Genomic DNA, 121,896 nt, shown 5'->3' with positions numbered 1-121,896 from the left:
TATTTGTGCCTCCGACTTTGACCTGCAAGATCTCAAAATTTATTTTGAATTTTTAAAATTTGTAAAAAGCATCTCGTAGCTTAGTTAAAACTTTATAAAACAAGAACATTTAGTGAAAAAAGTGATTATAGCAGGATGCAGGTTGCATCATGTGAGTTTGATCTTTCTCATTCAAATTTAAAATGCTGATGAGGCAGCTGAAAACAAATAGTCTGAAAATCTCTATTGATTATTAGAAGGTCAACCAGTCTGTTGTTTCATACAAAGAATAAAACTCAGTTGCTGACATAGATAATAACATTGCATCTGATTGCCTCATTCTTTCGAGATGTTCCACTAAAAGTAGCTTTGAAAGCTCTTATAATGTTTATTACAGTTTTATAGCAGCATGAATCATGATTGATACAGGAAGTAATTCATTCTTACCAAAACCAGCATCTTGAAAGTCTTTCCATCCCCAAAGATTTGACTGTGCACCATTATCAGCTAATGCTCTTACCACAATAAACATATTTGTGCTGTATTTAGTAATTTTAGTTGATGTAAGTGTATGGTCTATAGATTTGGCTTAGCGCAATATTTTTCTTTCAAATTTAGTTTTATTCAACATAATCCACTTATTTGCTTGTAATGACATTATCTGGGTATCTTGTTGCTTGAAACAGGAATTAAAATCTTGCTGTTGAACAGCATCTTTCTTTAAACGTTTGCACCAACAAGACAAACTGTATTGGAAAGGTATTAATTTCTCAGTTTCTTTTTATTTGAATGGATAGAATTACTAAGACTTATCTTCCACATTGAGACATTGCTTATTCAGACATTCTTTTTATTTGAATGGATAGAATTACTAAGACTTATCTTCCACATTGAGACATTGCTTATTCAGACATTGAAAGGAAGATACTGCTTATACAGTACATGAGTTCTCCGTTGCCTGCCTACCTATTTCCTTGCTTTAATTAAAAGAAGTTATATCAAATGATGACCTAGATAAGATATCTTCAATGCTAAGAACTTTTCTTATAGTATCATAGTCACCTTGCATCATGTCTTTTATTGCTTCTTCTGTATAACTTGTCATACTTTTTTACCACATTTAAACTCACTGACTTTTATAAATTACAAATTTCTGCTTTGCAGCAAACACAGGTTGCAAATGTTCTAAATGATTTATTGTGCTCTTGATGCAAGCTCATAAGTTCTGCCCTTTGACCCAATTGCAACTTTTTTGACCCTACTGACTCCATCAGTTTAGCCACATGTTCTTCTGACTTCGCCATCAGCCTAGGATCATTTACTAACATACGATCGCTAAGTTTGTCATTAGCGCATCAAAAAAACTGTATGCTTACTTTTTGGCTGCTTATGTTTGACCCAGTTTTGAATACCTCCCACATGCAAATGAAAGCAAGCCATGTTTCATAGCTGATCCCCTATTCTTGGCCTAGTCACTTGAGGTGCATTTGGCCTTATAACATCTTTTGACAACCCAGAATTATCTCATATTCTACTTTGTGCAATGCAAGAATTTTGCAGTTGCTATCTTAACTATTTTTACTCATTTTGTAGTTTGCTTTATGAAAATATTATAGCTAAATTAATGCTTACATGTCACAATTTTCTATAAAATAATTTTCTATAATCTTTCAAGCAATAAAAGAGTATTAATACCTTATTATAGAAATAAATAACTAAAATGAATTTTAATCCATTTGGTGACAATGATGATGAATTTGATGCATTACAGGAACTAGAAGGTTTTAAACTTATTGTTTGTTCTTACTGTTAAAACTTTTTTTTTTGTTAGATATTACTTAATTCTTTTATTTACTGTATATTAATATTGTTTATAAGGTTACTTGGGAATTTAAAATCTGATGATTCAAGTTTGACAATTCAAGTTCTTAAAAAAATGTTTAAGGGGGGCCACATCTTATAAATGAAAAAATTTATTTTTGAAAAAAAAAAAGCTCTTGTAGATCTGGATAATAAGATTATGATGGTACAAATAATCTGTAAAAAAGTAATAATAAAAACAGAAAACAAACTATAACTAATTTTAAGTTTTTAAACTTATTTTCAGAACATCTCAAAAAATTATTAAAATTTTTATCATAATATAAAAAATACTCAACTTGGTCTAATTACAGTCATCTCTTGCAAATCTGTGCATATTATGTCCACAGCAAAAGTGCGTAATTAAACAAGATAATGTAGCTAATAAACCAACTATATTGTCTGTTTTCTTATAATGCATCTAATTAAATTTAGGGACCTTACTTTTTTTTGTTTACTTAAATAGTTTTATTTGAAATTGTACATATATGTAAAAAAAAACTTAACAAAAATTGTTTATATGCATATATACATTTTTTCTACTTTGTTTCTTGACTACCTAAGATTAAACTTTTCTAGCATGGTATTAGAAAAATATATTTCTTATATAGAGTTAAAATGAAACTTAATGTCATATATTTATATATTGTGAGAAACTGAACATTGTATCTTGTTTGATTTAAAGGTATAAAAGGGGGTTAAGACACCTAAAATAGAAAAAGCTCAATATTGTTGAGTTCAATAAAAAAATTCAATAGGCTCCTTATCAAAGGCACAAACTAGAAATATATAAATATTTATTTTAGTAAAAATATTCTCTTTCTCTATTTTCAAAAATATTTACTTTAAAAGTTTTGGAAATATATATAAAAATAAATATATTGTTAACTAAATGCATACAATGAATTTACAATATTAAAGAATTTTCTTTTATTTTGTATTTTTCAGAATTTAAAATGCTTAACTTAAATGAGAGCGCATACTCAAACAAATGCCCAGATTTGCAAGAAGTGACTTAATAAAATTGTGTTGGTAAAATGTTTTTGTTTTTTAACATTAATTAAAAGAGATATAAACAATATGTAAGAGTTATGTTAGTTGTGCATCTAGTTTATAACTAATTTTAAACGGTTAAAATATCTTAAATGTAAATGTAAAAAAAAATTATTATTTAAAGATTCAAAAAATACTTGAATAAAAGCAATAAAATTGCAAAAATTGAATGATAGTTTTTAAAATTATAATGTCTTTTAAAAACATATCAAATTAAATGAACATTGGATTAAAAAAAAAATCATGCATGAATTATAATTTGAAAAAAATCTAACCAAAAAAGTGTTTTTTACAAAATAAAACTTTAAACTTAGCAATACTACTTCTTAGTGTGACTTATTGTTATCTGTATTGTTTAAAGTACTTGTTTTCTACAAGTAAATTAAAAAAAAATATCTAAATTAATCTACAACTTTAAGTTGTTAAGTATTACAACAAACTTTAAAAAAATACATTTTCCAAAGTAAACTGTTATCCTGATAATAACATAATTAATAGTAAAATTGCTCAAAATAAGTTTGTTTGTATTAAAAGTTACTTTATCTTTCAATAAAGACTTAAATGTTGTATGTTCTGAATTTTATTTAAAAACAAACTACAGTTATGAACATATAAAACTAACATGTTTTCTTAAATTAAAAAAATCAAAGTTCTATCAGATGAACAAAGCTAGTTTAAAACTCTGGTAAAATAATATAGCTGAACTAGGCTGGTCAAAATTTGTAGCTTTTCAAAATTCATCTAATTAGAATTTTCTTTGAAACTTAAGTTACTTACTGTTGTAACTATAACGAGATTAAGTCAAATACTTTGAAAATTTATATTGAGAATTTTGGTTGTTATAAAATACAACAATTAGTTTTAATTTTTTTTAAAAGTTCAAGATTTGGGATCATTTTTCTAAACTCTATAAAGTGAATTTAAGGATTATCTCAAAAAAAAAGATTTTTGTTAGTTCCAGCCAGTAATCCTAAGATCAATTTTTAAATCTAGTAAAAAAAAGTTTTAATACATTATTTACCACATTTCTTAAATGGTTGAGCTCTTATACAAAGTTGACAAACAATTTATTTATTAAAGTACCAAACCTTTCATATATAGTTCTCTAAATATTTATAATATAAAAAAACAACTAGTTTTCAAATCGTTTACTTAGTTTTGATGCTTTATGCATCTCCTCAGAACGATAATAAAGAATAAAGTAAGATTTTTAAAGAATAAAACAAAAAAACACATTAGTTCTCTAAATAAATATTTTAAAATATGTTTTTAAACTAGAAATTTAAAAAAGAATAAGTTTTTAGTCAGTTTGAAATTGTAGTTGCATGCTTCAGTCTTGCACTAAAAGTAATTTGTACTTTATAAAAAAATAAGATTTAAAGTTATATTTGCTTCAATTTTTTTATGGGCTGTGTGTACCAACTGAAGATTTAAAATCCCTAAGCGATATACTATTAATATAATTTTTTATATTTTTTGTTAAACTTAGAACTTAATAGTATATTGCAGTGTTTTAATCTGAAACGAAATCGATTAAAAAGAATATCAAAAAAAAATCATAGACTATTAAAAATTGGTAAGTATGGTTAATTTTATCACTAATATGTTATTTTTAATATTAACCTTAAATATTTTTTTGTTAGTTAGCAAATTTAGTTATGTATAAATTCAAATATCCTTTTAAAACTAATGCATTAATTTACAGAAAGCATTCAAAATGAAAATAAGATGCAAAACGAGTTGGAGATGGAAGATGAATTGTTGGCTGAACTTCAGTCTGAAAGCCAGTCTTCTGTTAAGAGAAACTTGTTTCCTCCACATCCAGATCATAGTGAATTTCAGGAAGAATTAAATGATTTAATTATGGATATTGATGAAAATGAAGATTTGATGGGTACAGTAGTTTTTAAAAAAGAATTACGACTAATAATTAGTTATACAGCTAAGAGTTTTGTTAGGAAGTTTTCTAAACTTTAAAACATACTCATCCTCACTTTTTTACTTAAAGGATTAGCTAAGTATTAACTAGTTAGTCAAAGCAAATAGACTATGCATACTAAAAAAATAGAATATATGTTTAGTTTTTAAAGCTTGATCACCTACTTTACATCTTTTAAAGGTATGCAGTACTTTTAATTTTATACATTATTATATTTTACTTAACTTTTATACAAAAGTTAAAGTTAAACTCATATATCAGGATTTTTATAAACTCTTTCTAAACTTTTGAGGATTTTTGAAAAGTGCTTTTTTGTTAAGATATTCAGGCTAGTTTATATAGTTTTAAAAAAATCTCAGGCTAGTTTTTTGTTAGAATAAAAAATAAATTTCAGTTGATTTAGTTATCACTGTTAATTTATAATGCAAGAAATTTGCTAGTTTAAAGTGTTTGTTTCAAATTTATATTAAACTTTCCACCTTGTGGTTAGCTCTACTAAAATGAGCATTTTTAAGTTTTATTTAGGTGCTTAATTTGATATTTAATATGTTAAGATTTAAAAATATTTTAGTTTTGTAAAGTTATTGTAGTTCTTTATATACTACTTTGAAAAATAATTTTTGAACTAAATACTGCTATGAAAAGAAAAGGAGTAAACATACTTTTGACACTGCTTGCACTTTCTTTATTATCTTAAATGTTTTTAGTTATCCAGGTTTTTAAGCTTTCATAAGTGTATATTAAAAAGTATTTGGTAAATAAAAGCATTCTGTAAATAAGTGTGTGCTGCTAAAGCACTTTTTTTTCAAAAATATGCTCTAAGTGGTTTTTAATGAAGCATATACAAGCTGAAGGTAAAGCTGTTTTTGTTTTATGTTTAATTATTTAAAAACAAGTCTCATACCTGATTTGAGCTGATAGCGGGCTTTTTAGTTTTAATATTTTCAAAATAATTATAACTTATTGCTATTGAATGCTAAATGTAATTTATAAAATATGCAAATATTTTGAAGTTGTACTAGCTAGTATACTTATATTAGTTAAAGTAAAAAGCATCATATTAACGTTTATAGAACCAAAAGCTAAAAGATCAAAACTGGAAAATGAAATGTCTGAGATTTACAAAATTGCTGAAAAATATGGCATGAATTTTAATTCAAATGAGGATTCTTTACCTACTATTGGGGACTGTCAGTTAGATATTGCTCACAGAAAGTAAGCTACAACAGTTTTCAATAAACTTTAATTTAAAAATAGTATATGTTTTATATTCTTACAATTTACACTTTTAATTTTTTATTAAAATCACCTTTAGAAACTTGAATGGTTTTTGACTAAAAACTTTATTTTCTTATTAGATCTTGTGTAAAAACTCTTTATCTACTACAATGTATTTCAACTTTGCACAAAATTGCTTTAACTTTTAACAATATTTACATTTAAAAGTTATAACCTCGAAAAGTCGATGGTTTTAAATTTCTTAGTTTTTTTTTGAAATAACCTAAGTTTAACAAACCTGAAAGTTATTAGTTTACAAAATAACCTAAGTTTATGAAGTATAATTTATTTATTATACTACATACTTTCACAAAAAAATTCAATGAACGCGTATTTTACTGCATTTAAATTCAATTAGATTAAAAGATGTTAACAATATTTAGAAAGCTTGTATCTGATATGTTTAAAAAATGAAAACAACATACATAAAAAAGTTAATATAGTACGAAATAAATTATTTACAAACATTTAAATTAGCTTATTTTTGTTTTACAAAATATAGAAAATGTAATATGTTAAACTTCTACTTATAAAAAAAAAACACACTTAAAACATCTGTTTTATATATCATGTGACCCTTTATTATTTGATCTTGTTATAACTTGATGAAGCATATTAGTTTATATTTAAATTTATTTTTGTTTTAAACTAATGTTACCAAAATTTTCTTTACTTACAATACAATACAGTTATTTCACAGTCCTAAAGAACTTAAATAAAACAAACCAGAAAATATTTTATGTATATTATAATTAGAAAAGATGTATTGTGATCATTTTCATTTGTATTTTCTAAATATATGTAAACTATATATAATTAACGTTTTATATACTTTTTATTTAAAAACTTTTTGATTTTATGATAAAATTGGTTATACTTTTGTTCTTTAAAAAAGTATATAAAAAAACATCACTATTTAGAATTTTAAGCTGTTTTTTGTTTTCAAACACCTGTTTTTACTTTTGAAAACAATTTGTTAGTACTCAGTTTAGTGTTGCCATAAAACCTGGAGTCCTGGAAAAACTTGAAATTTTGACAATCTTGGCAAAAAAAAGAAGGTATTTTAGCAATAAAAAATAATAAAATAAATTAGATTAGTATATATCATGTACAATATTTTTTTGTATCATTTAGAATTTTATTTATTGTAAATCACATTCAAAGTAGCATTAAAGTGCTTTTTTAATATTTATACACTACTTGACACAGTTTTTTACCTAAAGTATAATTTTATACTAAAAATGGAAAAAAAAACTTGTACTATCAAAAACCTGAGAAATATTCAAAAACTCAAAGTAATCCTGTTAATTGAAAACCTATTTTTTAAATACAGTAACCTCTCGGATCTTTACGCACTCGTGACGTTACGCACTCTCGTTTAGTTACGCATTTCAGAGTTCTATAAAATTCAGAAAATATAAATATAAATTTTTTTTATATTGCACAAATTAGGTTTAATGTATATTTCTAAATTACAATATGTTTTTGAATGCTAACACACTTCTCTTTATTTTTAGACTTTGTAAATTTATGTATCTTGACTAACTGATAAACATTTAGTTATACCTCAGTATATCAGAAATTTTGTTAACAATAAGAGATTAAATCAAAATTCTGAAATAAACATGACTGTGTTTAATAATGAAAGTATAATGAAATAATGAGAGTTTAAAACACAAAGAAATAATATAGCAGTCTTGCCCTATATATTAATAAACACCATTTTATAAGTGTAAAGAAATGCTTAATTATAAATTGAATTTGCTAAGTAGAATAGAATATAAATGACACTTATAAATAAAGATAAAAATAATTTCTACTTATTATTAAAATAGTAAAATTATTTCTACTCGTATTATTATTATTTTATAAACATTCCAATCCTTTTTTTTTTTAATATATGTATAGTTTTATCTGTTGTTTTCATATTTATAAATGAAGTAAACAAATAGTTTAAAGTGGGAAAGTGCCCAGTCTGCTTTTAACTAGAAGCAATATTAAAAAAACCTTATAGTGAGTATATTTGGTACCTCTCGTTTCTTTACGATCTCTCATATCTTTACGCACTTTTTCTGTGGACACAATGTGCGTTAATAAGCGAGAGGTTACTGTAAGTTACTTTTCAAATTGTTACTGTTATAGTACAACGAACATGTTTCTTTCAGATTTTTACAAGAAAAAGCTATTAACAACCAATATTTTTTAGCATTTAAAGTAGTTTAATAAAAATTTATAGTTAACAATGTATTAAAGACCAATAATTTTAGAAAAGTGGAGAAGCAGAAAACAAATATTAAAACAAATGAAGAATTGATTAAAAAAATTTTAGATATGCGTTCAGAAAAATATGAAAGTAAAACAAGTAAGTACAACAATTTTTGTGTTTGATAAAAACTAAACAAAAAGTATCTTTAACATAAACCAAAATAAGGCTTTAATTAATTTTTTTATTATTGTATTATTGTTAATTCAATTTAACTTGATATAAACATGTTAAAATTTAGAATAATTCTTCTCTTTGTTCATGTATTTAATTATCGATTTTGTTCATACAATATAAATTTTAAAAAGTTTATAACAAAATAAAGAAAAAGATACTGTTTTATCAAAAAATGGAGATAGAAATAAAATTAAGTTAACTCAAGTACTTAATCATCCCCCGAAACATTCAAATTACATCAGCTGTACTTCGTCTGATTGCAAAAGAGTTTACTTGAGGATGAAAAACAAAACAAACAGTGAGGTTTTTAACTTGTGTTTTAGTTCTAAATTAACAGTAATGTTCAAAGTTTTTGAAGTATAAAGTACTTATTATTTATAAAAAGTAAGAATAATAAAATTAGGTCATTAACTTACTGTTAGTGGTTTAGACCAGTAGTCTTCATAATGTTTAAGAAAATTTTAGGGTTTACCAAACTCCCCTAGGGATGTACAAAATTCATTTTGAAACTTACACTTGATATTCTGCTGTTTGAGCTTTGGGGTGCACATATCTTATTTTTGAGTTTAGTGTTCCCAGGTTTCAGTTGCCGTGTTGAACACCTTGTCCAATTTAAATGCAATTTAAAAGCTAATTGATAAAATTTTGTTATATGTTTTATATTTAGATTTAAATTAAACGTTTTAAACCGAAATGTAATAATAAATTCATTAAATCTTCATTTTAATTATTACAAAGTCATTGAGAAGTTACTATTTTTACACATTATCAACACCTTGTATTTCATTAAAAAAAAATTCTAAATGAAAAAAGATGAATAAAACTTAAAGCTATAATAGTTTTTTTTTTTTTTTGTAATTTTTAAAAAGACTCTTTTTACGTACTATATATATTGATATGCAGAAAGACATCCATATACCCCTGATAACATATTAGTTTGAACGTATTAAATTAAAAATATTAGAAGCTTTTGCAGTTTCTAAGATAGATTTTCTGTTGAAAGTAATGTTATAACTTAAGTTATACTCATATAGAATATATAAATTTCCAACAACTGTAAGCTTTTATTAATTTCCTAGTGTCAGTATTTTTATACAAGGTGTAAATAGTCATAAAAAGCTTAAATAGTTTTTACGTAGATTTATGATTAGACTAGGAAAAATTATTGCAACATGTTTTTCTGGTTAAAACTTGGTTGGTTATAAAAACTAAAGTCAATATATTGCTATTAATACATTAATTATTTTTTTGCGCTTTATTTTGAGTAGTTGTCCTAAATGAATATAAAAAACGAAGTTGATTTAAAATTGTATATAAAAGTTATATTTTTTAATGGTATTTTATAAAACCTCTAACAACCAACTTATGTAACACAAGTTTAGTTTTGACACTTTTTAATAAAATTGTATTTTTTGGATTAATCTGAAATCTAAATTTAAATATCGAGAGATACTCGCTTTGAAGGGATAAATTATATATTAAAAAGCTATTTATGCTTAAAATTTAGCTGTTTTTATTTTTTTTTTGTTCCAACAGATTAAAAGTATAAGCAATGGAATTGTTACTACTGGATTTCTGTCCCATTCAATGGAGGAAATGCGTCAAATTGTTTATGATAAAGTGAGTTGTTTACTAAGCTCCATCTTAATTGGCTTATCTGTATAAATTTAATTATAAATGCATAAACTTAAACTCATGTAAATAATTAGAAAAACAACGTTCGAATGAACTTTGATTGTACAAGAAGTCCAGTAACTCCAATACCAAAAACGCCTGATAGTAGTTTTGTAAAGAAGATTTTGACTCCAAGTTTCATGGAAAATACTCCAAACAAGTCTCCTAAAAACAAACTTTCAAAAAATCCTGCATATAGCCAGTTATGGGTGTCAAAGTTTTCTCCTAGTCACTACGGTCATTTGCTTAGTGATACTGTAAGTCATTATAACAAATAGAAACTTAAAACTGTTTAATATTTTTTAAATGATTAAAAAATAAGTACTTTTCACCTCGCTTATGAAGTATAAATAGGTATATAAAAGGTTTGTTAATTATTTATCCAGGGTCTCAACAGATCATTACTTCAATGGATTAAACTTTGGGACACATGTGTTTACAAAAAAGAAATAAAAAAGACTAAAAAAAAAGAACCAAAAATACAAGATAATAACAAGTACAAAAAATACTACAACTCAAACGAACTAGATGAGGTTTTATTGACCACAATTTAATATTTTTTTGTTTCTTTTGATAGATATGTATGTTTTACTTGTACAAGTACAACACAGTTTTATTTCTTTTTTTTTTGTGTTTTTAATAATGTACATAGTTTTTGATGCGACCTTTTTTAATTTTAACTTTTAAATTAACAATTGAAATTTTTATATAATGCTAGCGAAATACTATACTTTTAATTATTATTTTTTAAATTTAAATACTTTAATTTTAAGCTTATTTATAGTATGTCTTTAAATAATAGATCTTAGTACTTTTATAATATTTTTTAATAATTTTTTTTTTAACTAGCTTATAATTCTTCTGAATAATATTACTTTATAAAACTAAATATGAATAATTTGTGAATGCTTGATGTAATATTTTTTAAAGTCTACAAAATAGTTTGAACGTTTTTTCATAATCTGGTGTTTTTAAGAAATAATTAAAAACTAAGAATTTTAAAGATACAATTTTTACCGAAAAACTTCTTTATTACCTTGTATCTATGTGCTAGGTGTACTTAGATTTGTTTTTCAGAGGTCAACTGTGCTTGTTTTATAAAATTAAAAAATTGAATTATGTATAGGAATTAGATGAAACAAATCGACCCAAATTAAAGAGTGCATTACTGTGTGGTGCACCAGGTTTAGGAAAGACAACACTTGCACATATTATCGCTAAAAGTGCGGGCTACCATGTTGTTGAGATGAACGCTAGGTAAGAAAAATATTGTTTTTCATATCTTTATGAATACTGTTCGCTTATCGAAAATTTTACATGAACTTGAAAAACTTTTTAATAAAAACTGTTTAGTTTTTTAACTAGTTGTGTTTAATATTTGATGACATATAACAAATTTAAGTGCGACAGTTAAAATTAGTTTCAAATTTAAAAGACTTGATTTAAACTTCCCTTTTAATTTGCGTATATTCAATTTATTTGTGTAATGTATTGTTTGTTCAACGACAAAAAATACGCTCAAAAAGTTTGGTCCAAGGACCTGGTGTACGATAAAACCTTTCGGTTATCGAGTCGTACACCAGAACAGTTGAATGTCATATCCAGGACATATTTAATTTGCTTATAACAAAGCTGGTGCAAATTATAGATTTCAAGTTTGTTTAAGTAAACCTAAAATACATGTAGTTTCTCCCTTAGATAGGTGCAACTAGAAATTTTATTAATGTTTACTTTATTATATTTTACTGTAGGTATAAGTTACAACCAGGGCTAAATTGTTTTATTAAAGTGTTACTATAGTAAAATGTTAACAAGTATTTTATACAACTCACGTTTCAAACATTATTTATTCCAGCGATGACCGTTCTGTAGATGCATTTCGTCGTAAGTTAGATGAAACAACACAGATGACTTCCGTTTTGTTGAAAGACAAACGTCCAAATTGTCTTATCATCGATGAAATTGACGGAGCTCCTGTTGTTAGTTGAGAGCTGTTAGATTATTGGATTTTTCAGTCCTTTTTTGGTACTTTAGTGTATACATAGTTTTTTAAATTACATCGTGTTGTAGTTTTAGTACTTTTTTAGCAAATACTGTAAAATAAGTAGATATAGAGTTTTATAATTTTTGTAGGCATCTATAAACTTTTTGATTAACTATATGAATCGTGCAAGAAAAAGTAAAAAAGATGGAAACAAAATCAACTTGAGTATGAAGAACAAAAATAATCAAGAGATTTTAAAAAGACCAATAATTTGTATCTGCAATGACTTGTTAGTATTGGGTTTCATAATATTTTTTTTTTTGCAGTTCGGTGCATGTGTGATGATAAATGTTAAAAAATTAACAGTTACGTTTTAATGATAATGCCATTTGTACAAACAACATATTTTTAAAACCCAGTTTTAAAAAATTCATTAAATTAAGTTTAATGAATAAAAGCTTTTCAACTGATAAAATGAGTTTCAGACCAAATATTTAATTTTGAAAGGCAAAAATTTGCCGATCCCTATATTAAAACATGTTTAAAGGTTAAACTTAGAAATGAGTTAATCAAGTTTATATACTAAGTGTCTTTAACCTTTATGAAGTTTTTTTTTCAATATACTGTCTTGAAAAAAGTTGTACATTTAGGAACTACATACACAACAACGATTTTTTATAGTTTATGTTGTATGGATGAGTTGAATATTAAATAAAACTTATAACTTAATAACAGGTATGTACCAGCTTTAAGAAGTTTGCGTCAACAGAGTTTTGTAGTTCATTTTCCACCATTAGCAAAAAACAAGCTTGCACTTAGACTTGCTCAAGTTTGTTATATATTTTGCGTTAATTTTAGAGTGTTTTGTATACCTACAAACAACAATAGTATAAAAATATTATTTTAGATAAAATATCTAAAAGTTGATAATAAGTTTAATTAGTATGCATGATTTTTCGTTTGAGTATTAAATAGTAAAATGAATAGGACGCTAAGTAGATATTAATTAAATACAACAGAGTTTGTTTCAATTATCAAGTGCATAAACTACTACTAAATATTGAAAATATAGTTAAGACGTGCACTTCTGCATTTAGACAATGTTTTGTCATTAAGCATTCCTAAATTAAACGTGGATTTAATGAATAGTTATAATAAGGTTTTATATAAAAAAAAAGCGTGTAAAAAACGTTTTAAAATTAATATACTTTTTTCATATTCTTGATAAGTTGAATTTGAATTAAATTTTACTTGAATGTTGTTCCATATTATTTTTAATTTTAAAATGTATCAGAAATTTGATAACGTATATGTTTTTTACATTTGAACTTATAAAGCAGTTGTAAAATAAGACTTAACATATTTTCAGTCTAAGTTTAGAGATGTAAAACTAGTCACTTTAACTAAATTACTAATAGATATTTTTATATCCTAGTATTTAAATCCTGAAGCACTTAAATATGTTTTACTAGCTTTAAAAGTTTAGGTAAAAGCAGTATGTTTTTTATTAAAGGGCACAATATCTAAGAAAATAAAATAGTAATAACCAAAGTATTATGGTACTACATATAATTTATATATTTAAAAAAGGTAAATTTTATTTTTAGTTATTAAGTTTAAACTTTAAGCTAAACTAAAAATTTGTTAGTTAGTTTTTGTGTCGATAAAATTAGTTTTGTTATCGATTAAGTATTAGTAGTTAATGCTTATGAAATGTAAAGGTGTGCAAAATACAAGGTCTACAAAGTGACATGTCAAGTCTACTGCAGCTGTGCGAAAAATCAGGTAATGATGTGAGAACTTGCATCAATACGCTCCAATTCGTCAGTAATAATTGTAACAGGTTAGTTTTTAAATTTGTTTTGTATGTGATGTTATAAAGGTTAAATAGATAAAAACCTCGGACTTTTACGAGCAACTTACTTTATTGCATTAGATCTAGAATAGAGTTTTGTTTAAAAAATAGTTTTGTTACGAGTAGTTTATTGTAGATTAAAGTTATTATATTATTTTATGTATGGCTAGTTAGAATAATAACATTGAAAACTGTTAAAGACTGTCAATGAGCATGATTAATAATCTTGAAATTGGACAAAAAGACTTGAATACTTCCTTATTTACTGTTTGGACTGAAATATTTCAACTTCCAAAAAACCAAAAGTTAGTTTTTATCTTTTGTAGCTTTTACTTTTTTATAACAAAGTTTAAATTTATCCTTATAAATTTAAATTAGGTATATAAAAAGTAGTTAAAGGTCTAAAGTAAGAGACAGAAAAATTATTCATTAACTTCATTTTATCAGAAAAATAGAACGAGATTCAATTAGAGTACAACACAGCAGAAATAACATTAAAATGAGCAAACTTTCAAGAAGAAGTTATCAAGTAATGGATGTTGTCGCAACACATGGTGATTACAGCAAAATTCTTGATGTACGAACTTCTATATATAATTTTCATCAATACCAATTTCTTCTACATGTTTCAAAATAGTTTAAGTTTTAATAAAACCATGAAAGTTGTTTAAACATGACTTTACCTTTTTTAAAGTTATTTTTGTAATATTTTCAAACACATATTTACCTTCAAGCTTTAATCAATTACCAGTTTCTTTTTAACTTTCGACATTTGATATTGTTTTGTAACTATTTTGCACTAATAGAAGAAGCGATATGAAAACAGTGTGTCACATTGTTGTTAAACATCCTTAAACATCAGATTTAATAGTATAATCTTTGAATGTTTTTGAACATATCCTTAAGTTTTGACTTCTGTAAAATCTTTAATGTTTTATTTGACAACTTAAATTTAATCATCGAAAGTCTCTTATTAACTTTTAAAACTATTTTTTTAAATGTTTAGTATAACTATAGATAACTATTATCTTTATATTTTTTTGTTTAGTGTATAATTTATGAAATTAATAAAAAAAGTTTTTCTTATTAACCTGTAAGCTGATGTGGTGTATATCCATTAGCGATGCATACAAAAATCTAAGTGAATATATGATATTTCAGTTTTTTGTTTTAGCTTTTTTTTGTATTCAGACGTAATAAAATGCTATTTGTATTTTTAGTGAGCCAGATAAGAAATGAGGAACTCTTTTGTTTTGTACATTTTTTAATGAATGAAATTAAAATTATTGAACAAACTGTAAAAACTTATGGCCATTATGTATTATAGTATAATACATATACTCTATCGTACAAAGTTACTTTTTAGTTAATTAAAAAAATTATATTTCAGGCTAATAAAATGTAATACTTTATTTTTAGTTTAAACATATCACTTAATTAAATTAAATTTATTCATAAGACAATGTTTAAATAAATGGTTTTATGCGTGTTCTTATTTCCACATAGTTTATTTTTTTTAATAAATTTATTTCGTTGAATGCTTATTGATTAAAAGTTTCCAAAATAAATTTTGAAATATTTTTTAGGTAATTAAAACTTTTGAGTTGAATATGTTTTATTACGTTGTATTTTACTTTTTGAACTTGTTATTATTCCTTAACAGGGAGTTTATGAAAACTTTTTACTTATGAAGTACAAAAGAAATGGTATGAAATATTGTTCAGAAATACTAGATTGGATTGTAAACTATGATGCTCTTAACACAGAGATAAAAGTCAAACAAGATTATATTCTTTCTAGATATATTCCATACTTGTTTGTTTTTATTCATCATATTAGTGCTTGTGTTAATCCGGGTAAAGTTAAATTTCCCACATTGAAAAACGAGGTATGTTTAAATAGTAAATTAACTTTTAATATGTTTTCCACTCAATTAATATACTGAAAATAAAAAGTGTCAAGTTTAATAAACAATCTGTTATTTATTTATATAACTATTTTACCACAGATGTTCTTGTGCTAAAACTTTATTTCAACTAACGGCGTTTCACTGCTCTCAAATAAATTTAAGAACAGATCTACGGAGTCTCAAAAAGCTCTAAGAATATTATTCTTAGAGCTTTTTGAGACTCCGTAGATCTGTTCTTAAATTTATTTGAGAGCAGTGAAACGCCGTTAGTTGAAATAAAGTTTTAGCACAAGAACATCTGTGGTATACATTCCGATAAGCTTAGCTTATCAGGATCTCCAGGATTTAACGCCTTATAACGTTACATCTTATAACTATTTTATTAATCTTTTACTTAGTTTAATGCAAATGATCAGTTATGACTTTCATAAGCAAGTTGAAAACATTTTTTTGGTTGACTGCTTATAGCCGCTGTAGTAAAAACAAATTTCGATTATGCATTTGTTTCTAAATGATTTAGTCAGATTCAACAACTAAAGTTTTTTTATTGTTAAACTGATAAAAAGTTAAGCTTAAAATTTTTCTTCAGCGTTTCCACAAAATTTCCTGAAATTCTAAAAAAAACCTGGATTTTGACAATTTAGGCTAGAAAAACCTGGAATTTTATACAATTTATAGATGTTAAGTAGTAAAATTTAGATTTGAAAAGAAAAATATGTTATACAGATAAAAAAATTTGGTCTTCATCAATTTTTTTAAATTATTAAAAAACACATTTAAAGTAGCTTTACAGTATCTTTTCAATGTTTTTATACTACCTAACACAGTTTTTTACCTTAAATTTAACTTTAAACTAGAAATAGACCAAAAAACATGTACTTTTAAATACCTGTAATAAATTTCTTAAAAGCCAGTGGCAACCCTGTCTATCTAAAATTAGTAGTGACATGGACCTATTATTTTAACGTTTTTAAAACTTATTATCATTATATGTTTCCGTTCTAAATTTTTTCTCAATAAAAAGTTTAACTATTTTATTTAAAGATTTGTATACCACAAATTTTTTTTAAACATTTTTAGTTAAATAAAAAAAAAGAAGTCATTTATACTTAAAAAATTCGACAAGTTTTAATTTCTACCTTTAACTAACTTGGAGTTAATAACTTTTGCATAGATGACAGCTGAATTTTTGATAAAGCTTTTAAAATAAACTGTTTATATAACTTAACGTTGGTTAAGGCGAGCTATTAAACTTTGAATTTTGAACACAATACTTATTTATTAACTTTGTGCGTATATATTTTTTTACTTTACCCAACAATATTAAAACTATTGAAGTTTATCCTTACAATTAAAATATTCAAGACTAGTTTTCAAAATAATTTTTCTTTTTAATTAGTAGCCAATTTTATTTGTTTTTTCTTTAAAGATGTTTTTGCTGGAACAAAAGACAAAAAATCTCATGAAGTCATTGTATTCAGATATGGAACCGTTGACTAAGAGTTTCAATTCTCCTCAAGTTCTTTATTGTGATGTTCTATCTCATCTTTATAAAATTACAGCTCAAAACTTCAGACCTGTTAGCAACATACATTTACTTAAATATAAAAGTGTTTTTTTAGTGCACATTAGTTGGACTACAGTTTTTTATTAATTTAGAAAGTTTAGATAATCCATTAGTACTAGCCTATTATCACTATTTAAAAGTTAATCAATTTAATTGAGTTGGTTTTATTATTCCCTAACAAAAACGAATACGGTTTAGGTTTTTTTTACTAGTTTTATCTTTTAATTTTTAAGTGATGAAGTTAAAACGTTCAATCTAGAAAACTCAATGAGTCTTCGTAATTCACAAATACTAAATTTCAAAAACTATGTAAACACTTCTAATTTTAATTATGGTTTGTATTCTATAGTTTTAACGACGAAGACATAGTTTCTAGTTTAAAAATTTGACTTAAATAAAAATTAAACTTGATCAGGATTCTTTTATAAAAACTTACAGCAGTTTTAATACAACTGGATGTTCTACTTTTAGAGTCTGTAATCTGTTAAACAGCATATTCTTTTTAACTCTTAACTTTTTCTTCTTTGTGTTTGTAATAAACTAGGAATGTACTTACACTTGAATCATTATGAATTTATTTACCAAAATACTAGTAGGAAAGGTTTTAAATAAATGAAAGTTATATAGGTAAACAAGCAACTGTATACTCAAATGGAACGCAAGCAGTTAAACGATTTAGTAAACACAATGATTTCATACAATTTAACGTATCGTCAAGAAAAGAATGAGGATGGAAATTATGTTTATGTTCTAGAACCGTTAGTTGTTTCTATTTATTGTTTAGGTTATTTGCTTTCGTAATAGTCATTTTATTTATTTTGTTATTTTTAGAATTATATATAGCAAAAAATTAAAGTGTTTTAGTAGTTTTATAATGGATCAACAACAAATTGTACAAAATTTCGGAGTTCATATATAAAAAGAATTAGTAAAAATTAGTTTTAATTTATTAAAAAAGTTTTATTTTTATTCCTACTCTTGACAGCCAGGTATTTTGCATTTTCGTAACACAAAAAACCATGTAACTGAATTTATTAATTTATAAACTTAAATATTGTTTACTGCAGTGTTCAAAAAAATGTGCATACTAATTAAAAGTTACCAAACATCTAGCAAAGTTAAGTCATCTGATTTTCATCACAATTTCGATCTTAAAAGATTAATGTATTTGTGTGTTGTAAGTAAAATTAATATATATTCATATTCTAAAGTTTAAAACAATATAAGAAAACATTTCGTAAAGTGAATATTCTATATCGTTTCTATTGCTTTTGACCATATTATCTATCAAAACTTTTATTTAAAGTGATAAAAAAAAAATGATTTTCAAACAATAAGATAACTTATTGTTTAAGGGCATATAGGGGTCCGACATTTTTTTTTACTAAAAATAACATTAAATCTTATATGAAAGCTTGAAGTACAAACTACAAGTGAGTTTTTAAAGAGTTAAAAAATATTATATAATATATAATATTATATAAAAAATATTAAAGTGATAATATTATATTATATTTTTGAGATATTGTAATTTTTATAAAAAGTTTCCGATACAAACGTATGGACCGCAAATTTTTCGGGGTCAATTTTCTCGGAAGTTAAAAAAATCACTAAAAACCTATCTTCTCCTTAATTTTTTGAGCTAGAGACCTTAAACTTTAAGGAAACGTTCCTTTTATAATTTAAAAGACTTTGAATGTTAGAATTTTCAAAATATTGAAAAATAAAAACTTTAGATAAAAAAAAATAGGTGGTTTTTTTTTAATAAAAATTTTATTTTTAAAATTAACAAAAATCCTGCATTCAATCTTTTTAAAATTTAATAATACACTTTGTGTGAAAATTTGAGAAGATTGCTTAAAAAATGAAGGAGGAGATAGATTTTTAGTGAAATAGCTTTTTTCGTTTTTATAGTTTGTGCCTTCTATTAGAAACCTATTGAGGTCACCTACTTTGATCGCTCATATTTAAAAAAAATACTTTGAATTTTTTTAAGCGATTAAAAATGTCTGATACGTCAGATAAAACTCCAAAAAATAAGATCAACTTGTAAAAATCAAGGTGGACCCCCCTATGCCCTTAAGTAACCTTAACAAACTATACATTGTGACCATTTTTTTATAGAGTTTTATGACTGTTGTATTTTAGCTTTTTATCTAAACTAGTTATAAAATAAAAACATTAATTGGTTTAAAACTAAGTATTTTATCATACGTATCGAAAAACTTTATTAAGTTATACTCTTAATTTTTGTTTTAATAATAAAGTTTACAATTAAGCTATGTAGCATTTTATCATAACTCTATTATCATAAAATTAAAAAAAATTGATAAGTTTAAAGAAGCTTTTTTTTTTGTTTTTACAAGTTTAATTACATTTCAAAAATGTTTGTATCAAGTACACGTACTTTTATTAATGGCAAATTTTATAAGAGTTCGCTAAGGGTTATAGTTTTGATTAGTTATTAAAAAGAAATATTTTTTGTTATAGAGTAAGTTATTACTATTTTTTGTTTAATAGGAAGTAGCTTTTTCTTCGTATATTTTCAGATATTTTATATACATTTATTAAAAAAAATAATTAAAAAAACTAGCCGTTGATCAAATTTAATTTATGTCGGTTAAATTACAGCAACATAAATGAGATTTGTGGAATGGTCAAGCAAGTTGAAAATAAATATTTTGGCAACTATGCGAACAAACAGTTAATATCAAAAGAAGTAGAAAGTGAAAAAATGAGAAGAAGCGAAAGTCTGTTGAAAGGGAAAAGTTCTAACGCCGTTAATAATGTTAGCTTAAAAATTGCATACAAGTTGTATCTTAAATTTTACGTTTATTTAAGTTATTATTGTTAATTGAAAAACTAGGTTTTAAAATGCTTTTTGCTTATCACTTTTTGTCTTATGAAACTACGCTAATGATTCTTAATTTTTATAAAAACATATTCAGAAAGATTAACTAACTTTTTCTATAAAGGATATGATAAGCACACCTAAGAAAAAGCAAGTAGAAACAAAAACGAAAAATCACCTACAATACAGAATATCAACTCCTCCCAGTGTTAAAAAGAAAGCTCAGTTAAATGAAAAAGTATGAGTATTACTAATAAACTTGCCATAATTAGATATAAGTATTATTACTTCAGTTGTTAAAACGTTTTTTATAAATTAAGTTAATATATGGACAAGTTTGCAAAAGTGTCATTAAAATCAATTGTACAGAGAGTATACATTTTTTCACAAATAAAATTTATTTACAGACTTGTGTTAAAGCTATACAAATGCTATACTATCTTAACTATAAAAAATGTTTCTTTTTAAAGTATAAGGTTAAACAGATTTTAAACTTGATATACTAAAGAAAAATACGAACTATAAATAAGTTTTCCTTAAGTACTTCTACTTATAGTTCGTATTTTTCTTAAATAAATTTTTTAATACCTTTATTTTGAATTCTATCATTAGATATTAGTTTTTCTTACAACTATTTTCCTAAAGTAACTAGTTCTAATAAAAACTAATATAAAATCATAGAATTCTAAATAAAGATATTAAAAAATATTTTTATCTCAATAAATTTTTTCTTATATACACTTTAAATTTTTATTATTAGTGAAAAGATAACTGTACTTATTATTTCGTTAATGTATAAACATTTTTGAAATTGTTATATGTACAGACATTTATACCAAACTAAGTGTAAAAGTAAAGCATTTTACTGTTGTTTATATTATTTCTTTTACAAATACTTTTAAAATAGTTACAATTTTTTTGAAGTAAAAAAAATTAACGACATTTTTCAGTACCGTTTGGTTCAAAGTAAGTTATAAAATCAGTCTAAATCATTTTTTGGCAATATTGGTAAAATTTTAGTTTTTGTCAGTTCAAATGCTTTTAAATATGCGAATTTTTAAAATAAGTTTTTTTTTTTTGAGTAGATAATTAATTTGTAAATTTATTTCTTTATATTAATTTGTTCTTTGTAACCTTAATTTTACTAAAATCAAGGCATCATATTGGTAAAGTATCAGGATTTGTCAGTAGCAAGGCTAGAAAAGCTCTAAAGTCCTAATAGAAGTTTGAGAGTCAGTTTGTTTTTTGAAAAAATAAATAAGTTGTAAATTTAATTATTAAAAAGAGTTTTATTTTTGTAGCCCAGCACTGTAAAGGTAGAATGTTAAATGTGTCTGTAACGGTTACATGACAATTCAAGTTCAGACAACTCAAATTCTTCTGATATTTTTCTGGGGATATATGTTATAAAATAATTAAAAATTGAACAAATTAAAATTGTACTTAAAATCCTATTATTAATTTGCTACACAATTACAATTAATTTAAAAGGCTATATAGTTTTATCTGCTTATATTCCAATTTGCGAGCTGACAACAAGGTTTAGGAAATTTTCAGTATAAATTAAGGCATGCTAGTCTAAAATTGCAATATTTTACGTACAAACCCTGCAAATTATAGTCTTGGGAGTACTTGATGTGTACTTGTTGCAACTTAACTTTTAGCTTAGTAATATTTTATGTTCATAGAGTATGAATTAAAATTCTTTTATTAAAATATTAGATTTTGTATCAATCACTTTGTAACAATTCACAATAGACTGTTAACAAAATTTGAGATTTCAGTAGTTTAATTTGTTTAATTTACAGCCTGTCCAAGACTTCTTTAGCCGCTTTACTAAAGTTAAAAGAACATCTGAAGCTAAAAAGAAACGTAAGTTGTTTTTTTATTACAAGCCCAATTTTTTAACCATTATACGGCAAAACCACAAGAATTTTTTTTCATTAAACTTATAAGTTCATAAAAAATATTAACATTATAACATTCTTATTAAGGTTCAAAATTTATTTACTAAATATTTGTAATAATAACAAATTTAAACAGTACTCTTTCTTTATTACACTAATACATGTTTCTGTGTGTCAACAAGTCAACATATTCCGTTGTTAACACAAATAAACATGTGTTAGTGTAATTAATTGGTTTAGATCTCAGCAGCGGTTTCTCGCGACTATGCCTGCCTGATGAGTCCTAATAAGGACGAAATCGGTCGTAGGTTGTCTCGGATACTGTTGTTGGTGGTCGTGTGGTAAAGTTCATTGTTTGTTAGTGTAATTAAGAAACAGTACTGTTTAAATTTGTTATTATTATATATTCTAGTGAACTTGTTTCACTAGGATCTTTATTAGCAAACGATTAAATTTATATTTTGAACAGTGATAAATGTGTGTATTCATAAACTTATTTCAGTTTTACACAGTGCTAAATTGGTACAATAGTTTTGCTTTCTTAACACAAGTTGGTTTTATATACTTGTTTTGTTTATAAACTGTATAAAAAATTACAGCTGAAACTATTATTAACGACCCCGGAATAGGAAATTCTCAAGTCTGGTTCAAATATAATGAAGGTTATTCGAACGCAGTACGAAAAACTCTATACACTAAAGATTTTATGTAAACATTTAAATTTTCATATTATTTAAAACATTTACTTGTTTTACAATTAATGAAATTATAAAAACCTTTTTATAAAATGTTATTTTATACTATAAAAATATTAAAAAAGTTTTTGTTAAATACTTTATCTTAAATATATTTTTGAGTTTACTATAAATAACACGTATGTAAAAATAAAATTGAGTATAAGCCACCACTTTTTTTTAATGTTTTCCTTAATTTAAATGTGTACACTTAATATGACAAAAAGGTTTTAAATTATACCCCGATTTAGCTGTCTAATTTATAATAGACCTCTTTTTTTTTTCTATAAAATCTTTTAGATATTTTTTAAAATTCTTAATTTTATTTAATAAAAAAAGTCTACACTTGTATTTATTTTTCATTACAATCGTTAAATTTTACTTTAAAAAAATATAACTAAGAATATTGTTTTTAAATCGACTTTATAGAAGTAAGCTAGCTGAACTGTTTTCTGTTATCTTAAAACTAGGTTTGACTACAATATAATGTTTTTTACTCTATGTTTAATTATTTTTAAATATTTGTTTAAAAAGTTTAAATTTTTTACCGTAACGATAACCTTTTTTTAGATGTTCTTTAGTTCACAACTAATTTTTTTGTAATACTTTTAAATAGTTAAACTTCTGTTCATAAAATTAAGTAAACATTTTATACAATAAACCGAAAGTTTAAAATAGTGTTATGAAAAGTATAAATTTAATGCATTTTTTTCTCAAAAAAGCAATGTAGTCAGTAGCATAGAGGTTTAAGTTAATATTATCAATTGAATTTATTTATGCTGGATCTTTGTTTATAACTTTTGTATGATATTGATAAGCAGTTTTGTACATAACTAGCCGGGTTAATTAGGCATAGACGTTCGCGGGCAACTTAACTTTATTAAACTTACAATATTTTTTTTAATGACCAAACTACAACAAGATAGAGATAAAAATAGCACCACAATTTACTCACAATTTAATTAATATATCATACATATAACTTTTAAATAAAATATATTTTAAAGTTTACTTGGTCAATACACAGTTTTATAACTATTAAATAAGGCGCAGGCTGGATATTTGCTTAATGGGTACCACGGGCGTGTTTTGACTGGCTTCTTGGAGCCTATATGACCCCCGAAGAACAAAATTTGGAATATTCAATAAAAACGTAGTTTAACAAAAAACTTTTCATATATTAGTAGATGTGGTTATTCTTCTTTGCTAAAGTTTTAATGAAAGTTGAATTTGTAAGATGTAAACATTATTTGCAAGTGCTATACTTGTAGTCAGGTGTAAGATGGTCATAGTTTATTTTAAACGTCAAAATAAATTTAATTTTTATTAAAGCTTATTTTTAATAAGAAGATTTTTACTAAGTTACTTAAAGTTTTAAATTGAAAATTATAGTAAATAAATGATGATCATGCGTTGTTTTTGAACTAGAAAGTACAGTATTACTTCACAAGTTTTCAATGTTAATTAGTAAAATTAAACTATTTTTTACTGCAAGTATTAAAAAAATAGTTAAAGTGTTTAAATCTAAAAGAAAAATGGATTTTCATTATTTAAATTTGGTTATATTTAAGTATATTCCCTTACATATTTTACATTGATATTTTCATAACAACATTTGAAATAACTTTTTAGTTTTTCTTTTTATATTTCTTTTTAAACTCACTATATGTCACTTCATCTACTCAACCACGACATTAATATCATGACATTTCAACATTTTCTTCAAGCTTTTTTTTAATTCAAATTATTCTAGTGTTTCTTTACTGCTTAAAGGTACTTTATTAGGAACGGGTCTAAATTGTACGAAGCCAAATTTGCACGAGGGCACAAAATTGTACGAGGGAACAAAATTGCACGAAGACGATTTTGCAACAAGGGTAAATTTTGCACAAGTTACATTTTTGCACGAGAGTAAAAAAGAAACTAAAAATTAATTAAAAAAAACTACTGACCGAGGGTTAGGGGTAACAGTGATATTAAAAATAACAAACAAATTATTGGAAAAAAAATTTGAATATAAAAAGCTACCAACCGAGGGTTAGGGGTAACAGTGATAGTAAAAAAAAGTTTTACCGACCGAGGGTAAGGGTTAGTGGTAACAGTGATAGTAAAAAAAAGTTTAACTTGTTCTAAAATGCCTCCGTGCAAAATTTTCTGCTCGTGCAAAAGTGACCCTTCGTGTAAAGGTATCTTCGTGCAAAAGTATGTTTGTGCACTCGTGCAATTTTGACAGCTACCCACTTTAATATTGTTATTAAGTTTAAAGATAAACCAATTTTTTAAATAGTATTTCAAGTTTTATAAACTAAGTTTACTAAATAACTTTATAAACAACGTGTTCACAAATTAAAAGGAGGTTAATATTATTCAAATTAAAAAAAAAGACTTATTTGTAATGATGAGCGAAATACTGTTTATTATATAAAGTTTTGATAAAATTAAATATCAAAAAGTATAAATTTTTTGACACTGAAATACTATAACAAATTAGACGACATTAACTTCATTGTATAAAGTTTTTTATTAAAATCCACGACTGAATCTACACTATTATAGAACAAAAAAAGCTACCCCACTCTACACACGCCCCTGACGGGTAGCACGTATCCCATTTTAAATTGAATACCTCGGTCTGTAACTGGGTTCAAAGCGCTTTTACGTTAAGTATTTTTTCTAGAGTTCTTAAAATGCATGTTATTGCTTTTGACTCATTTAGTAATAACAACTATATTAATTAAATAATTAAAGAAAAAATATTAGCGCTAGTGAGCTAAACATAAACATCCTTCGTAAATTCTGAGTTTTTTCTGTAGTTTGATTTTTGGCCTTAATGTAATAGGCTATTAAAAACAAAATTATCCGAGAACACTGTTTAAGATGTAGGCAATTACACACGATATACGCTGAATCATCTTAAATAAGTTGACAAGAGTTTGTAGTCGATCAGTCAGTGAAATTACAAATAAACTATGTTCATGTAGAGCGGGAGCTGATCTTTTCTAAACAATTTTAAGCCTGTTTAAATATGAGCGACTCTTTTGTACTAATCTAGGTAGAAATTTAATAATGAAATAAAAGCTAGACGATTAGCCGACAAAGCATGCTTTTGCGTTTAGTTGTATGACATAAGTTTTTTATAATATGTTTATACCTAGGTTATATCTAAAAGTCTCTACTAAATAAAACAAACGTAGTGTTCGCCTAATGTTTGTCTAATTTCTACTATCTAAAAAGATCTGTGCAACTTGTAAACTAATTTTTGTAAGTTTTTAAGCTGAAACTAACTGACTATAAAATCGTAAAAGACTGAATAACAACGTTTGCGTAAAACTTACAGCATATTTTTGTATATTGAACGACGAAAAAAAAGCGCTCAAAATGTTTGGTATAACGACCTGGTGAACAAAAGAACCTTTTGATTATCGAATCATACACCACGGATACATTTTAATGTCTTGTCTAGAGCTAAGTTACATAGCTTACATATTGTATTTTAAAGATTATAGTTTCTGAATATTACATTTTGTAAAGGTACAACTTATAAAATTTACTTGAGTCAAAAATATTCTTGCTACATAAATGACAAGAAGATCTGTTTTAAATATAGTCATAACAGCTTATTTTTGAAATTCTACAATGTAAAATTTAAAAAAATCTTGAAGTTCAGTAAATCTTATAAAATTTAAACAAAAAAGTTAAATTTAAGCAGATTGATATAACAAAAATGTAAAAAAAAAATTTATAATAACATTAAATTGTATTAAATTAGAATAAAATTTGTAAAAAAGAAACGTTAGACTATATTAACATTAATCCTTACTTGACACTAAATAAGCTTTATTTGATTTATTAAATTCCAGCTAAAAAAAATCTAAAAATGAGCTAAAAAATTTTGTTAATCGGGTTAGAAATAATTACGAGTTAAAATGTTATTAAGCCGTGTCGAATAGGACTTGGAAAAAAATACTAAATCAAAAAAATAGAGAAATAATTTTTCTAAATACCTAAACAATTTTGCCAGTTTATTGCCTTTTGCTTGACATAAAATCGTATATGTCTTTTTTTAGAAGAGTTATAAAGAAAAACGCTTATTTTGAAGATCCACTCTATTGCGAAATAACTTTTTTTTGCAGTATTTTCATTTTCTGTCGTGAAACATTTTAAAGTTTTTTTTTCAAATAGTATTTTGAATTATCCATCGAACTTTTTTCTAGTTTTCTTTTTTTTATAGTTTTTACAAGTTTCTCTACCCTCGCTTCTTCCGTGAACACGACATCAAAAAAGGACAAGTTCCAATGTTTTCAAGCTATTTTGAAACTATTCTAAAGAACGAAAACAGTTTTATTCTTTAACAATAAAAATATACTTTTAATTAAAGAAGATTAGGTTGAAAGTGATTTTTTTTCTAAAAAGCTTTAACAGTTATTTTTAATAATAAGCGTTTAGACGCTTAAAGTTAATCTCAAAAAAACAAATCATTTTTTCTAAGACTTTTAAAGGTTTTTTTATAAAACAAGCGCAATGTGAATTAAACAATTCTTGTAATTAGATCTTCTTAACAAAAAAATTCTTGTTATTAGTATTTATTATATGAGTAAGAAAAATGATTAAATGTAAAACGTAAGAACTAAATATTTTTTTAAACACTCTTTCTAAACACACAACTAATCAACATGAAATAAGATTTAATCAAAATTAACACGAGATTCAAGTCTAAGCGATTCAAGAAGCATTAAATTTAAACTACAAAATACAATCAAAGACTTTAATTTTTATTCATTTTTAAAGGTTTTAATTTTTTGCTAGGTATAATAGTAAAAAAAGTACTTTGATTAAAAACACATTAAGAAAAAAGTTTGAACTTTCTAAACATTTATTATTAAAACTGAATACAAAATATCTTAACATAAAAGTTTTCATTACCAAATGTATTTTTAGTACTTGCTTGCGTTGATAATTCTATTTACTTTCTACTAACTTCTAGTATTATTCACATTACTACTTTATTTTTACATTTTGTTCCTAGTAATTTACGCAGTTAAAAAAAAATTAAGCTGTGTTTATATTAAAGAAAACGTTTATAGTAATAAAGTACGTTATGGACAAGACGTTAAACGGTATCTATGGTGTGCGACTCGATAACGATAAGGTTTTTTCGTGCATCAAGTTCAAGGACCAAATAATTTAAGCGTCTTTTTTGTCGTTCAATAAAGTATATATATATATATATATATATATCAATATAGCTTATATATAATATTTTTTTTTAAATAATCTTCATTTTATGGATCATAGTGATTTAAAAGAATAAATTAAATAGTTTCTTATTATAAAACTTGGCTTATGTACTATCAATTAAGCCGTGTCGAATAGGACTTGGAAAAAAAACTAAATCAAAAAAATAGAGAAAGAACTATAAAATAGTTTGCTTAACGATGTTTTTTGAAGTAATAGATAAAAAAAAAACCTATATACCTTTGTTTATTTTCAAAAAATCCATAATAAACTAGTATACACTACGTGCCCGGACATATGAGTTAAGCTCAGTCAAGTTTTTTCAGAGTGGCAAATCATATAGAAAAAGGACAAAATAGCTTTTTAGCTGTTAGCCATCTTGAGTTAATGAATTTTAAAAGTTTCTTTTTTTAACAGTATTTTATAAAATTGACAACGAAGAAATTTTTCTTTTTTACAGGCTTGTTTTACTTTGCAGAATTTTGACCAATCTATAAGTTGATTTTAACAAGCTGGTTTTTTATGATATAAACTATCAAAATTAGAAAGTTCATTTGGTTTCTTATGGAGAAAGCACACAAAAAAAGCAAAAAACTTTTTTTTATCTAAAACTTATCTTTAAATAGAAAACATGTTTTATGTAAAGTGATGAACTGACCTCATTATGTGCAAGTGTGTTACATTTTGTTTAATGTCTATTTGAACAAAATGATCAATGAAAATGAACCTACGAAATTCGACTAATAAAAAATTAACGATTGAAAATAGAATTTTCTAAGTTAGTTAATGCAAGTCAAATATGCTACACAACAGTTGTTTTAAAATAAAACGAACTTAGACATATTTTTAGTTGTAAAGATAATATTTTGTGTATATTGCTTTTTTTGTTAATACAAAGGTTTTTTTTATAATAAAATTTGTTTTTAGAAGTGTTTTAATTTAAATTGAACAAACTTATTTTAATTTCAGTGTAATTTAGACTTTGTAGTATAATTGTTTGAAGGTACTATAAATTTATTGTTAGTGTTTAATGATGAGTTTCACACAGAACATTTGTATGGAATCGTAACATGTTCATATTTTTAAATATAAGTTGCTAAAGATTTCTAACTTACTTGCAAGCACTGCTTTGTTATAGATCAAATAAGTAAACTAATTGCTGAAGAAAGGGAAAAAGATTATTATTATACCTAAAAATTTGAAGCAATTATTTTTTATAAAGAAGAGACAGTTAAATACTAATTGACCGGTATTAATCTGAAACATATTCATTAATTTCAGTTTGAGTTGAAAAATGTATTAGACTCTAGTAATAAGAGCATCACAATTTATTAGTAAAAGGTAATTAAGGCAAAAGTATAGATGTTCAAAATCTTTGCCTTAATGGCCATTAAATACTAAAATGAATTGACTATTCAAGTTCTGACAATTCAAATTCTAGTGATTCTTTTTTACAGTAAAACATCCCTTATAGCAAACATTTGTTTCATCTTTTTACTATTGTAATCTTATTGACTTGATGAATACTTTTTTTTTAAATTAAATACATTTTTTAAAATATTTTTAAGAAAAACTTTTAAAACTTATTATCTTTTTTAAAAATAAGGTATTATTAATATTTACGAATTTTCTTATTTAACTTTATTTAAATTTTATTTTACCATTGTAATAGTATTAATCAGAACAACATGAGAATTTTTATATTGTTAAAATTTAAGTTTTGGTTTTTGAGAATTAGAGCTTTAAAAGTTTAATAAGAATTTAAGTGGCTGTAATTTGAAAATTCATGTAACAAAGAAGGGTATTAAGGAAGATCCAAACTTCAGAATAAAGATAAAGAAAAATAATAAGGAAATAATTTCATTGATCTATTTTACTTATGATTTAGTAAAACTTTAAACTCCGAACAAGTTTTTGTGGTTAATATTTTTCTTATTTCAATATTATTGTGACGTAATTATTAGATGTAATGAATGTATTTTGTTCATTCGTTAACAACAGTAAAATTTGTATCAGTTATTCCTACCATTAACGTGAGTAGTTTATTTATATTATGATTTGTTGTTTTGTTGTGTATTTTAGTTTAATTTACTTATTTTAGACTTAATAATCATAAATATTGTATAGTTTTATAACAGTCGGATTTAATATTAAATATTTTACCTATTATTAACTATTATCTGTAAAAATATTTTATTTTAATGAAAACATGTATACACCCAGTTATTCTATGCTTCTATTGTTTCATTACAGTAATTATTTTTTTACAGAACTCAGTTGAAGTGTGTTGATTCGTTAACACACAGAAACATATGTTGGTACAATAAAAGAAGATTACTGTACAGTTTGTTTTTATTTATTTTCCAGTGAAGTTACTTCACTAGGATCTTTTGTTAGCAAACGATTTAACCTATATTTTTGAACAGTTAATTATTAGGTCTAAATTAAATAAATTAAAGTAAAAATACAAAACAAGATAACAAATCATAGTTTAAACTACTTACATGGAAATAAAGGAAGTACTAATTCTAAAATATTCACTGGTTGCACACAGAAACATATGTCAGTGTGATAAAAGAAGAATACTGTATAATTTGTCATTATTATATATTCCAGTGAACTTGTTTCGCTAGGATCTTTTGTTAACAAACGCTTAAAGTTATATTTTGAACAGTTAATTTGTATAAACTATTTTTAGTATGTTCTCAATTTATATAAGCTTCATCTTGTACAAAAAGATTTAGATATTATAAAAAAACCGATTCCAAATATTTTTATCTGTTTTTGCCTATAATGCTAAAGTTTTTAGTCCTTTAATTCATTTATTAGTATGTTTTTTACTAATTTGATTTACAATATCAACCATTTTTTGTTTACATTTGATCAACAACTGACAATCTCTGGTACACCTAAAGTAAAATATAGTATTGTTTTTAAAAATATAATGAATAAGATCTTTGACAATTTTTGAAATATGTATGAAGTTAAATTTTTATAAGCCACTAATTAGCTCACATTTGCTACTTTTTGTGCCAACTTTTTATAAAATTTTAACGCTAAAAAAATTAACGAAGTTCTTCTACAAAATATGGGCGGCTTCAAAAAGTTTGCTGTATTTGTAATACTTGTTCAGGTTTATACACATGCAGATTTTTTCCAAACAGATTTAGGTGAATTTTTGGTAAAACTTTTACAGAAAAAGATAAGGTTTAGAGACTCGAGACGGCCTAGTTTTGCACCAAGACACTTTCGCACCAAGGGTCACTTTTGCACTAAGTCACTTTTACACAAATGGTCACTTTTACACTATTCGTCAATCTTGCTCAAAATCACTTTAGCTTGTAGGGTCAATTTTCGTGAGTGATGAGAGTTTTGCACAAACGTTTTGCTGGCAGAAAGAACCGCTTACTTACCAAGAGTTAGGTTTGGGGTAACAGTGATCGTATAGAAAAAAAAATTACCACCGACCAAGTGTAAGAGTCCGAAAGGTTAACAGTAATAGTAAAGTAATTAACTAAAATTAAGTTTTTAAAGACAATACAAAAAATGTTACCTACTACGAGTTAGAGTTAATAGGGGTAATAGTCAAAGCAAAAAAAAAAAGGAAAAATAAAAACAAAACAAAAAAAAAAAATTTTTTAAAGTGCTAAACAGACACCGTACAAAAGTGACGCTTTTTGCAATAGTGACTGCTCATGCAAAAAGTGATGAAATGCAAAAATATCAATTCGTGCAAAAGTGACTTCGTATAAAACTGTACCTTCGTGCATTTCTGACACCTACCCATCTAGAATCTAGATTTGACATATTAAAGTAAAAGAGTGTAATAGAAGCTTTAAAACATCTAATCAAAAAAAATATTTATAGCGCTCTGAAATAAAAATATATACTAGGAGAAAATTACAGAACTAATTAAAATGATTATTTCAGCTAGATGTTTGTGTTTAGTAGACAAAGTTTGTTACCATATTCTTTTATTTTTGATAAACTAAGAAAGTATGCATAAAAATTTCTTAGAATGTAGACTATTACTAAAGTATTTATATTTATTTTTTTTTTTATCTCGAAAAATAAAAATTATAAGTTATCATCAAAAGTTAAACATTTTAGGACAAGAGTTATAAGAAAGGTAACAAACAAGTTTTAGGCCTGTTGAACTTAAAAACCAAAAATCCCCTTTAGATCATCCGAAAACGATTATAATAGCTAGCTAGATATTGTGGTAGCTAATACTAATAATAATTCAAATTATTTTGTTAACCTAACATTGTAACAAATTTTAGTACATGCAAGGTTTCATCAACAAGTTGAAATTTAAACCCATTTAGTCTGTATATTTTTGATTAAAATTATTTTTATAAAGTTTGCACTTTTTGGCTACATCTAAGTTTAAACTTTATAATTTTGCCCTTTTGTACACTTTACACACTTGACCAAAAAAATTTATTGCCATACATACAGTAACTTTTTCAACTAAGACTCAATTTTGATAAAAATTATATGAAAGATATTAAAGAATATTTATAATAAAGTTAAACACAGGTATTTGGTATAGTATTTGACATATTTTTATATAATTGAGGTGCAAGTATATATATAAATATTTTTTTTGATAACTTTAATGTTAAGTTCTTTTCAAGCTTGTTTTATAGATTTAAAACTGAAGTTAATAATATATGAAAATAAATGGTAATAATGTCAATGATCCAAATTTTTATATTGTTTTAAGTTTTATCAAGTTAAATACTTATGGTTTTAATATATTTAAAAGAGTTGCAACTCACTCATGCCAACCTAGGCTAGTTTAAATTTATTTAAAAAACTCAGGTTAAATCAAGTAGATTAGTTTTTTTTTTTTGAAAATATCATGCTAATGTTTTTACAGATTTCAAATGTAGTTAAAAATAATTCAGTTTTGAATGGTTTAAAAAAATGTACTTAACTTTATTTCTACTATTTTATTTTTGATATTTTTATTGTGTAGAATTTAGTTATCAAATAAAACTTTTCACCTTTTGGCTAGCTGTTGTTTAATATAACAAAGGTATTCTTTATAGCTCTAAGTAACATTAATTGTAAATGCATATATTTAAACTTTTGTCTTTACTTAAAAATAAGTATATTGTGCTCATAAACACTGCCACCTTTGATTTTTCAGTTAGAAAGTTTTTTACACTTAGCAAATACCACAAAAACACCATGTGCAAAATTTTAGATGATTTGAAGAAACTTTCACTTAGGCAGAATTTGATTCTTGAAAAAAAACTTTAAGTTTATGAAAACTTACAAAAAATAATAAAAATTACATAAAATCAAAATTGCCTCCGTAAAACCTTCTTTATATCATTTTAAATTGTGCACATTGTGCATATTTGATAATTGCCAAGTGTAAAACAAATCCAGCAAAAAACTTCTAAGGTTGCATTTTTGGGTCTCATACAGTTTGCTTTGGATGGTTTTCATAAAATCAATCTTTTCCAAGGTGAAAGTTTCTTCAAAACATTTAAAGTTTTACAACAAATATTTTTGTGGTATTTCCCAAGAGAATAAAAAAATAGTTAAAAATGGTTGTTGTTTTTATAAGCACCCCAATAAGTATTTAACATCTAAAAAAATTGCACAATATCACTTGAAAATATGTGCACACTGGATGATTAAATTTAAACTTTTTGAATAATATAAAATGTTTTTTTAGTCTACTTGTCTTTATAGTTCCATGACATATTGTAGTCTTTTAATGATTATCAAAGCAATGATTTTTTCTTTATTATAGAAAAGAAACAGTCTTACTCTTTTCTCTACAACTATAAGCTGTTTTTGAAGTTTAAGCAAGTAAGTGTTGCATCACATGTATTTCTACCTACCCCTGTAACAACCCCAGCCTGGTTTGGGATGCTACCTTCAATAAAGGGGACTTGGCTACTTATATGGACTAAAGGCTTTGAGCATTTAACTGTTAAGGCCTCTCCTGAATTTACCTGGCTCATTTGGTTTAACTTAGAACTTATTAAATATGTAATAAACTTTTATATTTATTTTCTTTAATGAGATGAATAACCCCATAAAATTTAACATTAAACTTAACAAAAATAAAAAACTATCAATTTTAACTAAAAAATAATCTCTTGGTGACACGTCATTTAACAAGTATTCACAATGTTAAAATCTCAACACTAAAGACCATTTTGCATACAGTTAGATTTTTTTACCTCTTTGATTTTTCATATAATCATGTTGCATATAGTTTGATATTTTTACCTCTATAATTTTCTTGTTTTTGAGTTGAATTGTCATTTTAATATACATATTTTCAATGAAAGTTTTATGGGTTTACACAAGTGGCAACTCATAAATTTGCCTTGTATACAGTTATCACTCATACTTCCACATTCCATTCATTTTTGAAGGATTAAAATAACTGCATACTTTCATATTAAATTAAATAACATCAGAGGTACTTTTAATTGCTCTGTTACCGCTAGGACGTTATCTTGGTCATTTCAGATGTTTTAATTTTTTGCAGATTTGTAACTTTTTTGAGCTAGCTACGTCCCTGGTACACTCTCAGAGTGACTCACAACAGCTCAGGATAACTCAGATTTTTTAAACTTGAGCTAACTCAAGATAATTTTGTACTTTTATAAAAGACTCAGGACAGTTTTAAGATTTTTTTAAAACTCAGGACCTGTTCTTTTTTAGACTTTGAATGAAATTTAATTAATTTAGTTTTAATATTTTGTTCTTTTATTACCAATTTTAACGTAGAACTTGATTTTTATTTATTTTGAAAAGTTATAAAAAAAATTTTAGGGATTAAAAAAAAAACAGGACACCCGGCACAGTTTAAGGTTTTTGTTTTCACTGTTTTTTGTCACTAAGGACAGTTTTTTGACTAAAAGAGAGTGACAACTCTGTAGGTGTAATGCAGGTTAGTTTTTTTGTCCCAAGGAAAACCAAATCTGGTTTAATTCTGTAGCTTATTTAATTAAAATATATTGAATTATTAATTAGTTTTGTCAGATGAATTCATTAACGATTTATTACTCTTTTTGTAGGTCCTATGTCAATTTTACTGCGTTATAACTATAATGGATGCTAGACCACTTAAAAGAAAATTAAAACAAAAGAGAAGTAAACATGATAAAATAAGTGATGATGTCAACAGAAATGATCAATTTAAAGTTGTTAATGTTTCAGGTATTTGACTTAATAAGTATAATTTTCTGCTTTAAAAGACTGCACTCTTCTAACTTTATGTTTTAAATTTGATATCTAATTTTACTAATCACTTTAAAATTTTCATAGCTAACTGAAAACTGATTATGTCGTTTCAGCTCAAAATGCTTTAATGGGTGCAACATTACTATAGTATGTTTCAACTTTTTAAACTATGAATCCCAAATGTGGTTTTACTTTTTAAAAATTGTATGATACTACCAGTGAGAAAATTGTTAGTAAATTTTGTCATAGTGTCTTAAGTTTTATTAAAAAAATGTCACTAAACTTAATTCAAAAAAGTTATACTAAAATTATTTTAATGTTAAGAATATTAAATCTACATTTTCAAAGAAAATATTTAAGGGTTACTATAGTAATGTTATGTTCTATAAACATTCATAGTGGCATGATCTATTTTTAGTGAAATATAAGAACTTTAAAGTGTTTAAAACATACTGAATATCATAGAAAAATACAAATTTGAAAGTTAATGCTAATATTGTTATTACATATATTAAAACTTATTTTATGTATAAGAATATGTTAGAATTTTTTAATATCATTGGCCTTTGTGAAAGCTTAATGTATGAACCTTTTTAGTAAAGATAAAAAATTACAGTTTTTTTTTGTATTTAAGCATTTTTATCAAAAGTTTTTAATAGAACTGTATGAACTGTAAAATTTTTTTAATATTGTATGGAATTTAAATAAATTCGCCAAAATCTACCTACATATTTTATTTTAAAAGGCATAAAGTACTTAGGAAAAGAATGGACAAAATCTTATTAAAAAGATTTAGATAAAAAAAAAGGTACTTTTTAATAAAATATATTTTTTGGGAGAGTTATTTAAGCATTAGTAACAAATAAACTCTTAAAACTTGAGGGTGATTAATAGAAATATTGAAGAAGAAAAGGGTAAATTTTTATAGAGAAGTCTTTTTTTATCTTTATTTTTTCATAAGAAACCTATTGAATTAAGCAATTTTTTCACTTATATCTTTAAAGCTCTGTAAAGCAATTTAAAAAAATTTGATAGATTAGATAATTTTAGTAATAATTGATAATTATTTACTTTCTAAATGTCATTAAAATGACCCTTAAAAACATCAACACTTTGTCACATAAAAGTTACATATGCAGTAGCAAATGTAATGGTAAGGCAATAACAACAAACTAGAAAAATATTTTATCATAAGTAATTATATTATTTTTTTAAGATTACAGCAATGTGTAAAATGGTAAAATTAGAACGTTATACTATTAGTTTATGTTTGAAAAAATAATTCGACTCATTTTATAGTAATTTACAGTTTATTTTTAGTTTTTGCCTACAGAAATTTATAAAGTTGCATCTATTTAATTTCTCAGACGTTAATACTGACTCTAGTTACTTTTTGGTCAGTTAAGATTAAGTTTTAATCATTTATACTATAAACAGGGTTCCCACTTCCCTATAAATCCCTATAAGTTTGCAATATTCTGAAAAATCCCTATAAGAAATTAAAAAATATATGAAAATCATTAGAAATCCCTATAAATAACGTTTTTTGCTTGGTGATTGAAATTTGAAAGCCAAACAGCAACACAGCGTGATGAAAAATCATGACAAAAATATTTAATAATTTTTTTAATCAAAATCTTTGCACTCTATGACGCCACCAAGCAAATATTTTTTTCTTTTTTACATTAAACACAATTTATCTAAAGTTTGCTTTTATAACTTAAATTAGACCTCAAAAACCCTCAAACTTTCGTAAATTTCTTATTAAGACTGTGCTTACAAACGGTTGATGACATATTTTAGTTAATTAACCTTGAAAATATGTTTCCAACGTTTAAAATTAATTTTTTTTTTTGATAGTTTCCCTATAATTTTGCTATATTTTATAGATTTTTCTAAAAATTTTATTTAAAATTTTAGTAGGAATCCTGTTTAAAGTATGTCTTTAAGTTAAATATAGTTAAAACATAATTAAATTACTTGATTATATTACAAGTAAGTGTTTTATTTAAAATTTAGTTTAACTGAAAATATTACATTAGATAGTATCGCTTTGTAAACTTTTAAAATATATTATTAGGAAATGTCAGCTTTAACATTGATGATGGCTCACAGATTATGGTTGAAAGGAAAGGATTTTTTGTTGAAATTAAACCTAATGTTACTGACGAGGCAAAACTACTCTCTGAAAACACAATAGTAAATGGTACAATATCAAGGCCAGGTATTTTTAATTATATTTACCAATCTTTGATAGCTATGTTACATAAGTTATGTTATAAATCACTTGTAACTATAAAACATTGACTTATTAAAATAAAATTTTAAAGTAAAAAGTAACGAATAAGAAAGAAATTTGTTTATGTAAAATAAATAATAGCTTTAAAATGTTGTTGAAACTCTGAATGTTTTTAACTATTGTCTTATTTAAGGTAATTTTTTTAAATAACTATTTTATAGTTATTTATAGTCTATAGCATTTTAAATTTTTTAAATCGTTTATCTAATGAATTCCTGTTAAGGTTAAAAATTTATAAACAGCTTAAAGCTACTACAAAGTTAAATTAATATTAAACAAGCATACTTACAAAAAAGGGTCATAGAGGTGTCCAAATTTTTTTTACAAAAAATAACATTGGTTCATGAATTAAGGCTTTAATTATAAAGCTTAAAGTATAAGTATTAGCCAGTTTTTTTACAATTCAAAAGTATTTAACTTTTGAGATATTGTAATTTTTGTAAAAATTTGTATGATACCAGCCTATGGACCACAATTTTTTCATTCTCAATTTTCTTGAAAATTTAAAAATAAATATATATAGTTTTTTTATTTATTTACCTTAAATATTCAAGAAACTTTCCTTATATAGATTAAAAGACTTTAAATGTTGGGAGTTTAAAAACAATGAAAAAAAAAGGTATATAAAAGGGGAAGGGGTCTAAATTGCACTGAGATAAAATTGCACAAAGTTACTAAATTGCACGAGGGAACAAAATTGCACAAAGACTATTTTGTACCAGGGGTCAATTTTGCACAAGTTACATAATTGTACAAGAGTAAACAAATACAGAAAAAAATTTAACAAAAAAAAAACTAAGAAATAATTTGATTAAAAAAAAAATACTGATGGAGGGTAAGGGTTAGGGGTAACAGTTATAGTAAAAATAAATATTAAAAAATAACTAATAAAAATTATAAAGAAAATTTGAAAAAGTAAATAAAAAACAATTAAAAAAAAGCTACCGACCAACTGTAAGGGTTAGGGGTAACTGTGGTAGTATTAAAAAAATAAAATAATTAGAAAAAAAATGATAATAAACCTTACTGACTGAGGATAAGGGTTAGGGGGAAGAGTGATAGTAAAAAAAATCGTAAGAAAAAAAATATTTTTAATAAAAAAATTAACCCGTGCAAAAGTATCTTTGAGCACTCGTAGAATTTAGACAGCTACCCATATAAAAGATTGTTATTTTATAATAAAGTTATTAGTTTTTATAATTAAAAAATTCTTTATTGAAAAAAATTAAGTATTAGTAATGGGTTTACTGTGAAAATTTAAAGAAGATTGGTTAAGAAATGAAGGAGAAGATGTTTAGTGAAATTGTTTTTTTTTGTGTTTTTAACTTGCAACTTTTATCGGGAACCTTTTGAGCTCACCAATTTTGATTGCTTACATCTCAAAAGTTGTTTTGAATTTTGTTATGCAGTTAAAAATGTCTAATAGCCTAGATAGAACTCTACAAAATAAGATCAAGTTGTAAAAAACAAGGTGGACCCCTATGCTTATAATTTACTTGTAAACAAACAAACTCTTGCAAATAGTAAACTAAATTATAACATGTTGCATAAATTAAAAAAAAAATCAACTGGTAGAATATGACGTAATCTTATAAATCTAACAATATTGTAACTTTATAGTTGTTTTTGCCGGATTTATTATTTACTTACAGATGTCAAAACAGGCATGTATTTATAAGTTTATCAAAGTTTTTAAATTGTTGTTTTTAAAATGGATACACGAACATATTAGCTCGTTCCTTAAAAATAATTTATATTTAAATAAAGTAGTATGCAACCTTGGTTTTCAAAATGTTTGTGGTGTGTTTTTGAGAAGAGTTTTTTAGGGTATAAAATATTTCAATAAATAGTTTTGAAAGGGGAGAAATTTTTTATTTATAACTTAAAAATCCGATTAATATAAAATAACTGTCCATCACTTCGGAAGGTGTTCAAATTTTATAATAATAAACTGAAAAATGATCTTAATTACTAAACTTTATCCTAGTTAGCTGCTGCTAATGGTTACTTGACCAAGTTAGCCATATTTTTCTTACACGCATTATCCCTAAAAATAATTGATTGTTTTATTGAACAGCTTGAAATGTGTTTGTTAAATTAAAGCTTCTTAACCTTGTTGAAGTTTTTTTTTTCTGTTGATTTTTATTTATAACGAGTTTGTTTCTGAATTGCATTATTTGAGTGTATTAGTTGTACTTTTAATAAATGTTTATGTTTTAAAAAGTTACGCTATTTTGTACACTAAATTTATGTTTATAGACTAACCAATTGTTTCTATGTTTCAGTTCAAAAACATTATATTTTTTATCAAATTTTATTTTTTTTTTTGTTTACCATTTATGTGTTTGTTTTGTTATTATTTTGTCTTTTGTTCAAGTAACTCTGGTTATGATTCCTGAGTCTTACCTTGCACAATAATGATATTTATAATGTTAAAGTCATGTAATATATTTTGAAAAAGTTTCTATTATTTCAAAAAGGTAAAACACTTTGAATTTTATCTTTTTTTTTAACTTCATTCTAAAAATTTTGAAGACTTAATTATTTTTTTCGATTTACCTGAAAGTTTGAGGTCCATTTGATAAAATATAGTGGTTTTCCGTTTAGTCAGGTTAAATCAGACTAGTTAGCTTTTATAAATAAACTGAGGCAAAGTAAAACCAACTCAGACTAGTTTGACTTTTTGGAAGTTTTTTAAATTCAGGCTGACTAAAGCTAGTTTCAATTTTATTTTCAGAAACTTTTTAAAACTTTAAAAAAAGTTTAATGCTAGTTTATATGAAAATGAATTAAGTAAGTTTTCTTTTTTTTTTAATTTCTTTATGTGCTGAATTCCGATTTTATTGATAACATAAGTAGTTTAGGTAGTGCTACTAAGTTTCTGCAACTATATAATAATTATTGTAATAATATAACTTTGATAGTTTTCACAAGTTATTTTTTTTATGTTTCTTCAACTGTTTATAATCACTGTTCTGAAAGTAATTCCTCGTTTATAAAAATAAAATAACTACTCCCAGTTCTGCATCAACACTTTTTAATAATTTGATTTTAAAAGTTTTTAGAATTTTGTAAGTAAGGAGCTATTTACAGGGTTGCCGCGTTACCTGTAAAAACCTAGAATTTGACAATTTAGGCAAAAAATAACCTGGAAAAACCTGAAATTTGAAAAATTTTGAAAAAACCTGGAAAAACCTTGAATTTTGATCAAAAAATCTGGAATTTTTAATAATTTTAACATTTTCAATAGTAAAATTTCGATTTAGCACAAAAAATCTATCATATAATTAAATTTTTTTGTCATAATCAAAAAAATTTTCTATTAAAAAACACATTTAAAGTAACTTAACAGTATCTTTTTAATGCTTTTATACTATTTAACACAGTTTCTTATATAGAAATGAATTTAAAAATAAAAATAGACCCAAAAATGTGTACTTTTAAAAACCTGGAAGAAATTTGGAAAACCTGGAAAAAAATTTGAAAAAATGACTGGCAACCCTGTATTTATAGCGGTTCAAAATACAAATTTATAGAAACCTAAGGTTAAAGAAAACTTCACTGAAGATGCAAACATTTTTTAGAGGTTTTCTAAACTCAGACTAGTTTTTTAGCCTTGTTGAGTGGCAACCCCAAGAGAGTTTAACGTGTAGTGAATTTATAATTTTCTCATATTCGTAATTTTCTCAAATAATGTTATTATTTATTTGTTTGCATATAAAACGCTTATCAATACTGACTGAATCTAAAAATGGTAAAAACTTTTTTGTGATTTATTTAATAGCTCATACTTAAGCTTTCGCATTAAAGCCAATACTTCTTTTTATGATTATGTTTCAATTTTTCGTTGAAAACCTTATGTTGCTTTAAGATATTGTTTTATATCTTGAATATAAAAAAGTATAACATAACTTATTAGGATGTTGTAAAAATATTATTAAGAATTTTATTACATCATTCATGATTAATTCTTCATGTTTTTTTTACTGTTTAAGCCAAAAAAAATTTAACTTATAACATACTTTTACTGTTTCAATATTATAGTAAGTTCTATCTAGTACAGTTAAATATTAAATTGTAATTAACAGTTATAATTAATGAAATTTTTTTTTTCAATCTTTTATTACTACTATTATAAACTTTAGAATTGAATTTTGCACCAGTTCCATTTATTGACCCTCAGTCGTTGCCGCAAAAAGTACAAGTCGAAGACTTTAGCCAGAATAAATATCAACCAAGTATTGAACCTGCTATTAAAACAATAAATTCTTCTTCATTACGTTTGCCAACTGAAAACAGTAGAAAGTTTCGCAAAATATTGCCAAAGCTCACTTCTAAGCAAAATCTTTTAAAGCTAAATATGAATGATATAAAAAATATGGAGTTACCAGCTGAACTATCCCAAGGCTTACAAAATCAACAAAAAAAGGTAGATGCCAAGATGAGACGAAAGGCTTTGTTAAGTCATTCACTTTGGTCCAGTAATCAAATAGAGCTTAGAAAAGAACCCATAAAAACTGAATGGGACCTAACAGAAGGTAAAACTTTGTTTGAAAGAAAACGAAAATACCTGAAAGTAACCAATGCAACAGCTCAAATTATTCAAGGTGATGTTTTTGTCAATACTAACAAAATTAGTTCTTTGTATGGGGTGGGTGAAATAATAAAGTTTAAAGATGAGTTAGAGAGAGCAAAGTATGCATTGTCAAGTCCTTACGTGAGAAGCAAAATGCCTGTTATTCTAAGTGATTGTCAATTCATAGCTGATCACGATTTACTGTTTGCTGATGATTATGGAGGTGAATGGGAGGTGTTTTACGAGAAGAAAAAAGAAATATGTAAAGGCTTTAGTTACGAGCATACAGGTAAAAGAAATGTGCGTCACCCAACATGTATAAAAGAAACATATAACTATGGTGCAAGAGTGTTTTATGTCTACAGAAGAGTACCATTTGGTAAGTTATTATTATAATCGCATTAGACTTAATTTGTTTTCAGTTTAAACTTCAGTTGTATTTCAAATACTTTAGGCTCAACATATCTATTTTAATTATATTGCCATTTGTTAGTACAAGCTTGATGATTAAAAAAAAAAAACATTTTTTTACATTCTATAACTAAAATTTTATACTCTTTTCGTGATAGTTATATATTTAGTATATATTAACACTTATTGGTTTCAAAAAATATTTTTTACCTATTAATATTTTAAGCAACACTTAGTACAACACTAAAAAATCTGCAAAAATAAGAGCTAAAAAATGTTTCTAATAAAAGTTTTGTTTTCAAGCTGTTATATTTTTGACTACTTAAATGCATAATTTTTTGAACACTTTTTTCTTAAATTATCTATTTATTTAAGGAAATGAATGCTTAACAACAACTACACTTATCAACTACACTAAAGAGAGATCAAGACTAGCTGTTGAAATGATGTTAAACTTAGGACACGACTTTAAAAGCCCGAGTGATTGTCTTTTTTCAAGCAGTAACTCAGAGTCTGATAACACGACATGCAATTGGGTCATGACCAAAAACGGAGGGCGAGACGTAGAAATATACACAGCCAAAGGTGAATTTTTTTGTAAAACATGCCAAGACGACATGAAGTTTAGTGATAGTATAAAGTCTTTAACAAGCTTCAAGCACTTTCATTCCAAGTGCACACCGGATTTTCAGAAAGTAGTGCTCAAGCTGAAAAACTTTAACGTTACATTTTTCCATGGTCCGAAAGCTAGTGTGCCATGTGAATGTGTGAAAGATCAACAGAAAAAAGCTGAAAGAGAACAACTTGTGAAAGAAAATATGCACATAAAGCCAAAAGCTCTTTATGAAAAGTATGGACATTTATTTAAAAACAAGCAACACGTCATCAATCTAAGAGCTAAAGTAAAAAAACAAATGGAACAAGTTGAAATTATATTTTGACTGTTAGAGTTATTTCTACCAGTAATAAAATTTTGTTTCGTTATTTGTTTAAATTTTTCTTCCTAAAATAGTATTTTACTATTGTTTTTTAGTTTATGACATTTTGATAGTGTTGATTGTTTATTAAATTAATGATATTTTATAAACTTTTAACAACAATTAAAAGTTTAATAATTTTAGGTTTTTGAAAAATTCTAATTAGTGTTTCACCAGTAGCATTTATAAAATATTATTTTTACTATACTATTATTGAAAAAGCTCCTAACATTATAATTTACTAAGTTGTAATTTTTTTTAATAAAATTTGTTGTAAATTTTTTTAAATTGGTTTATTTAGATAGATGGTAAGATAAAAAAAAAACTTGAACAGCTTGAGATATTTGAAACCTAGTTTCAATTGAAGCAACATCAGTCGAAAGGTTAATTAACTATTATTACAGAATTTCCCATGAATAAAAAGCAGTACCAGATAAAACTATTTAAATTTAAATTTTGTATAAAGATACACCTCGAAACACTTCTAACTTCTTTAAAATAATCGTAAACTTATTTATAAAAACTGACTTATCAAGTTAAATGCTTTTAACTTGAATCAATTGTAATCTAGTAAGTCATAAGATTTTGAGCAATGATAGAAAATATATTTTGTTAAACAACTTGTCGATGCCGCAAAACGTAATATCTGCCTTAAAAATAAAGTCTTTGAGAAACAGAATTTTGTTCTTAAGATTTTTAAAAATAGTTGTTTTAAATATACTATTTGTATTTATCTTCTTAAACCCAAGTTAAGAGCTTTAATTGTTACACTTGCAATCAAAAGCATGCAATTTTTTTAAACATATTAAAAAAAATTAACACAAAAACCTATTTCTTTGTATTTTTGTCTTTTAAATTGTCATATAGTTGACTTGTAAGAGAAATATGAAACTAACGCATTTGAAAGTGTTATTACTTTAATATTACTGATATAAAGAGAGGTTCCTTTTTAATCTAGTAAAGTTATTGAGTATTAATTACAAAATTTGCATATTATCAAAAGTTTCATATACTTAAGTTGTTCTTTGGTAAGTTTTATTAAACGTTATATCCTACTGTGCTCAATTTACATTTAAAACTCTAAATCTTCGCTTTGATAAATTGAAACTGCTTAAATCTTAAGAATATATTTATTTTTATCTGTTTGCTGAACCTTTTATGTAGGCAAAAAGTTTAAAAATTGTAGTTTGATCTCGTAAAAATTGTTCTAACAATCTAACTATTAATACGATTTCAAATTCTTAAAAAATATTTAAAGGGCTACAACTCAAAAAGTAATAGATATTTGAAAAAATTAAAAATGCGTATGTACATGTAACTTAAAGATTATAATAAAAAATGTATATATTATACAAGAATTTTTTTAATTTCTAAAATTACCACTTTTTTCAAGTTATCTTGGCTATGTCTAAAAAAAAAAAGGGCCGTAGGTATTAATTTGATCTAAATACGTGCTTTTTTCAAATTTATTTTAAGTTGTGGCCCTTAAAAAATATTAATTTAAACTGTCGTGCACCATATTAATACTTCCACATTAAAATTTATTATTCCGCTTGGTAATTAAAACATGTTTTCTATACATATCGACTGTTTTATTCTTCTGAACTTTTGAAGTAGCTGTATTATAATACTGTAAGACAGGTATGTAATTTGTCATTAAAACAGTCCTACAGTTGTCTACAAAAATTATTCGAGTATTTCTGATTAAAAAAAAACGCTTTTTCGGTGTTCAGTTGACATGCAAACTAAGAAATATTATGACTATTGAGTTTTTAAATAGTAAAAAAATACATCACAAAATTTCAAAGCAGCGGAATTTTTTTTAAGAGCTTGAAAAGTAATTTTCTAACTGTAATAAGCAATAATACTTCAAATTATTAATTTTTTGTAAATCATGACTTTGATGAACCGCAATAATTACTTAAATTTAAGCTTAATTAATGAATTAAATCCGAAAGTATATATTAAGCTAATATTAAATATATGCATATTAATTATTTTGATTGGAAAAAAAAAGTTTTAAGAAAACGACATTATACAGGTACATTTTGAGTAACTTTTTTTATAAAAAAATCTAAAACTCTCCCTGAGCAACAATAAATGTTTTAAACATGCCGGTAAGATTTCATATATCTTTACAATTACAAACACTTTAAAATTTATAAATATTTACAAAAAAATCATATGTATGTTAATTAATTTACATCATGTTAATTAATTTTAAGTTTGTTCTAACAGTGTACAATTTTTATCTTGTATATATGGTGTAATTTAGCATCTAAAACACAAATTTAGGAGCTACTATTAGTATAGTATTAGATTGTTTTAATACCACAGATGACAGTTTCATACTTAGTAGTAAGTGTTGAAAAAAAAAATTAAGTGTCTTAATCTATCTTAAACTTCGTATGTTGAACTCGGGTCAAAAGTAAGTAACTGTAGGAAGCCTCAAAATTTTGCTTTTAAACGATGTTAAACTGACCGATTTGTCATTTAATGTTTAAACAAACTTTTTTATACAAGTTTAAATGAATAGGTTTAATATTTTAAAAGTTTATTTACCATAGAAGATATCAATACAAAAATAATCAAAAACTAATAGTAAAAAAGTTTTAAATATTCCTTAACAAATACTTGCTGTTAAAACTAGAAGCGTATTAATATGTATCGAAACGACTGAGAAGTTATTTGAAGATACTTGGAAAAAGTTTCGATATTATAAAAATCACAGTGGCATTATAGCAACTAGCTTACATGGAAGAGTTCAAAACCAACAGAGTTGAGATGTTGACGATGGTCGTAAAAACTACTGGTTAAAATTGATCAAATGAGCGCAGACTATAATCTCACAATTAGCTGACAATGTCAGAGACGTTGGGCTGTGATTGATTTAGCTGTGTCAATTTTTTACACTTTACCCATAAACGGTCGCTTCAGTACTTCAGATGTTGTTGTTGATCTGGCGGTAAAGCTCATTAATTATTTTGGAAAACTTCAGAAAGATAGCCCTAAACTTTTAAGTTACAATCAGTAGCTTTGTGGTAGAACACACAACAACGACAAAGCCAATTTATTTAATATGGACGAAACTTGTTAGAATTTTAGAGCTATTTCTTTATAATCCTTGTTAATGTCGAATAAAAATTTAGAAAGTGTCAAGAAAAAATGAGCTACAGTAGTTGTTTGTGCAAAAAGTATAAGAAATCATAAGATATTTTAAAAAGTATAAAACAAATAAGTTACAGAAATTTGGGGACGGATTGTAACTCTTAGTTTGTTTATCTTATATATTTCAAAACTAACTTATCCTAACGGTAGTTGTAAGTGGTAAGTATAAGGCTAAAACAATAACATTAAGAAGTATTGGTTTAGATTATTTCAATAAACCTAAAATTAAAAAAAGAAACCTTAAATGTTAAAAAAAAATTACTTAAATCAATTTACAATAAAATTTCCTCTAAAATGTATAGTTTTAGTTAATCAATGTATTTATTATTAATTATTATTTATCTTTTTCTGATCAATAAAATAAAAGTGCTCAAAAAGTTTAGTCTAAAAACCTCGTGTACGAAAAAAAAAGTGGTAATCAAGTCGTTTAATTGAATTTTAAACATTTTCGATCAAAAAGAATAAAAATTAATCGATATAAAAAAGAATTAAGTGTTGATTTTTGCTTGAATATGAGATTTAACATTTTAGGTAAATTATGAGAGGTATATATGTAATAATATTTGTTTCCCAAGCATAAATATTAATTGTAGCTATTTAGGGAGTTTTAAATTTATGAATTAGTTTAATAACACAGCTGACATTTAACCATCTAACCATGTATTTATTAAAGGACTATATATGTTAATTGAACGAAGAAAAGCGCTCAAATATTTGGTCCAAGGACCTGGTGTACGAAAAAATCTTTCGGTTATTGAATCACACACCAGGATACATTTTAAAGTCATGTCCAGGACAAAACTTAATTGTATTAAGAACACAAACAATATCTTACAAACCTAAGAAATAAAATGTGTGGGGTGATTGCATAGTGGTCTTAATGACATAAAAAACTAGAAATTTTTACGCTGTAAGATTGGAACCAACACCTGAAACTTATACAAAAATACAATACTAGTACTCATAAATATAGACAATGGACCAGGTGTGGAGAAAAACTTTTTGGTCTCTCTTTGTTTGATTTTTTGTAAGCTACTGTAATGGTAAACTTTATACAAACATTTATTTACATAAACAACTAAGACTTTGCAGGTATTTTGTTCAATGTTAATTTGTAATGAAACTATTTATTAAAATTCTTACTTATAAAGTTTAAATTTTCCACTGTTTAAAAAATACTTTGGAAAACATGTTTGTTTCAAATGTAAGCTATATCTTATGAATACAGTTCTATATAAAACCTATTTACACTTCGTAGACATGTTGTTCAATATAAAAGTTAAATAAAACAATTTTATTGTGTTTTTAATTATGTATTTTTAAACAAACAAAAACAAAAAAATTATTTTAAAAAATAAATACACTTTCTTTTGTTGTTTCTTGCTAATGATATCTGTCTAAGCTACCAACATAGTGATATTTTGATATACTTTGAATACTTTTCAGTTTATACTTTGAATATTTTAAATTAATTTAAGATCCTGATGTTTTAATACAGTTATTAAATAAGGAATTGCATAAAGTTGATAGATAGTTGTGTGTTAATAAACTTTTTATTAAACACTCATACATAAAATTTTTGCTTTTTAATGAAACTTTGATCAAAAAATTGCGAATTTAGTGTTAAGATTAATGGTTTAATTATTAAGCAGAGTGATAGTATAAAATACTTAGGTAGGATTTTGGATGATAAGTTGAATTTGAAGAAACATTTGAGTTCTCTGAAATCAAAACTGTCTAGGAGTTGTTATGTTTTTCTAAAATTGAGGTTTTGTTTGGACACAATTACACTTAAAATGGTTGTTTTGTCCGCAAGTACAATATTGTATATCTGCTTGGGGTTATTCTGCTGCTGACTGTTACCTAAAACCAATTGTTTGTATGCAAAATAAAATAATCAGATATATTTGTTGTGTGCCTCCCTGACCAAAATATACCCCCTATTTGAAAAACCTGGTGTGCTGAAATTAAATGGTGTGTATAAATTGCAAATTTGTATGTTGATGCATAATACTTTATAGGGTTTTGATGTAGAGCACAATAGATTTACAATTGCTTGCTCTGTTCATTCACACAACACAGGATTTTCAAAAAAAAAAGTACAACTAAAAGACCTAAAACAAGACTTGGCTTAAATTGCTTTAAATATTTGGGTCCAAAGTTTTGGTCTGGTGTCCCAGAAGTTTTCAAAAACTTAAAAAAAGATAGTTATAAATATAACTATAAAATTAAATTATTACGAGTAGTAAATCTATACTGCTTTGGTATGTATATTTTAATTGTAATGAAATTTTTTGTATGTTTTGTGTATAGCAGATTGTGACAGATGTTTTATTTTATGATTGTATAGCTAATGGGGGAGTGATTGTTATAAATTATTAGAATAAATAAAGTTTATTGTTAAGCTATTTATTTTATTATCTTTTTGTTACTGTGATTATTCAAGACAGTTGATTTTATCATTATTGTTTTTTTTTGTTTTCTATTTTTGTTTTCATTACAAATTAGAATTAAAAGTAAAACTTTAATTCAAAATTAATTTTGATTATTATTTTTTAAGTTTTATTTCAAGCTAATACTAACAAAATTTTATAATACTTGTTTGCTTAAAGTTCAGACACAGTTTCAACAAAATGGTTATCTTCCAGTTAAAATAATTTTACATATTTTTAGAGCAAAAATCTTTTAGAAAAATTTTTAGAGAGTAGTTTATTTTCGAAAATAATTTCCCTATAAAAAAATAAACTAAAATTCAGTCAAAAGGGTCACAAGCCTTGTAATTTAAAAGAGACCTACTTTAAATTCCCCATACAAATAATATATTTTCACTTGTTTAGTATCTGATTGTACTAGTAAATTAGTTTTTTTTAAGTTACTTGTCTTACCTACTTTACAGAGTTTACTAATATTCAAGTATGAAGTTCAAAAATGTAATCTTGGTACTGTTGTTTTCTTTAGCAGCATTTTTCGTTTTGACTATAAGGTATATTGATTAATTTTTGTAATTTTGTTAGCCAAATTAAATTGACTGACTGTTTTTTTTATTTTTAATTGAAAACACTAATTTTATTTTACTTTATAGTATAAAAACGCTTTTTATTAAAAGTATATTTCAAAAAACTAAAATATTGTCTCTTAACTTGTTCAATTTTAATTAACAACAATGATAAATAAGTATAAGCAAATGTATCTTATTCTAAGCTAATAAAAAGTTTTCATATCTTTAACAATTCTACAACTTTACTAAACTTTTAATGACTAATTGATATATCAACTAAATATTTAGTATTCTTGACATGATGGTCTTTTTCTGGCTGTTTTTTTGTGGAGTTGGAGCATCAACATTCTTTATTAGGTTGGTTGTTTAATGTAATTTTTTATCAAACTTTTTTAGTCAAAACAGTTTTAAAATAACCTTATGCAGACAAGCTAAAAATAGATTATACTGTCATCAACCAACTTCAAGATTTTTCAGTTTTATAATATTACAAAATGTTAAATTATATGTATCGGTTATATTTTTTTATTCTTTTTCATATTCTTGTTTTTAAAGTGTTTATCAATTAGGTTTAAGATTTTTTTTCCCAATGTTAGTTTTAACTGTTTGGCAGTAAAGGGGAATGAAGAACATAATTTTTCATGTTTGTTTTTGTTTATTTTTGTCTACAGGGTTGGTTTTGTTTTCATATTTAAGATTGTGTCTGAAGTTAGATTGGCGTAGAGCAACTTAATAGCTATGCTTTGCATTATCAAAGATTTTTGGGTCTGTAAACAGCCTATTTAATCTTTTCTCTATTATTTTAGGTAGATTTTTTCTGACTATTGTCGGGTGGTTGGAGTTATTGTTTATGTATCTGATTGCGGAATTTTCTTTTCTATATGGCATATAACAATTGTTAGCTAGGTCTAAGGTAATGTCCAAAAAGTTGCATCTTGTCATTCCAATATATATTGTGATGCTAAACCGATGTCTTGAAATATATTTGTTGTTTGCTTTTTCAATTCTCGAGATCTTGGTTGTTTTTTTATTTGATGATTGCTAAACCATTGTCCCTATATACGCCTATTTGGTTTGACATGTATGTTTTTCCCAATCTATCAAGTATGTAAAGGCTAACTAGACCGCATAATTCAGCACCAAAGTATGACCCCATAGGGACATCAAAAGATGAGCCTTGATCTTTCTTGGTCCATATTTTTCCATTGTAAGTAAGCACTGAATTACATGTGTGGAAGATGATGTTTGTATCCTCTTCTATTATATCTGTAAACTTTATTGCAAATTCTATTGCATTTTTAAGGTGTATCAGTTTGATGCTTGGATAAAATTTTTGAATGTCAAAGTTGACAAAACATTTGTTTGATTTTTCATCTATTTGATCAAACCATTTTATTACTTCATATGTGTTTCTCAATTGGATTGTTGTTGTTTTCTTCTTTACTTTAGTCACAATATTTTTGAGAATGTTCTTGCTTATTTTACCAAGTGAATATTCTTGCTTGGGTTGATTGTTCTGCATTCAATGTTGAGCGGGAAGTCTTTTTTTTGATCTTTGACTGTAAGGAACGCGTATACCTTAAAGAACTTAGGTATTTTCTTGTTTTTCATGTTGAAACGCTTTGAAGAGATTATTTTCTGGAATTCGTGGTTTATTTTGTCTATTATGTTATCATCAAAAATTTTGTATGTAGTAGTCAGGCAATCCTTCATTAGCTTGTTGTAAGATTTAGCGCTTGTGCTATACATGTTTCTACTTTTGCCAGCAAGTATTATAAGTCGTTTTTTGTGTAGACAAATTGAAATTTTGATTGAAGCCTTGAACAAAAAAGGAACATCATCTATAAACTTAGTTGTCACTGTGATAGTGGACTACGTGGGGAAAAAGTCTAAAAGGTTTTTACTAACAAATTGATCAGCATGTGCCAAAAATGTGATTTGTTAGTCTATCAAAAAAACCTAAAAAAACTACTTTTTGTTTTTGACAACATTTAATCGACAACCATGAATGTACCAATAGTTAAGAAAAAAAAGAATTTTTCAGTTTTAATGCGAGCTGAGAACTCTTTTAAACTATATGTTATGGAAGTCTTATGTATTCAATCATTAAAACTCAGTTTATGTAAGCAGAAATTATTTCTATCAGACTAAACTTTTTAATCTTTTTAATAAGTAGTTTTATAATAAGTAGTTGTTTTCTTAAGTATTTTGAAAGTTTAATTTTACTATTGTAAATTTTTATTGTTGGTACGTTTTAGTATGATTATATATTTAGTAATTTGAATTTAATGAATTTTTTTAGCATTAACATTTAGTTAATTTTTAGATTTTAACCTAACACTTAATAGTTACGTAAGTTTATATTTTACAAACTTTTAACCTTTTGGCTACAATAAATTTTTTTCATTTAATTTACTGGATACTGGTTTTGGTGATTCTTAGTCGAAAGTACTTAAAAATAAACAAATAATAATGAAATGTGTGTAGTTTTTCTTTTAATAAATTAGGCACCAAAAAAAATGTTAAATTAGATGATTTTTTTTAATTTTCATTTTATCATTTAAACTCAAGAAAGACTTAATTATATTAAAGTTTAAGGGTACAAAAAAATCATAACTGAACACCTGTGTTGTTAAAAAGAAAGGCTATAAAAAAAACTAAAATTCTAGATTACTTATTATAGAAGATTTTTTTTTCTTTTATGAAATCAGCGAATTTTTTCTCTAAACTTTTAGATAATATATTTGTAAAAGTTTTTGATAGTTTTTGCATAAAAATTTTAAATTTTAGTTTATACTAATCCTTTTTGCAGTGAAAGTTTCGAGTTTTTCAATGTTTTACCTTGGTTCCCAACAAACAAACAGCAGGTTTTTGTTTAAATTTTAATAACTATTTTAAAACTATTAAATCTCGTTGTGTTATTAATGTTTTTAATTTTTTTTCTAAAGTATACTTATGCACCTCATTGTATCATTTCAGCAACCATGGTTATCTTTACAGATTGTTTATTATTCATTGCTAAAGTAAATAACAATATTTTAATCATTTTTCTGTATTAATAAAGTTAAAAGCTTTATAACTTTATAAACATGTTAACTTAATTAATTGTATATACATATGATTGCTTTTAATATGTACTTATAATCAATACAGTTTTACTTCAATTTGTTTATTTTTTTTTTTGTCAAAGTTAAGTATTTAAAATAATTTTTCAAAGAGTATGTTTAGAATATTACTTTATTTTAAAGTACAGTAGACATACACAGAAAGTTTTCGTATTGAAAAAAAAAACTCTTACATGGCTCACAATTATGTTTCTAAATTAAGTTTATAGCATTTAAAACAAAAAAAAAACAATAATAATATATCATAGGACATCATAAATTTCTTTTAATTGCTAAAGAAAGCCATTTGATTGCTGATAGCTGTTAAAACTTTAATTGTGTATAAAATTATAAAAGTAATTTTTATCTCACTATCTGCAATTAGTTTTCAGTAAAAGTATATTTTTGAATCTTTAATGCATAAATTTTACAAAACCATCTATGGCAATTATTGCAGTACGCTAAGAGATGTAATTAATGATAAATCTCTTATTATTTTTTGAATGTGATATTATAAAAACTTTTAATGAAACTATTGTTTAATAACTTAACAGACTATTGACGCATTTTCAATATTGGATCAAAACCAATTGTTAGTTAAGATTTTATATTATACTTTATAAGTAATTAATTTTGAAGACAAACTTAAAATCATTATTTGTTTTTTAAGTGTGAAAACACTAAAAATTTTTTCGGTCTAATATTAAACTGCTTAGTCTACCATATATTTTTGCCTATATACAACTAATATGTTTTAACGTTGGTATGTTAATAATGTTTATTATGATCAATTTTTTACAAATGTACACTGTTGAGTTATTTTTTTATAGTATCTTTTCTAATAAACATTGTTTAATTCTATAGGTGAAAAAAAACTTGACCTAAAAACTTCAAGCAATTAGCAAAAATTCCTCTGTATTCAAAAAAATGTTTTTTGTCTAAAAGCCAAACCTAACTAGTTTTTAATAATTAAAACTTTAAAATTTATAAAAGCTAACAGGTTAACTAAACTTTAATTTATATTCGAAAACTATAACAAGTATTAAGTAGTTAGATAAATAATACACCTTAATGTAAGAAAAAAAAAGAGAAAATTGTAAAAAAAAAATTAGTTACTTAAATGGTGTATTATATATTTTTTTATTCTAAGTAGCGAATTTTTCAAAAGTCTATGTTTAAAATTTGTTAATGGTATAAAATTTTTCTACAGATAGATCTTTTTATAAGGCAATAATAATCGTTTTAGTATTACAACGTTCAATAAGTTAGTACATATATTACTTTAAAAAAAAAAAAAAATTCTAAACTTAAAAATGTTAATTTGTTAAACTTTTGCCGTTCTTGTACAAATTTATTTTGTAGGAACTACTGTTTATGCAAAAGTAGTTTACTTATAATTAAATAAAAATGAAATAGATTTAGACAACAAATTATTTATAAACAAACGTTTTTGTTAAGCAATAATATCTTTTTTTATTCGTTTTAACATATAAGCTACACAGTTTTTTTAAGGGTTTAATTAGGGTTCATACGCGTAAGGCTAAATCAGATTTTATTTAGAAATATTGGCAAGATGTCAGTTTCTGTCATTTAGTTTGTTTGAATTTTTTAATTTCGAAAAGAAACTTTAAAATCATTTTTATTTTGAGTATATTGTTAAGTTTCGAATTATTCTAGTTTAAATATTGGTTTTTGTAGTAAAAATTAATTTTAACCAGATTAAGACAAAATTTTCAAAATGTCAAGGTTTTTCAGTACAAATGCTTGAAAGATTCTGAAACTCAAAAAGAAATTTGAGGATCAAAGTTTTCAATCTAAATAAATTTGTTTTTGAGCAGAAATTCCTATTGGAATAAAAGTTATAAGACTTAACGTAGTAGTTTTCTAAAAGAACTTTACTTTATGTGTTTTTATATCAAAAGTATGTTAATTTTTAACTTTTAGGTTGATTTAGTTTAAGTTATTTTTTAAATTCAAGATTATGTGAGAAAGCATTCAGAAAGTAAAGTCTTATATATAACTATAACGGTTACATGACAATTTTAAGTTTTGACAACTAAAATTCTTGTGATTTTTTCTAGGAGCCATGTCTAGTAAAATAATTTGAATTTGAGAGAATAAAATGTTAACTAAAAAGTCTTATTACTATTAGGCTACTTAGTTTGATCTAGTTATAAGCCCAATTGGGCGCTTACCAACAAAGGTTAGGGAAAATGTCATTCTAAATCCAGGGTTGCCACACACTCAGGGAACTCAGAGAATCTCAGGGAATTTTCAAACTGTAGAAAATCTCAGGGAAACTCAGGGAAACTCAGGGAAATTAGGCATTTTTCTTTTTACTCAGGGAAACTCAGGGAAGTTTTGATTTTTTCTGTAAATTTCAGGGAAGTTTTTGAAAATCTCAGGGAATTTTTTTTCTAGATCTAGAATGAGGTTTAGTTAATCCAGTTTCAATAGTTTGTTCAAAAGTAGTAATTTTTATTATTTAAGTGGTTATTTAGAATTTTTTTAGCCTTGCGGCTAGCTCTTCAATATTCTTAGTATTAACATTGTAGTTTTTTTAAGTTTTAAATTTATATTTACTTAAGTAAAATCAAACATAAAAATTTGAATTTAAGATTATTTTGTATCAGTTGTTAGGTATTAAGTTGTACTTTGATATGAGATATTTTTTTAGCTATTTCTTTAAACTTTCTTTTTGCAGGTTTTTTTACAATAATGTTAAGCTTTTAAGTTTTATTTACTGCATTCAGAACAGTTGCTAGGAAAGACATACAAGTCATAATGAAGTTATTATGTATGCATTTAAGTGAGTTCTTCATGTGAAATTGTTATTATAGTGTAATTAAATTTTGTCAATAAAAATGTCAAACAAATTAAACTTTATTCTTTTATTTAGAAAGTTAACTAACAAGTTTACACAAAGTTGTGCAAAAATTTAGTTTTTAATTTTTAATTGGTTTAAACCTTTTAAGATTGAGTTTTTGAAAACAGTTTTTTTCATAAATTTTATGCAGAAGCATACACATACAACCTTCCTTTTATTATTAAAGAAGAAAAATGAGAATGAGGTATTACTAATTTGTGTTAGAAGAGAAATTTTTTTTTTTAAGATTTGAAAAATACTCAGGGAAACTCAGGGAAATTTAAGGTTACTCAGGGAAATTTTTGGTCACTCAGGGAAATTTTTTTGGCTCAAAGAGTGGCAACCCTGTAAATCAGTCTAAATCAAGGAATTTTAGTCTAAAATTGCAAAGTTTTGCGTACGAACCAACCCTGCATAATGAAAAATTATAATGATTTTGCAGCTATCTAAACGACACTTCAAAAATACTCTGTCAAAATTTTTACAGTCTATGATGATTTTTTAACAGAAACTATTTTTTAAAGATATTTAATTTACTTACACTTGAAATTCATATATATATATATATATGTATATAAGAATAAATATATATAAATTAACATTTTTGATACACTTTAAAAATAAAACAGGTAGCTTTAAAACTCTAATGATTCATTTTTGTTTGATAAATTTATTACAAGTGTATAACCCAAGTTATTGTTATAATACTAAGTTTTGTATTGATTAAAGTTATCTTTATTTCCTTAGTTTTGTAGTAGGGTTGCTTGTACAAAATTTTTAGTTACCAAGCAGGAAATTTAACAGCTGTACGTTTATCCACGAGTTGTAGTAAACACTAATGTAAAGTACAGTACATGTACAATGTACATATATGTATTACTCGAACATTAATTAAATATATACTGTCTTTGATTTTAGTTTTATCTTTAGATATTCTTTTCTTTTTTTTAAGTATACTAAAAACAGCCGTAGCACATATTTTGTTTACTTTTTGAAGTTTGCTTAAAAATTTAAAACTATAACAACTTATGTTTTTTATAAGTTTATCTTCGGTTTACTTTAAAATTGATTAGAAAAAAAAGAGTTCCAGAGGTATTTTAAGTGACTAAGTTAATAAAGATACACTTTAAGTTAATTAAGCTATTTTTTACGGTTTCTTAACATTTTTATTGGCAGACTTCTATACAGAAAGAAGATCAACCTTCTCTTTCAACCTTGGGTTGGAGTACATGTAACTGAAAAAGTTGACATTGAAGTTCAAAAAGTAAGTTTTAAGTATACTTTTTGCTTGTTACTACTATTTGCGACATTTTTTTATAGTAAAAAATATTAAAGTTGAACAAAATATTTAAGTTTTTAGTTATATGTTAATTTCACATATAATTTTTCAACACCTAAAATTATAGTTACTAATTATGTTTTTTAATAACGATCCTAACGAAATAAGTTAGTTGGAGTATAATAACAACAGCTTAAAAGATACTTGTTTTATTGAATTAACTATGATATTATTATGTAGTTTAAATTAATAACAAAATATAAGTACTTTGAGGAAGATATATAGAGCAGATTTGTATACATGATATAAGTAAATTTACTATAGTATTTTATGCATTTTATACTTGTGAAAATATACTTTATATAAATAACCTACTTATTAGTACATTATAAATTTGGATTTATAATGTATATGATACTTTATTATGCTGTTATATGTGTTGATAATTATAAAACACTTTATTATACATAAATTTTCTAGTATCTTTAACTGCTTGAAGAACTTTTTCTTAGATTCTGTCAAACTATATTTTAATATCATAGATATTCGAAATTTTTTAAATAAAATAAATTTAAATTAGTATTTACCTTGTTTTATGGAAATAAAAGATAATAACTTTTGTGTCTAAACTTATTAACAATTTAACTTTAGAACTTATAAATTTTAGGTATATAATCTAAAATATTTTTTTAAGTAAATTAAAAAGATTAAAGGTATACACTTTATAAAAAAAATTTAAGAATTTTTTTCTTTTTATTTATAACTATAATATAATAAACCTTATGAAACTTAAATTTTAAAAGTTTTAACAAAAACTATACAAAAAACTTATAAATTATATTTTTTTTTACTGTTAAGTGTAGTTTATAATATATTAGTTATGAACATAAAGTAAATTTAATTTTATGAAAGTTTAATCTTACAAGTCATGTTTATAACAACCTATTAAAAATAAGTTGTACATGTTTAACGTATGTTGGTATTTATAGTAAGTTTGTTTTTTTATATAAACTAATATCATATCCTTAGTCTTTATCTTGTTTATGTTGTTGTTTTTTTTTTAAATATTACTTTTCTTTTGGAAATTGGCAAAGTAATTACTTTTCTATACTTTGAAAGACTTTGAAGGAGGAGATAGATTTTTAGTGAATTTTAAAATTTCCGAGAAAATTGACCCCAAAAAATTTGCAGTCCATACGTTTATATAGAAAAATTTTTACAAAAAATTAAATATCTCAAAAGTTAAATGATGTTTTTGAATCCTATAAAAACTGGCTTGTAGTTTGTACTTAAAGGTTTCATATAAAAGCTAAAGTTAATTTTTGTAAAAAAAAATGTTGGTCCCCCCTCCCCCCCTATGGCCTTATACTGTGATCATAAACGCTCGTTTAGTACAAATGCAAAATGAAAAACAGCATTTAGGTTCATTATTACTTAATCGAACTAAAGTCTCTGTTTATTTAGAACTCATTAAGTATTATAAGTTGAAAGTTATTGTTTTTTTGACTGTGTTATACTTATGGCTAAATAATTTATTGTTTAAAAAGTGTTATGTTGAGCTAGAATACTTTATGTGATTAATTTTTTTATTAATAATTATTACTCTAAATTAAAATTACAAAATTTTTATAGTCTATTTTTTTGTAGGTAGTTTTTTAGTCTGTTATAGAAAACTAAAATCAAGTAGCAAAGTACTGTATTTAACTTTTTTACTCTTGATATAAGAAAACAATATAATAGTTTTTCTTTTAAAAGTAGTTTAAGCTTTTTTGTATATTATTACAATTAGAGTGACTTTTTAATGAAAATAGGTGTTAAATTAAAATTAAAGTTGATAGATAAAAGTTGTAGACTTATAAATAATAAAGAACTTATTAATATTTAAGTTGTTTTTAACTACTTCATAATTTTTTAGAATGAAAATTTTAAAACTGTTCTAACTTAAAACTACTAATACTACTACCACTCGAACTTTATTTCTAATTATTTTATAGCTAACGGATGAGCTAGTAGAAAAATACATAAAAAGCTGGTATTCGTAAGTTTTTTGATATCTAAAGTTTCAAATTTATCCTAAGCAGTTACCTAATTTTACATAAAGTTTATAAAAATTAATTTTTTTATATAAGTTTATACGAAAACAAGCTAAAAAGTTAATTTTATAAAAGTAAGTTTTTTTTATAACAATATGAAATAAAATTTTATCTTTAGAAAACTAACTGATGATACACAATTTATAGAAGAAATAAAGGTATATTTGAAACATTCAATAGCTATGCTGTGTAACAGATTATCAAAGGTAAGTTTTATTTAAACGTTAAATATTTTTCTTTAAAAAAATACTTTGAACAAGTAGAGTTATTTCAAAAACCCTCTTCTGTAGCAAAACATTATTTTTTTTAGAGTTTTATTAAAATATACTATAAGTTACTGTAATAAGAAAAAAAAAATAATAAAAATTAGTAATAAAGTAATAAGTTTTAGTTTTATTATAGTGTTTTATACTAGCCAGCTAATGTTGATCAATTAGATGTTTTATAAATTTTATTAGGTAGCATTAGTAACACGAACAGATAAGTTTATTTGGGTTTGACAACGTTTCGACTCTTTATTGGTCATTTTCAAAAACTTTCAAACACTATAATGAATAAATTTGCATTATCAAACATAAGTTTATAACACGTTGTTTAACATACAGCTATAAGATATGGTATTTTAAGGTTTATATATTGATGCACTTTAGTCAACTGGTTTAAGTGTTTAAAACCTCTCAATATTATACCAGTCTCAGCAGAAAGACCAACGAGCAGGCAGTTGTAAACTTAAACAGATGATGCATTTTGATTTTAATATAAAAGGCACAAAATATCAAATTGTTTAACTTTGCAAAAGGTGCATCCGACATAGCTAAAAGTTAGCTATGAAGCTTTCCATATAAAGAGTTGCAGCAAATGTTTACTATTTGTCACCCAAATATAGTTTAATAAAAAAAGTATTTTTAAAAATTATCAAAAATTAATAATAAAAATTGGCTGCAACTCTTTGGAAACATAGTTTCCTTCATTTATAAAATAAATATTAAAAATTTTACAAATTCATAATGAAAAAAAAATTAAACATACACATTTAATAAGTTGCTACCAAAAAAATAAAAATAACCATTAAAAAACCAAAGTACCAAAAATTTCATGTTCAAAACTTATCAAATACTGTATAACAAACTTATAAAAAAAAAAGTTAAAATGAGTTCACATTTGTTAAAAAAAACTACGATAGTAGTTTTAAAACGAAGAAAAATAAAAGCGCAAGGGTCATAGTTAAAAATAAAACTCAAGATAAAGGTACCTAAAATGATGTTTAGTTACAAAAGTATCATCTAAAAAAATACCAAAAATTATAAAATTATGTGGTGTTTGTTTACCAGCAAAATAATTTAGAATTTTTTAAACCAAAATGACATACGCTCATACACTTACAGCACATAAACTGATTATCTAAAAAAGCTATAAACTTTGACAAAAATTCAAAATCATCATATAGTTGTAACATAGTAACTGATCAACCAAAAGCTTAGAAAAAAACAATTATAACAAAAAGCCATAAGAAAAAATTTTAGATATTTAGAAAATAAAGTATATAACATGTCTTAACAAAGTTAGAATTATTTATTAAAATAAAAAAATCAAGTAGATAGTTTGCGCAAACTAATTATGATATAACAAAAACACAATCTATTGCGTTTTAAAAGGGTTAGAATTAAGTTATTTTATTAAAAAATTAGTATTGAGTATTTTAAAAATTAAGTTATTTGTCATATACATGAAATGTATTCTAAAATAACAGAAGTTTTTTGGTACAAAAATGTTTAAAATTAGTTATTTCGTTTTAAATATCTAGCTACAAATTTTTTTTAAGTAATTTCTAACATAATTTAGTACAGTCAAATGAAAAAATTATATATCTTTATTAATTTTGGTTGGAAAAAAAAATTTTTTAGTTAATTAATAATATTCTATTGTGTAAAATATTAAATGTCAATTTATAAAAAATTGGGTTAAAAATTGAGACAAAAAAAAAATATTTGTGTAAACTAACTTGATGCATTTTATGTTATACTTTTGTAACCGTTTTCTAACTCTTTTTATCTGAAAATATTTGGTAATCTGTTTTTTTTTACACTTCGGTTGCTGTTGTGTTTTTTTTTAACCCAGCTTTAAATGCACGATAAACTTTTAAATAGCTTCTGGGGTTCTCCAAAGAAAATTTTTGACCGACTAGAAATATTAGCTTTGACAAAACTTTCCTTTGAACACCTATATTTGTCTGATTTTATTTTTTACGTCTGTCGCTTCTTAACCTTTTTAAACTATCCTGTAATTTATAAAACATTTTTTAGGTTTTTTCAAAGAAGGAGTTTTTTGAACAACTACAAATAAATATTTCAACAAAACTTCTTCTTTTTAAAAAACACTGCTGTTTGCTAATTCAGTTGTACTCGATTTCAAGTGAGTTGAATTTCGTTTCTTCTGCCTTGTGCTAGACTTGCGCAATCCAGCCGTTTCATTCACTTTCATTTTTCTTATTTTTTCATCAGATATCTTTTTTACGTTCAATCTTCTTAATTTTCTTTCTTCTATTTCAGACCACGGGTCAAAAACATCAACTATAGTAACCAAATTTTCATCATCAGCAGATCCAATTCTACCAGGGGCTACACTTATGCTTTCTTCGACTTTTTCTTTGGCTGTGTTTGTTTGAATACTTGACGGAGTAAATACTTTCAACTCACATCGTCCTTCAAACTCATTCATCAGATCTTCCTCCTTTGCACAGTAAAGTATCGGATATCTAGTCGCTTTCGCGTAAAATCAATAAATTCGAAATTACTTATCTAATTTCTTTCAACTATTATTTCAACTAATCATACATTGCGAATCGGAGGTTTGTGCTTGGCGTTCATAGTTCTTTGAGTCATGATGTTGGCTCTACTTAAGAGTTCATATGCTTTAAGTATTAAAAATTATTTAAACCTTTAATTTGAAATATACGAGTTATACATATGTTTAACCTCGTCAAAAGCATTTTTTAGCATGTATAATTTTTGGTTTCCCAAAGTGGGCGATTTCAGAAATTTAGGTGACCATAAGTCCATATGGTGTTTCATAATTATTGTTAAATTTTATTCATCATAATTTATTATATAATATAAAAATCCAAACTTGCTTTGCTTGTTTGGATCTCTAGAATTTAATGATTTTTACTTTTTATCTTATATCATATTTCACTTTAGCAAGGTTTTTTGATAAATATATTTTAATCTTTGAAAAATGAAACGTTGTCAGACCCGAAAAAACTTGTTTTTTAGTTGTTTGTGTTACAATTAGTATTTAAAGTTGAAGTATTCCCTCCCAAGTTTTATTACTTTTTAGATTCTAAATTGATAACATGGGTATATAGTTAATATTATAGTTTTTTGAATGTAATGTCGTAATAAACTTTTTGTTGTTTTTCAAAAACCTGTTTTTTAAGGAACTAAGTGGTTAAAACTAACTTTTTATTTACTTTTATACTTTTATGGCAGAGTACTAAAATTAAGTTAAATTAAAATTATTAAAACAACAGGTTGATTTATCCACTTTTCTATTTGAAAAAATTGTGGCAAATGTAGCTGACCATATAAATATATGCTTGAAAGCAAAAGAACAAGGTTCGTATGTTAAAAATTAATTAGTTTAAATAGTTTATACTGCTCTTACTAGCATTATATCATTTTGTAATTAGTATCTAAATAAATATTTTTCTAACTTTTTTTTAGCAGGCTATAGTTGATTAGCTTTACTTTGAATTTCATTAATGATAACTGAAATAAGTTTAACTCAAGCCATATGTTGTTTTTTTTTAAATTAAATGTTGTTAAGACTTAATGTTAAGTAACTGTGTTATAATTTAGTTTATTTTTAATTCATTAAATAAAAGTTAATGTTTAAAAATTACACATACTACAAAACATGTTTTAAATTATTGTAGATCTTACTTTAGTGAGTGTACATTGTACAGCAATAACCAAAAATATTACAGTCTAATTATACTTGTTTTTGAACTGATTTAGGAAGTAAGTATAAGAAAGTAAGAGATTAATCTATGTAGGTTGTATAACGCAAGAACACAACATTTTATTTTAATCACAATTTTTTTGTCTTTGCTTTACTTTTGCATTACTGCAGTATTTTAAAAATTAAAAAAAAAATAAAAATTTTAAGAAAAATTTAAACACATTTTTGTTTGCTTTTCAGAGCTTTTCATTCATAAAAAAGTTTATAAGTATGTTGCAATCTTTAAAAGTTTCTTTCGTACAAATTTTTAAATCCTCATTGTGTATTTTTAGTACTTTAATTTTTGTTAATTTAATTTTTTACTTTTTCATAAACCTTTGTATAAAAACTGAAAAATTAACTTATAAGTAAATATGTTTTTTTTCTTTTGATTGAATTTAGATATAATATGCTTCCTTTTGAGTAAGTACAAAATGTTTAGTTTTATTGTGTTAGGTTACAAAAACGAAACAGAAGTGATGACCTACTATTCAAAAACTAGATTACATTACTGTTTAAAATCAAGACGTAATGAACTAAACTACATTAGAAGTCTTGTTGGTTTTCTAGTACCAATAGTGTGTTCAAAATCTGTTTTACAAAGCAAGTATGTTAAAGTTTTTTAAAGTTAATTTTTCACAACTTATTTATAAAGTTTTTAACTTTTAAACTGTGTAGTTTTCTAAAATTTTTACGCTAAACCTAAGTACTAGGTAAAAGAGGAAACGCGTGGTGATGTCAGGTGCGGAGATACAGAAATAGCCTAAAATATAGCTGTATCTCAGACTTAAGTTTTCAATTTTTTTAAGTTGTTACATAACTGCATATTTAGATATAAATTAGAACTGCATTAAGTTCCTCTGCTTCCTCTATGACGTCAACACGCTTTGTGCCTGCTAGGTAGTAGTTTAGTTTTCATGTAAAAGTACTTTGTGTAGACAGTATTTCAGTAAACATTTCTGTAAATACTATTTTTAAACAATTTTATGTTTGAATTCTAGTAGTTCAATTGTTTGTAATTATTTGTATCTTTTACATCAAATCTAATTTTTATAAACGTTAGTTTAATCTTTAAATCCGTAGAAAGCACGCCCTGATATAGAAAAAACTATGTCCTTTTGGACCAGTATAAGTAATTCTTGTAAACAAGAGTGTAGATAATTTTTAAAAGCGTGTAGTAAAGAGCTACGATTAGTACTTTGTTTGCTATGAATAATTAATTTAAGCCTTAAAATTTTAAGAATATTTTAATATCTATGCCGTTGATAGTGAAAATATTTTTGAATCAAGGTAATTTAACGTTTTTAACCTTTTTGCACGAGGGGTAACAGTGACAGTAAAAAAAAAAATAAATTAAAAAAGTAAAATTAATAAATATATTAAATAAAACATTAACCCGCGCAAAATTGTCACCGTGCAAAAGTCTTCGCACAAAATTATCTTCTTGTAATTTTATCCCCTCGTGCAAAAGTGTCTTCGCGCAAAATTATCTTCTTGCAATTTTATCCCCTCGTGCAAAAGTATCCTTGTGCAATTTTGTGAACTCGTGCAATTTTGTCCCCTCGTGCAATTTAGACAGCTACCCCCGAAACTACGTCAAAGTAACTTTATTATAAAGCTAAGGAATTGAGTTTTAAAATTATATAAAAAAATTATATTAGCTAAAAATATAAGAAAGTTATGTTATCATGAAATTGTACTAAAAATACAGCCAAATGTGTATATGAACGTCGTTAATTTCACTGCTAAAATAGTTTTTATCGAGTTTTTATATTTGATGTTCAAAATGTTCGTAAAATTGGAGCTGCAAGCTCAACCTGTGTCACCTGCATTTTCCAAGTAGACAAGTTTTTAATTCAAAAAAAATGTTGAAAACCTGAATTCTGGAGCTGCATGAACTTTCAGCAACACGTGGATTAAATCATGATCGTTCTGGAAAATTTACAACAACGCGAGAACAACAAGACAAGTTGAACTCGAGCAGAAGAAACTCGAGTAGGTAATACTCAAGCAGAGGCAACTTGAGAAGGGGCAACTCGAGCAGGAAACAACTCGAGCAGGGGCATCCTCGTTTTTTTAAGTTACTTACCTTTTTTTTCCAAATAGTTAGACAAGTCATAAAATTAAGTTAAAAGTTTATAATTGTGCAAATACAGAAACTTACATAGACATAAATAATAATAAAAGTATTTATAGTTTTTAAGAAAGGGTGATGATATACAAAAGTATGAGATATGTGTTTTTTTTTATATAATTTTTTTTATTTTTTAGTTAAACAAATATGTTAAACTTTTTTTCCTGAAAAACTTGCTATTTCTTCATATTACCTTTATGATTTTAAACTAAATGTTTCAAACTAGGGGATTTTTTTATTTGACCATCTCAATCTGCAGCACCCCCTAACAAAAAGACCTAGCGACGCCACTGCTACACAGTATAAAATAACTTGTTAGAAAACTTAAAAAGTACGATTAAAACTGAAATAACTTTAAATATAAATCTATTTGAATTTAATTTACACAACTCATCAAAATTTATGTGCACAGATGTGCACACTTTGAGAAACACTGGTAAGGACATTTATTCATTAAGAGTTCTTAATTGAATACAATTAAAGATAAAAAAGTATATGAAGAGTAGTTGTAGGTTTCTTCAAAAACTAACTCAGTAAACTTATAAAAATTAAAACTTCTATAGTTTTAATAAAAATAACATTATAAATTAAAACAAGCTATAATTTTTATATAATAATATAAAACATATTTAATGTTTTGAATATGTGAATTGACAACACTGTTTTTTTTTAAGAATTTTTTAGTGACAAGTTTTATATACAAATAAGAGTTAATTAATTTGCTTTTTTTGTGACTTAAGGACTTTTGTCTATTTAAATAAATTTAAACAGCTAGTTTACGGACAATGCATTTGTAGCTCTAGTCTTAAAAAATAAATAAGTTTGCTAAACATTTTGTCTGTAAATTAAATTTTATTGATTTATTAAATTTATTTATTATATTCACTTTTGAAATAAGAATCCTTTGGTGATTTAAATATTTTGTAAGAAATACTCACATGATTTATTTTTGATATTAGCTTAATATTAAAATTTTATTTGTAATGTATTCGTTTCAAAAGATTTTTAAAAAGCTTTTGTTAAGGTATCGCGCTATTGATTTTAGCATTTTGCTATACTTTATAATTTCTGAATATGTAAAAATAAAAGTAATATTTACAGATTATGTACAACTGCATTAAAGGAAATTTTAAGTGCAAATGTAATTCTTAATGGTATAGACGCAATAGACAATCCGGTTAGTTTTCGTGCTTACGTTGTTCAATTTTTTAATCTGTTTGATAAATTATTAATAAAAGTTTACTAGAGGCCACAATTTTTTTTTTAGATTTGATACACTAAATAATTAAAACTCTACTTTTAATATTCAAATTCTTGAAAATATTAGTTTTGTTAATTCTAGCTTTATACTCACTTTAAATTAAAAAACTGGCTAAACTTTATTTAGAAAATTTACACTTAGTTACATGCACACATCAAACAGTAAAAAAATGTCAAATACGACTGCTATTTTATTAATATTTTCATTACCGTAAAAGTATAGTTACAAAAACATTTTTTTTGTTTAGATTATTGTTTTTGATTAAGATGTTTTAAAAGAAGACAATAAATTTTTTTATTTTCTTTAAAGCTTTTATGATATGCTTTAATTTTAGCTTTTAAGGTATAAATTTTAGCTTGCTCCTCCCAAAAAGAACAATAAACCCGAATATTGATGATTTTTTTTTAAGTTTAGAACAATACTTTTGATAGTATATCTAACGCATTGAAACAAAATGAAGATATTTTAGATTCTTTTATTATAAATATTCGTGTTATAATAAAAGTTTTAGAGTAATAAAAAGATATATAGTAGTAATATTCTCAAATCAATAAATAGTAATTAAAAAAAGAATCTAAAAAAGAACAAAAGTTAGAGCACTTTGTTTTTAAATAAACCATTATATAGCAAAACAAAACTAAAAATGCTGAACTTATAACTCGAAAATGTTAGCTATTGCTGTAGCAAAATAAAAATATAGCGTAAACTATACTATAAAATTAAGTTCTTGCTATTTGCCTGCAATATTTATCAGTTTAATTTATTTGGACCTTCGTTTTTTAATTCTGTTTAAAACTTTTTTTTTGTTTTAGCTAGTTTTATTTAACTTAGTTCTTTTTTTTTTTAACTTTATTAAGAACTGCTGATTATAAAGTTGTAAGTTTTTTGATCATTCATGTAACTTTATTTCCCTAAAGATGCCTCAAAGTTTAAGCCTTTTCAGTTATAGACTTACCTAATAAATAGTACGATGTAAAAATATTCTGAATTTCTAATAATTTGATAAAAACTTTCTACAATTGAAGATGTTTCTACTTTTTTGATTATTATAAGACTGTTTTATTTACTTTAAAATCATGAATTAGTTACTGTACACAGAAAAAAAATTATAACAAATGCAACAAAAAATGTAGTTGATTTTTCAATTGTACATGTTTAAACTTTAACCCATGAAATATTAAATAAAAGTTTTACTTTTTTTAGGATTGGATAAATCACATGTTTCTTCTTTATTTCAATGATGATGAGGTAATTTTTTCTGATAAATTTATAGCAAAAAACGGTTTAAATTTTTCTTTCTTAAACAAATACGTTAAATTAATTTTTAATTTATAATAATTTTTTGGTTTATAGCTTAAATAAATTGTTAATTTTAGTTTAGTTTTTTCGAAGTAATTTAGTATTTCTAAATAAATTCAATAATAGGATTCCACTGTATAGTTATCACTTAAACTAATTATGTTTTAGTTTATTTATTTACAATTCATCTATTGTGAATAAAATATTTGTTTTAAATCTCAATTTTTTTTCTTTAGTTTGATGTATCTTTTTTACAACACTATAGAATTTAAATATTTAAAAATAATATCTTACTTTTTAATACTTCTGTCTTTGCTCGTTATAACTATAAAAAGAATAACTTGATTAAAAAAGAATACAGACTAATACATATTACTTGATTTATAGATATGTAGTTGCTTATTTTTATTCTTTTATACTTTTAAAGACCATAAACTTAATATAAGCAGTCTGAATTATATCCGGTTATGCATATTTTATGGAGCATTAGTTTAAATAAATATATGATTGAATTTTCTATTGCTTTTTATCATTTTTGTATGTTTAATGTGTTTTGTTTAGGTTTTTGCTTGTAAAGAATATGCAATATGTTTTTTTTGATATAAAGTGTATATCTTCACGGTTTTCCATGTTTTTTAAATATAAACCTCAAGTTTAAATTTCTTCAGCCAGAAAAAGCTACCGAACCGCCTTCAAAACTTGTAAACTTGCTACATAATTACGAAAGTTCTGTTATAATGAAAACCTCGGTAAGTTCATTATTAAAGTACAACTTAGTAATTTGATAGAAACACCGTGTAATTATTTTAAACAGCTTATTTATTAATTTTTTTTTTAACTCTATGTCGTTTTTCATTATTTAAATTTTTTTAAATTTCACTCTTCTGTAAAAAAAATCCTTAAACTAACTATTAATTTTTTGAAAAATTGTTTTTTTTTTGTACAAAAATTTTGTAAGCATTGCTTGAGTTTGTTATGAACGATTAGATGGTTAGAAGTAAATAAAATTCATTAATCTTTAAGCATTTAAATTTTTTTAATAAATTTTTTCCAAAATATGTATTATTTTTTTTAAGAAGTTTATTGATGGTTTAACTACTTTCTGTAATATTTTTCATGTTAACTTTTAACAATTGTTTTCAGTTGTTACACTACGAGTTGAAAAAAGTTTTAGACACTCCTGATTTGATGTATCAGTTCATGAATTTTCTCAAAAAAAATAATCGAGTTCATTACTTACAATTTTTCAGTACTGTCGGTTAGTTTAATTCTTTAAAGCTAAAAACTATTAAGATAACTAATAAAAACTATCTGGGTTACTTGTAGTCAGTCGTTTAGAAATTTTATTAGATAATCGGTCTTTTTCCGCAAACTTTTGTTTTGCATATACAATGCATTTATCATAAAATTTATCTTTTTACAAAATCTCATAGCTTCTTAATCCTTTCCAATTAAAAAAAAACTTAAATTCTAGTTTTAAAAAACTACAATTGGTAATTTTTGAATAAAATAAAATCAAATTTTTACTTTATTGAGGAGTATTTCGTAATTTTTTTAGACCATAATCTGTTGTCAAATGTTTATTGCAATGTGTACTTATCTGATAAAATTTCAAATTCCAACAACTTAACATTTTGAAAATTCAGAAGTTAAATGAAACCCTTTTATAATTTTGTTAATTAAATTGTACGCAAGCAAGACATTGAAGAGTTCTACATAAATTTTTTATAAGTTATATTATAATAAAAACTCAATCATATATCCAGCTAACTTTATTTTTAAATACTTTTGCTTTTTTAATATAAAGCTGATTTCCTTGTTTTAAACAATGTTATTTATGTTAGAATTAATTAAATTCTTATGAAACAATAATAAAACTAGCTGTTTTAAACACAATTTTGTAGGTATAATAACTAGTTTTAACAGCTTAATCATACAAATTACAGAAGACTTTCATCGAAGATGTTTGTCGATTGAAGAAAACAACAGTCTCACAGAAAAATTACATAAAGAAGTAGTTGTTATATATGAAACTTACTGTGTACCAAACAGTAAAAGTTATATTTCTTTTAGTCCTTTTGTAACAGACGATCTTAAAAAAAGTCAGTTTTATAAAAGCACTCACTAAACTGCTTTCAAATTTTACTTTTTTTATCAATTCATGGTGGCCACTCGACTTGGAATCTTGGAAAAAACGGGAATTTTGAAAAAATTTAACATTTTTTGTAATAATATTTTGATTTCACACGAGAAATCTATCGTATAGATTAAAAAAGTTGTCGTCATCAATTTTTTTATATTAAAAAACACATTTAAATAAGCTTAACAGTATCTTTTTAACGTTTTTATACTATTTAACACATTTTTTTACTTTAAACTTAACTTAAAATTAAAATAGACCCAAAAACGTGTACTTTCAAAAACCTGGAAAAATTTCTCAAAAACTAGTGGCCACCCTGTTAATTTGTATAAAATCAAAGTTTTTTAATGTTTAAGTTTATAAAACTTTGCTACTAACTATCGAACTATAAGTAATTTTTAGTGTTACTTTAATTTTTTAATTAGATAGTTGACTATTGAAATGAAAGTAAGTTACAGTGTAATTTAATTTTTAGTTTAGATGTTTTCATACAATAAATTCGTTTTATACGAGATATTATTAACCCTAACTTATAAAATTTTGTTATACTAATTTGAAATAGTTTTGTGACGAACCCTGTACACTTTTTGAGCACTTAATTAAACAATTTTTTTTTTTCTAAAGCTTATTTTAATATAAAGTTTTTTTTTTACTTTTCATATTTAAGCTTATATACAAATAAATGATGAGGGTTCTTAAATTTTACATTTATTTACATTAGCAATGCTATATAAAACATGAATGTAAATTTTTTAGACTTCATAAGCAACTATACAATAAGAAGATTAGATAATTGATTATCAAAGCTTTCAGCATACCGAAATCATATTTATATAGACGAATTAACTAACAAGTAGAAACTAAACGAGTCAAATAGTTAACAAACTATAGTTTTATTTGTATGTAATCTAGGTCTTATTAGTTCCTTTTAGATATATTAAAGTTTAAGCAATTTTAATAGTGTGCTCCTAATTTTTTATTTGTTCAAGGTGTCAATATATACTTTTTTTTTTTTCTCAAAAAAGTAATCTGGTCACATTCTTAATCTTAATTAAAAATGGTAATTTGAAGATCAGGAAAATAGTTACTTCTAGATGCATTTTGCTTTAAATTTAAAAGAAATACTGCTTTCCATTACTTTTGATTAGTAAGTTTTAAGAACCGAATTATTAAAACTTTCTATCAACGTTTTTTATTTAACTCAAAAAAATAAAAATAATAGTTTTTCCTTGCATGGGTTTTCTCGAAAAAACTAACTTGAAGTAAATATTGTTCAAAAAATTTGTAAACGTGTTTGTTTAGAATCAATTTTATCTTACTTACTTGTTTGTTAGCTGCATATGGATCACGCCAAAACTTAACAAGACTGCAAACATCTGCACCACTGTGTAAAGCGTGCGATGAAGTGTTCAGCACGCTGGAGGATGTGTATTTCCCGTTGTTTCAGCAAGATGACGCGGTTCGTTATCTCGTTCATTAGTTTCATTGCTGAAAATTTATTAAAGGGAGCGGTTTTAGCAGCATTTAATTTTATATCACTTTTTAATGCTACCTCAAAAGTTTCTTAAATTGCGAAACTGGCAAGGAAAAAATGTTATGTCATTGTTTTACAACATACTTTTAAATAGAAGCTTAAACTATTCAACAAAATGACAAAATAGAACTTCTAAAATGTTTTTTTGAATTTTACTTATGTTAGACTTAGTACCGCAGGATTAAAATTAATTTCAATGCGTTTGATACGTTAATTACAATTTCAGCATAAATTTTATAGATTTTCCTAATAATAGAAATAAAAACTTGAAATCAACAGTTTTAAGATGTTCTTAAAAGATACCGTTTTTTTTATTTTGGCTTGCATACTTAACAATATTTTCAGTACAATCATTTATTCTGAATTTTCTCATAAGTAATATAGAGCTTCTATTTTTTGTGTAGTTTCTACTTAATTCTGTATTTAATGACTATTTTGTTAAATACAGTATTATCAAATGGTATGTGGAGACCGTACACCAGAATCAGCTAAAAAAATTGTCAATAAGTGAGTTTGTTTGTTTTTTTTATATTTCTAGAATCTTATTAAGTAAAATTTTGTAATTTTAACTATTTTTTTTAAGCTTTATAAATAGTTTAACTATTAATCATTAAGTTTACTTTTTAGTTTACTTTTTTTTTGCGCTTTTTAAAAAATAATAAACATATTATATACATCTAGCTTTAAGAAAGATATTAATATAAATACAACAATTCTGACTGAGGTAAAAAATAAGGTGAATTATAACGGATCATTTAAAGCCGATACATCAGACAAATTTCAATCAGATATTTCTCAAAACTTTAACCTATTATTTTTAATTCAATAAGTGGTTGTCATGTAGAAGTTTAAGCTTTTTAACAGTAATTTATTCTACGCGTAAATTTAGCAGTACAGCAAAATGGTATGAAAGATAATCATCACACTCCTAGCTTTAAATTTTTAATTATTTTCCCTAGAAACTTTACTCTTAAACATTATTCTACAACTACTGTTCTTTAATGAATAGCACCCAATTCTTCTCCTTCAAAAAATGGGATAATATACAAAAGCTTTAAAACAAGCTAAATAATTGATGATCAATAGAAAATCTAAAACTTTTTATAAAAGAATATGCTCTTAATGTGTAAAATTTATTTGTACATTTTTTGCAAATATTTTTAATTTCTTAATGATTTTCATTTTTATAAACATCTTAAGCAAAAGCTAGTATTTAAGAAAACATACGTTGAACAATTTAAAAGCGTAATTAAAACTAAACTTTTTATTTTACTTTAGTGATCCTATTTTCAAGTCATTTAAAAAGAAGCTGTTTAAAAAGTATGGAAAACAGTTATCAAGTAAGTTTATTATATTATATAACCCTTAACATGATCAGAAAGCGATTATTTTTTATTTTTTAAATTTATTTTATTATAGAAGCAGATGAAGACGAAAAACGATCTGAAAACTTTGAAAAAAACTTTGTTAGTATGTTTTTATACATTATAATCCTTAGTAATGTTAAGTATTTATTTCTTGTATACAAATGAACAATTTTGCCTATCATGTTATAATCTAACCTTCTTAATTTACCTTAATCATGCTTTATATCAGGTATCGGCAGAACTTTATAAGAAACGGGCAAAATTAATTGAAAAAAAAGTGGGTTATAGAATTTTTTTAAACATTTACTTTGAAATAAAGATTATCAAAAAAAGAAATTTTGTAATGAAATCAATGTATAATAGGCAGAACAGTTTACTCACAATTCATAAAATAAACTTTTTTCATTAAAAAAGGTTAACTCACTTCTTATGCATAAGTTGATTTTTTATATATAAACACGTCGCATGCATAGAGTTTTTGCTTAGTGGGCAGAAGTTTGCCGATCCCTGTTTTACTTGATGATAAAAAAATTTCACTGTTATTTTTTCATATCTAAAAATGGATCTATTAAAATATAAAACCTAAAATTGATGATTACCTGTGTGTACAAACTTAAGTTGTACCAAAAATTTTTATTACTTTTCGGACGTTTCTTTGCGTATGATCATCGATGATAATGCTTGAATCGCTTTCGTTTTATTACGACTACTTTATTTGACATGTTAAAAGTTTCTAAGAAAGTATTAATATTTTAGAGATTAGAAATTAAAAAAAATACTAATTAGTATAATTAAAATAAATTCTTTCAAAAAATATCAATAAGACTCAAATTTTCAGAATAATATGTATTTCATGCTTATTTCATCAGTTGTATACTAAGCAATAAAAATAGAATTTCAAATCTAGCTTATATAGTGAAAATGTAATCAACAGCGGAATTAAAATAAAATAAAAAAATATGGTAGTTTACCAGTTTAACTGCTTCTGTGAAGCTAGTTATGTCGGAATGACCTCGAGACAATTTGGCAAAAGGATAAAGGAGCATATTCCAAAAAGTATCAATGAATTTTGTATGAGTAATAAGAAAAGTAAATGTATTAGAGTAGTAAATGCTACAAAAAGATCTGCTATTGCAGAAGACCTGGTAAATAACCTTAATTGTGCAAGTAATTATAACTTAAAGAGATTTAAAATTATTAAAAATAGTTTTCACATTTCTGATTTAATTAAACTTGAGGCTATTTGTATTTTGTTAAGTAAACCTAAATTGTGTAAACATAAAGATTTTAATTATACTGTTTCGTTGTTTTCTTAAATTTTTTTATAATTTGTTACTATGTTTTATAAATTTTTTAGTTGCATTGTAATTAGAAGTACTTATGTATTGTTAATTACCCGTGCTTTATTATCATTGCTTTTACGTTGATTACATTTTCACTATATAAGCTAGATTTGAAATCTTATTTTTATTGCTTAGTATACAACTGATGAAATAAGCATGAAATATATATTGTTCTGAAAATTTGAGTCTTATTTATATTTTTTGAAAGAATTTATTAAAGTGTCAAAAAATGTTTAATAATTAAAATAACAGCAGGTAATATAATCCAAAAAAATAAAAATAAAGAAACTATATGTGATCACAACAAGTTAAATTTTATCAAAACAAACGTCTTTAAAAACTATATATACAAGCTCACAACTGTTTATATTTTATTATTACAAATAAAAATCTCTTAGACTTTATTATATTTAAGGTGTGTTATAAACATAAAATAAAAGACTTCTTGTGTGCGCAACTATGGTAAAACTTAAACTTTCTAAAACTCTCGTTGCTGTTTCAGGTTGACTTATAAGTAAGTCTAAATATAATCCAGTTAGTTTCTTATGGTCTAGTACAAAAATAAGGTTTGCTTTCTTTCGAATCAAAGATTGTTAAAAAATTGTGTTATTAAAATGATTAATTTCTGTTTTTCGGCGAATTAATAACGAACATACATACGTGTACAAAAGTTGTGTTTTTTTCTATTTGCTGTAGTGCTTCTGCAGCATATATAGGAACAAGAATAAACAACTTTTAGTTTCAATTTAAAAGTATAAACTAGAAAGCACCGTAGTCGTAAATAAACATTTAGTTGTATTTACCGCTGTCTAGTTTATACCTTATAAGTCAATTGCTGATTTTTTTGATAACATTAAGCAAGTTTTAACAAAAACATTAAAAATATAACAGTTAGAAAGTGAAGAAGAATTGTTGATATCAAAACCAGTCGATTCAGATTACCTCCATAATTGGATCTCAGAAACACAAAGTCTTTCTATGCTTAGGCTCCACATAAATGAAGTGCAGAAAGTCCCCTGCGGGAAAAATGATACGTTTGTCTACAATATTCACATTGTTGACCTTCAGCCAGGCTTGTTTTCAATATAAAGTTTTATCGTGTTTTTCAATCATTTTAGAACCTTCATTAATATTTGTAATTATTAAGGTAACTAAAAATTCTACTATGATGTTTTTCGCACTTAAGTTGTTTTATATAAGTACTTAAATCTTACTAAACAAAAACTTTTTTTTTATTTTAAAGCTTGTTTTATGTAGTTAAATTTGTTATTAAACTACTATTTTAATAAAAAACTTTGTGTGATTTTTTTTATATCTATAACTTAAGAATAACCTTACGACACTTGATTATCTGTTTATTTTTATTATTGATTAACGAGAGTGTTTATACATATATATATATATTGGATAAAAATAATTTCAAACTCATTTTTAAACTAAAACAGATGATGGCTTATCAGACATAGAAAATAAATGGGAAATAAATAGAAGCTACAATGAGTTTTACTCATTGGAGGGAAAGTTGACTGACTTTCATGGTTCTTTAAATCCTATTTCGCTTCCACCTAGAAAGTTTCTTTTGACTAAAAGTTATGAGTTTTTAGAGTCTAAGAGAAAGGAATTTGAAAAGTTTTTACAGGTTTAGTTTTCAATTCTATTAGCCTAAAGTTTTGTTAGAAATTATAGTTGCCTGCCGTGTAACTACGATTTTTTTTAATAAATTTTTGACCTCAATATTTTTATAGGCTGGTTAAATATTGACTAAACTTACTAAACAATGTTTATATGGTAAGTGCCAGAATGGCACAGAGTATCAATTTTAACAAATTGAAACTTTTAACACATTTGAAGCTTGTTTACTTTTAGTTCTACATTTTTCATAGCTCGTTTTTTTAATTTTAAGCATCATAATACAATTGTTATATGAACATAAAATAGAGTCATGCTTAACGAAGCCGTGAAAAAGTGGCGCCGTGCAATTCTGACCAGTTCCCATGTTTATAATGTTTTAACATTTAATAAAGTTACCTTTTTACAATATTAAAGTTATTTATTTAGAAATATTTTCCTTCTCGAGTTTAAATAGAATTTGCATTTCCTTTTATTTAATATTGGCAAATATTTAAACTTCATGTAAAAATTACAATGTTAGGGCTTTATTGTTTAAGTAAATACTAATATACCGTTTTTATTTTATCTGTAGGGGTTTTCGAACCAATATTTCTGTATTGTTATAATTTTCTGCTGTTAACTTTAGAGCTTTCTATATAGATCTTTTCTTTTTGAAAATCTTGCTTATATTAAGCATGTTTCTTAATTTTTTTTTGTAATCTCTGTTGTATTGGGATTATTGATTTCAATTAATATCAAGTAAATTTATTCACACACTAAATGACAAATAAACTTATCCAATAAATTTTAATGTCGAAGTATAGAGTTACCTGTAACTACGCATTTTTCACTCCTGTTAAACATGCATATTTGACTGTATAAATAATATTTTTTTTTGGTATTCCAAACTGTTTTATACACTGTTTAAATATCTACCTGCTTAAATTTTAACTACAAAACATTATGTGTACTTGTTTTTAACAGGACTTGATAACCTTATCATCACTTCAAAAGAGCGAGCTCTTGTTTCAGTTTTTAGTACCTCCAAAAGCAGGTATAAATCAAAGACCTTTAAGTGTTGGTCAATCAACTTCACGAAAGGTCGGTAACTTCATCAAAAGAGTACCAACTAAACTAATGAAAGAAAAGGGCCGACATATTGAAAATTTTATGATTAGTTTTGCTCAAAGTTGCGAGGCCGATAAATCTTCACCTGGGTTAGTTACAGTTTTTAGATGGTACGTGTGTCGAGTTTATTTGTGGTTACAACAAAAAAATTGTTTTTTTTTTTCAATAAAAATATGAGCAAAATATTTTTTTTTCCAGAGTAGTGCAATTACTAGTAATTTATTAAAACTTTTTTTTTTATAGGAAACAAATGAGTTCTACTAAAAGTGCAGAAACAAACATGAATCAAAAGGTTGATTTTATATGCTATAAAATTTATTAAAACTAATTAAATTTATTTAAATAGATTTATTTCAATATTAATGACACCTAATATATTAAAATTGGTAATTATGGTTATCAAAATAATGAAGAAAAAAAAAAGTGTATTGAAAAAAGTTGTTAAAAACAATACAATGTTTCACTAATACAGTGATCTATAAGAAATCTTAAGTTGTTAAATAAATCTTATTCAAATAAAAAAAATAGATCTGTTTTTGGTAATTTGTTAAATAAAATCTAATTTATCTTCTTATATGTACTTCTACATAAGTTGAGAACTTTTTGATGTTCAATTTAGAAATTAATTACAAAACTGTATTGAATTTATATCAATTAACAAATTTTGAAAAATTAATTTTGTACTTTATTGCTTCTCCATTCTAAAGTTATTATAAATTTTAAAGATTCTTTTAAACTAATACTGTATAAAAACTATTTAATTAGTTTTGAACTTGAAAACAAAATAAATTCATTAAGCTAAAAACGCTTTAATTTTTTTATTATGTGTAGTTTGATTTTTTTTTATAAAGTTTTTAAACTGTGAAAAGTTAGTATTTTACAATTAAATTTATTATATATAGAATTTTATTGATTTTTTTAAATAAAAATATTTAAAGTCTCTTTAAAGATTAGTATTTAGTTTAAATACTTAGTTTGTTTTGGCAGTCACTTTGTAAAAAAATATCTTTTTTTTTAATACACAGCAAAAAACTTATTGTGTTTTTAATATTATAATTACTGACAAAAGTTTACGCACTTAGTTTTCAAGTCAATCTTTAAGTATTAGTAATATGTTTTTTTGTTTATATAAAAACTTTAATAAAGTAATATAATAGTTTTTTATTGTAACATTTTTCATTCCTTTTAACATTTTTAAAATCCAATTTTGCTACTGATATTACTAAAACAAGAAAACCCATAATAGTTTTATCAATCTTGTATATTTTTGAGAACTGTATATACAAGTAATATAGTTTTGTAGTAGTAACATTAAATATTAGATGCTAAACACTAGTTTATTAAATAGGTCTTGTCCTTAAAAGAGATTATAACCGCTTACTTTTTGCTCTAAATGTTGTCACTAAGCTTATAGAATATTCTTAAAAGACAACTTTTGTCAGTTACACAGTGAATTGTATTCTTACGGCGAATTACCATGGATAAAAACAAAGGGAAAACTTACAAAAAATGAAGTATTACCAACAAAGCTCTTTGGATTGTTTGACTGCATATCTCTCATTTGTTAGTTTATATTGCTCTAATACTTGATTTTTGTGTTTGATTATTACTAATAAAGTTTCGGTAGAATATTCAAGCATGATTGTTATAACTTAGTTTTAAAGTTTAGTGAGTTTTAGCATTTTAATCGCAGTTTGGATCAAAGTTACATATAAGTTTTAAGGCAAAAATTAACACAAACTTTTATAAAATACAAAAAAATGTATGAGTTATTAATTTTAAATACTCTTTATTAGTGGTGGACAACTTTTATAGTCGGCGGGCCAGATTTACCGTAAAATTTTTTTTTTTGGATTTTTTAAATTCTTAACTGGTCGCGTAATTTAGATAAACAAAGCTATGATAATTAAAGGAAATTATTTTAAAGTTTATTTGCAATAAAGAAATAATTTAATAACTGTACGCTAAAATTCAAATTAAAAGCACAGTTCGAATAATTTATTATAAAAATTCCTTTTTTTGCGCAAGGTGCTTCTAAGATAGATAATATGTCGCGGGCCAGATCTGGCCCACGGGTCGTACGTTTTCCACCATTAATCTATATTATGAGGTTTTTTATCTATAGTTATAAATCTAATAAAACTTTTGATGAGTTGTTTTGACTAACTTTGATAGCTATTGTGCTAACAATTAGTTTTAAAACTTAAATAATCTATTTAAAGTTTTAGGTAGATAAGTGCATGCATAAACTAACAAAAGTTTAAGCTAATAATTGAAAAATTTGAATACTGAAGTATTTCACAATCAAACTGAAGTAAATTTTTAGGTGCACGTTTATTCAAAGCTAACAAATATGTGCTAAAAGTTCTTGTCATTCTAAGAATAATCTTTAAGAAAACAATAGAAAGTTATGCTTACAAGTACGTTATACTAGTGAAATTGGAATGCTATTAATCTATAGATTACTTAATAACAAAATGTTCATATAACGTTAATTTAGACTTAGTTATTTATAAATCCTGGTAATTTTTCAACGTAATGGAATTTTACACGTAACAACTTTGATTTTGTACCTATGAAGTATTAGTAAATTTTTGTTGTTGTATAGAGTTACCACGATTACTTTCAACCATTTGTTTGCTAATTCTACGAGATAGTGTAAAAGCTTTGGTAGTATGATGTCTCATACAATATCACAGTATCTGTTATTTAAAACCACCAGTTTTAGTTACAATTGTTTGTTTATGAATGTTATTGCTAAAATATTTATAAAACATTTTAATTAAATATGGCCAACTTTAGAGTTAAGTTTAAGTAAATTAGATAGTATATTTGACATATTTAATTTTAAGACTAGCAGGACATCGACCTAAAATCAAAATTTTTCTTTTTTATTTTAAAATCTAAAATATATAAGTCTTCAAACTACCATTTTATAAAATCATAATGAAAAATAATGTTCAAAGTTTAAATGCATAGTATATAATCTCCATAGTTAATAGTAAGTAACTAATATTTTAATTAATTGTTAAACCCTTATTCTAAAAGCGCTAACCTTAAAATTAAACCGTAGAACATTGTTATAAAATTATGTACTGAGTACAGTAAAGCAGAAACTCGTCTTATTTTACTGTTGATTAGTCTATTTAATATTTTTGTAATTAATATTATAGCTTTTTTTCGTTTAGACAAAGTCAAGTTTTGCATTTTTTTTTCTTGCAAAATTTTAATTTATGTAGGAAGTTGTTTACGTTTATGAGGTACAAAAGTTAAGTAATTTGTATTTTGTTTCTTTTATAAACCTATAAATATTGTAGGTTACTAAAATTAAGAGACTTGTATGGTTGTAGTTTATTTCAAATCCTAAATATTCACCATAAGTAAAAAAAAACAATAACCTAACTATATGATTCCTAAGGCTATTCTATATAAACTAGGCATGGCAATGAGTGGTTATATTATGTATTGAATAATAATCTATTTGAATTTAGTAATACACAATTTAACAATAATATAAATACTTTAATAATACGTTATATGGAGTTAAAATATTTACACAAGAGTTAAATCTAAGATAAACTACTTTAAGAAATGTAAAAACTGTATTAAGATTTAACTACTTAAACTTTCAATCATAAAACACTTGTAAGAAAAAATATTGTAAAACAAAGAACTTTACCATAAACAATATACATAGTAATTAAGTTCAATTCTGGAACTACATTTGGAAGGTATTAACTCGAATCTCTCTATTACTTCGCGACTGTTTTATATAGCTCTGTTCTCAATTTTATTCAATATTACCTCAGGAAAACTTGCGTTCAGGGTGACTGATTTTATTTAACTCAATATTCAAATAGATGGAACAGCAAATGAAACTGGTATTCCATTACACTTTCTAGCGTACTTTATCACATAAAAACTAAAATAAACTAGTTTTTCGATTCGCGGCGTTGTAATACTTACTTTTCGCTTGCAATAAATCTTTCTGATTAATTCGTCTCTAAGGTGAATTTATAAATTATAATAAAAATTACTTGGTTGTTTACTATTGTCGAATTTATTATAATTTGCTACCAATTTTTTTTAGTTGTCTTTAAACTCAGGCAAAAAAAAAAAAGAATGGTTTAAATAATTGTGGTGACTCTATAATATCTTATGAATAATTAATTTCTTTGTAAATCATTTTTTTGAGTCTTAATATTTTATATCAAACTCAATCGTTGTTTATTTAAACTACTTTACATAAAAAAATGTTTTTTTTTTTTTTTGAAAATAATGTGCTAACAGCTTCATTAAAGATAAAATAAAGCTGTACAAACAAGAACATTTTATGTGCAAGTTAATATCGAATTTTAGAAGAGTTTTATTCCATGATAATGATCAGCCCAGGTAAGTTCTTCAAATATAATGTAACTGTGTTACTTTTGTCTCATTAACTTTTTATTTTTTAGGACAACAAAGCAAAAACTTGAAAGAAAATCTAAAGCACTCCAGTATTTTAAAAACAGCTTTCCAGGTTTCTAATAACAATAAAATATACGTCACATTTTAATTTTTGCAAACACAATAACAAAATTATTTTTTTAAGTTGACTAGACAGAAGGTCCTTTCTTATTTATGCATATTTTAAAACTAAGCTTTTTTTTTGTTTGCAATTAATTTTTCAAACTGAAAAGAGATAATTTTTCTACAAAGGACTAAATAAATTGTAAACTATTCATATAGTTATTTCAAAACTTCATTAAATTATAAAAATAATAGCATAATCAAAGCATATTAATCTTAATAAAATATAAAGAATCAAAAACTTCTGCATTAATTTGATTGAACATGAGAAAAATATTTGTTTGAGATATGATTTTCTTAAATTATCATATACTTCAATTCTAATTCTGCACAGTCTGAAACTTAAAAATTATTTAGAAAATACATAAAAGCTATTAATATTTTTATAGATTTTCTTTCATGGGTGATGCATAGAGAAAAATATGAAAGTGGTTGTGAAGAAATATTTGAATGTTTACAATACCCTAAGCTCAATAAACAAGTTTGAATATTTTGTATTAATTTTTGTTTTTTAAATATAAAATTTTCTTCAACAACTTTTCATAAATTTATATTATTTGTTTTTTCTAAGCGTCTTAACTAATCTGTTTCATACTTACTTAGTTCGTTTAATTTTTACTTAAAACTTAATTTTGAATTAATTATAGTTTCTTTGTATAAAAATACAATCCTTTTTTTTAAGATAAAATTTGTCTATAATTTGTAAAACATATGTTTATTTTTTAATCAATATTAAGTATTACATTTTTATTTGTATTGTAAATTTACACAGTATGCTGTTTTACTTTTATAAAGTCCTTTTTTACTTCATATTTGTCATACCTTTTGTAGAAACCTTACAACTATAATTGTCTTCTTCTAATCCAGTATTTTTAATATAAATTCTTGTTTAGTCCCATAAAACTTTAATTGCTATAAAATAGTTTACTACTCTAAACTATTTAAAATACTTTAACAACTTTGATATCTATTAAAAAGTTAAAACTTTTAAAATTGAATAATTTGAATCAAAGTTACATTAATGCCGAACTATTAATTTAGTTTCAGTTATATGTTTTTACATTTTTATCAATTTTTAGCTTGGATACATGGTTTTGGATAATTTTCTAGGTGAAATTTTCCCCGAGATCATCACTTGCAGTTCTACCCATGATATTAAATAAGAAAGTTTTTTTAAATCAGTACACAGATGTTTTATTTTCATAGTTTCTATATTTTATAAGTTTATTTCATTCTCATGAAACTCTTTTTTATTTTTTTTTAGAGCTTTTTCTATTAGATGTGTTTTTCAAAAATTTATCAACTTTAAGAAAATTATACAATGTGGTAACACAGTTACTTTAGCACACTAAGGTTTTTAAGAACTACAGCTTGTTGAAGTCTAAAAACAGTTTATTCCCCTTATAATTTTGAATACAGTTGACATATACTATTTTTTACATGACTTTTTTCAGTATTATATAAGTTTACTTAGATTGGCAGTAAAAATTGTTGTGAAATTATGATTATTTTAAAACTTAATGAAAATACAATATATTTGTGTACATACAGCATTTTTTTTCAAAAATCATTACTCGTTTACTTAATAATATTTTAAAAAATTACGTGCAATAATATGCTTTGTTATTTCTCTAGTTTCGCATCTTCTGTTCATGTATCTTTCATTTGAGTAATTGTGTATTTGCAACCCTTATCAAGTCATTTTAACAATTTAACTAGTTTTATAAACTTATTTGCTTAACTTATTTCAAAGTTACTAGAATAAAAGTTTAAGTTTCAGAAGCAGTATTATGTGGCAGTATTCTTTTTCATTGTATTTTGGTTTTTACGTAGTTTTTGTTTTATTTAGCGTTAAACCCTTTTTTAATAAAACAATGTTACTTGCCAAAATTTTTATTTAACCTCCATTTCTTGATAAAATTAAAAGCTAACTAGATTAATTTATTTTGTTACAAAGTTTACTATTTTTTCTTTTTTTTAACTAGTAGTTGTTTCAACTATTTTTAGCAAAACTAAGATCTAACGCTATTATAAGCACTAGACTGCACCGCTCGACCATCAACAACAGCCCATGTGACAATCTGCGACCTGGTTTCGTCCTTATTCGGACTCCTCAGGCAGACATAGTCACGATGAACCGTTGTTAAACTGAAATATCGCAGTTTTGATAAAGACAGCCGAAATAACTACTAGTTACTGATCAAAAAACTTAGACAAGAATCTTACATTGAAACTGGTAATGTCTAAGACGTTGAGTTGTGAATGACTTAGTTGCGTCAATTTTTTGGCGCACGTACACACAAATGAACGCTAGGTGCGAAAGTACTTAACCACGTTTGGTTGTGACTGATACAACGGTTAATCGTGACTATGTCTGCCTGATGAGTAGAGAGGGTCTTTATAAAAACGGCGACCTTTAAATTTTCAGCTTTTTTTTACATTTGGAAAATGTCACAATAACACCATGTGCAAAATCTAAAATTTATGAAAAAACTTTCATGCAGGTACTTTTCTCATCGCAATGCAGACGATTTGAGACCCAATAAATGCGACTTTAAAGTTTTTAGCTGTAAATTGTTTTACACTTGGCAATTATTACCAAAAAAAACATTGTGCGCAATTGAAGACGATTTAAAGAAAGTACCATCAAGGCACTTCTTGATTTCTTGATAAAAAAAACTTGAAATTTAAGATAAGTTACAAAAAAAAACAAAATTTACATAAAATCATGAAGTGCCTCTGTAATGAAACTAACATTTCATTTTAATATTCTAAAGCTCGTGAATAAATATGTAATTTTTTGTAACAATAAAAAATTTTTTCATTATTCTCAAAACAAGCTTTTCCAAATTTATTTAAAAGCGGATGTTGTAAACTGTTTCACGCAGATTTCGTGACGTACTTCCAGTATTGAAAACAAAACCATTTTTTATTGTTAGGAGTTACATTTGTTTCAGTGCTTATAAAACGGAATTTTACTTGCAGTAGCAGTTTCGGCAGAGCATTCGGCAAGTGTGCTTTAAGTTAAGATGCATTTTAAGCACGTTAGATTTAAGAACTAATGTTTTCTTGTGTGTTTAACTTTAGTTCTCGTATAGAGTGATGTAATTGTATCTTTGTGTTGTTTAGTTTATGTAAATAAAATATAAGTGTTGTTTTGATTGTTGTACTAATCTACTTTACTAATCCTATTACCCCCCTTAAACACCAGTAACGAGACATTGGAGACCATGTGTTGGCCTGAATTTTAGGAATCTTCTGACTAGGAATTAGGTGCCTTATCAATTAAAAAACGCAGCGAAAAAAAAAAGCTTTAGTTTATTACTAAACAACTTTTTAACGAGTTTAAAATTTCGACAGTATAATTTGCGATAGTACTTTACTTTGCGATATTTCACTATGATAATAGTAAGAAAAATTTTGTGAAAAACTTTGTACTTTGAAACAGTAAGTCTACAATTATAATAAAAGTGTGTTGTAGTGGTTTATTGAGTTTTGTTAAAAGAGAATGTCAGGGATGTTTTGTTAAAAATACTATATAATTTTTGCGGTTATTTCTACTTATACTTTTTTATATGCTTTTTTAGTGCTTAAATGCACAGTTTATTTGCTAACGAGCATAATATTTCTTCTTCTAAGTGCACAATATATGTTGTAACTAACATAAGTCGTCAGGGGGCGCAGTATTTCGATCATAAAAAGCACAGTCTTTTTAGTTAAGTGCACAATATATGTTGTAAGTAACATGAGTCGCAGGGGGCGCAGTATTTCGATTATAAAAAGCACAGTCTTTTTACTAAAGTGCACAATGTTCTTTTGAAGATGTTGCAATTCACATAAGTCGTCAGGGGACGCATTATTTTAGTACAAAATTGCATTTTATAAGTTGCCAAGAGAGCGCAGTTATTATATTTTTCTAAGCATAGAAATGTAAAGTAAGAACCGCAATAAAATTTAGAACTACAACAGCAGAATAGTTGTTCTTAATAACGTCTGAGTTTTAATTGATAAAACAAATTTGTCTATTTGTTTACTACTACTAGTTTATTGTTTTGATCTGCTGATTAATTGTATTAAAGTATAGATTGCATTTGTTTTAAATTAGAATGTTTCTGAAGTTTAATAATATGTTTGAATGAGTTTTCATCTTTCTTAGTCGTTAAATGGCTTATCGTTTGCCACATTTTGTTACTCGTTTTAAGTTCAAGTATAAAGTTGTGTTAAAATTTTTCCTTTGAAAGAAATCAAAAATAAACTCCCCTTAAATTTAGCAGTCGTCGCTTGTTAAATAAATTGTTGCGTTTGTATCTTTTTGAACGTTGTTTGAAGCAATAATTGATTGTCATTTAAGCACATCTAACACCTTGCTACTGCATGAAACTTTAAAAGTTTTTTTTGTTTATAAGTATGACAATAAACAAAATATAGAATGAAGATTTTGTGTTTATTCTATGACGTCACAGTCAAAATTCCTGCTGTCATTGTTTCCAAAACCAATCGATGTGGTGTTTTGCTGATTCAACAAACCAGCTAGAAGACAGAAAGTCAAATGTTTCCTAAAAGAAACAAGACGTTGTCAATGATCCAATTGATGTTTCATAAGCCTCTATTAACCACCAGTGAAGTAAAAGCCCAAGGACAACAAGCCCGAGGACGACAAGCCCAAGTACAGCAAGCCTGAGGACACAAGCCCAAGGACAAGAACCCCGAGGACAACAAGCCAGAAGCCAACTAAATGAATATCATTGTTACTTTGTTGTGTTTATCTTAGTTTTTGTAAGTTATATAATTTTTGAGATAATAAGTAATACAGTTTCTTTTTCTTACTTTTTTAAAACCGCACTTTTGATACTGTTAAAAAAGTTTAAAGTTAAGTAGGATTTTAAGGATTTAAATTATTTAAAACCAGGCTTTTAATACTAATTTTAAAAAAGTAATACAAGTAATGTAATGAAACTAACATTTCATTTTAATATTTTAAAGCTCGTAAATAAATATGTAATTTTTTGTAACAATAAAAATATTTTTCATTATTCTCAAAACAAGCTTTTCCAAATTTATTTAAAAGCGGATGTTGTAAACTGTTTTACGCAGATTTCGTGAAATACTTCCAGTATTGAAAACAAAAACATTTTTTATTGTTAGGAGTTACATTTGTTTCAGTGCTTATAAAACGGAATTTTACTTGCAGTAGCAGTAGCAGTTTTGGCAGAGCATTCGGCAAGTGTGCTTTAAGTTAAGATGCATTTTAAGCACGTTAGATTTAAGAACTAATGTTTTCTTGTGTGTTTAACTTTAGTTCTCGTATAGAGTGATGTAATTGTATCTTTGTGTTGTTTAGTTTATGTAAATAAAATATAAGTGTTGTTTTGATTGTTGTACTAATCTACTTTACTAATTCCTATTACCCCCCTTAATAACATCTCTGTAACGAGACACCTCTATGAAACTTTCTTTAAATCGTCTTAAACTGTGCACAATGTGTTTTTAATATAATTGCCACGAGAAGGAGTCAAAATTGCACGAAGATACTTTTACATGAAGACAAATTTGCACGAGGGCACAAAATTGCACGAAGACAATTTTGCACGATTTACATTTTTGCAAGAGAGTGAAAAAAAACTAAAAGATAGATAAATAAAAAAAGTTACTGACCGAGGGGTAACAGTAATAGTAAAAAATGATTAATATAAACTATTTAAAAAAGCTACCGATGAAGGTTAGGCGTAATAGTGATAGTAAAAAAAAATTAAAAAAGAATAAAAAAAATGTTCAACCCGTGCAAAATTGTGCACTTGTCCAATTTTGTCCCCTCGTGCAATTTTGACAGCTACCCAGTTGCCACATGTAAAAAACTAACAGCTAATAATTTACACAGGGTGTTTTTATGATATTTACCAAATATGAAAAAATAGAGCTGAAAACTCAAAGGTCGCCGTTTTTATAAGCACCCTTACTGACGAGTTCTAATAAGGAGAAAATCAGGTCGCAGATTGTTACATAGGCTGCTGTTAATGGTAGAGCGGTGCGCTCTAGAGCTTTTTTTTGTTAATTTTGAAAGATCAAGATTACATGTTTTCTTCTTTTAAGCTATTTTGCTTGTTAATGGATTGTTCAAACTTTAGCGAAAATGCTATATACAAATATATAAGAAAACTGTAGGCTTTTATCACTAAAGATTGCATAAGCTTAGAACTAAACCGATCTGCTACAGTTTTAGATATTTCAGCAGTTAGAGCTAGATTACTGAGTTATTTTTGGTTGCTCAGTTTATGTTGGTAGAAGTTCAATTCTTTAAGTCACGATAGAAGTTTACTTCTTAAATGTAGTTCAAAAAAATTACCATTTCTTAAACAATTATATCCGGTCATATTTCTGATGTGCAACATTAATAATACTATATAAAATCAAATTACAAACATACTCCCTGTTTAGTAAACCAAATTTCTAATTTCACACGTACTTTTGTAAAATTTAGCTACTTGTTGTAAGCCCTAAACTGCACAATGTAAAACCAATAATCTAGGCAACATATTGTGACCTGGTTTTATCCTATTCAAGCAGACATAGCCACGATAAAACGTTTTATCAGCCAAATGCTAACCAAACGTGTTTAAGTACTTTAGAACTGAAGCTTCCTTTAAACTTTAAAGGCATAGAAAAAAAGTGATATACTAACAAAATCCACCCGATTTTATTTATATTTCTTTATTTACTTATTTAATTTGAACATTTTTTGCATTTTTTTAGTTTTTTTTTTATTTAATTTTCACTATCATTGTTACCCCTTATCCTCGATCGGTAAGCGGTTCTCGAATTTGACTGGGTGGATTTTGAACGTGTCCCAAAAAATTCGATGAAACTAAATTGTAAACAACGTCCAGCTAAATATTTTAGTTATTAAACCTTTTTTTATGAAATTGTACTAAAATAAGTCTAAAGCTAGTTTTTCATACCTAGATTTAAATGCCTTCGCTAACATATCAGAAACAAACAATTTGCTTTTAATAGTAGACATTAAATTTTTAGGTAAACTATTTGAGTAAGTGTATCTAAGTTTTAATAGACCTTATTTCATTACAAAATATTAATAGGAGTTGTATTGGAAATATTTATTTACATACCAAATTTTTGTTTGTCTTTAAAAGTATGTAAAACATCTTAGTTTTTTTTTGTTAAGATACTTACAAAAAAACCTAATAAAATTTAGTTAACAGGTACATTGTACTCATATAATACCTGAGTATGGTAGTTTACTATAAACTCTTTTACTTATTGTAATAAAGACTTGTTTATAATTTTTTTAATTATAATAATAAACATTCTGTGCCTTTTACAACAGAGTTTTACCTTGCATAAGTCATGAAGCTAGCTTTAGTCTGTTTTTTTACTTTTTAAAATTTTTGCTTGACCAGAGTTTACTTTTATCTAAGCATAAAAACTATTGTTTTACAATATTCAAAGTAAGCAGTCCATCTTGAATTTCAATTCAATGTTAGGATTAAGTAGTTATTAAAGAAATATTTAAATAATTATTAGGTTTTTAAAAATAGCTATCCACTCTAATACTTTTCTTTGGTACAATTTTTTTTAGAAATAAAATCTTATTTTGACTTTTTTTAGTGTACTATTCTACAATGAAAAATTTCATTCTTAAAGTTTTAAACAATATAGTTTATTTAATTGATTTTGATTGTGTTCAGTCCATATTTTCAGATTTTTTTTTAGTACAATGTTTTAATTATATTTTTACTATCATTACAAGACATATATCTTTAAAAGTGTATGTTATAGCCTTTTATATTAGTTTTAGAAAACGATATTGATGATTTAGCATTAGATAAAGTTTACTAATTGTCTTAGCAAGGTAAAGATCTCTAGAAAGTCACATAAGTCCAAACTTTTAAAAGATAGATAACTTACATAAAAAACCTGGATAACTTTAAAGATTTAGAGTTAGATGAAAACATAAAGTAAATAAAATTCATGATAAAAAAAATGAAGAAAATATATATTAGTAAATTTACAATGAGTAAATTTTACAATAGTTTATTTAACTATTTGAATTAAATATTTTTATTTTTCAACTTAAATTATCAAATAAAATAAGATTATTTTTTAGCTCAAAGTACTAGAAAAAAAATTTGTAAAAATCTTTCAGCGTGTAATGATATTAACATTTAATTTTCTTATTTTAAAGCGTGTGAATAAATACGGAATTTTCTGTAACAATAATATTAATGATATGCTTTCTCAAAACAATTATACCAATTCCCAAAACAACTCAAGGGAGTTAATTTCATTCCGACGCGTATATATCGGCGTTTTGTCTTTCAAATACGCGTTAAAGTTAGTTGCAAAGTTATTACGCGGTACGATCAAGTAACGTTTTACTTCAATTATTGAGAATCAAGAAAACGTCTACATAGCGGAGTTGATGTTAGTATTTATGTAACTTTACGATTGTTGATACTTTTTATAGATTTTATTTGTGTCGTGATTTAATAGTTTCTTTCTTCAGAACTAAGAATTATTATTGAAAATAAAGTAAATTGCATTTATTCAAAGTGTGTTTTATTCATAACTTAGGAAATAGTTTTGTAACTTATACTGTTAGTATATTATTTACTTCTCGTAAGTATAGCAGTTAGTAAGTTACTGGAGACCACGTAGTTAAGACAAAAACATAAAAACCATTAAAATAACCCATTTGGTTAAAGTGGAAACCACGCAGAGTCTTTTAAGAACCTTGAACCTTCTGGTTACAAATCTTTAAGCAGTCAACAGAATAAATGCACACAAACAACAATGACGATATCAATCTTAATAATTCTCATCAAGCAGAGATGATGAATGATAATGCTGAATTTTATCCGTCAAACAGCATTCAACAACAATTTAGAAAATCAAGCGAAGTTAAGCAGCTAACAAATGAAGAAGAGTTAAGAGTTTTGCAAATGCAAATAAAAAAGTTAAATAATAGATTAAAGCAGTCTAGATCACCACATTACGAACGTGCGATGCTAGAAAAACGCGAACCTTTTTACGATGATTACGAAAAAAGGAGTCATTTTGTAGAAATTCCGGAAGTCCCCTACTATCATTAGTTAATTAAAATTTAATATCAGGGACAAAACAAGCTCAAAAAATTCAAATCAGTGACAAAACTTCAAATGTTTAAATAGTAAATTAAAACTGAACAATCAGAGACAAAAAAATAATTATTATCTATTACAATTTTTATCATAGTATTGCAAAACCTAATCTGAAAACCGCTTATAGACCGAGAAAAAAATAAATTCGAAAGGTTAAATATACAAACCGATAGTACACTCAGTTTGCATATTTCACCTATATCAAGTTTATACTATGATACAAAAATATTTACTATTTTTTTAGGGTTAAATTTTTAAAATAAGTTTAACTTAAATTAAAAAAATATATACATAACTAAACAAAATTATATATTAATAGTTTGATTAAATAATAAGGTTGAGTAAAAATTATATTTTAGTTTTAAAGTAAAATTGCAATTGACAAACAAATTTTAAATCAACGATATTTTTTAAAGCAAATGTTATGACATAGACTTAACATTTTTATTAAAGATATAAACTGACGTTTAGAAATTAAAATTTCGGTTATAGTACAAAATTTGGAAGAAAATTATTGGTATTTACGTTATAAAATCGATTTTCATCAATAAAAATTTTTTTATAGTAAGAACTTATAAATTAAGATTAAATTTATTTTTAATTATAAAGCTAATTAAATCAAGTTGGTAGTAATTTAAACAAAAATCTTAAAATTTAATATACAGTCTAAAATTTAGACTTTTATTAATATTTTGCTTGTTTTTTATAACTAAAACTGTATAGTTTATGAAATAAATAGCCTAGTCAACTTAAGAATATAAAAGTACAAGCCAGGCTAACTATTTAACATATAAATTATCTTAAAATTACAAATTTTTAGTATTTTTTTTATAGAATTTGTAAAATTTGTTTTAATTATTTTTAAAATCGTTATAATACTTGAAATATACTTAACATTTACACTTTTTACACTATACTATATATTTTTTACATAAACAACTTTATATAAAGTTAATTTTATTATATTAATAAAAAGAAAAATTTAGGTTTCATTTTGGCCGTAATAATTGTAAAATGATTAAAATTTTTAATTTATAGCTTGCAGCTTGATAGAAAGAAAAGCATTTAACTTTTAAATAGTCCTAATCCTAACCGGTTTTTTTTTTTTGGAATTTTGACACCAAGATCAATGGTTATCGAACGATTTACATTGTAAAAGGTTAAAATTTTGTCTTCCTTTTTTCAAAAACTAGTTTTTTGTTAACATGAAAAATTTATAACATTAATTTTGAAAGCAGTAACTAGCAAATATAAACTATTAAATTTTTTAAATGTTAACGGCATAAGGGGTTCTAACTTTTTAAATAAATAAATAAGCCTTACATTTCAAAACTTAAGTTATATACTATAAGATAGTTTTTACAAAACTAATAACTAATTACTTTTGAGATATAACAATTTTTGTAAAATAATTCGGATACAACCATATAGAATTTAAAATTTTAAGGGCAATTTTCTCATAAATAAAACAAATTCATTGAAAACCTATCTCGTCCTTCATTTTAAAAGCAATATAATTTAAAATATCATGAAATGTATTTTAGAACAAACTTGGTTAAAATTTGATCAATAATTTTTTTGGTTTAATGACCTGGATAGCAAAAATACCTCTCGGTCATCGAGTTGCATACCCAAACTTAATAAAAACTAAAATGAGCTAAAAATGAAAAAGAAATTTAAAATCTAAAACGAAGAGCTCTATGAAAAATGAGACTATTAAACTTTACAACCAACATTTAATAATTTTCTCAAAAAGAAAAAAAGAAAATAAAAATATTTGATGTTTTTATTTTTTATGTCTGTTTAAGAATTTCGACTCTACTATCAACTTATTTTAAATTATCCAAAAATTTATCCAACAGTAAATTAAAGCTATAACATTAAAAAAAATAATATAAAAAAAAAAAGCTGCAATACTTAAAAAAAAGTAAAATAAAGCTGTTTTCATAAAAAAAATGCTTAAACTAAAAAATAGTATAAAACAAATATATCATTTTATCTTTTTTTTACAAACTTGAATAAATGTATAAATATATGAGTTTAACTATACCAAAATAATAATGTAAACAACCACAAAAAACACTGAAAATAGTAAAATAAAAAAAATAAATAGTAAAAATATATAAATGACAATATTATTAAGATAAAAAACACTAATAATCATAAAATAAGTCAACCTATTACTAGTTGAAAATTTTATCAGTGATTTTAGCTCATAATTTAAATTTTTAACTTTCTCTGTTTTAAACAAAATGGCATTAGAAATTTTATGATAGAAATTATTAAAAAAAAAATATTATTTATTATTAAAAAAAAATTATAAGTCTGTTTCTAACAAGTTGTTTAAAATTTATAAAAAAAAACTACTCTGAATCTAACTTTGGTCCCTTATATCTTCTTAGCTATTTTTAATCCAACAAGCGGTAAAGTGTAAAAAGTGTATTATCTGATTATAAACAAAAAAGACAAAATTTGAAAAAAAATTGTAGTCCCCCTATGCCCTTAAATTAGTTTATTGGAAAATTTATAAAATATTTGATAATATTTTTTAATTCTATGAGTCTATTATACAATTCGGTTTTGTTTAACATAAAAATGTAACAAGGTTAAAAAGCGATCCTTTAAAAATATGAATCATATTTTTTAAATTAAAACAGTAGGGGTGGGGGATCCACCAATAGTTTATCAAATTTTAAGAGTTTCAACTTAGCTACCAGAAGTTTTTAAAAACTTAAGAAAATTCAAAGTAACGTTTGATTTATGAGCGATCAAAGTAAGTGAACTCAATAGGTTCTAATAGAGTTAATACCATACAACTTTAAATTAAGGAAAAAATGTAGTACTCCAATTCAAGAAAAAATATAACAAAAATCACAAACATAATAACTTAAAAAAAAAGTAATTCATATTAAAAAAATACAGAAAATATTTTTAGTTAAATAAATATGCGCTGTAGTTTATAGTTGAATTTTGCATATTATAACCATTATTGTTTTATATTAAATAAATGTTAGACTACTCTATGACCATAAGAAAAGCTTGCTTTACAAGTTTAAAAATGAAGACAAAAAATTTTATTAAACATTGCAAGTTATTAATCAAGTGTACGAGAAAAACTTCTAGAAAATAATTAACATGCATAGTCTTTTCAAATAAATATAATTTTTTGATTAAATTAAAATTAATCAAGACCATTGTTTTGATTAAAATTATGTTAAAACAAAATTGTATTTACAAAATTAATGAAAAATTTTGTTAAGTAATCTCAACTGTTCATTTGTTCAGAAAAATTACTAAAAATTTTCTATAAATATTTGATGAACTACAACTTAGTAAGTTTTTTAAAATAAAACATAAACAAACAAAGTTATAATTCTTAAACTTTTAGATGACAAACATCCTTTTTTAGTCTTTTGTACTGAAGTTGTTTTGCTGCTACAAGGAGGAGCGACCATTAGAGATGGTCAAAGATTTGCTTCTATAGGCTCCCTGCCAAATTGTGATTACAAATGCTGACTGTACTCTGAATTCCTCGACTTGCTTTGGTGTTTTAGTCATGTCCATTTGTTTTATACTACAATTAATTAGTATAAATCTGAAAAACATTGAAGTATAAAATATGGTGCAAGTTATTACTTTTTTTTGAAAAATCCCATGGTGGGAACGTTATTCTGTAGATAATCCTTGGTTAAAATTTCAAAATTAAAATCTACTAAGTGTGGGAAAATAATTAAGCCCAAAACTAAAAGTCAAAATAGAATTTTGGTAGAAAAACATCAGTCTCATTGTTCCTTCTACAATGATAAACGTATTTTGAAGTGAGTTGTCATCAGCTGTAATTCTACCTTCCCCTTTAAAATTAACATTAAACTAACCAAAAAAAAACTATCTATTTAACTGCAATAAAAATCCCTTGGTGACACGTCATTTGGCAAACACTCACAAGGTTATAAACTCAACATTAAAACCACAAAGTGTGGGAAAATCATGAAGATTAAATTCCCAAGCAAGTATATGCCGACGCTGAAACAAAAAATACATCAACAATCCAATTGTGTGGTCACTGCCACCAATGTGAACTCACAATCAGCTGTTGCAACTTTAAACCAATAAATATCTAACTAAAACTATTAGAAACTCTACAAAAATATTTTTAAATTCTAAAATACTAACAAAAATCAACATTTGTTTTTATTTTAAACAAATAAATATAAGAAATAAAAAACTCTTATAAAAAAGTCACAGGAGAATTTGTCTTAAACTATTTTAAAAAGGGTAATCTGCAAATTTATGCTAAATAATCTAAAAAAGAAATAAAATAAAGTTGACTAATATAAAACCTAGCTATTTCAATAAAGATTTTAACTGTATGTCTTGAAAAAAAAAACACTTTTAAACAAAAATTTACTTAAACAACTTTTTTTTTTTTTTTGTTTTACTATTTTTTTTTACTTGCTTATGTATGCAAGAATTTTTTTTTTTAATTAAATTTTTTTTAAATTACTTCTCTGGTTTTTCAACATAAGAGAATTTTCAGGTTTTATAGTGATATAGTTTGAAAATTCCAGTATTCCAGGTTTTTTAGCAACTCAAATTATTTAAAATAGCATTTTTGAGTGCAGCAAATACAGGTCACATTCTATTTGAATCAGATTTAAAAATAAGGACTCAACAAATAGCTTGTACCTACTTAATTTGGACCTGAGACTTTTATTTTAAATGGACCTAGACCGCTCCTACCTAAAGCATTCAGTGGCTCAAAGACATTAGAAGAGTTGACTAAATTTGGTACCAACCCTTTCTTAACCGAAATTGGTCCTGGGACATTTATTTGACTATTTGATGTACCTAGAATATTCAGTGGTTCAAAAACTTTATAAGAGGTTGGAAAATTTGGTACCATCCCTTTTTTAACCAATTTTAATGGACCTGAAACATGACCACCATGTGTACTAGGTAAACTATTTGTTGAGTCCTGGTGAGGGAAAAATGAAAAATCTTTAGTAAAATCTAAATGAAGTGTATTTTCAAGATTTTTAACTATTTTTTTTATAAAAAGATTAGATTCATTATTTTTTAACAATAATTTTTCAAAATCATTATTTGAAATACCTTCTGGAAATTTTTCTTTAATTTTAATAATAAATTTAATTAAGTTGTTGGCCATTTTTAATTCTAAACAAAATCTTAAAATAAACAAAGCTATGATAAAATTTTCTATTTAATCATAGCTTAAAAATATAAATGTATAATCTTGTATAGAAGATAAATAGTATGAGGGTCAATCTCACATTTATATTTGTTTGATTAGTGTTTTTTTTTTTTCATTATACCACCCTGTGGTTACTAGGATAACTAGTTAATACTTCTTGTTTTTTATTTTTGTTTATATTATTTTGTTGTTACTAAGAACAATTTGTTGAAAGTTTTAAAGTTGAAAGTCGAAAGTCAGTAAAAAACTGGGAATTCCGGAACATGTACAATCGGACCCCGAAAAAAGTAATCAAAATAATTTAAACATTTTTAGCGACACATTTAAGGCGCAAAGACTAAGTAAAAAGTTTAAAAGTTTAGACTTTGTAAGAAACCCTCGTGATATTGTTAGTTTTTTCGAGGAGGAAATGTTAAATGAAAATATTTCTAGTAATACAGAAAAGTATAAATTTTTAACTGGGTTTTGGCCGAGAGAAGAGTTGTCAGACTATTATAAAATGACAGAACGAGGTGAAAGAAATTACAGTTCTTTAAGAAACTTTTTTATTAATAGGGACAATCAGTTAGCTGAAATTTTAGATAAAATTCCAATTTGGAATGAGTGTACAAACTTTAATAAAATATTTGCTACAGCCGTAAGTTGGGCCAAATGTCGAGAACAGGACAGAATTAAGTTTTTTCTTGCATACTTAATGCCCTTTTCGATCAAAGATAAGATTAGGGAACATTTTGATGAAAGCTTAGAACTTTTTAAAAGAAAAGGACAAGCCGTATGGAATGCTTATAAAGAAAATGCATTAGTACCTAAGCAAGTTAATTACAATAGACTACAGCAGTATGAGCAAAGTCAGCATAGGTCTAAAATAAATTACCATAAGCGAGTTCGTCCTAATTATCAACAAAATTTTCATTTTAGAGATAATGGTATTAATCATAATTACAACTATCGTCAACATAACCAAGATAGAGATAGTTTTAAACCAAGAAAATCATACAATGAGAATAGTAGTAATAATGTTAACATAGCACAGTGTTTGTCATGTCATCAACACTTACCTACAAAAACATCTAATACAAGCAAAGAGTTTCAAACAACCAAAGAAAAAGCTCAGGTAACCAAAAACACTATAGCAGTTGGAGTAACTGGTCAAGTAGTATGGTTTAATGTTCGCAAAGGTTACGGTTTTATTCAACGTGATGATCGGAACAGCGATATTTTTGTTCATTATACAGCTATCATCAAAAACAACCCTAACAAATTATTAAGGTCTCTTGCACAAGGAGAAAAAGTCCAGTTTGATATTGTTGTAGGTAAAAATAACATGTCAGAAGCCGCAAACGTGACAGGTCCTAATGGTAAAACAGTTCAAGGGTCTAAGTATGCTGTAGATAAAAATTCAAACTACAATCAAAAACTTCAACAAAATATATTTAACGCAAACCATCATTCTCGTAAACTCCAACAGCAGAAAATAAAAGCTAGTAGAGCTTATAAGCAAGCTTTTGCTTTTAAAGCAAAACAAGGTAAACTTATCAAAGAAAAACATCAGAAACAACAGCAGAAAAATATCAGTTACAATAAAAAGTATGATAGCAAGCCAAAATATCAAGTGCCAACAGTGCAGCTTAAAAGTTATAAACAAGACTCAGGCTATTACAATTCTTCAAAAACAAAATCACAAACTAGCGTATCAAGCAACATATTAGCTAAAGAGAAAAACAATTTGGCAGTACTTAATTCCTTTGACAAAAAAGAAATTATAACACAGAATAAAAAAGAGTCAGAATTACTAATAGCAGGTCTAAAACTTTTAACATTTATCATAAAGCCTTTTGAAGATAAAATATAAGTATTTTCACAAAACTAACGAAACAGATTTTAATAAAGGTAAAAAATTGTAATTTTTTATTAACATGAACATCTATTTTAATATTTTTTAAACTCAGGTAATTTTTTTAAGAAGTTAAAATGAAAGAAACTATTAAGTGCATTTATTTTGTATTCTTTTCTGATACAATTTCTGAATTGTAAAGTTTATTGCTTTTTTACTTTTAATGATGTGTTATGAAGTTTTTTTATATTATAAATTACAGTTTAGCAATTGAACTATTAATTAAAAGCTATCAAATAGCAATTATAAAATAGAAAAGTTTCATATGCCTATTTTTTGCATTGAAATTTTAGTAACTACTTTTTTTCTCTAACTTTAAAACAAAATTAAATTACCAGACTTTTTGCTCGTAAAATAATCAAGTTCAAGTTTAAAGCTTTAAAATTCAACTCGTGATAAACTTTTCCTATAAATTTTGAATTTAAAAGTACTTTCAACTCCCATTTATTTTTGACTGTTAACGATCGAAAAAAAGCACTCGCTAAATTTTACTCTTTATAAACTTCTACAATGCATAAGTTTTGAGTCACTTTATAAAGAAATACTTTATACTTGAATCCTATAAAAGTTTGTGCATGAAAATAGTACTTATTGTTTTGTAAAATACTTTAAAAAAAATGTTTTCTGTTTTGTTTATTAAAGTTTGCGAGTTAAATATTAAGAACATATGTTTTTCTAAGTTAAAAACAAAATTAAAATGTTTCATGTGTTTTAAAATATTAATTTTCTATTTAATGCACCTTTAAATGCTTAAAATGTTTTGTTTTGTATAAAATAATAGGTTTAAACGTAAATACTGACAGTTTCGTTATTGTCTTGTGGCATAATAACATAGTAGTTTTTACTAAACTTTCTTGAAAGAATATCTCAACTTTTTTTTTTTGAACCGCGTATTTTTGAAATGAATACTACATTGATGGACAATGAAAAGATGAATTTTTCCTATGTCAACAAGTGACTTCGATGAATTTTTGAATTTGAAGTTTAGAGAAGAACAAGCGAATTAAAACAGTTCGTTCCTGCTAAAAAAACCACCGTTGAAGAAGAAACCGGAAGAGGAATGCCGGAATAGAAAAAGCCCGAGGACAACAAGCCCAAGAACCCCGAGGAAAAGAAGCCAACTAAATGACTATCATTTTTACTTTGTCCTTATGTGGTGTTTTATCTTAGTTTTTGTAAATTATGTAGTTTTTGAGATAATAAGTAATAGTTTCTTTTTCTTACTTTTTTTAACCCAAACTTTTAATATCGATAAAAATGTTTAAAGTTAAGTAGGATTTTAAGGATTTAGATTATTTAAAATTAGGCTTTAAACACTAATTTAAAAGATAAAAACGAAATAGTGTAATGATATTAACATTTAATTTTCTTATTTTAAAGCGTGTGAATAAATACGGAATTTTCTGTAACAATAATATTAATGATATGCTTTCTCAAAACAATTATACCAATTCCCAAAACAACTCAAGGGAGTTAATTTCATTCCGACGCGTATATATCGGCGTTTTGTCTTTCAAATACGCGTTAAAGTTAGTTGCAAAGTTATTACGCGGTACGATCAAGTAACGTTTTACTTCAATTATTGAGAATCAAGAAAACGTCTACATAGCGGAGTTGATGTTAGTATTTATGTAACTTTACGATTGTTGATACTTTTTATAGATTTTATTTGTGTCGTGATTTAATAGTTTCTTTCTTCAGAACTAAGAATTATTATTGAAAATAAAGTAAATTGCATTTATTCAAAGTGTGTTTTATTCATAACTTAGGAAATAGTTTTGTAACTTATACTGTTAGTATATTATTTACTTCTCGTAAGTATAGCAGTTAGTAAGTTACTGGAGACCACGTAGTTAAGACAAAAACATAAAATAACCTATTTGGTTAAAAGCGTATTACATTTTACTTTCTTTTTAGAGGTTGTAACCTATAATTCAAATATCCACACGTTTGCTATTAGTGTTATTATCTACTTTTGAAAGTTAATTTAAAGTTACATATTTATAATTTTTTTGTTCTTATGTTATTAATCACAAAATTCAGTTAGTTTCCGTTCAGTTTTATTTCATTCATTTTATTTCAATTTTTTTAATTTTGTTTAACTGATTGTTTTATTAGTAATTGTCCTGGACATTACTTTAAACTGCATCCTGGCGTATGACTCGATAACCGAAAGGTTTTTCGTACACCAGGTCCTTGGACCAAATATTTGAGCGCTTTTTTTTTTTTCAATAATATTATATATTAAAGAACTAAATACCGAATAATCTATTTAACCAAGGTATAAAATGAAAATATTACCGAAGTATCATTTTTAATTAATATTTATTAATTATTGTCATCTATTTAAAATAACAATACCGGATGGTCCCAAAATATATGATGTTCCATTAAAGTTCAATTTGCAATGTTAACAGTACAGAAAAAAGTTTCTAGTTCTTCGATGAGAAACTATAATTACTTGTTATATTACATTAAAATAGAACTATTTTTTTTGTCATCGCTTTTATTATAACTATTTACATTTTGCAATGTTTAATTTGTAAATGGCTAATGATAATCGTAATATATTAAAAAAGAATGATAAACTCTTAATTGCATACATGGTGGCCACTTTAAAGACAAAAAAAACTGTTTTGAATGACCTTTAATTGTCCCGAGTATTTCTTAATATGAGTTTTTCGCTTATGGCTCAAACTAAAATTTTTCTCATAAATAATAAAAAGAACAACCGTATGCACTCTACATATGCTAAATCTAGAAAAAAATTCCTAGTCCTAAGATTCTTAAAAGTCATTAACATACTTAGAATTTTTTATAAAAAAACAAAATCATCTTGGTTAGCCTAAGTTGAATAAAAAAAATTATAACTTCCTGAGTGTGTTGCAACCATATACAAACTTAAACAGCTGTGATGAGTTACAACTATAAAACTATATCACTGTGTGGTATTTATCATCATTTAAAAACTTATCAACATTCATAGAGACTGACATTATATATCAACTTATCATAGCTGATGTAAACAAATTTAAAAAAACAGCTGAGTTTTTGAACTAAACTGTAATGTTTAAACTGTATTTTTTTCATGAATTTTCATAACTATGACGTATATTATCGACTCAAAACAAAGTAATGAAGATTCTTAAATTTTTTTAGAGATTCAACAAAAGCATTTATTTTTACAAATACTGACTGATTTTGTCTTTAATAACTAAATTTTTTTTTAGAAATAAATTCACATCCCAATTTGATCTTAAAAAGATTTCTCAATTTTTTCAACTAAAAATTTTTAGGCATTTAAACTGAGAAAAACTGAGATTCTTAAATTTTTAAATAAAAAACTGATTTAGCCTGACGTTTTTCAACTTTTTTCAAAAAAACTGATTTAGCCTGACGCGCACGAACCCTGACTTAAACTTTCCTTTTGTTATTGATTAAGCACTCTAACTACTTATTCAAATTCTTATCGATCACCTAGTGCCTTAATACTCTTTTGTATTCCCTTGATGATATTTTTAAAGTAAAACTTTGCAAGAAAAAAATTAAATATAGTCATGATGTTTTCATTATCAATTAAAATTATAGTTATTTTTAGTCACAAAACTTACTAAACAATTTGAAAGAACTTAAATGAATATACTAAAAGGTGGTTTTGTTTAACTCAAATTACTTAAGAAATATATACAATAATTATTATGGTAAGACAGTCCATATGTCAGAATTAACAAAATCTGAAATGTTTTAATGGAAATTATCAACTTATGTGACAAAAGGTGTGAAAAAATACATATACAAAATTTAGTTATAAAATTTGTAGATTTGAAAACTATAACATTTATTTACATAATTTCATACAATTTAATAAAAACAATCCAGAAAAGTATTCTTAAAAAAATGCATTATAAATTAAAAAAACGTTTACTTTAAGCATTCTATAAACAAAACTTGATGTTACAAATAAAGTAATAATAAAAAATGTTTAACTACGATTGCTCTTCGTCATCTATTTTAGGAGCAAGGAAATATTTGATGTGTCCCATCTCTTCTATTGGATATTCTACAACAAGTGGAACATCATTTGACATTGAAAGGGTTACAGTTTTTGAGAGAGGAGTTGCCTTTGTAAAAAGAACAAGATACTTAATTGCAAAGGTCAGTTGAACTGGGTCTTTAATGTCAACAGAAACTTGTTCTTCTTCATCATCTACATTTAAGTTTTGTGATAACCTAATTGTACTACTTCCCATGTCACCCTTAGCAGAAAATTGAATACCATCTTTTGTGCATAAAATCACAACACAATCACTTAACTGTTTTAAGTCGCGACAAACACGGGCAAACCTTTCAGATGGCATTTTAATAGTGCAACTGTACTCTTGATCAGGTATGCCAAGCTGGTCACAGTCAATGTCCATTAGTTTTAGCTCATGATTGGAAACTTCTTCCCCATTTTGTGCTTCAAAAAGCATTTCTAAAGAATCTCCAGAATCTTCAGCTTTTAAAGTTATGGTATCATCTTTATTTCCAAAAGCTAGAAACTTTGCAAAACTAGCCATTGGAATTCCAATAGCTAAATTTCTGTCACATCTGTACTTCTCAAAACCGTCTGCTCTCAATAAAAGCTGAACAAGTGAGACGTGACAGTTGTCCATTGCTTGCAAAGTAATTCCTACAGAGTTACAATCCCAAGAAGCTTCAGAAATAATATCTTTGAGCGCATTTGTGATTTTTATTAAAAGTCCTCCTTGGATAAGTTTAGCTTCAAACATTTTTGTATCAAAATATAGGTTTATTTAAATCTAAAAAATAAGATATCATTAGTTAATAGTTAACAAATATGAAACTTCTTAGATTAATTTAAAATCTTTTTAATAGATGGAATTACTCACTCACCTAAAGAAAAATATACTAAGAAATAGTTATTATAGTATCAACTAGTTTATTAATGTTTTATACTTGAAAAAATTTTAAATAAAATTACTTTAATCTAAAAATATATAATTATTTGTGAATAACTAATTAAAATAATCTTTAAGATACAACAGTTTTTTCAAACTTATTGTATTGTATAGTTTGTTTAAATTTTATGTAATATTCAATCAACCTCATATGATGAATTTTAATCAAGAGTAGAGACTGAGGTTTTTATTTTGATTATTTAGAACATGACATTTACTAGGGTTTAAATTTAATTTTCTTTCTTTTAGCAAACATTTTTTCAAGTTATGTAGTAAAAATCAGGGTTGCCAATTTTAAAGTCAAAAAGAACGTCTTGAGTCATCCTGTGTTTTTCCAAATCTTTAAAAAAGTTTTCTTTTAATTTTTATATTAATAAAAACTAAGTTCTTCAAAAAATTAGTTGTAAAATAAAAAAATGTTGACATGGTTGCAAAAGATTTTTGTGAAATTTTTTCCAGTTTTTTAAAGTAAAATTTTTTGGGTTTATTTTTTGTATAGAATTAAGTTGAAGGTTAACATCTGTCTAAAATACTACAAAAACATTAAAAAGATACTGTAAAGCTACTTTTATGTCTTTATATAAATAATAAATAAGGGTGGGTCAGTAAAACCTCCTTGAGGCACTATACAAAAGAGAGCTTAAAGACTTAGAAACTGTATTACCAACTATTACTTTTAGAGTTTTTTGATGAAGAAACTCTTTGAACAAATTAAGCAGACTATTATGAAACTAGTGTTTGGATGATGTTTAAATTAACTAAATATGAGAGATAGAGTTGAAATAATTTTGGTTTTGTATAAAATACTTTAGCAAACTTATTGCTCAAAAATACACCAACTAAGAGTGTAAGCAATCAAATAATTGAAACAGGATGTTCAGTTAGGGAGAAAACAAAATTGTTTAGGTGAAATAAGATTATAAGGTTGCCTAAGGTTTTTTAAACAAGTTTTGAATGTTATAAATTTTTCCAGGTTTTTAAAAGTACAAGTTTTTTAGGCTACTTTTAATATTGAACTAATAATACAAAAAACTATCTTAAATAGTATAAAAACCAGAAAAATATACTGTGATGCTACTTCTTCAAATGTGGTTTATAAAAAATAAAAAAACTTAATGTGAAAAAAAAATTGTATGTTAGATTTCATATATCAAATAAACATAACTTTTATTTTTAACTACCCAATATAAAAATAAAAACTAATCCTAGCCCTGGTTACACGTCGTTTGGCAAACTTTTATTTTGTTTTTTTGTCATAAGTTTTTTTTTTTCAAAAAGAATTATCTAAGTATTGCAAGGAAGATTTCCGGAAAGTTTGAGGTAGTTATCTCAAAAAACGTAGAAGATAGAATTTAGTGAAATAGTCTTTTTATACCATTTAAGCTTGCGCCTCCCATAAGAAACCTATTGTTGCCTCCGACTTAGACCTACTATTTCTCAAAATTATTTTGAACTTTAAAATCTCTAAAAAGCATCTTTTAGCCTAGTTTAAACTCTATAAAATAAGATCAAATTGTGAAAAAAGTGATGTAAAACTAAATTCTCAAATTCCAAGTCTTTCCAGGATGCAAGGTTTTTTGGCATACCTAAAATATATTTTAAAATAAACTTATTATAATCATTAAAAAGTGTTTGGGCAAAATTAGATATAAATATTGAAAATAAAACAAGCATATCTCATTTATGATCTAGAAAAAAACTGGACTGTATTTTTTTTTAATCTTAAAACCATAAAATTAGATTGCTGAAGTCATCTTGATTTTTTTCTAATTTCAAACTAGCCTTGGTTATCCTAACATTTTCAAAAATTCAAACAGTTCTCAGTTATTCAAAGTCGTTGGCAAAAATGAAACTGGTTTTTTACAATTTTATTAAAGGTCTAATTATCTGAGCTATGAAAGTATAACTTTTTGTTTTACCTATTCAACAGAGATTTTTTCTGAGGAAAAGAAGAATAGTACAAAATTCTAGGATTGATACAGTATTGCTACCTAAAATGTGTTTAATTTAAAAAATACCTTTCAAGTAAAATGGATATTGTCATTGTTTGTAAAATTTGTTTGTTATTTAATCTAAACTATAATCAGGGTTGCCACTTGTTCTTTCAAAAATTTTTCCAGGTTTTTAAAACTACACATTTTTGGGTCTTTTTTAGTTTCAAGTTAAGTTTAAGGTAAAAAACTGTGTTAACTAGCATAAAAACATTGAAAAGATACTGTAAAGCTACTTTAAATGTGTTTTTTAATAAAAAAATTTTGATGGTGACAAAAAAAATTATATATATATGGTAGATTTTTTGTGTCAGATCGAAATTTTTCTACTCAACATGTAAAAATTGTTCAAAATTTTAGGTTTTCTAATGATTTTTGTTCAGAATTCCAGCTTTTTTTTTTCAAAATTCCTCAAATTCCAGGTTTTATATTCAAGGTTTCCAAGGTAAAGTGGCAACTCTGTATAATACAATAAAAATTGTTTAATTTTTTATCAAGGTTTTTTTTTTCAAATTTGGGCAGTCACAGGTAATACATATTACAGTGCTTATTCACTTATCTGGACATGTTGGGCAAGTTTTTTTTGTAAACATGTTGGGATTAGCATTTTTCAGGATAAGTAAAAGAATAATTTTTTCCATAAAATAATATAACTGCTTCATATCATGCAATACATAGTAAATTATGAAAGCTCAGCTCCTCTTTTTTTGCTTCAAACTTTTCTTCACTTTGTACTAATTCAACCTGCCTATGCTAAACTGCTCCATTATAATAGACTTAAGCACTTTTTTTTTTACTTTTTTTCAAACTTCTAGTTTATTTTCAATGGTTAGTGCTATAAGTTTTCTTTTTATTTGATGTCTTGTTCATTTATAAAACATGTTATTTTGATTGTGTCAAACTTTCATAACTTAAAAATTGATAAGAATGTCATGCACCTCATCTTAAACAAAAAGTGTTTAAGTTACAACTTTTATAATGTAGTTTAAATTAAAATTTGTCATTAAAGAAGTAATATACATTTATTTTCTAAAAAACTTGCATTTTAATGAAGTATCAAAAAAAACTAAAAAGTTTGAATAAAAAAATTTTTTTTTATCTGACTTACTTTACATAGAAAGGTTGTTGATAACTCTTCTAGTTTTTACAAAGTTTGAATGTAAGCATTTGTAGTATTATTACGTCATAGTAACAATATTCAAAATTGCAGAACTTATAAAATTATTTAGAATTTTCTTACAGCATAAAGGTTAAATATTTGTATCACACAAAAATGTTTGTGTTTAATATCAAAATATTTTCAGTTGTCTTCTCGACTTTCTGGATAAATGAGCGTCCGGAAAAGTGAAGTCTGGATAAATAAATAAATAAGCACTGTATTAGGTAAAATGATCAACCTCTATACCAGTTTAATTGTTAAATAAAACTAAATTATTTCTAAGGAAGTTTATTTCTATTGATATTAAAATTATACATTTTGGTTAGTAACTTGATATGAGAAATAACTGATATAACAGGAAAGTTTATGATAATTAAATTCTAATTTAAACATCAGTAAAAGTTACTAACTAGCATTCTAAAATGTTTTTTCAAGGTAGAAAAACATCAGAACTCACTGTTGCCAATAGTAAGCATACAATTAACAATCCAGTTTGAAAAAGATGTTATGATTAATGTCAAGTTATTATTTAATTAGTAGATTTAATCATACTTAAATTAACTTAAGTTTTTTTTTATTGTTACAAAAATTTAAAAGAATGAAAAAACTGAAGCTTAAAACAGATTTTTTTATCAGTAAGAAATTAACTTTCTTAGCATAAACCTTCCACTATGGTGATCCAACTGTGGACAGCTTTTTAGAATTAAAAAAGTTTTTCTATTGTAATCATTAAATTGGTTTTTAAATAGAAACATTCAGATTTTTGAGTCAGCATTCATTTGTTTCCATTAGCTTTTACATTGAAGTAAGAAACTAAAGCTAAATATTGTAAAATTGGTGTTTTATTTATTTGGAAAAGGCGCGCTAAATTCCTAAGCTCTGTTCCCAAGTAAATTATGAGGCAGATCATGAAAATATAATTTTACGAATTGCATTTATTTGAGATTAAATCTTCATAGCATAAAATCAGTTTATTAATGGATAATTTTAAAGATATACACATGTTTAAGATTTTAAATTGTTAAATGAATAATTTTAAAGATATACACATGTTTAAGATTTTAAATTGTTAAATACAACTTATAATAAAAAAAACTTTCAGACAGAGTTTTTAAATTCGCATATGTATTTACGTGCATTGCAAATTAGTATTACTTTTAATCGATTAAAATCCAGAAACTATGCTTTTTGCTGTAAAATACAAGCGCTTCTGATTGAATAAATGTTGGATTATGTTTAAGTTAAGCTTTAATTAATAACACTTTGTTTTATTATTTATTATATGTTTGGATAAGGTGGGTAAGGGCCTAGAGGTAACGGTTAAAATATTATTAAAAGTAAAGCATTTGATTTGAATACTAGCAAACTAATATAAACAAATGAAATTATAAAAACTTAGCAAAAACCTATTGGGTTTGCGGTATAGGTTTAGTTTGTGTTTAACTCTAAAGATGTTGTTTCAAACTTTAATAAAAAATAAATTTAAGTAATGGACGCGTATGTTTTGTCTATATAGAAGAGATTGAAAACAAGTAAGCTTTTATAATTTTTTCGATTTTGATAGATCTGACAATAATATAACCTTAAATAATGTTTATGGGAACTTAAGCAAGTTTTTGCCGTTTGTCGTTTGTGGAAACATTTAGTTGCTGATTATTTGTGCATAAATATTTTATGTTTTTTAACTTTGTATATTTAAGATTTAGTAAATTTTTGTTTTAAAGGATGTATTTTTCGAAGGTACAAAAAAGTTTTACACTTAACCCTAATCAATAATTAAAGTTTTCTTAGCAAACCAAGTGTGTTACACCATATTTACTTTTACCTGGACTAAATTGAGCTCGTAACCAGTTTTTGACAAAGCAAGTTTTAGTAGTATTTCAATTAATACATTAACCTTTATAAAATATCCTTTAGAATAGGATTGTACAATTGTTTTACTGTAATACCAATAGTAAAGGTAGTATCAATTCAAAAAATGAAAAAAAAACTCTTAATTTGGTTTTAGCAATAAAGCAAAACGAATATAATAGTAACAAAAATAAAGGAAAAAACAATAAAAACACACGTAATCATGCTGATAAACTAACAAAAATTGATTTTTCTTTTCAACAAACCAAAAACTAGCTTAGCATAGACTAGTATAAACATCCGAAAAACCAACTAAACAAATACTGAAATTAACACAATTGTTTAGGATATATCTACTCCACATCGAACACAAAACAATATTCAAAATGTTCTTATTTTACCTATTATAACGGCTCAACAAAAACTTTTGTAAATATTTTTAAACTCATTCTTTTTTAAGTTTTCAAGATTTCTGGAATACTAGACCATAATTTGGCACCCAAATATTTGAAGGAGTTTAAGTTAAACTCTGTTGTAGGTCTTTAACTAAAAAATATATATTTAGTGTCTAACTTGAATGTTTTCGTAAAAGCAGATTACTACGTTTTATAATTTCTTGCAGTACTGATAAGTTTAATTTACATGGTAGTGAAAAAATGTATAGCTTTAAATGCTTTGAAAAAAATCAATTTAACTTAAAATACATTTTTATTGTTAAAAAAAGATTAAAAAAAAGGAGTAAAAAACTGTAGTTAACTTATATCAGACAACATTTTCAGAAGTCAGGTCAAGAAAAATTGCTGGTTAAAAGTTTTATATACATACTAAAGTTTTTCAACATTATCAACCTAGTAAAAATAATTTAACTTTTTTTCTTTGCAAAAACTAGAAAACTTTTTTTAGTCTTGGGGCCGGATGTGAAAGACTTAAGTCCTTGGCAGGCCGGAGCATTTCAATTTCACTTATTTCACGAAAACTACTCAATTGTCAGTTTAATTTTTAAAGACCTTTTATACGCTTAACTTAAAACTTCATAATATTTAGTGTACGTTTCATAAATTTTCTTTTACGGACCGCAGGTTGAACTTTTATGGGTAGCACTTTTACCGTTTATGGGTCGAATAAAGTAGTGAAAGTTTTAAATTTGGATTAGCAGGCTGGTTTTACATACTCATGGACCGCAGTTTTACATTTTGCGAACCAGATTCCACTTAATTTTATAAACATTTGCGGACCTGTACGTTGGCCACCCCTAATTTAACTTATATAAGTTGACTTTTATACGTAGTTTTCTAAATACTTTACTACTACAAAATAAAGTTTATATTTTGATTAATTTGAAAACAGCGCAAAAGTGTCTGGCAGTGTGTACTTAAGAAATACTGTTTTTTTTTACCTAAAGTAATCTTTTCTAAACATGTTAATAGCAACTAAAGTTTACAGATGACTATTACACAAGCTACTAATGTTCTTGATAATGTTCACTCAAAGTCTGTCGTTTTAAAAGTAGAGCTGTCTTCAGCAGAAATGCAAGTAGCTGCTGGTTAAACCGATTTTAGAAAGGTATAATGAGCAATTAAAACTTTAAAAACATTTTGAAAAGAATCTGCAAACAAGAAGTGTGTGATAGACCCAAACGACAAGCTTCATTAAGAGATATGAGCATCTACTTCTAAATAAATTTCAATTTCATATTTCGTTTTTTTCGTTGAATATCTAATTTATAATACATCTTTTGAAACGCTTTTAATAATTATGTTTCAATGAAGGAGTATGCAAATTTCGATTGCAATCTTTTTCATTTTCGTTTATCTAACATTCAATAAATTTTTTTAAGTATTTTAATTCATAGGCTGTGCAATTGCACTGTTCATTATTAAGGTGAATAAATAAACTGTAGTATGTTTGTTTTAAATATTAGAATCGATATATAACCCGTGAATTCATTATTCTTTTTCTGACTCCTTTAGTTTTCGTTTTATTTAAATGTTAGTAAAATAAAAAATATTTTGAAGTTCGATACTTTTGTGTTATTTTTTTCCGATAATTTTATTTCTTTCTTTTAAAGTAAAAATAAAAAAACACTTTAAACACACCGTTTTTTAGCAAAACCGGCAGTATTTAAGCGATAGGATAATGCATTTTAAAGTTGTTCTTTATTGTTGCCGCGATAAAAAAGTAACTTGATATTTAATTTGAGTTTTTAAACTTCAACTTTGTTATTGCAGCAATAAAGTTAGTGTTAAATCACCAGACTAATATCTCACATTTTGCAAAAGTTCGTGACTGATAGGCTTGGGTCTTTTGTTTTTTAACTTTAATTGATAGTTTAATAACGTTTAGCTTAAATTTTTATAACGGTTTAACAGCTTTAATTAAATCAAAATGTGAGAATGAAAAAACTTAAAGAACAATAAGGAATAATTTTAAAAAACATGAGTTTAACATATCTGTGTATTTAAACTCGGTTCAAACTGACTTTTTAGACATTAGTACGACTACAATTACTTAAAGCCATAACATTATCTTTGATAACACCAAAAAGACTTTACTTATGCATTGTCCGCAATTGGCTACGACAAGCTTAAAAGGTTCAATAAAGTCACTTTAACTTATAACTAGAAGATAAATTGGTCCAAAAAGATAATAAATTAAAACCTTTCTTTTTGTAGCCCCGTTAAAATGACAATTTGAAAGAAATTTTTGAAGCTTGTTTGTTTACATTTGACTAATATTAACATTTTTCTAATATATTTTAAATATAGTTGAGTTTTATAAGTTTATTTGTTATTGTATTAATTTAAAAATACTAATTTAATAAGCATAACAATTGATAGTAATTTGCTGCTTAGGTACGCACTTTGAACACAGCTTAAAAGTGCGTACCCAACCGGCAGTGCGTACATAAGAAATTAGGGTCTTTAATTATCTACATGAAGTCTAATACATGTTCTTTTTTATCTATATCGTTTTAAATACCCATTTTACTTTTATGTTTCGATCATAGATTGTATAGTTATCAATTGCAGTGTTCTTTATTTTATTAGTATTGCATTTTTATGCAATTTTACATTTATGTATCATTTATGGGGTTTGTAAATGTAATCACACCGTTCATTATTATTTCTTTATAAACTTTAATTTATATGTTTTAAAGCTTTCTACAACTATATTTTAATAATCGGTCATTAAATGTTAATTGCACTGGTCATTATTTTTGTTTATATAAATTTTGTAGACCTTTTAAATAACTTTTATTTATATGTGTCAATAATGAGGTATGTAAATTTAAATTGCACCGTTTGTTACATTCGTTAAACAAACAAACTGCAATATTTTTCTTGAAAATATTGTATTTGGTATAAAATTTTGTTACTTCTTAATTTCTAACCTGGTTCCTTTAGTCATAATTTATTTAAATTTAATTCAGTATGATTCATTTAAAAAAATAATTTTTCTTTATTAATACCTTTGTTTCGATTTTTAATTTCTAAGTAGCAAAAAAAGTATTTCAAACACAGCATTTTCTGGCTAAAAAGTACGTACCCAACTTGCAGTGTGTACCTAAGTAGCGAAGGTAACTGTATTTCACTTTTTGTTTAATTTTTAATTTTGATGTTGTTTTATATTTTTGATAATTTTTCTATCCATTGTCACTTATTATTTCTTATGTACCTTCATAGGTGAAACATTGTTAACTTCTTGACTTATAGTTCAAAAAAAAAAAAAGAAAACGGTTCTTTTAAAAGCAAACTTTTGTTAAATTTTATGGTTGTGTTTCCAATATGAAAAAACAATTAACTTGTGTTATTCTCAGTTAAAAAAAGCAATTTTTTTCTAAACTAGAATTTTTTTTAAAGTTTTTAAGTGTTTTGTGAGTATTTTTTAATCTAATTTTTAAATTGTACTTAAGATTTTAAACTTTAAAAAGTACTTATAAAACTGTACAAAGTACACATTCAAAAAAATAAGCGAAATATAAATATATGTAGTATAAAGTAACTAGTCTCGTATTTAAGACCTATAAAGTTAAGTTGAAAAATTAGTATATACACAAAAAGATTAATTTATTAAATAAACCTTTAGACAATAAAATAGTATAACACATTACTAAAAATTATTCTATTTAAATTTATCGTAAGAGTTTTTTACTAATTGTTCTTCATTCATATTAAAGCTTTTCTTGATGAAATTTTAAAATAAGTTTTATCATCATAGTTGTTGAAATAAAATAAAAAACTCTTGTATATAAATTTTTAAAACCAATTTATATTTTTAATTTACTATTTTCACCTACACATTTTAAGCTTCATGTACTCTTATGTACAAGCAATATGTGTTTGAACTTAACATAACTGTATAATGTTTTAATTTGAAATTTATACATTTTTATGCAGAATTTAGCTTTGCATTCAAATCAAAACAAACAGATGAAATTTAAGCAAACTTTTAAATACATGTTAATAATGCAAACAAAGCCGTTAATGTTACTTTTGAAACGAATTAGTTTGTATTCAGTTGAAAGTTAAGTTGGTGATCGTAAAGCCTTTTTTTAATAATATTTTGAAACTTTGAAAACGAATATAAACTACGCTTAAAAATGTTTTTAAATTAAACTAAAGTTTATTATAGAAAAAAGTAATGTTTAGTTTAAAGTTTAGATAAGTAAGTAGTTTTTAAAGTTATGGTTAATATTGTCAATATCAGTTTTACACTAAATTCTAATGAAATTTTATTCGTTACTTATACCATAAGCGTTACTTTTATACACCACTAGAGAATACTTAAGAAAAACTTATTGAGTATTGACAAAATAGTTCTGAAAGAAATGACAAACTTTAAACCAACGATCGTTTTACTTCTTTTTCTGCAAATCATAACAATAAAATGTAGGAATTACGAACCAGGTTTGTTGTTAGATAAATATGTAAGTTCAAACAGAAATATTTTACTCAAAGAGTCAAAAGATAAAGTAAATTTAATATTAAAAACTTGATCAACTACTGCTGATTTCTACGGCTATTTTGTAGAATAAAATAAAAATTATAAATTTGAAATATATTTTACTTAAAAACTAAAATTTATATGTTAACAACAGTACAACTTAAATTAAAAGGTTAGTTAATTCTGTTCCTGTTGTAAATAACATTAAATAACCATCTTGATGTGTATTTAAGATTTATTCAAGATGATAATAGAATATTTACGTTTTATCAGTTCAAGTAAAATCGGCAGTGTTTAAGTAGTGATAGTATTATATCTGTTTGTGCTAATTTTTAGCATTTTAAAAACTGAAATTTATATTAAATAAGAAATAATAATTCTCTGACGGTGTTTAAGTAAGTTAAGTCTTACTTCAATACATTAATTTTTTTTATAATTATTAGTAAAGGTGTAAGCCATTCTTCTCTTGTTAAAGAAATCAAAGTTATTATATTGTATATATTGCTAATAACACTATTAATTTTTATCAACGCACAACTATTGTGAAATTTTCCAAAACACTGATTTGTGCGAGTTTGTGCTAAGTTATGTAGTATATTCAAATTGCTTAAATTAATTGAACAATAATAACCATAGGTTCACGATTGTTCGATGTTTAGCAATTAAATCTCCGATATTTTAGTATAGTTATGTCCTTTAATACTTTTTAAATATTTTATCATCTTATTGATTGGGCTTTCAAGTACTTTTCAAAACATGGCAACTTAAAGTTTTTGTAATAGTTTAAATTGTTGTGGTTGGAAGTGTCATGTAAATAAAACTCAAAGTCTATTTAAGAGCCTTGTTTCAGTGGGTTTGTTTGCTACAAAAACACCGTCAAAAATGTTTTGTTAAAAAAAACTATAAGACAAAATAAAGTTATACCAATCTTATAAAATCTGTGCAAATTTTGCGCAAAGTCTAACCTATTTTCTTCGGTCAAAACTAAAGTTCCATACAATAGAAGCTTTAAAATTTTATTTGAAATAAAAGACAAAAACTTAAAAATAAATTGGTTCTATTGTTTTCGATTAGCAATTGTATGAAAACCCACAATTTATGTTAAAACGTCGATATTGAAAAGAGAAACAGTCTAGTAAGTATTCTGAAAAGTTAAATACCACGTTAACAGGGAAATATTTGCTTTTAAAAAAGAATCAATTAATCTAGCAAATCTGGTTTACGACGAGCAAAAAAGATGTATTTTTAGTTGGTTGTTTTTATACGCAAAGTATAAAACTTAAAGCTAAATTGTGCAACTACGTAAAATAAAGCCTTTGTTAAGTAAAAACATATATAATTTTTTCTTTCTTTTGTTACATTAATAACTTGATTTCAGTTTTTATATTAGTTAAAAAAAAAATTGTACAGTATTAGTTTACTTTCACTAAATCATTTTTCAGTAGAAGGATACATAGCAAACACAAGACATGGAAAAGTGAAGGGTACTGTTCGTGATGCGACTAAAACACATGTCTCTTCAAACCCTGTTTATTCATTTTTTGGTATACCATATGGAAGAAGTCCAGATTATTCATTCAGGTTTCATGATGCTCTTGATCCCTGGACCTGGGATGGAGTGAAAAATGTAAGCGATGAAAACGTTCCTCTATGCATGCAAGTGAGATAAAACTTTCTTATTAATTTGAATTGCCAATAATTCTAAGTTTCTAGTAAGTTAATTAGTAACAGTAAATGTGGTAATGAAAATTTTTTCTTTGCTACATAATCAAACGCTAACACAACAATTTTTTTATTTTCTAGTTTTATTAAAAGTTTACCTTAAAAATATTAAATATATTTTTTAAAATATTTTAAAATCAGTACGTTTTGAAAAACTGATAATCTTTCATTATTTAGAGTAGAAGAAAATTGAACCGGGTGCGAAAAAATACAATTAAGAAATTTTTTTTTACAAGCAATAATCCAATGAAAGAAGATTGCTTAAACTTGAATGTGTTTACTCCAATTAATCCAAAACTTCATAAAAACAAGCTGTTACCAGTAATTATACATACATATAGTACATTTATGGTTTTTTAGGTTATGAAAAACCAATGTTTGAAAAAGACTTCGTATAACATTTAAATTTTACTTCTATTAACTATTAAATTGTACTTAAAAATTAAAATTTAAAGGTTATTTTTTGGATACACGGTGGATCTCTTCAAACCTCTTCAACTCCTCATCAAATGTGGGGAATACCCTCTTTTTATGATGTAATAGTAGTTACAATTCAGTATAGACTTGGACCCTTCGGTTTTATGACAATGAGAGATGAAACGGCTCCTGCAAATGTTGGACTAAGAGACCAAGTAAAAGCATTACTTTGGATTAGGTTTAAATTTTGTACAGATGGCATAGTTAAAAATGTAATTTTTGTTTTAGTTTTTTTAGGCATTGAAAACAAAAATTAAGAAATACTGTTAAAATTACCAAAAATATCAATTTATTATATTTTAAACATGTTATAACAGCAATAAGTTAGTACAAAATTTTTGAAAATCAGTAAATTTTACAGTGTCTGGGTGTATTTTAATAATTATAAGCTTTTTAAGCAGCATTTTGAACGTGAAAGCTTATTGTATACTGATTTCGAAGCGGTTTGAGTGTAATTTTTTTATTAACTGTTCTTAGTTAATTAGGTAAACTAGAAACTTAAAATCATATTAAAGAAAAAAAAAATACATTACTTATTATAACAGATACTAAAATTGAATCTGACATTATAAAATTATTTCATATTTTTTGGTTTCTAAATTTTTTTCTAAGTATAATAATTTGAATTTTTACATTACTTAAAATTACTTATTTGTTGTTTTTTATTACTAAAAATGTTTCAAATTTTTAGAGAAAACATCAGAGAATTTGGAGGTGATAAAAATAAGGTGACGATTATGGGACAATCGGCAGGAGGGTTTTCGGCATCTGCTTTGATGGTGTCTCCTTACTCTCAAAGTTTATTTAAAAATGTTATTCTATTAAGTGGTGTGGCTATTAAGCATTCAATGTGGGAGAAAAACCAAAGTGAAAAAACTAAGAGGTCAGTAAGCTTTTAATAAAACTTATACAAGGTTTGTTCCTGAAGATTCAAACAGAGAGTATTTAAAGTAAAAACTTTATTTTTAAATTAACTAAATATTAAATATAATTAAATTATAATTTTTGTAATTCTTGAAGTCAAATTAAAAAAATTTTTGAACTCTTTGTTCTAATTAAGCTAGAAAACAACTATTTTTTACAGCATTGCTAAAGTTTTGGGTTGTGACCTGGGGAAAAACGGTCTTTCAATGACCTGTTTGCGTAATAGAATAACATCTAATCAGATCATTAATGCTACAGAAGATTTAGTAAGCGTTTCATCTTAAGTATAAAAAATGAAGTTGAATATTTTTCATAATAACTAGAAATAGTTTAAATAACAAAAAATTTTTTTTTTTTAATAAGTCTATTAGGTGTTAGATAATTTTTAAAGGTTAGTTTGTATAGTAAACTATATTTTAGAATTTTAAAGCTGAAGTTGACAATGACTTTTTTCTGGATTCAGCTGATAGTTTGCTTAAAAAGGGAAAATTTAATAACAAAATACCAGTTATGATAGGAAGTGTTGCTGGAGAGTATGATTTTTTACTGGGAAGAAAAAGGATTCAAGACTATGAGTCAGGTATTTCAAGTGTATACTCCTTTTATTTACGATTTACAGATATCCTTATACAATAAATTAGATAAGTATGGGCTTGATAGCCTAGAAAGAATTTAAATAAAGCTGGCTTAAAAAGTAAATAAAACAAGTAACGAAATTCTTTTGAAATTGTTCTATGATTTACGTCTGTTTAATTAAATTAAATCTTCAAATCTTAGTTTAGTAGTTAGCAGTGATAAATACTGACGATAAAACTGAACAAACAACAATCTTAAGTATTGTCTGGCTATAATATAACATTAAAGACAATTAAAGTTCTTGAAAGTTATTTAGAATACATAAATTAAAGTAAAAATAAAATATAAGAAGAGGACTTCAAGTTTTTGTCTAAGAACTTAAAAAACCTACTACAAAAAAAAAAAAATATTCGAGTTTGGGCTAAATATAAAACAAAAAGTTTTGTATTGTTTAAGATAAACATTAATTTATAACTATATCATTTAAGTATTGAGGTATTTTAGTTTAACTAAATTAAAAAGTAAGTACTTGCAAGTTGCAAGGGTTATATGACGATTCAAATTTGGACAATTCAAATTCATAAACTTTATTTTAGAGGGCCACAATTAAAAAAAAAAAAGACACATTATACAAAAATTGAAAATGCCTAAGTAGGTCTAATTAATAATTACAAATAATTATTTTTCTAAAGAATGTTTATAAAAAATAGTTTAAATTGTAACGCCTCTGGCTATAAATTAAATTCAGCAAAAGAGTTTTCTCTAATTAGGGGTTTTTTGTATTAATTTGTTAACTTTCTAAATTGCCGCCTTAGATTTGAATTATTAGATTTGTGGCAGCTCAAGCTAAACTTCCTATGTGCTAAATTGTGAGTATTGTTATTAATCTCTCATTTTTTAGTTCTGTCTCTTAAATTGAAATTTCTAATAAAGTTAAATTGAAGTTAATTTTACTGTGGTTTGCATAAATTTGAATAAACAAACTCTGCTGTTGATAAAATTAAATTGAAGTTAAAAATACTTTTGGTTTGCATAAATTTGAATAAACAAACTCTGCTGTTGATAAAATTAAATTAAAGTTAATTGTACTTTTGGTTTTGCATAAATTTAAATAAATAAACTTTGGTGTTAATAGTTAATTATATTGAAATTATCTGTAATTTGATTTTACATAAAATTGAATAAATAAACTTTGGTGTTAATAGTTAATTATATTGAAATTATCTGTAATTTGGGTTTACATAAAATTGAATAAATAAGCTTTGTTGTTGATAATTAATTAAGTAGCAAGCTGCTCTTGGTGCTCTTAATAATCTCTGAAATTTACAAATCAAATTTAATTAATTTTAAAATAAACTAGTGGGCCACACCTAACTCTTGGTATAGCACAATGAGTAATAGATCCAAGCCCCCCAAAAAGGATAGTATGTTCTCTAAAGAGAACATACATCATACTTTAGACAAGGTCAACAACCCCGAAACTCGCTGTAGCCAACGTAACATTGACAGAGGGATCAACAAAAGGGGTGTTGACCCACACTCTTCGCGCTGTAGCCAACCTGGTCCATCAGACCAACCACAAGCAACGTGCGAAAGATAAAATAAAGGTGTGCAAATTATATATTTTATTCACGCCGGTTTCGGTGGCAAAAAATTGCGACCTCTAAAAGCATAATAAAATATTAAACTGCACATAGCAATGTTAGTTATCTATAATGTTATTTAAAAACTTATTCATGCGTAAAAATATAAACAAAAACTAAAATGTTACATATTCGAAAATTCAAGCATGTCAGAGTATAATTAAGTGAAACTCTAGTTTTAAAACGAATTGATTTAATTAATATTAAGATAATGAGTCAAAGAAAAAGACTGAATTAAGAGCTTTTTTTTTAAGTTTAAAATATTTATACCTTGAAATTTATCTAAGTGGAATTAAAAACTATCTGAAATTATGATTTTAAGCAAAGAGTCAACAAAACATTAACAAAACTCAATGTCGCTGGAAATTTCAAAATCAAATTTGTGTTAAGTTAATTTAGCAGTCAAAATTTAAACGGATTTAAGAACTATGTGAAAAAAATCTAAAAATTCATCAAAGTTGAATTTAGAACTATCTAAATTTTTTTAATTTAAACCAAATATTAACAAAAAACTTAATGAAAAAGTCAAAAAAACTATTTTGTATTTCTACTATTATAATCTGGTTTAAGTTTTGTCTTCTTTCCAGTTTATTAATAATTTTTTTTTTTCTGTGTCTGCATGAGTTCCTTAATTCCGTTCTTTTGTTGATACAATTTGTACCAGATTCAAGATTTGTACCAGATTCAAGGTTAAATCAATTCGTTTTAAAACTAGTATCAGTTTTACCTAATTATACTCTGACATGCTTGAATTTTCGAATATGTAACATTTTAGTTTTTGTTTATATTTTCACGCATGAAAAAGTTTTTAAATAACATTATAGATAACTAACATTGTTATGTGCAGTTTAATATTTTATTTTACTTAAAGAGGTCTCATTTTTTGCCACCGAAACCGGTCGTGAATAAAATATTCAATTTGCACACCTCTATTTAAATAAGCACTTTACATTCCAGTAAATAGAGCATTCTTTTTTAGTTAAGGCAAATAACTTAAAAAAAAATCATTTAAAAAAATAATATATTATAAAACTTATTTTAGCGTTATCTCAAAAACTATTTAAAAATTTTTAAGAAAAAAAAAGTTTGTGGGTATTAATTAGAATTACTTAGCAGTTTTTTTTTGTAAATATAATACTTTTCGAGTTGTGGCCCTTTAACTTAATTTTTTTTTCAATTTGAGTTGTCGGAAATTGATCTTTTCGAATTTAAATAGTCGTGCACCAACTTGCAAGTATTTAATTAAATTCTAAATAATACTTTAAATAATGCTTGTAAACTAATTGAAAATAAAACTAAAGTTAAAAGAGAGATTGTTAATATCCAATATCAAAAAACAATACGGTAAAAATTATTTTTCATCTAAACTTAAAAAGTAAAAAAAAAGCATAAAGTTTTAAATATTGTTTATTAAAAATTAGGGCTACAAACACAGTTTAAAAACTAATAATAACTCAAAAAACTTTACATATGACCAATGACCATAGTCTAAAAACTGAAAACAAGCGAAAAAACTCAATTTTTACTTTTGGTTCTATAAAAATTCATAAATCAAAAGTTTTAACGGTATAAACCAAAAAGGACATTGTATTGGTGTGTTTTATAAAAGTAAAACAATACTAGTCATAAAAGAAAATTGTACTGATAGAAAATAAAAAAACAAACACTTCTACAAAGTTTAACAAAAGCATGTCAACTTTTCAGACGCTGTTAGTTTTGTATTAATAAAAAAAATAAAATAAAATCTCTTGGCAGTAATTTCAACTTAGTTATTTGTACGAAAATTAGTTTTAATTTTTTAACAAAATTAAAGTCTATAGAAAAACTAACAAAATATACTTAGAAAAAGACTATGAGGAAAATATTAAATAAAACAAAGCTTTCTGTCTAAAGTTTTCACAAGTCCATATATTTTACAACCATTAAAAAACGGATTGAAATGAAACTAACTACAATACACATTTTCAAAATGTTATACAACACTATAATCTAATAACAGGAAACGTCTTTTTACAAACTTTGACTTGAATATACTTTTTTACCTTATTTTATATTTTAGGTAAGTATATAAGTAAATCAGATGTTCAGAGGCTAATAAAAAATGAGCTCCGCAATTACCATGACGATTCACTTTTAACAAAAGGCTTTTTAAAAAGTTTGTATGAAGAATATTTAAACGAAACAAGCAGTTATCACAAAAGCCTTGTTGACTTTATGTCAGACTTTCATTTTGTATTACCTATCGATACAACTGCACATTATCTTAAAGGTTTGTCGATACAACTTGTTTAGTGAAGTAATACAAGTTACAAAATTTTCAAAAAAACTTAAGTAATCAAAGCATAACTAAAAGTTTAAGAAAAAATTATGTTTTTACTAACTTTAAAGATTATAACTGTAAAAAACCTAGGTTAAAAAGTAAGTTAATAACTAACTAGTTTAGAAAATTTTAACTAAACATTTATCTATTTAGATAAGTCATTACTAACAGTCTATTAGGTCTCAACTATTCAGTTTCACTTACTTTAAGTTTGTAAGTACCATAAAAGCTTTTCACAAAGAACTTATTTTCTTAAAAGAATCTAAAATTTATTATGGCTTTTTTTCAAAAATAAAACTTATCAACGATAACTTAAAAGTACAAACTATATTACGTTGGTGCAAAATGTGCTTACCTTTTAGCTTTTTTGTTTAAAGTTATGATAAAAATGTCGTAAGCTTAAACAATTAACCCTTTTAACTCTGTAAATTTTATTAGTTTTAGATAATGGTTTAATCATAACTTTTGCTGTACATACCAGAAAAGATAAAAAAAATTCAAAAATTTAAAAAACTTACAGAAAATATAAAACTTAAGCAAGTTCAGGATTGAAAAAATCACTAAATGAATTTGACAAATTGTACTAATTTTAATTTATTTTTACGTTCTCATATAATTTATCATATAATGATGTTTGTATTGTTTAATTTCAGCTGCGGGTTCTAAAGTATACATGTACAACTTTGCACATAATCCTTCATTCTATAAAAATTCCAAACTCGCAATAAACCGACCATACAATTACGATAGAGCCGATCATTCTGATGATTGGCCGTTTTTTCTAGGCCTGCCGTTTATACCCAACTATCGTAACAAGGGGATTACTTTTACTGAAGCAGAAGAAAACTTGAGTTTGCAGCTTATGAAGGCTGTTGCTAGTTTTGCTACTTATGGGTTAGAATACTTCACATTACTCCTTTACTAGGTTAAACATGCTGGTATTTTTCTTCTAAATAATTTTAAAACAGTGATTTAAAATGTAATTATCATAGTTTTTATTAAATATAGAAAATTACTAAGTAAACATCATTACCTTAAAAAAATTAATAAGGGTAAGGTAACTTTTCCGGTCGGTAAGCCAGGTTTATCAGAAAAAAATTTATCAGGTCGGATTTGTTAAAAAAAATGTAAATGGGCTGCCTTTAAAAGTTTTAAAAACTCTTATAAAGTAAAATTACAACTAAATAAATTATTTAAAAACCAATGCTTTTTTCTTTTAAATCATATTCAAACTGTTTGTTATTTAGAAGCTTAATTTTATTTGATTTGCTCTAGATGTTTTCAAGGGCCCGCGGGCTGTACTTTATCAGCGCATATTCAACGTTGTAGTCTTATACTGTTATCGAATATATACATATAAATTTTACTTATAAAACAGACCAAAACTAAGTAATAAAAAACTTAATTAAGTGCATGTAAAAGTGT

General features: G+C 25.0%; 5 protein-coding genes across 7 annotated transcripts; 4 read left to right on the top strand and 1 right to left on the bottom strand.

Annotated features, from left to right (window-relative positions):
- The first annotated feature begins 1,693 nt into the window (after positions 1–1,693).
- On the top strand, positions 1,694–23,268 carry LOC145840457 (chromosome transmission fidelity protein 18 homolog). The gene is made up of 22 exons (XM_082947721.1): positions 1,694–1,760; positions 4,598–4,786; positions 5,905–6,046; positions 8,377–8,471; positions 8,698–8,852; positions 10,086–10,169; positions 10,259–10,480; positions 10,610–10,756; positions 11,350–11,480; positions 12,079–12,202; positions 12,357–12,496; positions 12,943–13,036; positions 13,929–14,050; positions 14,263–14,367; positions 14,510–14,639; positions 15,726–15,950; positions 17,401–17,550; positions 18,166–18,296; positions 20,170–20,326; positions 20,514–20,627; positions 22,198–22,261; positions 22,896–23,268. The coding sequence occupies exons 1-22, from the start codon at positions 1,700–1,702 to the stop codon at positions 23,006–23,008; spliced, it is 2,895 nt and encodes a 964-aa protein (XP_082803847.1). The 5' UTR covers positions 1,694–1,699; the 3' UTR covers positions 23,009–23,268.
- Positions 23,269–35,080: 11,812 nt separating this feature from the next.
- LOC145840723 (uncharacterized) lies at positions 35,081–43,923 on the top strand. The gene is made up of 5 exons (XM_082948050.1): positions 35,081–35,193; positions 35,321–35,462; positions 37,567–37,710; positions 41,931–42,740; positions 43,148–43,923. Exons 1-5 carry the CDS (start codon positions 35,188–35,190, stop codon positions 43,711–43,713), a joined length of 1,668 nt encoding a protein of 555 aa, XP_082804176.1. The 5' UTR covers positions 35,081–35,187; the 3' UTR covers positions 43,714–43,923.
- A 5,891-nt stretch (positions 43,924–49,814) lies between these two features.
- On the top strand, positions 49,815–83,279 carry LOC145840372 (sorting nexin-14-like). 3 transcript variants are annotated; one of them, XM_082947617.1, is made up of 28 exons: positions 49,815–49,900; positions 50,204–50,272; positions 52,728–52,782; positions 53,574–53,611; positions 57,074–57,149; positions 59,159–59,202; positions 59,376–59,463; positions 62,787–62,871; positions 63,713–63,863; positions 66,492–66,567; positions 67,855–67,899; positions 68,619–68,699; positions 69,094–69,208; positions 69,897–70,052; positions 71,425–71,549; positions 72,073–72,131; positions 72,903–72,964; positions 73,044–73,090; positions 75,226–75,406; positions 75,780–75,973; positions 76,930–77,162; positions 77,317–77,365; positions 78,516–78,636; positions 79,400–79,493; positions 81,364–81,465; positions 81,528–81,592; positions 82,032–82,123; positions 82,722–83,279. In XM_082947617.1, exons 1-28 carry the CDS (start codon positions 49,833–49,835, stop codon positions 82,803–82,805), a joined length of 2,655 nt encoding a protein of 884 aa, XP_082803743.1. In that variant the 5' UTR covers positions 49,815–49,832; the 3' UTR covers positions 82,806–83,279. The 3 variants fall into 3 exon arrangements, 2 of the variants coding, with proteins under 2 accessions (XP_082803743.1, XP_082803742.1); XM_082947616.1 differs by having other exon boundaries at positions 57,062–57,149; XR_014370113.1 differs by lacking the exons at positions 79,400–79,493; positions 82,032–82,123; positions 82,722–83,279 and having other exon boundaries at positions 57,062–57,149.
- Positions 83,280–101,626: 18,347 nt separating this feature from the next.
- On the bottom strand, positions 101,627–102,699 carry LOC145840392 (DNA sliding clamp PCNA-like). Its single transcript, XM_082947641.1, has one exon. It carries the CDS (start codon positions 102,673–102,675, stop codon positions 101,890–101,892), a length of 786 nt encoding a protein of 261 aa, XP_082803767.1. The 5' UTR covers positions 102,676–102,699; the 3' UTR covers positions 101,627–101,889.
- Positions 102,700–111,138: 8,439 nt separating this feature from the next.
- Positions 111,139–121,396, top strand: LOC145841371 (acylcarnitine hydrolase-like). The gene is made up of 9 exons (XM_082948733.1): positions 111,139–111,143; positions 114,220–114,469; positions 114,709–114,852; positions 114,987–115,186; positions 115,700–115,891; positions 116,093–116,145; positions 116,363–116,512; positions 120,211–120,420; positions 121,125–121,396. Exons 1-9 carry the CDS (start codon positions 111,139–111,141, stop codon positions 121,394–121,396), a joined length of 1,476 nt encoding a protein of 491 aa, XP_082804859.1.
- Positions 121,397–121,896: the final 500 nt, after the last annotated feature.

This window comes from Thalia democratica, chromosome 7 (genome assembly GCF_965202585.1).
Source record: "Thalia democratica chromosome 7, ktThaDemo2.hap1.1, whole genome shotgun sequence".
Taxonomy (NCBI): domain Eukaryota; kingdom Metazoa; phylum Chordata; class Thaliacea; order Salpida; family Salpidae; genus Thalia; species Thalia democratica.
This window is presented reverse-complemented; position numbering and strand designations above follow the sequence as displayed.

What these genes read in the sequence shown, in the direction of transcription:
- LOC145840457 (XM_082947721.1), top strand. Translation starts at nt 1,700, where the DNA reads ATGAATTTTAATCCATTTGGTGACAATGATGATGAATTTGATGCATTA. An exon ending in GTCAAATTGTTTATGATAAA is followed by an intron (nt 10,170 to 10,258) that starts GTGAGTTGTTTA and finishes GTAAATAATTAG; the next exon opens with AAAAACAACGTTCGAATGAA. An exon ending in TATGTTTATGTTCTAGAACC is followed by an intron (nt 18,297 to 20,169) that starts GTTAGTTGTTTC and finishes GTTAAATTACAG; the next exon opens with CAACATAAATGAGATTTGTG.
- LOC145840392 (XM_082947641.1), bottom strand. Translation starts at nt 102,675, where the DNA reads ATGTTTGAAGCTAAACTTATCCAAGGAGGACTTTTAATAAAAATCACA.
- LOC145840372 (XM_082947616.1), top strand. Translation starts at nt 49,833, where the DNA reads ATGAAGTTCAAAAATGTAATCTTGGTACTGTTGTTTTCTTTAGCAGCA. An exon ending in TTTTTCGTTTTGACTATAAG is followed by an intron (nt 49,901 to 50,203) that starts GTATATTGATTA and finishes CTAAATATTTAG; the next exon opens with TATTCTTGACATGATGGTCT. An exon ending in GTATGGAAAACAGTTATCAA is followed by an intron (nt 72,965 to 73,043) that starts GTAAGTTTATTA and finishes ATTTTATTATAG; the next exon opens with AAGCAGATGAAGACGAAAAA.
- LOC145840723 (XM_082948050.1), top strand. An exon ending in TAAAGTTGTTAATGTTTCAG is followed by an intron (nt 35,463 to 37,566) that starts GTATTTGACTTA and finishes ATATATTATTAG; the next exon opens with GAAATGTCAGCTTTAACATT. An exon ending in CTACAGAAGAGTACCATTTG is followed by an intron (nt 42,741 to 43,147) that starts GTAAGTTATTAT and finishes TATTTATTTAAG; the next exon opens with GAAATGAATGCTTAACAACA.
- LOC145841371 (XM_082948733.1), top strand. An exon ending in CAAAGTGAAAAAACTAAGAG is followed by an intron (nt 115,892 to 116,092) that starts GTCAGTAAGCTT and finishes TATTTTTTACAG; the next exon opens with CATTGCTAAAGTTTTGGGTT. An exon ending in AACTGCACATTATCTTAAAG is followed by an intron (nt 120,421 to 121,124) that starts GTTTGTCGATAC and finishes GTTTAATTTCAG; the next exon opens with CTGCGGGTTCTAAAGTATAC.